Source organism: Lolium rigidum, chromosome 1, assembly GCF_022539505.1.
Source record: "Lolium rigidum isolate FL_2022 chromosome 1, APGP_CSIRO_Lrig_0.1, whole genome shotgun sequence".
Lineage (NCBI taxonomy): Eukaryota > Viridiplantae > Streptophyta > Magnoliopsida > Poales > Poaceae > Lolium > Lolium rigidum.
In genome coordinates, this window is record NC_061508.1 from 310,335,946 (window position 1) to 310,480,124 (window position 144,179).

The 144,179-nt window shown below is 45.1% G+C and overlaps 3 protein-coding genes and 1 pseudogene across 3 annotated transcripts; all 4 read left to right on the plus strand.

The window, feature by feature from the left end:
- The first annotated feature begins 16,107 nt into the window (after positions 1-16,107).
- Positions 16,108-68,714, plus strand: LOC124661451 (FBD-associated F-box protein At4g13985-like). Its single transcript, XM_047199309.1, has 6 exons — positions 16,108-16,266; positions 16,704-16,740; positions 33,116-33,808; positions 67,523-67,794; positions 67,872-68,006; positions 68,652-68,714. The coding sequence occupies exons 1-6, from the start codon at positions 16,108-16,110 to the stop codon at positions 68,712-68,714; spliced, it is 1,359 nt and encodes a 452-aa protein (XP_047055265.1).
- LOC124685491 lies at positions 61,649-61,733 on the plus strand (annotated as a pseudogene).
- Positions 68,715-70,779: 2,065 nt separating the features above from the next.
- LOC124684137 (putative tRNA (cytidine(32)/guanosine(34)-2'-O)-methyltransferase) lies at positions 70,780-73,822 on the plus strand. The gene is made up of 11 exons (XM_047218525.1): positions 70,780-70,882; positions 70,998-71,091; positions 71,202-71,251; positions 71,329-71,378; positions 71,474-71,582; positions 71,661-71,721; positions 71,810-71,862; positions 72,245-72,337; positions 72,733-72,796; positions 72,988-73,095; positions 73,183-73,822. The coding sequence occupies exons 1-11, from the start codon at positions 70,856-70,858 to the stop codon at positions 73,431-73,433; spliced, it is 960 nt and encodes a 319-aa protein (XP_047074481.1). The 5' UTR covers positions 70,780-70,855; the 3' UTR covers positions 73,434-73,822.
- A 5,537-nt stretch (positions 73,823-79,359) lies between these two features.
- On the plus strand, positions 79,360-82,485 carry LOC124661461 (glycosylinositol phosphorylceramide mannosyl transferase 1-like). The gene is made up of 5 exons (XM_047199320.1): positions 79,360-79,898; positions 80,017-80,425; positions 80,632-80,795; positions 80,917-80,987; positions 82,101-82,485. The coding sequence occupies exons 1-5, from the start codon at positions 79,360-79,362 to the stop codon at positions 82,259-82,261; spliced, it is 1,344 nt and encodes a 447-aa protein (XP_047055276.1). The 3' UTR covers positions 82,262-82,485.
- Positions 82,486-144,179: the final 61,694 nt, after the last annotated feature.

The window sequence follows — 144,179 nt, forward strand, 5'->3', positions numbered from 1 at the left end:
TTTATGGTTCACTTGATCACAAGTTTCATCGTTGAATGAGTGGGAGTCATTATGGATTTCCAGATTCCGCTAATGATTATTGATCGGAGAGGTGTCTCGATCATGTACACATTATTCACAAAACTTATGGTGACACACTTTAAGGCTCGTCGACGCTTTTGAGTGGATACGAAACATCGGAGAAAAGTTTGGACAATAGTTAATTAATTGTTTCGAGTATCTGATGCCCACAAGTATAGGGGATCACTGAAATCTTCGATAGGAAGTATTACCCAAATTTATAGTTCGACTTATATCAATAAACTCACGAAGCAAGTGGTGATTGTGTAGTAATTGATTCAAATTTTAAATAGGAAATAGTAAATAATAACAGCAGATTTCCAGTTTTCACCGAAAAGATTATTATGTAACTTTCAGTGGCTAAAAGCGTAGGCACGAGGTAGTAGTGGGGTGTTGTATGGATGATATTGATCATTAAGTTGATCATATAATGTAATCCAACTAACATATCATCCATCTCTAATTCGGTTGTGTGTAGGTGTGTGCTCCAAATATAGTTATACATACTAACAAAGAAAATTTGCATAACATCTTTTATCCTGCTTGCCCATTTTACCGGGGCCAACTTGGAACTACTGTTGGAGATATGCCCAAGAGGCAAAAATAAAATGGTTATTATTATATATTTGTGTTTATGATAAATGTTTGCATCCCATGCTATAACTGTATTAACCAGAAGTGTTTTGTAAACATAAAAGAGTCCCTAGTAAGCCTCTTGTTAAGCTAGCTTGTTAATTAATAGATGATCATAGTTTCATGATCAGGAACATTGGATGTTATTAATAACAAGATCATATCATTAGGTGAATGATGTGATGGACATACCCATAGTAAGCATAGCATATGATCAAGTCATTAAGTTCGTTTTTCTTCAAGCTTTAAGATACATAGTAACCTAATCTTTCGACCATGAGATCATGTTAATCACCTACACCGGATGAATGATTTGATGACATCAAACGCTACTACGTAAATGGGTAGTTATAAAAGTGGCATTAAGTATTCGGAAAGTATAGGTTGAAGCGCGTGGATCAATAGTGGGATTTGTACATCCAAATGACGGATAGATATACTCTGGGCCCTCTTGGTGGAATGCCATCTAATTAACTTGCTGATACGTCCAAAACGTATCTATAATTTTTGATTGTTTCATGTTAATATTATTCCTTTGGCACTTGTTTTTGTATTAAGTTTATGATTTATTTGGACTAACCTATTAATAGTTGCAAAAGTGCACAATCTTCTTGTTTTACACTTTGATGTGTAGGAATTATCAAGAATACAAGAGGAAACCTTGTTGGAGTCGAATTGGAACTTTGCTAAAATCTGTCCCAGAACTATTTTCGGAGATTGTCTGTTTGACCCTCGAAGATGACCTCCAACGGAGTTGGGCCTGAAGAGGAAGTTGTAGATAATTTTCTTCTGAACGTTCTGGAGTTAAAATTCGGCCCAATATAAGTTCGGACGCAGCCTGTAGGCCCGTTTTGGTGGAACCCTAAAAGGGGGTGACGGAAATCCGAGAAGATATATAAAGCGAGGAGATCTAACTCGTGGAGGACACCTCCACCCACGAATTTCAGCCACCAAAAGCCACGTTTTTGCCTCCCCCATGGATCCCATCTCCATGGGGGAGGGCTCCCTTGAAGCCATGAAGGAGAGAGGCTAAGGGGCGGCGCTCCCCAACCTTGCCGGCGGCGGGGAAAGGAGTTCCCCGCGCCGCCGGCGCCGCCGCCGCCCTGCGCCACCGCGCTGCCCTCTCCGACGTCTTCACCGCCATCTCCATCACCATCTCCTCCTTGTATTCAGTGGTTCATCCTCTCATAAACCTCTGTATCGTCCTATGTAAACATGTGTTTGATGCTATAATATTCATCATATGATCTATGTCATGTTTATGTAGTATATTTGTCTTTTGATTGCTTTGTTGAATGTCTATGGTTCATTAGAGTTGTATGTTGATATGGTATTATCCTTTGGTGTCCATTATACTTGTGCGCGCATGGATCAACACCATAGGGTTAGTAGTATGTGCAAAGGAAGGGGGTAGTCCTGCCGGAGTGACAGAAACCTGAGGGCTCAAACCGGTTAGTTGCATGTATGGGAGTAAGAGGACCATAAACTTAAGGCTATGGTTGGGGAAACCTTAATGCATTGTTAGTATTTGCGGATGTTTGCTAACAATCCAATCATATAGTACTTGTAATCCCAAGTACGTAGTGGAATGCTTGTATATTTAGCCTCTCCCACATTGAAAACTACATCAAAGACAATGAACTAAATGTCTTCACTAATTAATCTTGGACAAAGCCACCACAATTACCACCACTTTTCCACACTCATGGTACTGTTAGTATATGGTTACTTAGTGTACTTTATTGATGCAGCACTAATATTTACTTTCATGTATTTATTATCTTGCAAAGCTATCTCTCATACCCGTATTGCTACCGTATTTCCCAGATAATGCGAACGTTTAGTGCGTGTAGAGTTGTATCAGTGGTTGATAGAACTTGAGAGAATACTTATCCTACCTTTAGCTCCTCGTTGGGTTCGACACTCTTACTTATCGAAAAGGCTACACACGATCCCCTATACTTGTGGGATATCACTTGCAAGCATGTGACTAGGTCACAAGGGATGTCATATCACGGTACGAGTAAAGAGTACTTATCGGTGACGAGGTTGAACTAGGTATATATATACCGACGATCAAAACCTCAGATAAGTAAAGTATCGCGCGACAAGGGAATCAGTATTTTATGTTGTTTCTTTCGATCACGAAGTCATCATTGAATATGTGGGAGCTATTGTGGATCTCCAGGTACCGCTATTAATTATTGATCGGAGAGGAGTCTCGATCATTTCCGCATAGTTCTCGAACCGTAGGGTGACACACTTAAGGTTTTGATGTTGTTTTAAGTAGATATGGAATATGGAATGGAGTTCGAATGTTGTTCGGAGTTTCGGATGAGATCCATGACATCACGAGGAGTTCTGGAATGGTACGGAGAATAAGATTCATATATGGGAAGTCATATTTCAAGTTTGGGAATGATCCGGTGCATTTATGGAAGGTACTAGAAAGTTCTAAAAACATCCAGAATAAATCACTATGGCAGGGGAGTCCCGGATGGACTCCACCAAGCCTAGCTGGCCAACCAAGAGGGAAGGTGGAGTCCATGGTGGACTCCACCACCTTGGTAGTCCAAGGTACAAGGAAAGGGAGCAATCTCACTTGACCTAGGTTTCCCATTATGGTAAGTTCTGGAGTTGGACTCCGAAGGGGTTTTGAACAAACCCTAGGGTTTCCACCTATATAAAGAGGAGGAGAGGGGAGGGGCCGGCCACACCAAGCCATACGCACCCCTCAAGGGCACCAAGGCCGGCGACCAAGTGCCCCCCTCACCCAAACCCTAGCTACTCCATCCTCCCTCTCTCTCCCGCATTTCTTACGGCGAAGCCCTACCGGAGATCTCCACAACCACCGTCACCATGCCGTCGTGTTGTCGGGATTCTGAGGAGGATCTACTACATCCGATGCCCGCTGGAACGGGGAGAAGGACGTCTTCATCAACACCGTACGTGTGACTGAGTGCGGAGGTGCTGCCCGACTGCAGCACCATCAAGATCTTCTACTCGCTTTTGAAAGCGGCAAGTGATCGACTACATCAACCACGAGATTTATCTCGTTAACGCTTAGCGATCTTGGAGGGTATGTTGATCTTCACCTTGTTGCTACCATCTACTAGATTAGATCTTGGCTTGTTATTCGTTCTTGCGGTAGGAATTTTTTGTTTTGTTTGCTACGAATCCCTACAACTACAAGCAATTAAGGTCTATCCTTTTGAATAGCCCAGAACAAAGCATTAAGATTCATGGACACACAATATCCTCGAACTATCACATATTCCCCTTGTTTTCCCTATCTGTCACCTTAGGGATTCACAGGGACAACATAATAATAAGCAATACACCTTGCAAATAGATACCAACCTCATATATATGATAAAACAATATAGGTTCGGTACTGAAATCATGTCACTCGGGCCCTAGTAACAAGCATTAAACATAGCAAAGGTGTACCAACACTCATACATGAATATCTTCAAGACAAACACCTCAAATCTAGATACATATAGATGATTACATGATCAATCTCATCCAAACCCCATTCACCTCTTAAGCCTACAAAGAACTACTCACTCATGTCGATGGAGAGTGAGTGCATGGTGGTTGGTGATGATGTCGGTGGCGGTGATGATGAAAAATCCCTCGAGATCACTCTCTCTCGGGTTGACAGCAGGATCAATCTGGTCCCCGAAACGAAGATCGTGGTCTCGGCGGAGGTCTGTTTCGTGAAACGTCTCGTGCTTCTGGCAGGGTAGTTTTTTGGGGTATATAAGGCACCACGCAAAGGGGGAAGCGAGACGACGACTGAGGGCCAAACGGGCCCTGGTTGCGCGCCCTATGAAGGTGGGCGCGCTACCTGGCTCCGTTTGGGCCTCGTGGCTCCCTCTCGTGATCCAAAGCTCCAGGCCTTCTCTTTTGATGAAAAACTACCCTGGTATTTTTCACCGATTTTATTTCCTGCGAAAACTGGCAGAAACGAGATTTTGCTAAAAACAACGTCAGATCAAGCAGTTTTTATCCAAGTATGGTCAGATTTTAGAGCAAATATATGAGCAAAGTTCTTGAAAAGTAGATACATTTGAGATGTATCAACTCCCCCAAGGTTAGCTCGTTGTTTGTCTTCAAGGAACTCAAACATAGTGCAGAATCGATAAAAGACTTTGACAAGAACTTTGCTATATACATGCACACACAATTTAGCATGGAAAGTATTCGATACATAGCTTCACAAATGAATGGAAAAGTGTTACTAAATATGAACTATGTTCATGTTCCTCTATCTATGTATGGTGTAAAAGAGGTACTATATGGCAACACTACTTGAACAATATTAATTGATAGTGGCAACAAACAACATTCTTGCATCGCATTTGATTGAATCATTCTCGAGATTTCTGAGGCCTTTGATTCTTTCATTTATCAACTAGTAATTTCATTATGCTTGCATTGTAAAACTAAATAATGGGAGGATGTCGTACCCTTCTAGTATTTTAGCATTCAAACTCTCATATACCCTTATAGTATTTCTTTTTTTCTTCTCCTTTTTTTCTTTTCTTTTCTTGCTCTTTCTCTCTCTTTTTTCTTTTATTTATTTTATTTTTTCTAAGTGATGGCTCAATGGTTCAGAGGCTAGCGAGAGATTGGTTGTAACTAAAGATACTATCAGCCGACTTATGTATGCTTCGACGATGAGTTAGCCATTTAAAAGGTTAAACAGTCATACAAACATCAACCTTCATATTTTAAAGACACATAGGAATACAATCCATCATTGAATATCTGCCAAGTATGCAATAACAAGCATGATGATATGTATATACTTTTATTTAGATCCACTATCTCTCAACCATGTATAAGTAGTATTTCTCAGTAATATCTCATTTGCATCATCAATAAAGAGGAGAACACAAAGATAGTAGACATCTAATATCACTTCCCCAAGTATTGATGAAACTATGCACAAGTATTTTCTATCATTAAATTCCATACATGAATATGACAAAGGTTTCATACCTCTTTTATCGATCCTCACATACAGTTTCATCATTGTTGTTCTTCCTCTCGCAACTTGAACTGCACAATATGCTCCCATATAGAATTAAGAAATTTAAACTTGCTTCACTCAAAACATCTTCTTCTTACAGCAGAAACCTTAAAGATATGATGTCAATATAATGTATCATGTGGTTGTGATCAATATATAATTATATCAATCATTTATGGTCATTAGCAAGTTCAACTAGCCACTTTTTGTGATGAAAAAACAAAATTTTCCAACAAATTCCAGCAGTTGTGCATCTCAATTTCAGCCTTACTTAAATATTCTAGGAATTTTTGCCAATTTTTGTGAGAGCAGGGGATAAAAGTTATAAGTGCTACCAAAATTTCAGCCCAATCGGAGTTACAGGCTAAGAACTACAAATAAAATGGTGACCATCATCATTTAGATTTTGTTACTCTCTTTTCATTGTTTTACTAAAAGGAAAATCTATTTGGTTTTTTGGGTTTTTGTTAAAATTAAAATACATGCAGCAACACAAATAGAAATATTTTTGGGTTTTCAAATTCCAAACTAAAAAGAACCACAATACATTCAATGAAAATGAAAACTAACATGGCAATATACAATAGAGAAAAGGGGAAGAACACATACTCCCCCAAGCTTTGGGTGAAGCTAGTAGCCGGGATAGTTGGGGTTTCGACTCCAACCGTATGATCCACCTAAAAGGACACGGATGCCGCCTAGAGGGGGTTGAATACGCGGTTTAAAACTTTTACGAATATGGCTTAACAAATGCGAAATAAAACTAGCGTTTAATTTGTCAAGCACAAAACCTATACAACTAGGCTTCACCTATGTGTGCCAACAACTTATGCTAAGAAATACAAACAACTATGTGATAGCAAGGTATATAACTTCAAGCACGAAGGCTATCACAAAGTAAAATGCATAAGTAAAGATCTCAGGTATAGGAATAACTGAGGTGACGCGGAGACAACGATGTATCCCGAAGTTCACACTCTTGTGAGTGCTACTCTCCGTTGGAGCCGTGTGGAGGAAAAGTCACTCTAAACGCCACGTAGACCTCACTGTATTCTCCTCGAGAATTCCCACAAAAAGGGATTTCATCGATCCACTATGGAACCTTAGGGTGGTCACCGAACCGGAAGCTTGGGGCTATCTCCACAACTTAATTGGGGGTTCCCAATAAATCACCAAAAAATCCTTGCCCTTTAAGATTCTCCACACCTAAATTGGAGTCCCCAAGAACACCACAAGGACCACTAAGCTGTCTATGGTCCAAAGAACGAAGAGCAACAAGCTTCTGAAGGATATACTCACGAACTTTTCACCTCCACGTATCACCGTGGAGAACTCACACCGATGCACCAAATGCAATGGCAAGTCCTTCACTCCCAAATTCCAACAAAGCTACAGAAGCTATTGGGGGAATAAGGGAGGAAGAACAAAGTAGAAGAATGCCAAAATTCTCCAAGATCTAGATCCAGAGGGTTCCCCTCACAAAGAGAGGGATTTGATTGGTGGAAATGTAGGTCTAGATCTCCTCTTTCTTTTTTCCCTCAAGAATATGCAAGAATCATGGGAGGAATCAAGAACTGGGTCAAGCTTCTCAAAGTAAACAATGGAGGAGAGAGATAGTGTAAGAAGCTAACATATTTTGAGGAAGAAGAAGATAATTTATACCCCCACACAGAAGTGAATGTTGCAGAAATTTGGGACCGGAGTCTCCGATGAAAAGACACTGGAGTCTCCGGTGTTTCACCCAAACCCCGGAGTCTCCGGATGAGTTCACGGCCAAGGTCCTAGATCCCCATACTAAGCGTGAGGCAAACACCGAAAACTGTTGAAACAAAAACTACAAGAACTTGAGTTTGGAAACTCCGAATGACACGAAACCAAATTTTTTTGGAAAGAGGACGACAAGAGCTACCCCACAAGTGGGGGAGATTTTTCTATGATTTTAGAGTGAGACCTCTCAACACTGAGAACCGATAAAAACTCCAATATCAAAAATGCAACTTGTCATGGGAGTAAGCACAAGCTCTAAAACATCACATGGATAAGATCCAAATAACAACCAAGAAAGATGATGCAAGGTGGCAAAGGTTTGAGATCTCTGAAGGATATGATTAAGTTACTCACTTTAGAGCCCACTTGAGCTTGATGATGACGATCTTGACCGCAACAAGATGGAACGCCTTTCTTTATTGTGCTTGCTTGACGAAGTCTTGTGGATTGCTCCCCCATAATCCACTATGGGAGAGCTTCTTATTCGGCGCATCTTCACATATCCATGATCACTATATGGATGGCAAACTTCAAGCATATGTTCTCTTCGTGTTGGCTCATCTTGAACTTGCACATCATTTCTTCTTTCTTCATTATGTTGATGTCTTGAAGATACACATGAGGGCTCACTTAGTCTTCTTCTTCGATACATACTTGTCACTTGAACTTCGCCAAGTTTATTATTATTGCAACCTTGAATCCAACATATGGGTCAAGCCTTGCATATGGACAACACCTACAAATATAACTCAATGCAAACATTAGTACATGGGGATTGTCATTCATTACCAAAACCACACATGGGGGCTCCATGCACTTGCACCATCATCATAGAAGGGCCCTTGCTTCCCCCACTGTGAAGAAGCACCATCATTCCCCAACTGGGAAGAAGATCTTTCCGCAGGCTAGTAGTCAGGCATAGGAGGTGCATTCCCCCATGTGTCTCGTGTTGGCGGTGCGTGTGCATACCGTGCGTCATGCGCATGTGGTGCAGGCGCATACCATGCGTTATGAGGCGGTCCAGGTATCTCCTCCAATACCTCCTGATGAGGAGGCTCAGGGACTTCCTCCGGCCATGCATCCTCCTCGGGAGCTTCAGGAGCCAACTCCCATTCATGCTCTTCTTGCTCAATAATCCATCTGTTCGATAACCCGTCAAAATATTCAAGGCGAGGAAGCATGGTATAGGCGAAAGAACCATGTCTAACCCCAAACTTATACATCCAAAAATCAGTATTCCAAACTTTAACAATAATATCCATTTTAACCAACATTGCAGAATCCAACAAGTTGGACTCTATAATTTCAGTTCCAATATTTATAAATCTCCTTTCTTCTTTAATGTGCTCATAGACCATAGTGGCAATAGCACCAGGATAGAGTGGTTTAGATTCATTGTGAGAAACAACATAAGACAGAATTGTAGCAAGGATTATGCCCAAGTTAAATTTAGGATTTGTCCCATTTTTAGCACATCTCAAAAAATAGATAATGGGCCTTAGTGCAAGCAGTTGTATTCTTCCTAGCTAGGAATCCCCTAACTAGGAACAAGGCAATGTACCTTAGCCATGTATGTTGAGTATGAGAAAGTTTACACCTATGGATATCCATAGGGACATCCACAGTAATGCTTCTCCAAAATACCTTCAGCTTGTCTTCTAGGGATGGCTTGCGAATCCATCCAGCTTGGTCCTCTCCAAGAAGAAGGCAAAGTCTTCCTCTATGTGCATCTCTTTGAGAAATCTTGGATCTTTCCACCTTGTGGTGTGCACATCCAAAGCTTCTGCCTGGTAGATCATATCATCTTATGTTTGTTAATCATCATCCATGTTGATGGTCACTCTAGCATTCCTTCTTGATCTTATGCTACTAAATAGCCCTTTCCCTTTCTCCATGAGAGTAATACCTTGCAGCACCCTAATAAAAAACTAAATAATTAGATGTACCAAGTTATATATGCGCAAGAATACTCATAGAGGCTCTACCAAACAAAACTACCAATTATTTCACCCTAAACTTTGCGAATCTAGGAATTTCTCAAGCATAATATGTGACACCAAGAACAACATCCTCCACAAAATATAAAGCATCATATCAAAAACAAATTGGATGGGTGGAGGAGTCACATCCTAAAGAGTAATTCCTCCAAAGGAATTTGCAAATGGCTGCCCAAATTGAGAGATCGAAAATGAAGCAGCAATGGGGCAGAGGACTTTTTTTCAAAGGATACCTAGTCGGGTTTTGAGTCAAGGGGAAGAACGTGGGCACTTGCCCCTCATCTAACTCCCTCGTTGGGGCCCACAAGGCCATGTGGCGTGCCATGCAAGGGTGGGTGTGTCACCCAGTGCCTTTTCTCCCTTGTTTGTTGTTTTGCATCTTTCTTTTTCCTGGTGGATCCCTGTGCAGACAAATAACCTGTGTATTTTTTGGTGATTTTTGAAGAACATTTTCTGTGTAATTTTTTTTCAGAACTCAAAAATTGTTAAAAGCTAACATAAAATAATTAAAGGAGTTAAATGCTAAGTCAAAAAATTGCAAGAAATTTTTAATACTAATGCAGCAATAAAGTAAGAGAAATCATAATCTTATCAGTATCATGTTAAGAATGAGGTTGATCAAGTCTCATTATTAATATGTTAAAGATAGAAACAATGATTCAATACAACAACAACAATAACCAAGCCTTTCATTCCCAAACAAGTTGGGGTAGGCTAGAGTTGAAACCCATAAGATCTCGAAGCCAAGTCATGGTTCCGGAACGTGGATAGCTAACTTCCACGCACCCCTGTCCATGGCTAAATCTTTGTCGATATTCCAAACCTTCAGGTCTCTCTTAACGGACTCCTCCCATGTCAAGTTGGGTCTACCACGACCCCTCTTAACATTCTCAGCACACTTTATCCGTCCGCTATGCACTGGCGCTTCCGGGGCCTCCGTTGGATATGCCCAAACCATCTGAGATGATGTTGGACCAGCTTTTCTTCAATCGGTGCTACCCCAACTCTCTCCCGTATATCGTCATTCTGTACCCGATCCTTTCTTGTGTGGCCACATATCCATCTCAACATGCGCATCTCTGCTACACTTAACTCTTGGATATGTCGTCTCTTTGTTGGCCAACACTCCGCGCCATACAACATCGCAGGTCGGATAGATGTCCTATAAAACCTGCCTTTTAGCTTTTGTGGCACTCTCTTGTCACATAGTACGCCAGAAGCTTGGCGCCACTTCATCCAACAAGCCTTGATTCGGTGGCCCACATCTTCATCGATATCTCCATCCTTCTGCAACATGGACCCCAAATATCAAAAAGTGTCTCTCTCCGGTACCACCTGCCCATCAAGGCTAACCTCTCCCTCCTCGTGCCTAGTAGAACTGAAATTGCACCTCATGTATTCAGTTTTAGTTCAACTAAGCCTAAAACCTATCGATTCTAGAGTTCGTCTCCACAACTCTAACTTTCTATTAACCCCCGTTCGGCTATCATCGACGAGCACCACGTCATCCGCAAAGAGCATACACCATGGGATATCTCCTTGTATATCCCTTGTGACCTCATCCATCACCAAATCAAAAAGATAAGGGCTCAAAGCTGACCCTTGGTGTAGCCCTATTCTAATTGGAAAGTCATCAGTGTCACCATCACTTGTTCGAACACTTATCACAACATTATCATACATATCCTTGATGAGGGTAATGTACTTTATTGGGACTTTGTGTTTCTCCAAGGCCCACCACATGACATTCCGAGGTATCTTATCATAGGCCTTCTCCAACTCAATGAACACCATATGAAGGTCCTTCTTTTGCTCCTTGTATCTCTCCATCAGCTGTCGTACCAAGAAGATGGCTTCAATGGTAGACCTCCCAGGCATGAAACCAAATTGATTTTTGGTCACGCTTGTCAACCTTCTTAAGCGGTGCTCAATGACTCTCTCCCATATAGTATGGCTCATCACTTGATTCCACGGTAATTAGTACAACTTTGAACATCCCCCTTGTTCTTGAAGATTGGTACTAAAATACTCCGCTCCATTCTTCGGGCATCTTGTTTGACCGAAAAATGAGGTTGAAAAGCTTAGTTAGCCATATTATCGCTACGTATCCAAGGCCTCTCCACGCCTCAATGGGGATACCATCAGGACCCATCGCCTTGCCTCCTTTCATCCTCCTTAACGCACGCCTCCTTAACCTCAGACTCCTGGATACGTCGCACAAAGCACATGCTGGTATCATCAAAGGAGTCGTTTAGCTCAATGGTAGAGCTCTCAACCTCTCCATTGTAAAGGTTGTCAAAGTACTCCCGCCATCTACGCTTGATCGCCTCATCCTTCACAAGAAGTTGATCCTCTCCGTCCTTGATGCATTTGACTTCGTTGACATCCCTCGTCTTCCTCTCCCTGAACTTGGCCATCTTATAGATGTCCCTTTCGCCTTCCTTCCTGTTTAAACATTGGTAGAGGTCCTCATACGCCGACCCCTTGCTTCACTCACCGCCCGCTTTGCAGCCTTCTTCGCCACCTTATACTTCTCCATGTTAGCTGCACTCCTGTCCAGATATAGGCATCTGAAACAGTCCTTCTTCTCCCTAATAACCTTCGGACCTCATCGTTCCACCACCATGTATCCTTAGCTTCCCTTCTACTTCCCTTAGTCACCCAAACTCCTCTACAGCGACCTTCCGCAAGCAGGTCGCCATACTCGTCCACATCATGTTTGCATCGCCTCCTTTCTCCCAAGGGCGCTCCTTAATAACCCTCTCCCTGAAAGCCTGGTATGCCTCACCCTTGAGCTTCCACCACTTTGTTCTAGCGACTTTGGCGCGCTTACCCCGCTGGACACGGATCCTAAAGCGAAAGTCAGCAACCACCATCTTATGTTGAGGGACAACACTCTCTCCAGGTATCACCTTACAATCAATGCAGGCGCGTCTGCCTTCTCTTCTAGAGAGAACAAAATCAATCTGGCTAGAGTGTAGACCACTACTAAACGTCACTAAATGGGATTATCTCTTCCTAAAGAGGGTGTTAGCTACGACCATGTCATAGGCTAGAGCGAAGCTCAGGACGTCTTCTCCTTCTTGGTTCCTGATGCCATAGCCAAAGCCCCCATGCACCCTTTCAAAACCTGTGTTAGATGTACCCACATGGCCATTGAGATCTCCTCCTATGAAGAGCTTCTCACCAATAGGTACCCTCCTAACCAAGTCCTCCAGGCCTTCCCAGAACTCCCACTTGGTGCTCTCATTGTGGCCTACTTGTGGGGCATACGCGCTAATAACATTGAGGACTAAGTCCCCAACAACCAGCTTGACAAGGATCATCCTATCCCCTTGCCTCTTGACGTCCACAACTCCATCCCTGAGGCTCTTATTGACCAAGATGCCTACTCCATTTTTGTTTGAAGTTGTCCCCGTGTACCACAACTTGAAACCGGTATCCTCCACCTCCTTCGCCTTATGTCCCTTCCATTGGTCTCTTGGACACATAGGACATCAACACGCCTCCTCACCGCTGTATCAATTAACTCTCGTAACTTACCCGTCAGGGACCATATGTTCCAGCTACCTAAGCGTATCCTCCTAGGCTCGGCTAACTTCCTTACCCTCCGCACTCGTTGAGTCAAATGCAGAGACTCTTGCTCATTTTTCACTACACCGGGGCGTCGGTGCAGTGCGCCACTAAGGATGCGGCGACCCGACCCTTGCTCACTTATCACCGTATCCAGATCAAGATACGGCGCACCACCAAGGGGGTGATGGCCCGGCCCTTGCCCATTTGACACCACACCCGGGTTCCGAAGTGGCGCGTCGCTAAGAGGGTTATGCCCCAACGAGGTTCCTTTGGGTTTCATCTCCATAAGAGTGGCTGGGTTTTTTACGTTGGCTCGCCCCGCCTATCACAACCCTCCTCCTTTACTCGGGCTTGGGACCGGCTATGTTGAGACAACATAGGAGGAGTTAGAACCAATGATTCAATAAAAACAAAAAATAAATTTCACGGTACCTCATAATGGATTGGAATTGTTCCAACCATTAATATTTGATACTTTGGTTTTGGAGGAGGAATTGGTATTTGAAATCTTCCAATTTTAAGAGCCTTTGATTCAATAGCATTGACACTTTTCTTTGGTAGCTCAATAGAATTCTTCTTCGGGAAATGTATAGTGTGTTCTTTTCCTTTTACATGGAAGGTGACATTACTTTCAGTGCAATTTATAACAGTCCCTACAGTATTTAGAAAAGGTCTACCAAGAATAATTGATAAGTTATCATCTTCAGACATTTCTAATGTCACAAAGTCAGTAGGAATTTGCACATTAGCAATCATAATAGGAACATCTACACATATACCAACATGAATAGCAATAGATTTATCAACCATTTGAAGAGAAACCTCAGTAGGAACTAACTTATTCAAATTGTGCTTCTTATAAAGGGAGAATGTCATGACACTTACCCCTGCTCCAAGATCACATAAATCATAATTTACATAGGTATTCTTAATAGTACAAGGAATAGTAGGAATACCTGGGTCTCCATGTTTTTCTGGTAATTTTCCCTTAAAAGAATAATCAGCAAGCATAGCAGTAATAGCTTCATTAGGTATTTTACTCTTGTTATTAACAATGCCTTTCATATATTTTGAATATGGGGGAATTTTAATAGCATCAACAAGAGGAATTTGCAAGTATAAACTCTTTATAAATAAACTTCTCAAATCTTTCGTTATCTAGAGTTTTTATTACCTCTCGGGGATATGGTATAGTTCCATTAAACCATGGGTCCCTTTATTTACCTTTTGGTTGAGGTGGATCATTCTTCTTCTTACTTTTCTCCTTGGAGGATTGAGGATCTTCATTTATTATAGGCTCAAGTTCTTTATTATCATCATCTTCAGGTGGTTCTTCAAGTGGTTGAGACATTTCCACATCTTCTTCATTATTATCATCTTCAGTTTCAACATCAGATAGATAATTATCTTGATCTTCAGAGTTCTCATTCTCTTCACTTTCATTGGGGGATTCTCCCGCAAAATATTTCTTCTTACGAGCTTCTTGTTCTTTTCTCTTTACACACCCTTCGGGATAATCAGGGTCCTGAGTACTTGAGCCTCCTCTAGTATTAACTCCACATACCCGTCTTTTCTCAACAAGAAGCTTCTCATATAATTTATTTTGAAGAGAAATCATTTGCTCCACTTGATTATTCATCATATGGTAATGTTTGACGATCATTTTAAGAGAATCCAAACAAGAGCTCAATTCCTTATGAATAATTTCTATATTACGAGGATTTTCAATTATACCTCTTTTAATATCATGTTCAAAGCATCTCTGATCATAAGTAGGATAATTTAAATCATTAATATAAGATATTTAAGTAGGATATGATACCTCTTTATTACCTTTACCAGAATATATAACATGTACTTGAATAGGAAACATGGCTCATCAATAGGGAGCTTGATACCCTTGTCAGTAATTTTCTTCAAGTCAGAATTTTAATGCCCTTTTATTTAATAGTCCTTGAAGCTTCTTTCATGTCTTCATTAGATAATTCAAGAATGCCCCTTATTTTCTAGATAACATCTTCTTCAATATGCCAATCATCATAATTCTACTTGATGATGTTCAATAAAGTCTTAGCTTCTTCCACAGTTCTGTGCCTGAAAATATTACCTGCAATACTATCTAGATAAGATCTAGATTCTTCAGTTAGCCCATTATAAAATATATCAAGTAATTGGTTCTCTTTTAAACCATGAGTTAGACACTACCCATCAAGGCACTATATGCCCCCAAGCTTGAGGAATGCCTTCTTCTTTACCTTGAGCAAAGTTAGTAATTTCAGGTAGTGAAGAAGGTTACATCGAGCCTCCGTCCAAGAAGGCTAAACCTTGTACCGACCTGCCGAATCTCGCAACCTCCGAGGCTTCGACCCCTGCTGCAGCCCCCACGGCCCAAATATCGACAGCTTCTTCCCTTTCCAAAGGGAAGGAGATTTCTTTGACTGCCGCAGTTACAGCTTCTCCTCTAGGGAAACCTGTAAGCCTTTCCTGCTTTAATGATATATCTATTTGCGACAACTCCCGAGTGGACCTTGATCAAATTATAAGTTCATTGACAATTAGTTCTCCGTCTAATAATCATTTTTCCTTATCTCTTAAGGATTTGCGAGCTGTTATCTCTTCTCTGGAGGCCTTCGCCTCCCAATATACTTCTCTGGAAGTTGACAAGGCCCGACTGCAAAAGGAGGTCGAGTCTTCTTCTTCGAAGTTGGAGGGTGCGATAAAAATAGCTGCCGAGGCTCGCCAGGAGGTTGATTCTTTAAAGGATGAACTCGAGGGGCTAAAGAGGAGGCTGAAGGATGAAGAAGCATCCAGGCTTGCTGCCGAAGCTCGGATGATCGAAAAGGATGATCTTCTTCACCAGTCTTCTTTGGCCTTGCTCAGTAATTCCCTTTTGGCTTTCTTTTTGAGTTTTGCTTTATTGATCCAATTTTTAGTCAGTGAACTCCTCCTCTTTCTCTCTTTGCAGAGGCTGACGACATCCCTGCTGAGGTTCTGGACAAACTTCCGAACAATTCTCCGGCAAATGCTTTGTCGATGACCCTCGAGTCCCACCAGCTTGTTCAGGACCTCCTTCAGAAGGGTAAGGGAGCCATGGCGAGGATGCATTCGATGATCTTCCCCAAGATTGATCAGAACAAGACCTTGGGGCAGCTGATCGACGCTTTTGCCATCAACACGAGGGAGGTTATCGAGGTATTCAAACGTACTTCACGTACCTACGGTGCCCTCCTAGCCTTTCAGCTTATGATGGGTCATGGTTTCAAAGCTAATATTGAAGAGATGTCCAAAGAGCTGCCGAAAGAGCAAGATGGGCGATTCGTTGACTTGGGTGCCTTTAAGACCTCAGCACTTAAGTGTGCTCGCCAGCTCCTTGATTTGGTCTCGGCAAAGAAATTGTCCATTGGACCAAGCTTGTCAAACCAGACCCAAGCCCCTTGATTTCATTTTTGTAATCTCGCTCAGTTGAAGCAATTTCCCGTCATAAGACTTCTGCAATTGTAACAAACTCCGTACTGGCAATGTTGCCAGTATCCTCTTACTATAACACTTTTATTTGCATGCTGCGGATGGGAGTAAATTTCAGTGTTGAATCCATGTAATCCATCATGCCTTTTAATAACTTTCTGCAGGTTTTCCCTGTGCCTTCGTTTACCAATGATTCTTCGGGTGCTTGTTCTGAGAATGATCGACTCGAGCGCATGAAGGATCGAATTGCTCAGATGGAAAAGGATATGTGCAGTACTTACGCCTTGGCTGCTATTATCAGGAAGAAGAACGAGCTTGCGGTTGACGCAGAACGCTATGCTCTTGCTGAGTTGCATAGAGCCACAGAAAGTTTGAATTGTAAGCGCCCTTGTCCTCTTGCTCCTTGTTTTCCATGAAAGACATCTTCTTATCTTCCTTCTTTTCTCTTTCTAGTTATTGCTCTGAACCCAGCTGAGGAGAACAAGCGGATTCATGAGCGGGTGAATGCATTGGCTCAACTATCATCTTTAGATGAGGTTTTCTGGAAAGATCAATCGAAGGCTTCCACTGTCGCGAAGTTCCAAGATCGGGTCCAGCAGATCCACCGTTTCTTCGACAAGTGCTATAAAGGACTGAGAGTAATCTGGAAGACGATGTTCCCTTTGAACGCGGTCCCTCCCACACTGTTGACTTCAATGTCAGAATTTAGCAATGCCAAGAAGATCCGAAGCTTGGTTCGAGCACAACTTCTTGCAGGAGCTAAAGCTGCGCTCACCCTTGTTCTTGTATGTCATCCTTCAGCGTACCTGTGATGGCGTGTAACTCACACGTTCGTTGGGAACCCCAAGAGGAAGGTATGATGCGCACAGCAACAAGTTTTCCCTCAGAAAGAAACCAAGGTTTATCGAACCAGGAGGAGCCAAGAAGCACGTTGAAGGTTGATGGCGGCGGGATGTAGTGCGGCGCAACACCGGAGATTCGGCGCCAACGTGGAACCTGCACAACACAACCAAAGTACTTTGCCCCAACGAAACGAGTGAGGTTGTCAATCTCACCGGCTTGCTGTAACAAAGGATTAACCGTATTGTGTGGAAGATTATTGTTTGCGAGAGAAAATAGTAAAACAAGTATTGCGAGCAGATTTGTATTTCGAGTATTAAAGAATGGACCGGGGTCCACGGTTCACTAGAGGTGTCTCTCCCATAAGATAAAAGCATGTTGGGTGAACAAATTACGGTCGGGCAATTGACAAATAGAGAGGGCATAACAATGCACATACATGTCATGATAAGTATAGTGAGATTTAATTGGGCATTACGACAAAGTACATAGACCGCCATCCAAGCTGCATCTATGCCAAAAATTCCACCTTCGGGTTATCATCCGAACCCCTTCCGGTATTAAGTTGCAAAGCAACGGACAATTGCATTAAGTATGGTGCGTAATGTAATCAATAACTACATCCTCGGACATAGCATCAATGTTTTATCCCTAGTGGCAACAGACACAACACAACCTTAGAACTTTCGTCACTTGTCCCGGTGTCAATGCGGGCATGAACCCACTATCGAGCATAAATACTCCCTCTTGGAGTTACTAGCATCAACTTGGCCAGAGCCTCTACTAATAACGGAGAGCATGCAAGATCATAAACAACACATATGCAATAACTTGATAATTAACATAACATGGTATTCTCTATCCATCGGATCCCGACAAACACAACATAGAGTATTACGGATAGATGATCTTGATCATGTTAGGCAGCTCACAAGATCCAACAATGAAGCACAATGAGGAGAAGACAACCATCTAGCTACCGCTATGGACCCATAGTCCAGGGGTGAACTACTCACTCATCACTCCGGAGGCGACCATGGCGGTGTAGAGTCCTCCGGGAGATGAATCCCCTCTCCGGCGGGGTGCCGGAGGAGATCTCCGAGAATCCCCGAGATGGGATCGGCGGCGGCGGCGTCTCGCATAGGTTTTCCGTATCGTGGTTTTTCGCCTCGGGGGTTTCGCGACGGAGGCTTTAAGTAGGCGGAAGGGCGAGTCGGAGGGCCGACGAGGGCCCACACCATAGGCCGGCGCGGGCCCCTCCTTGGCCGCGCGGCCCTATGGTCTGGCCACCTCGTGGCCCCACTTCGTATGCTCTTCGGTCTTCGGAAGGTTCGTGGCAAAATAGGCCCTCGGGTCTTGATTTCGTCCAATTCCGAGAATATTTCGTTACTAGGATTTACGAAACCAAAAACAGCTGAAACGACAATCGGCACTTCGGCATCTTGTTAATAGGTTAGTTCCAGAAAATGCACGAATATGACATAAAGTGTGCATAAAACATGTAGGTATCATCAATAATATGGCATAGAACATAAGAAATTATTGATACGCCGGAGACGTATCAAGCATCCCCAAGCTTAGTTCTGCTCGTCCCGAGCGAGTAAAACGATAACAAAGATAATTTCGAAGTGACATGCCATCATAACCTTGATCATACTATTTGTAAACATATGTAGTGAATGCAGCGATCAAAACAATGGTAATGACATGAGTGAACAAGTGAATCATAAAGCAAAGACTTTTCATGAATAGTACTTCAAGACAAACATCAATAAGTCTTGCATAAGTGTTAACTCATAAAGCAATAAATCAAAGTAAAGGTATTGAAGCAACACAAAGGAAGATTAAGTTTCAGCGGTTGCTTTCAACTTGTAACATGTATATCTCATAGATAATTGTCAACATAGAGTAATATAACAAATACAATATGCAAGTATGTAGGAATCAATGCACAGTTCACACAAGTGTTTGCTTCTTGAGGTGGAGAGAGATAGGTGAACTGACTCAACATAAAAGTAAAAAGAATGGTCCTTCAAAGAGGAAAGCATCGATTGCTATATTTGTGCTAGAGCTTTTATTTTGAAAACATGAAACAATTTTGTCAACGGTAGTAATAAAGCATATGAGTTATGTAAATTATATCTTACAAGTTGCAAGCCTCATGCATAGTATACTAATAGTGCCCGCACCTTGTCCTAATTAGCTTGGACTACCGGATCTTTGCAATGCACATGTTTTAACCAAGTGTCACAATGGGGTACCTCCATGCCGCTTGTACAAAGGTCTAAGGAGAAAGCTCGCATTTTGGATTTCTCGCTTTTGATTATTCTCAACTTAGACATCCATACCGGGACAACATGGACAACAGATAATGGACTCCTCTTTAATGTATAAGCATGTGGCAACAATTATTATTCTCATATGAGATTGAGGATATATGTCCAAAACTAAAACTTCCACCATGATTCATGGCTTTAGTTAGCGGCCCAATGTTCTTCTCTAACAATATGCATGCTCCAACCATTAAGGTGGTAGATCTCTCTTACTTCAGACAAGACGGGCATGCATAGCAACTCACATGATATTCAACAAAGAATAGTTGATGGCGTCCCCGAAACATGGTTATCGCACAACAAGCAACTTAATAAGAGATAAAGTGCATAAGTACATATTCAATACCACAATAGTTTTTAAGCTATTTGTCCCATGAGCTATATATTGCAAAGGTGAATGATGGAATTTTAAAGGTAGCACTCAAGCAATTTACTTTGGAATGGCGTATAAATACCATGTAGTAGGTAGGTATGGTGGACACAAATGGCATAGTGGTTGGCTCAAGTATTTTGGATGCATGAGAAGTATTCCCTCTCGATACAAGGTTTAGGCTAGCAAGGTTATTTGAAACAAACACAAGGATGAACGGTACAGCAAAACTCACATAAAAGACATTTTGTAAACATTATAAGACTCCATACCGTCTTCCTTGTTGTTCAAAACTCAATACTAGATGTTATCTAGACTCTAGAGAAACCAAATATGCAAACCAAATTAGCAAGCTCTAAGTGTTTCTTCATTAATGGGTGCAAAGTATATGATGCAAGAGCTTAAACATGAGCACAACAATTGCCAAGTATCAAATTATCCAAGACATTTTAGAATTACTACATGTAGTATTTTCCAATTCCAACCATATAACAATTTAACGAAGAAGAAACTTCGCCATGAATACTATGAGTAGAGCCTAAGGACATACTTGTTCATATGCTACAGCGGAGCGTGTCTCTCTCCCATAAAGTGAATGCTAGGATCCATTTTATTCAAACAAAACAAAAAAACAAAAACAAGCGACGCTCCAAGCAAAGTGCATAAGATGTGACGGAATAAAAATATAGTTTCGGGGAGGAACCTGATAATGTTGTCGATGAAGAAGGGGATGCCTTGGGCATCCCCAAGCTTAGACGCTTGAGTCTTCTTATAATATGCGGGGGTGAACCACCGGGGCATCCCCAAGCTTAGAGCTTTCACTCTCCTTGATCATATTGCATCATACTCCTCTCTTGATCCTTGAAAACTTCCTCCACACCAAACTCGAAACAACTCATTAGAGGGTTAGTGCATAATAAAAATTAACATGTTCAGAGGTGACACAATCATTCTTAACACTTCTGGACATTGCATAAAGCTACTGGACATTAATGGATCAAAGAAATTCATCCAACATAGCAAAAGAGGCAATGCGAAATAAAAGGCAGAATCTGTCAAAACAGAACAGTCCGTAAAGATGGATTTTATTAGGCCACCAGACTTGCTCAAATGAAAATGCTCAAATTGAATGAAAGTTGCGTACATATCTGAGGATCATGCACGTAAATTGGCTTAATTTTCTGAGCTACCTACAGAGAGGTAGACCCAGATTCGTGACAACAAAGAAATCTGGAACTGCGCAGTAATCCAAATCTAGTACTTACTTTACTATCAAAGACTTTACTTGGCACAACAAAACACAAAACTAAGATAAGGAGAGGTTGCTACAGTAGTAAACAACTTCCAAGACTCAAATATAAAACAAAAATACTGTAGTAAAAACATGGGTTGTCTCCCATAAGCGCTTTTCTTTAACGCCTTTCAGCTAGGCGCAGAAAGTGTAACTCAAGTAACATCGAAGGATGGAGCATCTACAGCGGGGTTTGGAGTTTTCTCAACCATGCATAGAATATTGGATACATAAGTTTCAGCGTCTCCCTTCTCATTAGTCTTGGGCTTGCTACTCTCATCGAACAAATTTTCAGGAACAAGCCAAGCATTGTTATGTTCTAGTGCATCATTCATAGCTAGGAGTTTACATGGTATTGGTGCTTTGATCTCCCCACCATTATTAGCATTATTAGTGTACCTTATTCTATCCATGTCCATTTTTTTAAGGAGACTAACAAATTTAGTATGAGAACTAAGCATATTAAATTTAGCAAAGACCTTTCTAGCCTCTCTTGCTAGACCACCAAATTCTCTAAGAAGGGTTTCTAAAACAAAATCTTTCTTTTCCCCCTCTTCCAAATCACCAAGTGTAAGAAACATGTGTTGGATTATAGGATTGAGATTAACAAATTTAGTTTCCAACATGCGAACTAAAGCGACAGCAGCAATTTCATAAGTAGGAGCAAGTTCTACCAAGTGTCTATCTTCAAAATCTTCAACGGTACTAACATGACTGAAGAATTCTTCTATATTGTTTCTCCCAATGATAGACCCGCGTCCTACCGGTATGTTCTTTGTGGTAAAATTAAAAGGAAACATGATGAAATAAGTAAAGTAAATGCAAGTAAACTAATTTTTTTGTGTTTTTGATATAGCAAACAAGACAGTAAATAAAGTAAAGCTAGCAACTAATTTTTTTTTGTTTTTGATATAAGTGCAGCAAACAAAGTAGTAAATAAAATAAAGCAAGACAAAAACAAAGTAAAGAGATTGAGAAGTGGAGACTCCCCTTGCAGCGTGTCTTGATCTCCCCGGCAACGGCGCCGGAAAAGAGCTTGATGGCGTGTAACTCACACGTTCGTTGGGAACCCCAAGAGGAAGGTATGATGCGCACAACGAGCAAGTTTTCCCTCGAAAGAAACCAAGGTTTATCGAACCAGGAGGAGCCAAGAAGCACGTTGAAGGTTGATGGCGGCGGGATGTAGTGCGGCGCAACACCGGAGATTCCGGCGCCAACGTGGAACCCGCACAACACAACCAAAGTACTTTGCCCCAACGAAACAGTGAGGTTGTCAATCTCACCGGCTTGCTGTAACAAAGGATTAACCATATTGTGTGGAAGATGATTGTTTGCAGAGAAAATAGTAAAACAAGTATTGCAACGAGATTTGTATTTCAGTATTAAAGAATGGACCGGGGTCCACAGTTCACTAGAGGTGTCTCTCCCATAAGATAAAAGCATGTTGGGTGAACAAATTACAGTCGGGCAATTGACAAATAGAGAGGGCATAACAATGCACATACATGTCATGATAAGTATAGTGAGATTTAATTGGGCATTACGACAAAGTACATAGACCGCCATCCAACCGCATCTATGCCTAAAAAGTCCACCTTCAGGTTATCATCCGAACCCCTTCCAAGTATTAAGTTGCAAAGCAACGAGACAATTGCATTAAGTATGGTGCGTAATGTAATCAATAACTACATCCTCGGACATAGCATCAATGTTTTATCCCTAGTGGCAACAGACACAACACAACCTTAGAACTTTACGTCACTGTCCTGTCAATGCGGGCATGAACCCACTATCGAGCATAAATACTCCCTCTTGGAGTTACTAGCATCAACTTGGCCGGAGCCTCTACTAATAACGGAGAGCATGCAAGATCATAAACAACACATATGCAATAACTTGATAATTAACATAACATGGTATTCTCTATCCATCGGATCCCGACAAACACAACATAGAGTATTACAGATAGATGATCTTGATCATGTTAGGCAGCTCACAAGATCCAACAATGAAGCACAATGAGGAGAAGACAACCATCTAGCTACTGCTATGGACCCATAGTCCAGGGGTGAACTACTCACTCATCACTCCGGAGGCGACCATGGCGGTGTAGAGTCCTCCGGGAGATGAATTCCCCTCTCCGGCAGGGTGCCGGAGGAGATCTCCAGAATCCCCCGAGATGGGATCGGCGGCGGCGGCGTCTCAGTAAGGTTTTCCGTATCGTGGTTTTTCGCCTCAGGGGTTTCGCGACGGAGGCTTTAAGTAGGCGGAAGGGCGAGTCGGAGGGCGACGAGGGCCCACACCATAGGCGGCGCGGGCCCCTCCTTGGCCGCGCGGCCCTATGGTCCGGCCACCTCGTGGCCCCACTTCGTATGCTCTTCGGTCTTCCGGAAGGTTCGTGGCAAAATAGGCCCCCGGGTCTTGATTTCGTCCAATTCCGAGAATATTTCGTTACTAGGATTTCCGAAACCAAAAACAGCAGAAAACGACAGCGGCACTTCGGCATCTTGTTAATAGGTTAGTTCCAGAAAATGCACGAATATGACATAAAGTGTGCATAAAACATGTAGGTATCATCAATAATATGGCATAGAACATAAGAAATTATCGATACGTCGGAGACGTATCAACCTACTGACAATTGCCAATGCTGTAGGTGAACTAGGGCCGCTTTACCCGAAGGTGGACCTTCCCGCCGCCATCGTTATTGAAAGGCCTGAAGGAACCTCAACGGCAGCCGAAGAAATAGAGGCTCCACGGGAGTAGTCCAAAGATATGCCCCTATTGTAAGTAGAAGGCCTCGATACTTGCTGCATCTGAATGTTCGGATGATTATGGTTAAACGATTTTATCGGCAGGTGTATATACATGTACCTTTTCCGTGGTAATGCCATTGGCAAATTTTGAAGGAGTAAATCTTAATTACTCGTTTTTACATCTGTATTATGATGTATACGTATGTTTGTCGGTAGCAAATTATTTGAGTGATCAGCTCGTGTTGCGGGTCTTGCTAAACCCGTTGTATGTCTAACTTTGCTTTCAACCGATGCGTGACTTGACAACAGCTCCTGAATAGATCGGTGGAACTAGATCTGCCGATGACTCCGTCGCTCTTTGATAGTTCTGTAGTTTAAAGCATCGAGCGTGGGTCGTTTTCGTACGTGTTTCATGATCCTTGCTATCTGCGGCACTCTTTGAGGCATCTATAGCGAAGGAAAAGAGCAAGGTCCCCGTCGATTTTGCATCATAGCACTCGTAATTTCAGAGGCTTTTTTAGAGTGCAATCTCTGGGCGTATTTTCCATTAAACCGATGTTCGATATAATACACAAACAAAGTTCCTGACGATGTAGTTCGGGTGTCCCGAATTACTGCAATTCTTCAAAGAAACAAAACTTGAGTCTTTAGTAATAAAGTAAGCGAAAAACTAGGGGGCTAAAAAGAGCCCTGCTGAAAAGAGAAAAAACTAAATATAATGCTATCCATCCCTTTAAGCAAGAGGAGGATTCTTCTTACATTCAAGCTTGTCCGACGTGCCAGTGGCTTTGGAAGCATCACTGGTTTCATCAGGAGTTCTTGCGGTGATTGCCGGAGTTTTGTTTTCTTCTATAATGGTCTTGCCGTCTGCTGCCGAGGTTTTCACTGTCGAAGCTTCCAGGGCAAGGTCGGCTGGCTTCTTCTTCATTTTCTTGACGCGTTCATCTTCCTTACTATCGAGTGCTGACGATTTTGAAGGGAAGTCGACAGGTTCCTGTTTTAGCCCGAACTTCGCAGCAATCCTCTGAAACTCGCGATCACAATTATCCGAGCGTGAAAAACTTCCATAGACTGTGATGTTTGTTCCATTGTTCCCAGGCATTTTCAGCTTGAGGTATGCGTAATGCGGCACAACCATGAACTTGGCATAAGCTGATCTTCCGAGTATAGCGTGGTACTGTGATTCCCAGTTTACTACTTCGAACTCGATCTTTTCCTTCCTAAAGTTGTCGGGTTTTCCAAAGACAACGTTCAGGTAAACTTTGCCAAGAGAGTACACCGGTAAGGTTGGGAGAATCCCGTGGAAACAGGTATCTGTTTCTTCTAGCATCCTCATCGTAATTCCCATGCTTTTGATTGTGTCGAGGAATATCAGGTTTAATCCGCTTCCACCGTCCATGAAAACTTTGCTCATCTTAAACCCTCCGATTTGCGCCTCAACTACTACCTGGCTTTGGAATTGTCATCGGGTGATCCACTCTGCTGAACATATGCTCTGAGATGACCAGTCAATATATTCAGGAATATTAGCCATAATTCTTTCTGCCAGGTTGATTTCTTGGGTGAGCTTCTCCATTTCCCTTCTCGAAACACCGGTTCTGTGAATCATACTCATTTGTCCACGTGGTGGCAGAAAGGACTCGTTAGAGTTGTGGGGTTGAACTTGCTGGACCTGGTGCTGAGGTGGAGGTGGAGGTGGGATTGGTTGCTGCTGCTGCTGGATGAGCTTCTGCATCTCAATAAACTGCCGACATTCCTTGAGCAAGTGACTTGACTTTTTCTTGCCGTCTTTAGGGTCGATGTATGCATGCAGGTAGCAAGGGGCGTTTATCTGCTCAGTGAAGGGTAGCTCGGGGGTCCTCGGAGGTCGTGGTTTGTAGTTGCCACGGTTCCCAGAGTTACTCCGATTGCCGTCCTGCCGATCGTCTCGCCCGTCATCATACCGATCATCTCGTTGATCGGAATATCCTGCGGCTACCAAGTTGCTGTCATCGTAACTGTGGTCTTTCCTTTTATTTCGACGATCCCTTCGACCACCCGAATCATGCCTCGGCTGATCGTCATCTTCGTCGTCACTGCGTTGTCGAGGCCTTCGTACGTTGTCTTCGCCATCAGCCCAGCTGTTGGCAATTTCCATTAACTTGGTTATGGTCTTCAGCTTCTTGCGCCCAAGTTCCTCTATGTAGGTTTGACGTCGGATGCCATCGCTAAAGGCATCGATTGCTCTATCGACGGAAACATCTTCAGCGGCGTTCAGGAGTTTAGTGAACCTCCCGATGTATGCACGCATCGGCTCCTTCGGTTTCTGCTGGCAATGCCGTAATTCGTCGATCCCAACAAGCCTCTTGTATGTTGCTTGGAAGTTTGTGATGAAAGCATCTACCAGATCATCCCATGATTTGATGGAACCCTTCGGTAGGCCTCTCAACCAGGCCCGTGCCGGATCCTTCAGGTAGAGTTGCAGGCACTGCATTGTTGCTATCTGATTTCCTTTGTGTAGAATCACGGTCTGCAAGTAATCGTCTATCCACGATCTCGGCTCCTGCTATCCATCATACTTAGCGACGTCAGTAGGGGTAGGTTTGAACTTTTTGGGTGGCATTGTCTCACGGATCTTGTAGCTTAAACAATCAGCTCCCCTCATCTCGCCGTCGTACTCCTGGCTTTCTTCTGAGGCGTCGCTATCGTACTCCTCCCTCATGGCTCGCCGTCGCCTAGCTTTGTCGATTCTACTCTGGGTGATTTCGTCTCGGGCGTCCCTTGAGCGATGCTTCGAGCCGCTGGCTTGGAGCGTGGACTTTTCCTTTCGTGGAACCAGATTGTCTCCCAAGATTGCGAGGCTTTCCAGGGCGCCCCGATGAGCTTGAGCCATAGAACCTTCGGGTCGTTGGTTGATGAGGTACGCCGCGAGGTTGGCAGTTGCTCCCTCAACGGTTTTTGGCCTCAACATACCCGTAGTGTCCGTGGTCATGAAGGACTTGGATAGGTTTGACGTTATTTCTCTAGCATCGTCTTCCGAAAGTCCGGATAGCCTTGATTGGTGTCTCCCTACACCTTGGCTGCTTCGGGACGCGCTTCCTCGCGAGCCCCTTCGTCGTTCACTAGATTGATCCGCTGCTAATAGACGTCTTTCGAGGGTGGCCTGCTCGTTCGATAGTCGCTCCCGATTTTTCTCCAAGATGGAGCGATAAGCATTGAGGGTTCCAACCGAAGTTCCGGCGGGAAGCGGTGTGTTATTAAGTACGGCTGCCCGGGCTGCTGCCCATTCTTCCTCCGCGATGTTGTAATCGCTATTGTTATTACTGGCACTATTTTCAAAGCTATATCGTCTGCTGGAGCGAGGGGCGTGATCTCCGCCTCCCCCGTTCCTCACGTTTCCTGCGTTATTGGCGGCATAGACTTGGTGACGCGCCGCTTTCCAGGTGGCCTCCTTGACAACGTTGTCGACACTGTCCTCTCCCGATGAATACCGGGCACTGCAGATGAACGGTGTGTCACTCGATCCCAACCCGTGCCTGGTGTCGCATTTCAGGCAGTAGTACGAGGTCATCTCCGATAGTACGGGGTTATCGGATCCAACCGACATCAAAGACATCGACCGAGGGGTTGATGGTGGAGACGAATTCGTCGAGTCTATCAGGCCAGCCGAAAGATCGATTGATGATGACATGAACGATCCTGCGGCCGGTGGGGGCGATTTCCTTGCTGATCTGGGGACGAACGGTTCCAGCAGACGAAGGACTCCTTCCGCATTGACATTGCAGTGGACGCTCCCGAACGTCATATCCATGTTTCCTTGTAGACCCGAGAAAGTCGAGCGAGAAGAGTCGTTGTGCGGGGTGAACTCATAGGAGCCGAATAGGATCGGACTCCCCAAGCTTGGTGATGCTGATGGCATCGATGAAGCTGCCGACGACATGGCTGGATCTGCCGATGACGGATCTTGTGCCAACAGGCTCCCCACAGACGGCGCCAATTGTCGAGGGTACTCCTCGGCAACGCCCTTCATTTGGGGCTTAGGGTAGATGGAATCCTGTAGGCTGACACGAGACATCGGTTATCAAACAAGCGGGGAAAGCGATTTACCCAGGTTTGGGGCCCTCGATGAGGTAAAACCCTTACGTCATGCCTGTCTAATCTTGATTATCAAAAATATCGGGTTACAATGGGGTGCCGTAGGTTTCTGCTATGATATCGTCGAGAGGCTAAGTTCTACAGGGACCTAGCTCTGGACTTAAGGTGGCTAAAATTCTTAAGATTGCGTGTGTCCCTCGGCATCCCCTCTCCTGGCCCTTATATAGGGAGCTAGGTCTCAAGAGATCTGTCCGGGTACGACTAGGTTACAAAGGATCCTAGTTCTAGACTTTCCTTGTATTCTTCGTCTCTTCGTATTGTTCTTCAAGGAATCTTCTTCGGCACCGACATAATAGTACACCCTTCCATCGAGTGTCTTCATGGCCTCCAGTTGGGCCGTTCGGGATAGGGCAATAACAGTTACCCGAAGGGTAATGCCCACGTTAGAGTGCATCATCATATTCTTTGATTGCTGCATCATATTCTTCATCGATCATTAATTCCCCATCCGAGTCATCTAACCTAGTCAAGAGTCTCCATGATAGATTCATTGTTGCCTCTGGCTCCACTGGAGCTTGAAGTGGAAGTGAAACTGATTTGCCCAACAAAGTGATACCTTCGCATCTCAAACACATGGCTCAAGAAAGTGGACCTGCATTGGTTTTCTACTGTTATCTCCTGCCCTAGGGCGATTTGGGTGGGCCTCAAATTTTTAGATCAAAGGCGGAAAACTTATGAGGGTATTCCTGCCCATATCAATCTTCCACCAACGTGTCCATCTTAGAGGCGGTCCATGCGGGTCTTGGTGTTGTGTCTATGTCCCGATCGCCGATGTCGCCGGTGTCGATGTGGATTCCACCAATCATAATGATGGTGCAGTGGATGGGGATTCTCCTAGCCGGAATCTAGAACTTTTCATCATGAATGACGGTGATGTTGGCGGCGTAGAGGACGCGTCCGATGGAAACGGTGTTGCAGATGCTTGCGAAGACGGATCCCACATGGATCTGCACTCTAGATGCCTTTTACCCCACTGTGGGTGAAAACTATCATCGCATGATCGACCAATGCGCCATAGAGCGTACCTCACAGTGTGTAGAGAGAGAGGTGGCTGTGCAAAAGGCGGGGAACTACCGGGACAGTGATACACGAGTTACCCAGCTTCGGATCCTGCAACGGTGGCGAGAACCTAATGCTGCTATAATTTACTATTAGGGCAACAAGTGTGTGGTGGTAAGATTTCATCTCTGAGACTATGAGCGTCAAGGGCTCGCAGGATCCGGCTAACCCAGCCGCCAAGATCTAGGGTTTACATGGAGGAGTCCTAGCCGGACACTACAAGTTCTATCTTAGTGTGGATTACTTATTTTCATGCACGTAAAGTATTCCACCACGCTTACTCCAGATGGATCTGCTTAGCTTCATATGGTCGGACTCTCTACCTTGGTCAATCAACATCTGGACCGCCCGATTGGGACATAGGCCCAACTACCATTTGGGGTTCACCCGAGCCTGCCAGAATTGGACTTTATCGTGGGTATACCCATTTATTATATCCCCAACATAAACTCCACAACCTTGAGGGGAAACACCCATTACTTAGGGCAAGTTTGGTTGCTCGGAAAGTCGTTCCTAGCTCCAGGGATGCAAAAAATCGCGAGTTTGGTTCGCAACCATTTTCCGTGTTGTTGGATCGCATGAACTTTAAAGAAATGTTAGGACATGCCCGCTAGGCACGCTCGATTCGTCCATTGTCACCGGGACAAGCGCTGGCGAGAGCAAATGGGGGGAAGTTGGGCACGCTGGGAAATGCGAGGGTGCAGAGGAAGATAGAAGGAGAGGGAAAATTGGTCAGCCGGTATGGCGCGAGGGGGGGGGGGGGATTCGTCCACGCAGGGGAATGCGAGGGTGCAGAGGAAGATAGAAGGAGAGGGTTGGTCGGCCGGTATGGCGCGGAAAAGTAGTCTCACAGCCCCAATTGTGGGTCACCTCAATTAGAGAAGAGACCAGACCCCATTTTCGCTCTCAGAGAGGGAATGCAATTGAGATTTAGATCGCAGCACCGGCATGTCATACTAGGCAGATCTACCTCACCGACTCCAACACCATCCCCTTTTGCGTCCCCTAGGCATCGGGCCTCACAGATTAGCGGCAACGATAACCTCGCTTCGTTTGGAGCACTATCTTTTCACCATCTTCACCGATGGCACCATGGTGCCGGATTCATCAAGCAATGATGTAAGAACCTCTAACCCTCTACTTGCAGAAACCATAGGAACTTAAGCCGATATTTTCCTTACTTAGCTTAATTTTTCATTCTCTGTGCGCAACACCAAATTTAATTAGGATGAGCATCGGAAGCTTTTCATTCATCCGGCTGCACTCATAGCTATGATCCATGCCTAGATGTTTGTGATCCTAGAGCGAGCGATTCGTCGCAATGCAGGCCCACTATCACCTATGGTGCTATGTTCGAACGTGACAAAGAGCAGATGAGCAATTTGAACTACATGTATAACAACAACGGTGTAGAGTCTGTCCAAATACTGAGGATGAAATGATCCCCTTTTAACAACCTGGTGAACACATTCAGGGTTAGATGGGTGCTTAAATATAACATCCACTACTGTATCGAAGAGCAAGTGGCAATATTTCTTCATGTTCTTGGACATAACCAGAGATATTTAGTGATTCACAACACATGAAGGCGATCCACTGATATATCACTATTTCAAGTAAGTCCTAGATGCAATTGGGGAGCTCATAGAAGAGATGATCAAGCCACCATCTGCCCACACTCCCACCAAGATCAAAGACAACTACCAATGGTTTCCATATTTCAAGGTGAGCAACTGGACATCTTTGTGCATCACATTGTTCTACTTAGCAAGACCTAACAAGTTGCTCATTTTCATGTCAGAATTGCATTGGTGCGATTGATGGCACTCATGTCACTGCAAGAGTGCCAAGAAACAAGTCGCATGCATATAGGAGAGCAAACACTACACAAGCCAAAATGTGCCGACAACTATTGATTTTGATACGAGGTTCACATATATTCTAGCAGGATGGGAAGGATAAGCCCGTGATGCAATGATTCTGGTAGACATCTTGGAGAGACCTGATGGCCTGTTAGCCCCAAAGGGCAAGTTCTACCTTGCTGATGTGTGTTATGCTTGCCGCTCTGGTTTTCTTCCACCCTTCGGGTCAATAAGGTATCATCTCAATGAGTTCTCTGCAAGGCACTACCCAAAAATACCAAAGAACTATTTAATCGACACTCTAGTGTGCGAGTGACAATCAAGAGGCCTTTCGTTGCTCTGAAGAACAGGTTTAAGATCCTTGATCATAAGCCATTCCATCCTTTCTCCACCCAAGTAAAGCTTGTTTTTGCATGTTGCATTCTACACAAATGGATCTTGTGGTGATGTATTGATGAGTTCTTCCCGGATGAGGATGACGTGACACCAGACGGTATTGATTATGGCCACGATGATAGTCAAGGAGATAGTCAGGCTTGAAAGAGCAAGAGACATGAGTAGGCTGACGCAATGTGGGCATACATGGGCACAACCAGACTCTGAAGAAAGAAGGAAGACAAAGCTGCAAGAACACTTTCATGCTGTCCAGCACTTCGCTGCTCCTCGTTATGTTGTACTGAGAATCAATTTACTAGTAGCTAGGGTAGTAGCTAGGGAACATGGTGACAAACTGCTATTTCTAATAGTCAGGAACATCTTAACGAACTACTATTTGCTAGTAGCTAGGGCTGAATGATGTTTATTTTACTTCTGCCTATTACTTACATATTCCACTTACCTATTCGTAGTATTACATGCTAAGGTCACCAGGTGCGACAAGTGTTTACCCGAACAGTACATACATTGCAACCAAACTGGCTGGTATTATGTCTTCGTTCACGAAAATATGCATTGCGGATTGTCAAACAAAATGCACAAATGGACCCAAAATGACTTGTTACCAACCAAGGTAGATGCAAAACATGATTTTAGACTTGACCAGTCCATAATGGCTCAATCTAGGAAGAATATCTACATAGATGCAACAAAAACGTTAGAGCAACCAAACCGACCCTTAATCTCAAGATTCTTACTTCAATTTTCTTTGGTTTTGTTCTCTTTTAGTTTTCTTCTTCTCGAATGGAGGCTACTCTAGAATTCTCGTAAGTGCTCTTGGTGGTGGTTGGAAGAAATTTTCGTTATGTGGGAGTTATCGTGGATCTCTGGCACCATTTGGTAGCCCTCATCTCCCCTTCCCCATAGTTATGTCATTGGCTCAAGGTTAATTTACCATTATGCAACATATCTTTCATCGGGCCCAAGGATGGATTTTATATTCCTTGATTTGAGGCTTGGGCTTCTCGACTAAGTACCAAATGGTGATTTTATTAATGTTAGATCGGGAGTGGCTGTATTCGGACTAGCTTGGATTGGAGTTCGTACTACACTCGTTGTTCGCATCGATGTGTAGTCGTCTTGTAATTAAAGTTTTCATTCTAAAGATAAGATAGGCATACTCTCGAAAAAAAGAGCGTAAATATGTTAGTCCTTCTGTTCCACAATTCTTTCCATGGTTTCAGTTTAAATTTAAAATCTTTGAAATTATGGAACATAGGGAGTATGAAGAAAGTCTTTGGAATGTAAGTCATGTGTTTTTGTGCCAAAAAGTGTGATCTAAAATTCAAATTGCTGTGGTGCTCAAACAAAATTTGAATCGTGTTCAATCGCCGCAAAAAATTAATAAAAAGAGCATTTTGTTTTCTTCCGGTGTCTATCGTTTTGAATGAAGAACAAAAAAGAAAGTCTCCAACTCCATATTTGCCAACGCAGCCTAACGTCGAAAAGAAAAACCAGAGAAACAAACGCAGCCTCCTCTTCCAGTGTCTATTGAGGGCTGGCGGCGGCGATGGCCAAAAAGCGAAAATGGCCCGAGGCCGAGTTGGACGCCGGCGCCACACCGCCGGCGAGCGAGAAGCCCGAAGCCGGAGAAGACCCCGACCAGATCAGCAACCTCCCACCCGACGTTCTCAGGCGCATCGTGTCGCTCCTCCCCACCAAGGACGGCTCCCGCACCCAATCCCTCTCCACCCCGTGGCGCGACGTCTTCCGCTCCGCCCCGCTCAACCTCGGCGTGGAGCTCCGCCGCGAAGACGAGCCCACCCCCTCCAGGCTCGTCACCCGCATCCTCGCCGACCACCAGGCGCCCTGCCGCCGGCTCTCCCTGACCTGGTACGGCTACGAATCTGGCTCCGTCTCCCCATCGTTGAGCCGTTGGCTCCATTCGCGAGCCCTCAATGGCCTCTCCGAGTTGAATCTGTGGCAAAAGCGAAAGAGACGTGACGAGGAACGTCGGGAGGAGGACCCGTATGCCCTGCCGCCGTCCGTGCTCCGATTTTCGCCCACCCTGCGCATCCTCAGCATCAAGTGCACCGGCTGCATGATCCATTTCCCCTCTGTCGGTGATCTGCATCTCCCCATCCTCAAGCAGCTCACCCTTAAAGGCGTCGTCGTCTCGGAGGGCGTCCTCCATGACGTTCTTGATGGATGCCCTGTGCTGGAGAGCTTGGTGCTTAGCGAATTGGATGGTGTTCATGGCGTTCGGATCAAGTCTTAGGAGCAACGGCTAGGTGTGTCGATCGTGTGGGAATCCTCTTAGCTAGCCGTTGGCTCCGTTCGGAAATAATTACGTGCGTGCGCGTGCCGGCCGGCGTGGACTAGTCAAAGAGGTTCCGCCACCCCACCGAGGCGCAAGTGAAAGTGTGAAACGGGCTGAAACGATTCACGTAGTCAACCCTGAAAAGCATCTCCGTACATGCCTTGCTTGACTCGTGTTGGGTATTCGATCCGGCCGCAGCCACCGAATCCCGGGCCCGCACGTCACACATGGTCAACGGACCCCAACGCAAAGGCTCCGAGCCGCTAATCGTCGCTTCTACGCGCCGCACCACGCCATGCTGCGTCCTGCGCAAATTAAAAAAAAAAAACATGCCGTACTCGGTCAATGCTTCTTCGCGTACATCGAATCATTGGCAATCGCGCGCGACCAAGAATACGTTGCGCGCCTGACTGCGTACAATGCGGCCGACCAAAAATGATGAAATCCTGCCGCGCGCGGCCAACAAGGCATGCCATCTACTAATAATTCCCTCCTCTAAACCACGCGCGTCTCAGGGCGAGATTGCGTAAGTAATTATTAATCTATCTGCGACATCTCCGCTACCTCCAGTACACGTCACCGATCCGTGCCGCTACCCTTCTCTGCCGTCAACCCCGCGCGGTTCAATTCGCAGCAACCGAAAATCCATATGTTTCCCGCTAAAAACACGGACCTTCCTCCTTCTATAAAAGAAGGCCATGGTCGTCGCCGCGGGCGGCAGCGCGTGCCGTGACTTATGACTTTGGACTTTGGAGAGGAGAGAAGAGGGGAGGCCACCATGCTCCGGATCACGACGGCCGCGATATCCTTCCGCCATACATCCATCCCATAAGCGACTCTCCGCCGTCCCCTGCTTTCTATTTCTTCCCCGAAAGCAAGGAACAAATCCGTTCTTTCTACAGCTCGCACCTCCGCATAGCTGATGGAGAAACTGGTCGCGCTGATAGACGTACCTAAGATTTTGCAAAAGTTTTACCGTGGATCTGTACAAACCTGCAAAAGGCTGAAAATTGTGTTCCTGTTGCCTGCTACTGCTATGTACGTAGCTGCTTCTCACCGCCAAGAAAAGAACAAGGAAAACAAATAGATTGGGAAATCGGTCGATCGAAACATCACTGCCAAGAAAGTAAACAGATCTTTCGATCAGGGAAAAAAATAACATACATGGAAATCTATCGGTCCAAACATCTCTCAATCCTTAGCAGCTCTATGCACGTACCTGCCGGCTTGATGGCTTGACGTTGACAAACTAGTACTGGTGGAGATTACCCTCCTTCGTCGTCTCCCTCGGCCTCGTCCGCTCCATCTCCTCCTTGCGCTTGGCGACGGGGCGGGACGGGAGGCCACGATGCCACCGGAGAGAAAACTACGTGTGGCCGGACGGCGATGTGGAGTCCCCTTTCTATTTCTCTCCCGATCTATCTCCCTAAATCGGGTCCCATTAGTTTCAAGATTAAGCCAATTGATTCTAGCCAAAACTTTTACGCAATTCAGGGTCCAGAGTTTTTATCGCAACGTAACATTATGGCAGGCCTGTTGTTGCAGGGATAGCAATATCGTCAAACAGCCCAGATTTTACCCATTGAGCGCCATTTGTTGCTCAAAATGCATCCTAAAACAGGTATTGCTGCTACTCGTGTCGATCCATCCTACTCTACCACGCTGCCTGGCGCGCACGGCCCAGCCGGCAAAATTATCGCCTACTATGTGTTGTATGTGACCCACGGAAATCGTGTCGCGTCCAACAATTCATCACAGACAGGTCATTAACTATCCGTCCCATCGCATTGGCATGCCATCCAATCCCCTCCTTCTATTTATCTCCTCATCTATCTCCCTAAATCAGGTCCCAGTACTAGTTTTCATCGGCTCAGATCCGATTGGGTAACTCAGTACTACTAAGTGATTTTTCTAGCCGAAAATAATGAGTACTAAGACATTTTTCATGCGTGGCGATACGAGATAATGTCGAAAAGTAAGCTCAACGGACGTGCACAAATACTAAGCCTATCTAGAGCTACATACGGGTACATTTGAGGTTGCCATGTTGTCCAGATTGGGGCTAACCAACGAAAATGCCGTGTCCATGGATAAGCTTCACATGTATCTTCCCGTAACACAAGGCCCCACAACTCATAAATCACAACGATGATTTATTCACTCCTTCGCAACGGCTGCTCGGCCTAAACTCACCTGCCCGCCCCGTGGCGCCACAGGCCTGCCGACGACTATAAAAACCCAGGGTGTCACGCCCTCGCAGCCTCGTGCTAAATTGGGAATATAGCTCAGGGATGGACTCGCCGACAGTCTCCTTCGGTTCCGGGCGGCGAAAATGAACCCGCGGATTACACCGAAGTCTGATATCCTCCTTACCATTGTCTTTGTTCGGCAAGTCAAACAAGGAGAGCCCTTCTTTGCCCGGCTCGCACTCCGCTTGTTGGAGAAAGCCGTCGGTGGTGACGGACGCGCTAGTACTGTCTTCCATCGACTCCAAACTGCGACCTCCGGCGACACTAGTATTGTGTTCATCAACAACCTTTAGTACATGCGGGAACTTATAGGACCGCGTCACTCTACAACACCAGAAAAGTTGGCTCATATCTGGCATGCACGTACAAAAGTATGCCAACTTAAACGTGCATAAGCATGTGAACCTGATTTTTGACCGATCTAATCATCTCTGAAAAACTTCATCTCTGCTTGTGTGGTTTCAAGACTTTCCTACAAGAAAACGAAAGTACCCAGGACTTAATAGATATAAGCACTTGTACGTGTTTGATTACGGTCCAAGAAACAACCGATACATGTGAAACAGGTCAAGGATTAATTAAGGTGCAGTACCAATGTTGTTGTTGTGCATGGAGATTCAAAATTCAGAAACTATCATCAAGATTTTACAACGGCAAGCTTTGCTACAAATCCTTGCCGACATAGATCAAGGCAACAGCTATTCACACCAACAAACACCAGGCTTCAGCTCGCTTGACTATTTCCAGGTCAAAGGTAGGTAGCTAACTAGATTGATCCTGCTTCCTATCTGGCACTTGATAAAATTGACTTATTTCTACTTGTTTGCAAATATCAGTAGAGCTTCATTTAATACCTAAAGCTAGTCATTTATTAGCAAGGCTTCTTGTAGATACATGGGTGTGTTATCGATCAGGTCTGTTAGGCCAGTTTTTCCTAACATCCCCTTTGCACGCATTGCAAGTCTAATATACATGCATATACAAGCTCAGCTCCAAATCAACATTCCTCAATACTTTTGCTATGGATAACTACACAAAAAAAAGTCGAAAATTTGCCAAGACCTTTATGATTTCTCAAGCATTCAGGTCACATATCAACTAATCAACAATAAAAACGAATATATATCAGCAAGAAAATTTGCCAAGACCTTCCATCTTTTAGGGACATTCACATCACAAAGCAAATAAAACAAAGCTAAAGGCGCATACAACACAACACATGCAACCTGGTACGGCGAATATTACAGCAAAACACATCCTTTGCAACTACATACATCACGGAGATAATATTCAAGGAGGCTAGGTCCTGATGGCGACGTCTCCTTGTCCCCGTGTTCTTCCTTGTCGAGTGATGCATCAGGCTCAACACTCCAGCCGATGCCTTGTTATTTATCCTCCAGCATGAACAAAACATCAGCATCAGCTTTGATAAAGCATATTAAGCAAAGAAATAAATAGATTTAAGAGGAAGACTTCAACTAGACACGCATGACAACGGATATTCATCTATCTACCAACATGATAGCACCTTTGTCTCCTCGGAAAGGCAGTCACCTATGTATAGTTTTCAAGTTATCAGGAAAATAAACACCAAGATATACTGTAACTAGCAAGAAGATACATAGTAACATACATGTGCATACAATTTTCAGGATTGCGAAAAAAGAAACAAATTGACAACAAGTGATATCACTGTCAATCAAAATTGTGATGCAAAAGAAAACAACACATCAAGATACATAGTCTTGTCATCAAGTGCTACCTTGCTGTTGTTCTAATTATCAGTAAGCACTGCACTAGTTAAGTGGCACTCATTTGGTAAGAGAGGACTACCTGTGATCAAAAGATTAGAGCCCGTTTCTACTCGGAGTCTTTGACCAAAACATTCCCAGCAGGTATTACCACCTGCAGTCACTTGATATCAGAACCATTGTTATACGTAAACAGATAAAAAAACCATCCCCTACAAGCCCAAGCATGACATTACCTTCACTCCTGAAAATTCTATATGCTTTGATTAACTGATACAATATTCTGCAGAGGAAATGTGATTCAACGATATATCATTGACTCTAGACAGCTCACGTGAAACATCTAGTAACTTGGTAATCTAGTCTGCATAGCCACTGTAAATTTGCAGTGGAAGTCAGTCACCACAAAGAAATATCAGAGCTTTAAACAACATCAATAGCAACAGAGATATATTAGGTGAACAACACAACATTAAGTTTGACCCTCGATAAACTACAACAGTAGTATTTTTGCATATAGTAAACAATTATTTAGATTTAGAATCTATAAAAGTGCACCCATTTGAACAATACAAAAGTAAAACATAAGAGTGTTACATGAATGAGAGCAAGATGTGCATGCAATTAACACTCTGACCAAATAGTCCATGCAAGCATCCAATGCCAATACAACCCTTATCAAATCCATCTTCAGATGAATTAGTCCATCATCAGACTCAGTCCACATCTACATGTGGCTATTTAATCTCTACTACCACCTAAGAGTAGAGCAATACGTAATGCAAAGTGTCAAAAATCTGCACCAACAACTTCACATGACCAGTTTCAAGTAATCTGAACAAAAAGAATGTAATAGAATTAATAACTTCTAACAAACAGGCCTACATGCCAATACAGCCACAATATCACAAAGCTCATAGAGGAAAAGGAAGAGAAACCCAACATCTTACATAAACCTTGGCGTAAAAAAAAGAGGCCATTTGAATAGTTCCACCTACTTGGTATTCTTGAAGCCAAATAGTTACCAAGAATCACCTGAGAAGACACAAGTTAACTTCCAGGAAAGAAAGAAAAGCAATAAGATGTTGAAACAAGACTTGACTAGCGGAATTACTATCTTGTCATAGTAGTAGTAATACGTACAATTTGGTACATGTAGTGCTACTGCTGCCTATAAATGCAGTACTACTAGTATTCGGCAATTCAAAAGATAGAATTTTGTCGAAGGATATAAATTTGCAACCAACATAAGAGGGCAACCGATAAATTTGAATGAATGAATAGATCACACCAAATATTCAGACAAGTAGAGTTAAATGGCCGAACCATTGTAGCTCAGTGACAGTCACTAAATTCAAAGGAAAATCGCTACTATTGCATCAAATCTAGCCGAAAAAATGACCAACTTGCTAGAGCAGACTTATCTCAACCTGAAAAAACACTACAGAACACACAAAACTATGTCCAGTCACGACATTGCAGCAACCTGAAACTTCCAGGACGTCACTAGGAGCAAAGTCGGTCACGGCACTTGCACCAAAACAGGAAATGAAACACAACATCGCTACATCACGTAGCGTCCATCAGCAGAAGAGCCAAAGAAAACATAAGAATTGGGGTTTCTGGCCTCTTGACATATAAAAGATAGGAGCAAGTATGTTTGCCCAAATAGATACAGCTCATGACCATCAGCATATCATCTAAGGATGCGGAGGTAACCATGCCTCCATGGCCATGTAGAGCAGCGAAGGGAGAAACAGAAACTCACCCAAAAACATGGAGTCGACACAGCTATCCGTGGCTAGGATGATCAGGCCAGCTCCCAGGAATAACACAACTACACAAGAGATAAACATATGTTAATTCCTGATATAAAGAACCAAGTAACAAAAGACTAGATCAAACTGGGATCACATTGGGAAGCATAAAAGAAAAGTGAGAACATGATTGGCTTTGAGAACATTTTTTCATGTTGGAATCAAACATAAATATATTTATAATCTACTACATTTAGTAGACAAATTTTGTTCTGTTGGTATTTTCTTAACCAGAAGAAGAGCAATGTAAAATAATGGAGCTATTCTCCCAAAACAGGACCTGATCACTAAACATTAGTGTAAACATTTCCACAACAGAAAAAAAAAGCAAACTTTAGCAAGCAAATATTACATGACGGGGTTCCAATAATTTGAACAGAGAATTACATATGAACAAGAAAGATGAAAAAGATTACTGATCAAAGCAAACTATGTTTGCATCAAAAATATGCATGATCCATAAGGATAATGGGCAATATTCAAGAGTACTAGAAAGAGCTCTAAAGTGGGAAAAAATGACCATGGATACTGTAGCCTATCTTCTTGACAACTCAACAACAAAAGTGAAAAACAGATCAAATGTGGTAGTGCTCTCTTATTATTCATGCCATCATTAGAATCAGAACAAAGCAAAGCTATTCTCCCCAACCAAAACTAGAAGCACAACAAATAAGAGCTATTTCTCCCTAAACAAAAAACCTATCATCGAATCGAACATATAGATCAAAATCAATCGCTAAGATGTCACCAACAGAGCTATGAGAAATCACATCTCTTCGCACACAAGTCCATAGAATTTCCAAGAATAAATCAAAGATAACCAAAACATAAGTGACACATCTCAGAACACATACATGTCCATCAACTAAACATGCGTTATCAGAGACCTTATGTTCTACAATGCTTCTACCGGAGACAGGTGTAGCACTTGTTCTGTATACTTATCAGTCCTTCCACCATAAATAAATAATGATAGATATGAAATGTTTTAATCTAATTCCTTAACCAAGGGATGAAATTATTAGCAATAAGTAGCCATACAGATCCATTAAGCAGGTTAGATAAGCAATTCAAACATTATATTCATATGCTAAAAATGGGCAAAGGTAAGCATGCGATGACTAAATCAAAGAACAACCGACATTACCGGCCCACCAAACACAAAAACAACTCCCGCAACACATCATATTTTCCATTAAAAAGAACGACGATAAAAACAAAATACATTGATGGAATCAGTGGAAACTACCTACTACACCACTCAACATGTTGTTGGGCAAGCGGGCGATCCACAATCAGCATTGGCAGCTCCTGCAAACCAAACAGAAACGCATCAGGACGTTATCCCCATGCCCAAGGCCCTAGCCGGACCTAGATCCGACGGCACAACCACAGGGGCCACAACTCTGCGCAGGGGAGCCGCTCGTCCATAGTCGTCACGCCGAGGCCACCTGACCACTGTGACACCATGACGCCGAAATTTCCCGTAACCATCACTTCCGCCGTTGTGGCAGCGAGGGAGGAGGGGCGATGGGGAGGAGGTTGGAGGCGGCGGCCTGGTCGCCCCCCGTGTCACCCTAGGTTGGGCGTTGCGGGGGGGGGGGGAGTTCTCTTTGTTCTTTTGGCAAACCTGACTCTGAATTTTCATACCAAAATTTCCATTACAAAATAACAAAAAATGTACTTTACGCGGGACTTGAACCAGATCCGACTTTGTTTGCTTGCCCGAAGAAGAAGGTGGTGCACCGAAGCTCCTTACCTCCCTTGAAACCTCCAACACCAACGGTGCCCACCGAAGCCGCCGCGGTCCCGTTAGTAACATCAACCCGCACGTCAAGATCACTCCAAGGCTGTTGGGATGTGATCAAATCATCTTCTAGCCGGTGGAGTGGATGTTTGGAGCAACCGCGAAATGCACCTCCTATCTTCAACACCATTGATGGAGCTCAAATTCCGAGGAGAACAAAAAAGATGATGATGGATCCCAATGCCTGGATGCATTCCCAAGAATGTGGCGGGACATAATATGGATGGAGGTGGTGGTGATGGTCACGCTCCGGCTAGTGGTGTTGCTACTTCTTTTGTTCGTGGTGCTTCCGGCGTGCTTGGCAACGATAGTGGTGCTTGATGTCATCGCATCTTCCTCTTCGGCGTGGTGGTGTGATTGATTGTGCATGTTTTGTGTCACTTTGGTTGACCATTGCACATCTTTCGATCCAATTTTTGTTGCAATTATTATATGCCAGACTATCTATCTATTTTCTCTTTGGACATTAAGTTGAGAATATTTTATTTTACGATTTACATTTGTGAGATCTCTTCCACCGAAGTTTGTAAGACACCCTAATTAAAACACTTTTGCTATTGCCCTTATAACACGTGCGTGTTTTAAGGGACGTCGCTTTAAGGGGTCTTATGAAGAGATCAAACGATGCAAACTCACTACTCCTTCCCGCACTCTCGATCAATAACGCTCAAATTATAATGCGAGGATGGATCCGAGCTCTACGCGTCCAACCGAGTCGATCGTACTACATTTGATGAATCAATCATCCATGATCTATCCGGCGGACACCAGCCAGCTAGCTACCATTTCACGTGCTCCAAACTAGTACGTATCATGCCAATGCATGCTTGGCTTCCGTCCATGAGCCATTTTAGTACTGTACGTACCTAGTACTCTCATAGTCTCATGCACGCACTAACGTACGTGATACCTACTATGGAGTTCCCAACCTTGCTAACTCCTTTTTTAATCTGGCCTCAAATCGCACCCCGGCTAATTAAATTCCACTTATAATTTATTTTATCTTTTGTGCTCTAAATTTTCATACCATTTCACTACAAAATTACAAAAATGTACTTTAGGTGGGACTTAAACGAGATCCCACTTTGTTTGCTTGTCTGAAGAAGAAGGTGGTACATCGAAGCGGCTTTACCTCCCCCGAAACCTCCTATGGCAGCATGCCCGCCCTGCCAATAACATCAAGCCGCACGACAAGATCACTCCAAGGCAGTCAAGATGTGATCAAATCATCTTGTAGCCGGTGGAGTGGATGTTTGGAGCAACCGCGAAATGCACCTCTGATCGGCACCACCATTGATGGATCTCAATTCCGAGGAGAACAAAAAAATGGATCCCAATGAAGAAGGATGGAGGTGCTGGTGATGGTCACGCTCTAGCTAGTGGCGGTGTTACTTCTTCCGGTGGTGGTGGTGTTCCCTTCTTCTTCTTCTTCTTCTTCGGTGTGGGCGTGTGATTGATTGTGCATGTTTTTTGTCACTTTTATTGACCATTAAATTGCACATCTTTCGGTCAACTTTGTTTGCAACTGTTGTATGCCAAACTGTTGTCTATTTTCTGTTTGGATATTAAGTTGAGAATATTTTCTTTTATAGTTTAATTTTTTTAGATCTGTTCCACCAAAGCTCGTGCGACACCGTAACTAAAACACTTTTTATACTGCCCTTATACACGTTCTAAGGGACGTCACTTTAAGGGGTTTGTTACAGTTGCTCTAACACGACCACATGCTCAGCTTAGTGTTCAGCGTCGCATTGCATCACAGATTGCATCACCGCCTACTCCACCCCTACCCTCGCAATGCCACTTACAACCCAACTTTTTTGATTACTCGGTTGGTGTCATTTCATGGTCCATTCCACTTAGTGTGTCGCTCTGCCAACATCACGCCTTCCTTGGTTAAGTGCTTGGCGCCACCATCCACCCTGCCTCGTTGCCCTAAGAGCATCTCCGGTCGCGTCCCCCAAAGCATCCCCCAAACCGCGCCGGATTGAGCGTTTGGGGGACGTGTTTTGTTCGTGCCGCGTTTGGGGGACGTCGCTCCCCAGCCGCGTCCCCCAAACGCCGCTCCCAAATATTAAAAATACTTCTTTTTTAAAACAGAACCATTTATCAAATATAGCATCTAAATAAAAATATTTGCAAGGATTGTTTTCAAATTAAAATACAACAAACAATAAAACAAGTAAACAAATATAATAAATAGGGCTAGATGCTAGATCAAGGTGCCACGGTATTTCCTTTGATCCTCCACAAATGCTCAACGAGATCAGCTTGAAGTTGATCATAAACATTGCTGTCACGGATCTCTGCGTGCATGGCGTCCATCCTCTGCCGGGACTTGGACTTCCTTCTCCCCGGCTTTGATCCTCCGCGGCGCGGCCTCTTCCTCTTCTCCGCCTCGGCGTCAACCATGTCCTGGAGGGACGCGATGATCAGCAAAATCAACCATCAGCAAAATCTTCCTCTTTCCCGGAGGTCGTCGTCGAAGGCTTGCTCGTCCTCGAGCAGCAGGGCAACCATCTCATCGTCGCTATCCATGTCTAAAGAAAAATAAATTGTTAAAATTGCGTCGAGGCAGACGACGCAACAAACAGCGGCCAATCGCGCCTACCTGGCAAGTCGTCGAGCACCTTGTGTGAGCGGAGGTGGGGACGATTTGATGCCGCGTTCTGGGACGCGATGGCGAAGCGGCGGCGGAACGACCGGCGGGAGCGCCAGCCGCGGCGACGGTGCCGATACTCAGAAGAGATCATACGCTCAAACAGCCAGCAAATCCAACGGCGGCGGAGGGGTGGGAGGCGCGGGAAGGAAGGAGCGACGAGAAAAAAGGCGCGAATCAACGGTTGATGCAAATACTCGCCGACATGTGGGAGCCCGCATCGGTTCGCCTCGCTTTTCGTTGTGTCCGGCGTGCCCGGTGCGTCCCCTGTGGGACGGGGATGGCCCGGGGCGCCGGACACTGTATCGGGGGGCGCCGGACAAAATTCGGCTTTGGGGGACGCGACTGGAACCGTTTTTTGGTCCGGTGCGCCCCAAATTGCTTTGGGGGACGCGACTGGAGATGCTCTAACATCTCGCTTATTCGATTATGTGTCTGGTGTAGCTTGTGCAACCATCCACTCTGACTCGTGCTACGCATAAAGACTCACTTAGGTGCATTGTATTTTAGGAAAATATGGCACATATGATAATGTTACTCTAGCTCAACCTTAATCAAGAAGCCACCCATGGCAAACTCTATTTCACGTGCATGGATGACACGCATGGATCACCATTTCATATGTATTGTGTTGGCATAGCCACGTTTACTATTAATAATGAAGCATGTAAGCATGCATATAGTATTTGTCTGATTATTGGCGATGTCGCATGTGAGGAAAGCGCGATTACTATGTTTTTCCAAGCTTAAAAGCTTTACTCCCTCCTGCCTAAAATATGTTGCATAAAAGCTTTGGTTAAAGTCAAACTTCGTAAAGTTTAATTATCTATATTGATAAAAATATAAACATATACAACAAATGAATAATATTTTTAGAATTGTTATGAAACATATTTTCATATTATATGCAACTTCCATGGTAGATCTTTGTATTACTATCTATATTCTTGGTCAAAGTTCGCACAGATTGACTTGCACGGAAAATTATGCGCAACATAAAATGGGCAGGAGGGAGTACTAGCTATTTGGATAATAAATATATTTGAAATAATTATTTAATTGTTAGAGCATGTCCCCACCCATGGATGTAAAGGCAATCTCAACACATGAAATAATTGGGAGTATATTACTCTAGATATAAAATATAAAATTAGAATAATGTATTACATATAATTGTAATAAGGAGGAGGTCACCCGTGGACCGTGGTCGATTATGAACACTACTATGCAAAGGAACTTGCCCTGTAGAAAACACCGGTGACCTCGCAACTTCCCTCACCCTAATAATGATGGTATCTCCTATAGTTATTGGCGTCTCTGCCGACGCCACGGACTTCTAATGCTAGCCTATCTGACCATGTTCATACCAGTCACGTACACTGCCTTTCTTCCTCCCCGCACTGGTTATTTCATGTCATGCTCCTCTGTTAATCTTTACTGTCACACCGATAAACATGTGGTATACCACAATTAGTGCATATTATTTCATGTGTGTTGTAATTATTAGTATTACGTAAATTTATATTTCATGCATGTTAATAATATTTCATGTGTGGCACTTTATTACTCAAAAATGCATTGTTTTGTATGTAGGATCGTATTGGAATGGGAATGTACAAGCAAATGTCGGCTTTCAAGACCAAACCTTATGCCCTCCAACATTGTTGGAAATTGCTTGAGCATCGGGAGGAGTAGAAATCGAGGGACCAAGAAGCTCCACCAAGAAAGGGGCTTTCCTCCAATTGAATGACTGTGAACGTTATTGGCGAAAGAGAGGAAGAAACAAGGGCAACCCTGATAACTAATAGAAGGACAAGGACAATGCAAAGAAGCAAGTCATGGACGCAAGCTTGAGGAAGAAAATTGATGACATGGTGAAATCAAAGGAAGCATTTATGAACAAGACATTGGAAACAAAGATGTTCATGGCTGGGAAGAAGCTCCAAGAAAAGAACGCAAGGTGGCAAGCACTCTGGGAAGATGGAACCACAAGGTTGTCCTTGACAAGGAGAAGAAGAAGGCCATGACGGAGCTCAATGCTGACTAGAACAAAACAATGATGATGGATCCCAATGCCATGGACGCATTGCCAAGAAAGTGGCGAGACATAAGAAGGATGGAGGTCTTGGAACGAATAAGGCAAGCACTTGGAGGTCGTGGTGGTGGTGGTCATAACCTGGCTAGTGCCGGTGCTACTTCTTCCGGTGGTGGTATTGGTGGTGCTTCCGGCGTGCTTGGTAATAGTAGTGTTGCTTGATGTTCCTCTTCCTCTTGGGTGTGGTGGTCTGATTGATTATGCATTTGTGTCACTTTGGTTGAATATTGAACATATTCCAGTTCACTTTGATTGCAACTATTGTATGTCAAACTATTGTCTCTATTTTCTCGTTGGATATTAAGTTGAGAATGGTCGCTTTTACAACTTACATTTCTGAGATCTGTTCCGCCGAAGCCCGCAAGACACAATAAAACACTTTTACTATAGCCCTTATACGTGTTCTAAGGGATAACACTTCAAGGGGTCTGCTAGAGTTGCTCTAACACGACCATATGGTCAGCTTAGTGTCCAATCTCGCGTTGTGTCACCATCTACTCCACCACTTCCCTCGCAATGCCACTACAATCCAACTGTTTTGATTACTCGTTTGGTGTCATTTCATGGTCCCCTCCTCGGCTAAGTGCTTGGCTCCACCATCCACCCCGCCTTATTGACACGATATCTCGCTTAGAGCATCTCCAGTCGCGTCCCCTAAACCGTCCCCCAAATGGCGGCGGATCGAGCGTTTGGGGACGTGTTTTGTTCGTGCCGCGTTTGGGGGACGTCGCTCCCCAGCCGCGTCCCCCAAACGCCGCCCCAAACATTAAAATACTTTTTTTTTTGTTTTTTTGCATTTTAATTTTAATAAAAAGAAGAAACCTTCCACAAACTAATACATAATTTGGAACTGGAATGTGGTTTACACGAAGACATAGTTTGGAGCATGGTTTTCCACAAAATAGTACATAGTTTGAACCATGGTTGACACAAATATAAAACATTGCAAAATAACTAAACCTAACTAGATCGGGCATCGAAGATTTCGTGTGTTCGCTACCGGGAAAGAACACTCGCAAACACACCCAGTCACCCAAACTGGAAAATCCAGCTGTTGACGGTGCTCCTGTTGGTTCTTTCGAGGAAGGACAACCAGAAACCTTCGTGCATATTTTCGCTGCGAAGAAACAACACTCATCAGTCATCGTCCTCCTCGGTGTTGTCGCCGTGGTAGTACCGGCGGCAACGCATCTCGTCGAACACCTTGACGCTCATGTCCCTCTTGCCAAGGTAGGAGAACATGAGCACGAAGCCGGCTTCGAGGCAGTGGTAGCGCGTGAACTTCTCCCAGCCAATGTGGAGGTACATCTTGTTGCGCTCACGTCCACGATGCACCGGCAGCAGCCGCAGGCAGCCTCCCGCAGATGCGGCGAGCCCGGGCGCCTGTTGCCGGCGACGAAGTCGGCGAAGGTGTCCGGCAGCCTCTGGATGGCGTGTGGGTCGCTCTTGAGGACGACGACGAACTCGAACAGCACCGGCCGCTGCTCCTCCTGCATGTCCGACGATGAAGACGACGACGTCGCAGGGGACGGCGAGCGTGCAACTCTGCCGCGGCAACGACCACGACCACGGCCGCGAGCTCGGCCTCCGCCTCTACCAGACATGGCGTCGACTCTTGAGATGGTGGCGGCTAGGGTTGGGGAGAGGGGCGCTAGGGTTTGTGTGTGGGGGACGATGAGAGAGCGACCCTTTTTATAGGCCGGAGGGAGGCGGGGGAGCGGTGGCGCTCATTAACGCCGACACGCAGAGCTAGGCGCGATGAGATGCTTCGCTGCGCCTCTACGGGAACTGCACCGTCGTTGCGCGCCAATAACTTCCGTCGCGAGGTAGGCGACGGTTAGGTTAAACTTCAATGTGCCACTGACGCGTCGGTCCCGCCACTCCCCGCCTCGCTTTTTGATGTGTCCGGCGTCCCCGGAGCGTCCCCTGTGTAGCAGGGACGGGCTCGGGGCGCCGGACACCGTATCGGGCCGCGCCGAACAAAAAGAGGCTTTGAGGGATGCGATTGGGAACGTTTTTTTGTCCGGCGCGCCCCAAATACCTTTGGGGGATTTGTGTACAAGATTTGTTTAACATTAACTTTTCTCGCTGTTGGCGCTATGATATGATACAGTATCTACCTATTGTTATCCTAATCTCCTCTCTCCTACTTAATTAGCTGCCACATTAGTATTTTTATGGGATCAATATGCATGATACTAGCTATGATACCAGCACTATGGCTAGCCTTATGTACCGCTTTGTGTCTAGTTTCATTTGAACAGGTGGCCATGCAAAGAAATGACACGTTTATCTCTCTCATTGGACCAGGTGTGCGCAATTCATAGGTCCTCTTGGAGGAAGCTCACCCATCCATGTTTCCAGCAACGTCTCGCAAGACGATATCAGTGACATCATCCGACCGGACTGGCATGTTAATCATTGTCCTGAAAGACAGACTTGTCGGCAGAGGGGAAAAAACACTATGACAGATAGGTCCATCACTACGGACCGGGCTGGGTGGGATTCAGGCTTAGCCATGGCCGTCATGGATCTGTGATGGTCCGCCCTAGCTGTCATCCTGGCCATCTGTGACACGAGATTGCCCACGAATTTTCAACCCATCAGTATCACATATATGTGACGGTATTTTGACATTCGTTGACGAAGTCAAAAATTCAGAAAAAGCTGAGTATCTTGTAGTACCTCCCTACATCCTGAATGGCCTGCAGCACCCCGCGCCTCCACCTCCATCCCATGCATTCGTGCTAGTATCATAGCATTTCATCCCCCCCTTCCCCCCTCACATGTAGACTCCTGCTTGCGGTGTGTTCCGACGAGCGTGGATCCTGACACGACTCCGATTTTCCACGTGCTTCCGCATGGCGCCGGCACATCGGACCTTCGCTTCCTCGTCTTCGAAGGGCTCATACGCGTGCCTCCCCCGAGATCCGCCTGGGCGACGACACTGCTCGTCGAGGCTCCCCGCCGCCGCATCGCTTTGCCCTATACCTGCGGTGCAACCATAGGTGGAAAGGATGCGGCGTGGCTCCGTGGCACCGTTGTGTTGTGATAGCAGTCTGACACTGCTTCGAGCTGTGGCACTCGATGCTACAAGGGTCAGGCAATGGTGCTCCTAGTGGGGTGGGGGGGGGGGGGGGGGAGCCGCCACAGGTGACGACGATGTTGTAAGTGACTTCAAGTAGTGCTTCTTGGGGCGTCAGGTGGTGCTACCATCGGCGAGGGCTGGTGCTGCGACATGTGACAACATTGCTACCACCGGTGATGGAGGATGCTACAAGGAGCAACTGACAATGTAGCAAGGACCTCGCCGAAAATCTTGTAAAAAATATATGCGATGCTATAATAGAATAAATTGTTCCTATGTTTGTCCTATTGTTTTGCTACGAGGTTTCCGACAATGTCCCCACCGATGTTGGATTTTCTACAATAATACACATTTCTTGCTACAAAGTCTCCGTTCCAGTCTTCGGTGAGCTCCGATGTCCGACAAGTCTTTCTCTTTTTTTTTTTTTTTGGTTTGAGGTGAACTTCTTTTCTTCGATGAAGCAAAAGTGTGATTTGATGCAAAACTAGATGTAGAAGCGGATCTAGTGGTTCAGAGTAGTTAGATCCAACAGCAGGAAACCTGTATACTAGGGGGTTTTATCATCTGGACCATCTCCAGCATTGTCAAGATTGCAGGGAAAAGCTCTTCCACCCCGACACCTTCAAACATAAAAAAGAAGTTAAAACAACAGATGATTATTACTTGTTGTACAGAACTTTGCGTGCAATGTCATGAGCTGAATAGTTAGCCATGCATGTTTGCCGAAGATGAATTGGCCATTTCCTTGGCCACCAACATGGCACAGAAGTAGAAGCTCAATCAAATCTTCTCCACGAATGAAGAACACTCATCAGTCATCAACCTCAATAAATTCCTCTTTATATGTCGATCACGTCCAAGTAGCAGCCAGTTCTCGTGGGCTGGTGTATACACAGCTTGATATATAGCTAGTACTCCGTACTAGTAATTGGTACCAAGGCCAGTCAATCATGGATGCAGAGCGTACACGCAACGAGCTACTTGAGCTTTCCCTACCCAGAGCGGAAGGCCACGAACGGATCGTTCGTGCAGATTAGGCACTGACTAGTGACTTCCCGGTTGATCGTCAGCTATCGAGCTGTTCGGCGTCCACGTCGGCGCGCGCGGGTGGCTTCGGCGTCGGTTATTTCGGAAAGGAAATCCATGTGAGGTATGTCTCCTCCGCGATTTAGGCAAACCAGTTAATTCGTCGATTCCTCAATTCCTTCTTCCGAAAACCCAGCCGCGGCATGGCGAGATTCCCCGATATGATCCCTCCCTCTCCATCCGATGGCTGCCGGTTCACCTCGCGCTCGTCACGCGGATCATGCCCCCATCCACCGTCTCTCCGCGATCCCCGCTCACCCCCTGCTCGCAGATGCCCGCGCCCGTTGCCTATAAATTCCCTACGTTGTTGTCCTCTTCATCCTCCACCAATGTCTTCACATCCTTCCTCCACAAAACTTATCTGCCTCAACCAATCTTCTGTCATCTCATCAATTCATAAATGACTGCCATAGTCGCTGCACGGTATGGTGAGGACTGAGGACGGCCATGCCGGCGGCCGGACATGACACTCGTCTCCGGCGGCCGCAACCTGATGCAAGTCTACGGTGGCCACAACCTGCGTCTCGATTGCCCTAAGAACTCTGTTTTCTTGATCTAACTTAGCACAATTCTGTTTGGGTAATAAACGCTATACTTATGGTGTAGGAGATATGATGCTCGTCTCCGGCGGAGATGCACGCATGTGCCTGTAAGATCACTTGCCAAGCAACATGCAGGTTCGTGTGTTCGTCTTCCTATTCATCCCAATCCCAGCATCCATCTTCCAAAATGCCTGTATTAACAGTTAATCACGTCTCTTTCTCCGGCGTACCTCTTAATTTTCCGCAGCTTACTTGATTGGATTTTGGCATAGTTTAAAATAGCCGGCTATTGGAAATAGCGGCAACATTTCTGGGAGCTATGAAAGGCTATAGCTGAGCTATAGCGGCTAAATCATCCATTTAGCGGTTTTGCTAATTCATGGGAAAAAATCAAAATTCATATATATCTCTATCAACAATTCACAAATTTGATAATTTATTGGCATTAGGCATAACATATTAACACGGTTACATAAAAAGCTATGAATAAGACACAGTTCGATCCACATATTACAACATTATAAGTAGCAACAATTTCCAGTTTTCCTTTCTTCCTTTTCTTTCCCACTATATTTACAGCATTATAGCCTTAGCGGCTATTTTTTACCTTTTTTTGGGGCTAATAGCGGGTTTTTGAGGCTAATAGCGGATTATCCTGTCTTAGCCTTTGAAGGGCATAGCTTTAGCGGCAGGTCCCTCCGGCCAGCTATAGCCGGCTATAGCCGGGCTATAGCCGGGCTATAGCCGGCTATTTTAAACTTTAATTTTGAGGTTCAGATGAGATTGCATCGACTAATATCCTAAAAACAGATTCATGCATACGATTGCATCAGTAAATAAATAGGAATAAGAGGAAAAATTGTATAACTAGCAGCAAACTGAACCTTGGTCTCTGAATTTTGTAACTCCGAAACCTGGTTGTCTCTCTTTGCGGATGTATAACTTAGTTATTGATACATGTTCACTTGGCACTTATGTATCTTATGATTATAATATGTGTCTCCATCAGTTTAAAAACTTATCATGCATAGCCATGTTATGGACTAGTTCTTTTTAAACCATGCGACTCTGTAATCAGCTAGGAGCGATGTTCATCTAACTGAACAAAACATTGATTTCTGAACTTTATCTGAGCGCTGCTGCTGCCTTGCTAAGAGAAAGGACGCCCACGCCAAAAAAAAAAAAGAAGAAGGTTTTTTCGCAAAAAAAAAAAAAAAAAAAAAAAAAGAAGAAGGTTTGAGTCAGAGTGGATTCGAACCCAACATCTCCTTACCGCTCGGGCAGAGAAAAACCATAATAACCAGCAATGGGTATCTGCATAAAGTACACACCTTACCTTTTTCTTCTGTAACTTTGTCCAGTCATGTCAAAAAACAAAAAAAAACTTTGTCCAGCCGAGTGCTTGGGAGAGCAGAGTTCCACCGGTCCACTAGACAGTCAACCCAGTGCCGCCGCCTCATCTCCCACGCCGCCAGCATAACCTCCGCCGCCGACTCATCTCCCCCAACCCCATTTTCCCGCTCACTCTCCACTCCGCATCAGATCGACCGATGCCACACAAGGCTCGTCGATGGAAGAGGTGGCGCCAAGCCATGGCGGCGCTGCCGGCGCGCGGCGGCGAAGCAAGCCATGGACGGTCGTCGTCCGCGTCACGCTGCGAGGAGCATCTCCTCGAACGAGGGGATGGCGGTGTTCGGTGGTATCCGCGGCAACGGCTGCTCACCGACTTACTCCTCCGCCGATTTTTGACGGCCGGGAGTCCGTGGACGCGCAGGGTTCCATGCTCGGGTGGGGCGCGGGCGCGCGGCGACATCGTTGGCGAGGTCGAGCCGGTCGCCCGCAAAGGCCACCGCAGCGACCTCGACGCAGCGGTCTAGGAGCTGGCCAACATTGACCTCGCAAGGTACTGACTTTAGCATGCTCCATTGGCTTTCTACCTGATGGATTTGCTTTGTTCGTCAAGATTTTACTGGTAATACTGCTTTGCAATTATCTAGCTCGGACCTTCTATGGTTATTGCAATCATAAGAGAGATAATTAGTTCGCCCTCATAATTATGTAATTTTTTTATATCGTCACAGCTGATATGTGTTGTTGCCTTCCTGGGCTCCACTAATTAATTATTTACTAATTAATCAACGGAGTAATGGAACAGAGATTATAGTAAGAACTGGTATATGCATTTGTATAAAGTGAACCCTGTGTATGTCATTGAAAACACCCATTTTATTATTTCTTGGATTTGCAGCACATTGATTGATGTATTAACAAATTCATAATTACACAGTCACATAGATTTGATAAATAATCCCCAAGCAAACTGAGTTAGCTAACCCCAATTTCACCGATGTATATGTTGTTTGGTTTTGCTTTGTTCTACCAGTGTTAGGTGTATCCATTCCAACTCTATTTAGTTTGAACGGATAGCTCTGTTCAACAACTTTAGCTTATTTTCATTTCTCTTACACTTAGAAGTTTCGGTCAGGAAGGTATAATTCAGTCTTTTTGATTTATGTCTTCAGGTGTTGAGAAAAGAATCCTAGGCACCTGATTTCCTACAAACAAACTGGAAATAACCTTGAGATTTGCAAGGTTATGTCCTTGTAGAATCTTCTCCTTTCATTGAAATTCCTAGCATGTTGTCCTTGTTTTCTAATTTATTTTTTATGTTTCCTGGTGTCAGTAGTAGGAGTAATCTGAAGCTCCACTTTCAGAGAAAACCCACCAACCGTATCCCAAGTTGTGTTACTGGCCTCAACTGGTCGTTGCCATGGTATAGTGTAATTTTGTTGTTATGGTGCTGCTACCTTATGTTTCTGTGTAGGAATGCATGAAAGGATAACCTTTGAAACAAGATAATGTCAACAAGAAATGTTTGATAATCGATCCCACCTCGGTGGCAAATATAAACCTTGAAAAAACAATGAATTGCATCTTGCAAAAGTCCCTTGCACTATTCCTCGTCTCTTTTTCAGTCATATGCACGAATGATGATCTAATTCTCTGTACAAAAAAATCTAACTCTGCGCGCAGATGATTGGAGTCCAGCCCTCACTGGACTCTTTCGCTGATGATGTACGGCGGTCGGTGTCTTCATGGTGGCGCCTAACTGCATGGAGGTTATGTAGGTGCGGGGTCTGATTGTCATGGACGTCGTGCAGGAGATTGAGCTACTGGCCTGCAAGGGCCATCACAGTGACCACGATGTTGCCTTCCAGAGCTCGTTGACAACGTCATCCAATGGTACTGTCTTCTGAATGGATTTCTGCCCGATACACCGTTTGATTTTAACTTTTTCCGCTAGTATTAGGTGTACTCAAACATGTCTTAATTTGGATGCACAACTATGTTTAGCATATGTGGCTTAATCACACAGGCGTAAAGAAGTTTGTTGTTTTGTTATTAAGACTAGCGTCCGATTCATGGTAATATATGCGTGAAGAAGAAATTTTTTCTACATGAGCACATTTGTATTTTCATTGATACAAGACTTATCCAGTTGTAGCAGCCAAGCTTTAAGAAAAATCTTTGAACCATTCGTTCAAAATAAATACAGAGAATTATGTTGTTAAAAATAGGTTCTTGTATCAAACCAGAACACTGCAAGGAAGTTGCAAAGCCAGAAAAGATGCATTGCAATTCCCTGCTGGATAGCAACACTACTAGTTGTGAACTAAAAACACTACAGAGCATAGAAGTAGCAGAAGTAGAGGCCATAGCTCCAAATGTAAAGTTCCCATGCCATAGTGTAATTAACAAATTGAAACATTTAGCCATAGTTTAGACCTTAACTAATTAAGGTCATGAAATGGTACATGAGGGCAGAACAAATTCACTGTGCAGAAATCTATAAGAGAGGTAGCACACTAATAGTTTAAGGATTTGTTTGCAACAGAGTGCATTTCCCGAGTTCTAACTGTGCCTTAATAAATAATGAAATTAATATGTCATGTCACCAGGACACATTCACAGTCTCTGCAAGTATTTTTTGTATATCTGGTTTCCTGGGTAGTTGCATCAGCGAATCATCATCAAGCCGCCGGTTTGTTGTCTAACTCCTATGTATGTGTGGTTGCAGAATTTTGTCGCTCACAAGACATCACAATAGCGTCTGCAAGCGGGCGACTCGATCTGGTTTATCATCATCATCATATGGTGTACAATGACTGTGATGGGCCCGAATAACACCTCTAGTCCTCTCTGTTGCCACCGGCGTCATGCTGCTGGTGGTCGCTTGCCCCGCTTGATACTCCCAGGAAAGCAGGCGATGGGGCCAGCTCTAGGCCACCCAAGGTGTGGGATGTGGTGGTGGCGTGCTGGATGCTGGAGGACGAGTGGGTGCTCCCTGGCCAGGTTGACGCAAGACACGTGGTGAGCTACAAGTTGTATGTGTGACCTCCATTCAGTGTTCATTGTAGCAGCTATTAGTTATTCTTATGAACATTTTTTTCTTTCAAGGCCATAATTTTTTCCATCTGTAATTTTTTTTGTAGTAAAGAGCTACGCATATGAATCTGCAAAAGTTGAACTTTAATATATATAGTTTGATTTTTTTGCTTATGCTTTTTGATCATTAATTATTTGACTTGAAATATATATTTGATGCCCAACAATTGGTTTCTTTGTTCAAAAAATAGATGCTAAGCCAAGATACCACCACCGCATTGCTTTAGTTGATTACCATAAATTGCCCTTTTGTATTATGGTGTAATTTTATAGTATTTTTATTTGCATGTACACCAAGGTGGGGTTTTGGACCACACTAAGAAGAACATGGTAAAGGAGGCGCTCCCTAGCAACGCCTCTATGTAGGTGCTCGTCGGCCAAATATGTACAACATCGGCTACGACGTCAACAAGAATGAGCAGAAGGTGAGCCCCTCCATCGCTTTTGTTCCAGATATTTCTGGAATTTGGGGTTAAAAAAGATGCCTTTTACAAACCTCGGAAGCACTGAGGTGAAGCAAGCTCAATTCAGATATTTAGGTAACAGATCTAGTTGATCCTACCACGGTCATCAGAGTGAAAACTGTAGATTTTAATGTGTTTGTGTTCTATTGCTCTGTCAGACAGAAAAATTGCGTGTCTAACATTCGAGGACACATGCTGTCTGGCATGACATGTTGGTAGCTCGTAAAAGATTATCATCACTTAAGAATCATAGTTGTTCGTGTGATGTTATTTGGGGTTAGGTAACTCTAGTGCTCAGTGTATGTTGCAACTCTGCCGGGTTAGAATATTTTGCTCCCTTGAATCTCCTCTCGTGCTATCGTATATGATGGTGTGTTGCCTGATTTTTTTCTTCCTATTTATGCTATGTGCATGGAGTCTTTGTTTCTTATGGGATAAACATTATGTTGTATTCTGTTGATGCAGTCTTTGTCTTGGTTTTTCCTGGCTTTGTTGTGGTACGAATGCCAGCTTCATTTTGCAACAACTATATCACTGTTTTATGTAGATCCCTGATGTAGGTTGCTGGGTTATCTTGCATGTCTACTTCCACGGTAGAAGATTCTGCTATGTAAACCTTGCTACTGGCCGTTCATACATGAGTCGTGTTGTTATTTCTGATAGATCCACTTCTTTTTTCTATACATCCTCCACAATATCTTCTCATCCTTCCTCCACAAAACTTGTCTTCTGTCATCTCATCAATTCATAATGACTACCATAGTCGCTGCACGGTATGGTGAGGACTGAGGACTGCCATGCCGGCGGACATGACACTCGTCTCTGGCGGCCGCAACCTGATGCAAGTCTACGGTGACCACAACCTGCATCTCGATCGCCCTAAGAACTCCGTTTTCTTGATCTAACTTAGCACAATTCTGTTTAGGTAATAAACGCTATACTTATGGTGTAGGAGATATGATGCTCGTCTCCGGCGGAGATGCACGCATGTGCCTGTAAGATCACTTGCAATGCAACATGCAGGTTCGTGTCTTCGTCTTCCTATTCATCCCAATCCCAGCATTCATCTTCCAGTATGTCTGTATTAATAATTAATCATGTCTCTTTCTCCGTTGTACCTCTTAATTTTCCGCAGCTTATTTGATTGGATTTTGAGGTTCAGATGAGATTGCATCGATTAATATCCTAAAAACAGATTCATGCATACGATTGCATCAGTAAATAAATAGGAATAAGAGGAAAAATTGTATAACTAGCAGCAAACTGAATCTTGGTCTCTGAATTTTGTAACTCTGAAACCTGGTTGTCTCTCTTTGCGGATGTATAAATTAGTTATTGCTACATGTTCACTTGGCACTTATGTATCTTACGTTACAATATGTGTCTCCATCAGTTTAAAAACTTATCATGCATAGCCATGTTGTGGACTAGTTCTTTTTAAACCATGCGACTTCTGTAATCAGCTAGGAGCTATGTACATCTAACTGAACAAAACATTGATTTCTGAACTTTATCTGAGCGCTGCTGCTGCCTTGCTAAGAGAAAGGACGCCCACGCCAAAAAAAAAAAGAAGTTTTGAGTCAGAGTGGATTCGAACCCAACATCTCCTTACCGCTCGGGCAGAGAAAAACCATAATAAACAGCAATGGGTATTTGCATAAAGTATACCGGTGCCATACACGTCACCTTTTTCTTCTGTAACTTTGTCCAGCCGAGTGCTTGGGAGAGCAGAGTTCCACCGGTCCACTAGACAGTCAACCCAGTGCCGCCGCCTCATCTCCCACGCCGCCAGCATAACCTCCGCCGCCGACTCATCTCCCCCAACCCCAGTCCGCATCAGATCGACCGATGCCACACCAGGCTCGTCGATGGAAGAGGTGACGCCAAGCCATGGCGGCGCTGCCGGCGCGCGGTGGCGAAGCAAGCCATGGACGGTCGTCGTCCGCGTCACGCTGCGAGGAGCATCTCATCGGACGAGGGGACAGCGGTGTGCGGTGGTATCCACGGCTACCGGTGCTCACCGGCTTACTCCGCCGCCGATTTTTGACGGCCGCGAATCCGTGGATGCGCAGGCTTCCATGCTCGGGTGGGGCGTGGCGACATCGTTGGCGAGGTCGAGCCAGTCGCCCGCAAAGGCCACCACAGCGACCTCGACGCATCGGTCTAGGAGCTGGCCAAAATTGACATCGCAAGGTACTGACTTTAGCGTGCTCCATTGGCGATGGATTTTCTTTGTTCTTTGTTCGTCAAGATTTTACTGGTTATACTGCTTTGCAATTATCTAGCTTGGACCTTATATAGTTCTATGGTTATTGCAATCATAAGTCAGATAATTAGTTCGTTTTCTGCATTTGTACCTACCCTCATAATTATGTAATTTGTTTACCATCACAGATGGTATGTGTAGTTGCTTTGCTGGGCTCCACTAATTACTTTTTTACTAATATAATTAGTCAAAGGAGTAATGGAACAGAGATTATAGTAAAAACTGGTACAGTATATGCATTTGTATAAGGTGAACCCCACGTATGTCATTGAAGGCACACATTTTATTGTTTCTTGGATTTGTAGCACATGAATTAATCTATTAACAAATTCATAATTGCACACACAGATAGATTTGATAAATAATCCCCGAGCAAACTGAGTTAGCTAACCCCAATTTCACCGCTGTATATGATGTTTGCTTTTGCTTTGTTCTATCAGAGTTAGGTGTATCCATTCCAAAGTCTATTTAGTTTGGACAGATAACTCTGTTCAACAACTGTAGCTTATTTTCATTTCTCTCACTTCAAGAGAAGTTTATGTCAGGAAGTTATAATTCGGTATTTTTGATTTATGTCTTCAGGTGTTGAGAAAAGAATCCTAGGCACCTGATTTCCTACAAACAAACTGGAAATAACCTTGAAATTTGCAAGGTTATGTCCTTGTAAAATCTTCTCCTTTATTGAAATTCCTAGCATCTTGTCTTGTTTTCTAATTTGTTATTTATGTTTCCAGATGTCAGTAGTAGGAGTAGTATGAAGCTCCACTTTTAGACAAAACCCACCAACTGTATTCCAAGTGGTGTTACTGACCTCAACGGTTCGTTGTCATGGTATAGTGTAATTTTCTTGTTATGGTGCTCCTACCTTATGTTTCTATGTAGGAATGCAAGAAAGGATAACCTTTGAAACAAGATAATGTGAACCAGAAATGTTTGATAATCGAATCCCACCTCGGTGACAAATATAAACCTTGAAAAACCAATGAATTGCATCTGGCAAAAGTCCCTTGCACTATTACTCGTCTCTTTTTTCAGTCATATGCATGAATGATGATCTAATTCTGTGTACAAAAAAATATAACTTTGGAGTGAGTCCAGCCCCCTGGACTCCTTTGCTGATTATGTTCGGCAGTCGGTATCTTCATGGTGGAGCCTGACTGCATGGAGGCCATGTAGGTGCAGGGTCTGATTGTCATGGACGTCGTGCAGGAGGTTGAGCTATTGGCCTGCAAGGGCCACCACAGTGACCACGACGATGCCATTCAAGAGCTCGTCGATGACGGCATCCAAAGGTACTGTCTTTTGAATGGATTGCTGCCCGATGCAAGCATCGTTTGGTTTTACTTTTTCGCAAGTATTAGGTGTACTCAATCATGTCTTAATTTGGATGCACAACTATGTTAAGCATATGTGGCTTAATCACACAGGCGGAAAGAAGTTTGGTGTTTTGTTATTAAGCCTAGTGTCTGATTCATGGTAATAGATGCGTGAAGAAGAAAATTTTGCACAGTCTCTGCAAGTATTTTTTGTATATGTGGTTTCCTGGGTAGTTGTATCAGCGAATCACCATCAAGCCGCCGGTTTGTTGTCTAACTCCTACGTATGTGTGGTTGCAGAATTCCGTCACTCGCAAGACATCACAATAGCGTCTGCAAGCGGGCGACTCGATCTGGTTTATCATCGTCATCATGCGTTGTACAATGACTGTGATGGGCCCGAATAACACCTCTAGTCATCTCCGTTTCCACCGGCGTCATGTTGCTGGTGGTCGCTTGCCCCGCTTGATACTCCCAGGAAAGCAGGCGATGGGGCTAGCTCTAGGCCACCCGAGTTGTGGGATGTGGTGGCGGCGTGCTGGATGCTGGAGGACGAGTGGGTGCTGCCTGCCCAGGTTGACGCAGGACACGTGGTGAGCTACAAGTTGTATGTGTGACCTCCATTCAGTGTTCATTGTAGCAGCTATTAGTTCTTATTCTTATGAACATTTTTTTCTTTCAAGGCCATAATTTTTTCCATCTGTAATTTTTTTGTAGTAAAGATCTACACATATGAATCTGCAAAAGTTGAACTTTAATATATATAGTTTGATTTTTTTTGTTTATGCTTTTTGATCATTAATTATCCGACTTGAAATATAGATTTGATGCCCAACAATTGGTTTAAATAGATGCTAAGCCAAGATACCACCACCGCATGGCTTTAGTTGATTTACCATAAATTGCCCTTTTGTATTATGGTGTAATTTTATAGTATTTTATTTGCATGTACACCAAGGTGGGGCTTTGGACCACACTAAGAGGAATATGGTAAAGGAGGCGCTCCCTAGCAACGCCTCTATGTAGGTGCTCGTCGGCCAAATATGTACAACATCGGCTACAACGTCAACAAGAATGAGCACAAGGTGAGCCACTCCATCGCTTTTGTTCCAGATATTTGTGGAATTTGGGGTTAAAAAAGATGCCTTTTACAAACCTAGAAAGCATTGAGGTGAAGCAAGCTCAATTCAGATATTTAGGTAACAGATCTAGTTGATCCTACCACGGTCATCGGAGTGAAAACTGTAGATTTTAATGTGTTTGTGTTCTATTGCTCTGTCAGACAAAAAAAATTGCGTGTCTAACATTTCGAGGACACATGCTGTCTGGCATGACATCTTGGTAGCTCGTAAAACATTATCATCACTTAAGAATCATAGTTGTTCGTGTGATGTTATTTGGGGTTAGGTAACTCTAGTGCTTGCTGTATGTTGTAACGCTGCTGGGTTAGAATATTTTGCTCCCTTAAATCTCCTCTCGTGCTATCGTATATGATGGTGTGTTGCCTGATTTTTTTTCGTCCTATTTATGCTATGTGCATGGGTTCTTTGTTTCTTATGGGATAAACATTATGTTGTATTCTGTTGATGCAGTCTTTGTCTTGGTTTTTCCTGGCTTTGTTGTGGTACGAATGCCAGCTTCATTTTGCAACAATTATGTCACTGTTTTATGTAGATCCCTGATGTAGGTTGCTGGGTTATCTTGCATATCTACTTCCGCGGTAGAAGATTCTGCTATGTAAACCTTGCTATTGGCCGTTCATACATGAGTCGTGCTGTTATTTCTGATAGATCCACTTATTTTTCTATAGTAGCTATGCATTATTCTAACTTTATCCTAATAGTCCTTCTCTAGTATCTATAAGCATTGTCATAGGATGTATGATTGAGACTAGAATTTGTTTTCACATATTGGTAGTAACTTGATTATTGAGTAAATTCCCTCTTCTTAATGCATATCTAATTTATTTGAAGTTGATTTGCTACTGGGAAAAGATGGCGATGATGATAAATTTAAGTCTCTCGTTTCTTAAAACATTGACATCTTTGGCAAGTCATTCCGCAACTCCGAGGTCAAATTGAACAACTTCCGGTGTTCCACAAGTTTGTTCTTTGTTTCTCCCATTCCTTTGTTTTTTGCCTTGATCTTGCTACCATATTTTCTTTGTGGATAGTATTTTTTCCGGACAATGATAAAAAGCATGAACAAAACACACCATCTTTCGGGGCTGATTGGGACATTGCTATAAATTTTGCAATTCTGACATCTTTGGCATTAGATTTCAGAAGTCAAATCCTGATGGTTTGATTAGTTAGTTGACATTGTTACAAGTGGTTGCTTATTTGATTCCTTACTAGGTTTAGGCTTAAGAATAATCTCTTCTTGTGGTATGAGTAAAATGATATCTTCTTGCAATTTCTGGATTGCGCATGCTCTACTTTTGTGAGCTTCACACCTTTGTGTAGGTAACGGTGCTGGTGAAGAATTTAAGACACAAATCTGTAGTAAAAACTCGTTGTGTTGTTTTGCTTTAAAACTCCCCACCCGGAACCTGAGCTACTTTGTGTTTTTTTGCAGGGCACTCCTTTCATTCACATCGAAGACAACTCGTACTAACATCAGATTCTCGTCATCCTGCGAAAAGCTGTCGGGGGCGCAAGGGGAGGTATAGAAGTTAGATCAGAATCTGATCGATACCCCTTCCTCTCTGGTTTGTTGCACATCGTTTGAATTTCTTTGTGATCCAATATTTCCTTATGTCGTCGTCAATTGTGAATGCGGCAGGTCTTCTTTTTCCCGTGATGGTGCTGATGCAGTAGGGGCTGGACTCGCTGTGCCCCTTGCTGGTAGTAGCCTCAACTTACCGGTGCACGACAGGACTGAAAAAGTCAAGCACCACACCGACACTCATGGGAGATTGCTAGTTTAGTTTCGAAGGTACATCTTATAAAAAAGAGAAGTTTGGAGCTAGTTTGGCATCGCCATTAGTCCGTAGTGCTAATGTGGTTGGGCAAACCTAATGAGCTCATCCAAATTTATCTACGACATAAATTTTGAAGTAGCTTGTTTGGAATCATAGTATTGTGTATGTTTTGAGTCATAATTGTTTTTATACTAGGGATCAACTCACTTAGTTCATTAAAACTATGCAAGCCTGAAAAAAAAAATCTGATGGTGATTTTGATGTCCATCTTCTTGTGGGCATTACAGGTTCCGTACAACTGGACTTCCTACGTCGGGATATGTATTTCCACCACCACAAGGTAATATTCTTCTCAATCTAGTAGGCACTCCTAATATGTGATGGTGAGAAGCAAGATATTTCTAGCTTAGCTTGCACTTATATTTAGATAGTCAGGTAGAAGTTCAAAGAAAATACAACCACCACCTCTGACTTTTTCTCACCTTCATCTTTTATTTCTCAGATCTTAATTAGTATACTCCTTAAAGTTACACATAAACAAATTGATCCCGAAGACAGCCCCATTTCATTTTTAACTGGACCAACAGATTTTTTACAGTTTCTATTGTATTATCCATATTTTTAAGAGCCTAGATGTATTGCATGGTGGGAGACAACATTTTCTCCTTTTCGTGCATAGCATAAACACCTTCCTTGTTCCAAACCTGGTAACCTGATACCGGTTGTTTGTCTTTATGTCCTTACATGAAAGCTGGTGACTAAACCATCATCACGGTGTACCATGGCTTCGATGTGCCCGAAGAACACATCTTGTCCTTGTTGTAGACACCGGGTACGAAGGTTCCAGATGTGTTTGTTGGCCAGATGTGTACTACTGAGACTACGAGGTCAAAAAGAAGGTGCACAAGGTGATCCCTATATCACTTACGTTCCATATTTGGATGATGCTCCAACCCTCGAGCATATGTTAAAAGGTTAGGTAAAAGTAGAAAGTGGATATAGGTGGAAAACTTTATTGGTAGATTGTTTTTATCTGCTTCGTTTTTCTTTTACTTCTCTAATATTGTTCCAAGTCCTTGCGGGTACACATTCTGAAATGTTACAAGGGAACCATTTCTTCAGCAGAAGGCATGTATTTTCTATTTCACTTGGATTGTGTGTGAAGGTTCTTGCTATGTTATTCGTCAGCATAGAAAAAGGTCTAAGAAAACAAAACAAAAAAAGTACACCATGTAACAGAATTCCGTTGCAAGTTACAAGAGCAAATCTGGCCTAGAAGTTACTCTTTTGATAAGAGTTGCTACTGGAATTATGTGAATTGCCTGATGATTAGTTTTTGTGCTAAGAACCTGTGCTACTCTTGGCTAGTCCTGACCGAACCTACACATATCATTACCCCCAAAACACATGGATGTTGTGTCATCTTTGTTTTCCTTCGAGGAGACCTTAATGAAGAGGAGGAATGGCCGCCTGAGTTTGACTATCAATTAGGATGTTAGAAATTAAGAATTTCAGTACTGAAGTGTGATGTACCGAATAGAGATATTGACAATCATGCCGTGATATTTGCCTACTTCTATGCAGCAAATATTACCTCGTAAATGAACAATATTTAGTTGTATCTATCGCTTTGTGTATTCTACTATATAGCTATTTTTAACATGAAAATTTTCATCCTGCTAAGTGGTTATCTTTTGGTGGTTAGTAATTCGGCCTTATGATATGTTCTGGTAGTTATCTTGTGCATGTTTGCTTTGAGAATCTCATGTTGCTAATCTCGATTTTCTAGCTATCAAATTTATGTCTTCTCCATGTCATATATTTCTAATGTTACAGTGAACCGTCTGTATTCTTTTCGAGAAAACGCAATAGACTATTGCGTTTCATTTCATTGAAAAGGTAGAGCACATATTTATAAGCCTCCTAAGAGGTTTATAGGTGACCCATAGAAAAAACAAAACATCATCGGTGAACATCCCAGGTTGTTGGCCACATATTCCTTAGGCATTTGGCACCGGCACTTGCCCACATCGTCGCTTCCTCCTTGATTTTGGCCAGGAAGTTCTGCATAGAGCGTCAACACCGCAACGGTGGCAACGCTTTGGCATGCTCTTGTGCACGTCAATCCACTAGTCAGTGTGGTTTGCCCCATCGCATGGTGGTTGGCATGGCCGCCTAAGCTAGGGGAGAACCTCGTGCCAAATATGCCGAGAGAAGGGGCAAGCCATGGCGATGTGGTGCATCGTCTTTGGTAGCTGGTCACATAGCACCCACATGGCATTGTGCTACGGTCCTCGGCGCGCCATGCGATCGGTGTGGTCATTTATGTAGTGTCCCATGCAGTGTCCCATGCATTGTTTGTTCAACACTTAGAATATGAGGTACCCATTTTTTTCACAAAAAACATCTTAATCATTATTTTACACCCCTCAGGATTTGACTCTAGAGTTTGTGCCGCTCTATATGTGACTGGCTGATGATGTTCTCCAGGTGCATTTCTAGTGGAATTACTATGATTGTGTATGCAAGAGTATGGCCTTGCTAGTTTTCTTTAACCTTTAGATAAGCATGAAGGTGTTTGCAGTAACGGCCAGTTGATTTAGTTCATTAAAAATATTCTCCTTCCATGTGCGAGGTTGTTTTTTTATTGGTTGTCCTTTTGTTCTAAATTTTCCTTATCCCGTTGCAATTCCATATGCATTCCTGGGAAGGCCGATTAAGCATCTGTTTTCTTTACCATTCGATTGATGTATATACTTGAAGGAAAACTTGTGAGTCTGTTGGTCTATCTGTATAACAGAAGTGTTGTTATGCACTATCTCCGACTCCATTTCAAAGCAGTGAGTGTAGTGCTTCCAAAATACCTCTCCAAAGTTGACTTGTGTGTACGCATATCATGTCATCACCAGTTAAGTTCTAGCACCAATAACTGGAGAGAAATTTACACTTGCTTTCATTAACACATGTATGCTAGTAGGTAAACGGTTAGCCACATGAATAAAAACATCAAAACTTTACCATTGTTGATGTTGTGTAATCATGTTTGGTCATGCTAGGAGGCGCCAGAAGCTCTCGAGGCATTCTGCTCCACGTGGTGCTGCAGGTTGTTTTTAAGGAAACTTCAGCCGGTTCATCCATTGATGGGTGGTTGCTCTTCTCTCAGTCTAGAGGGAGGATCGTCGGCCATCGTGATGTTCAACTAAGTTGGTGACAGCTAGCATGGACATCATGGCTATGCACGGCTGGCAGCAACACTTGAATTTGTGTGTGTAAAACTTACAAGCCACTATATCTTTTGTACAACCTGTAAATATTTTAGCTAGATGCAAGTTGAGGTCCTCAATCAATTGTGGACACAAGCAACCTATTCAGCTATGGAGAAATGCGAGACTGTTGTTACATTATTGGCAACATTCGCCGTTGTTACTCATTTTGCATCAATTTAATATGATTTGGCTGCATGTTTGATCTATGGTGCAGCTTTTGGTAGCTTGACACTAAATGGAGTCCCATGGTATGTGACAGATATTTTACTAAAGTCATTGCTTTGTGTTTGTCTGATGATGTAATAATACCGATTGGAATTTCGCTAAACATATTTTCTACGGTGCTGGGAACACTAATATTGGAATCCCCGTTTAACCGTGGAATTTTTTAATTGACCTCTCCGGAAGAAAATAAATAAATAAAATCATGGCTATCATAAGAAAACAAAGAAGGAGAAATGTGACAGGAGACTCTGGATGTAGCCGCATCACCATGTTCCATTGGAAACATACATGGGACGGGAGAGACTCGGTAATTTTGTTGTACTTTCCGTGGAATATGTACATTAGTTATTGCCAGGCACACGGTGATGGGAGAGATTGCTCCTTAATATGGAGTGATTACATCAAGCAGTAATGAGGGGTGGGAGGAGAATCCGGAGTGTGTTAATATGGATAGAAATTATCCCCCGGGAAGAATCCCATGCATGCACACATTAATTTGATGTTAATATGGACAGAAATCATCCGCGGGAAGGATTCCATGCATGCATACACACATTAATTTGTTGTTGTCTCTCCGTCCCTGGAGTTTGGTATCCACAGGATAGGTCAATGATCCGCGTGAACGTGCATGTGAGCCGTCGATCTTCTTCCTTTTCATCTCTCCTCTCAACATACATCAAAGAGAGACGAAAAAAAAGTAGCGGCAAACTATGGCGCAGAGTTTTTTTTTTCAATTTGAACGAGAACTCCTCAACCTTGGGCTTGTCTGAGTCTATAAATATAAGGAGGGGTGGAGCTTACGCGTGCGTCGCGTGTGACTTAGACTTCGACTCTTGCTCGGAGAGGAGAGGAGAAGAGAAGGGAGGGCTATCATGGCAGTGGAAGGTTCGGCGGCAGCTGCGGGGTGGATAGGGTAGCGAGTGCGGTGGATCCGATCTCCGGGCAGCTGGCCGCGACCTACCTCTTCTCGTCAGGTTCTTCTCATTCCGGCTTCTCATTCCGGTGATCTTTTCTTGTGCTTATTGCCTGGTTCCATCCAGGCGTGAGCCTTCGGAGATGATTTCCAGTGTTGTCTTTTTTCCCATGGATGATAAAGCGGTGGATTTGATTGATATGCATCATGCATCCGCGCGCACGTCATTGAGCGACGAGATCCACACATGCGGGCGGGCGAGAAGCTGTTTTTTTCTTCCTTTTTTATTTTTTGTCGGCGGCACTTGATTCGCTTGAAGCGCAGTAACCTGAGCGCACGTCATTAACGAGAAAAGAAAAGACCCAACTCCTTGTCAACGCTGGTTCGGAATCCTCGCCGCGGCGAGATGCCGAGCGGCGAGTGTTTCCATCCCACCCCGAGCCTGATGACCGAGCTTCATTTGATGTTTGCTTCGTCTCCGCCAGTTCAAGGAATTGGGCTAAATTCCATCGGAACATAAAGAGAGATAGGCCCGACAGCCCAGCCCAGCATCGGTCACACCTAGCAGACTACCCGCGCCGCCCCGCCGGTCGTTCCTCCTTGCTCGCCGTCATCTCCAATCAGGGCGGCGCTCATACCACTGATTTATTAACATTTTGTTGGAGTGGTCGACCGAGGACGAACTAGCAAACCCGTATTTCAACGCCAACCAACGAAAGTAACCGTTCAGTATTGAATCTTAGCGAATTGGATGGTGTCCGTGGCGTTCGGATCAACTCTTCCACTCTTAGGAGGCTAGGTGTGTCGTCTGGTTGGATATATGAACCAGAGCAGACGTTGCAAGAAGTGATTGTTGAGGATGCCCCTCTCCTAGAGAAGTTGTTCCTATCTGGACTTGACGGCGACCTATCTGTCCGTGTGCTTTGCGCACCCAAACTGGACTTCTTGGGCTCTCTGCCAGAAGGGTTCACCAAAGCCAAGCTTGAAACCACGGTTCTTCAGGTAGCCACAACCTTTTATTTTTGGATTATGCCTTACGAATTCATGTGCTGACCATCAGTTTGTATTGCTTATTTCAGGGAATTGTTGCTGCCAGCTTGATGGGTGTGGTGCGGACGATTAAAGTTTTGGTTTTGCGCATGTCCCCTCCTAGTGTTGATGATGCCATTGACTTCATGAAATTATTTCCTTGCTTGGAGAAGTTATATGTGTTGGTGAGAAATTTTTACAACCGATTTATTTTATAGGCATCTTTATCTTATAGCTAGTTGCTTCACTGTCTTATTGTACCACCAGCCCATCAATCCCTGCGTTGAACTATATCTGAAGCTAACTAGAAAACATCTTTCAGTTATATCGGCTTGGGGGATCAAGAAGAGCACGGCATCATTTTCCACTTGATAATATTGAATGTTTGGGGCTCTCTCTAAAAAAAGTTACGCTGATAAATTATCAAGGAGCACCAAGAGATGTTGATTTTGCAAGGTTCTTTCTTTTGAATGCAAAGGTGCTAGAACATATGGAGTTTTCGTCACGCATGGCAAAGAAACGAAAGAAATACATTTCTGAATGGATAGCTACCCAACACACAAAGCTGCAGCTGGATAACAGAGCTTCTCAAGGTGCCCAGTTCAGTTTTACCCCTAGTTCTTACTACGGTGACGAAATACATATTGGGCACATCCATGATTTGACTGCTAGCGATCCATTTGATAGCTCGTTGTGTAGATGCAATAGCGTCGATTTCCTTTGAGATATTCTTGCATTAGTTATTTCGTGGTTTTGGGAAAACCTTGGTTGGATCTGTGATATCTGACCTTCACTGTTTTATAAATATCTGTATTTCATTTACAATCTAGGTTGCTACAGGTTCTATTTTCTATGCATGCATGCTCTCTACTGAAGGTGTCAGAGTCGTGTGATTGTTTCTGCCAGTGTCATTTACATGGCACTTTATTGATCCGAGTGACAACTAAATTAGATCTTTTTTGTCACTGTTAGCAAAACTCATATCCACAACTGAGTTTGGAACTGCAATCTTGTGGGCAGTGATATGAGCCATCATTTCTCGCTTCCTGAAGCATTACCTTTGTGGGCGTACCGTTTCAGTCACATGTTTAATAGTTTAAAATTGTTGTTGTACTTCAATGGCAGGATACTTAAGGATTTTTTTGTTTGTTTGCATTTTTTTGTGAATCCTTTATACATGTGGCCACTGACAAAATAAAAGTTACTTCCCCGTTTGGAAAAGATCAACCTGTGTAGGGTTGTGTGCATAATTGGCATGGAAGTGCTTTTATGAAGCGTGAGCACACTTTAAATCAAATCCGGGATTAAAAGTGGAGTGTGCTATTGCAAGTTTGCAACATAGTTCTCCATATGGAACAGAAAAAGAAGTAGAAAACAGTTACATCATTGCCTGAGCAATTTTCAAGTAACAACTTTTCTTGTATGTGATGAAAATATTGTTCTTTGACGGAAATGGGTGTTCCGTCAAATATGGTCATACAACAATTTTCATGTAATAACTTTTTTAGGGATATGTAACAAATTTGCATGTAACAACATTTCCAGTTACAAGTTGTGAAGTGGAGTGTCCTTTGATAGACTTGCTTTTGGGTGCTGGTCCATCTGGGGAAGTAGGGCATTGATACTTTTTTTCTTCACAGTACACCAATAGCGCACTATATTTTTGTTGTAGAGAGAAAAGTTCATTTTCAAGCTACCTAAGGCCGTGTTTTTGTAGTAGAAAGAAAAGTTCGTTTACAAGATACCCAAGGCCTTGCGAACAAGAGACTGGGTTACACACCCTCTGGACCTAAAGCCTCTTCTCTCCTAATGTTTGCGACACCTACACGCACCTTCATCCATTGTTTGAATTCATCCAACGCACGGTTAGCTAACTCCTACGCTGAGCATTGCTGGTTGATATTTTGAAAGGTCCTTGCATTTTCCTGCTTCCAAACTGACCAGCAAAAGAGGGTGACAAGTGCATTGAAATTCTTCCTTTTCTTGTTCTGAAACTCTTCCTTTCCTGCAACTCCAAAACAGTTGTAGGTTCAGGTACAGTTGCTGGCTTGCTGGGAGCCCCTGTTTGCCGCTTATTGCGGGAGCCAACATCCGTCCCGCTTAAGCAAACCATTTAATGGGCCGCCCGGAAGTGGCCCGATACGGCCTCCTTTTCTCGTTTTCTTCTTGTATTCTCTTTTTTGTGTTTGGAAAACATTTCAAATCTGAAACTTTCAAAAAGTCGAACAATTTTTTAAAAAATAGTGAAAACTTTAAGAACATACTATTTTTAAAATTTGAACATTTTTTGGAATTGAACAATTTCCAAAATGAACATTTTTTGAATTTGAACAAATTTCAAAGCGAACATTTTTTCAAAATCAAAACAAATTTTACTATTGAAAAAATTTCAAATATGAACAAAATCTAAATTTGAACAATTTTAGAATGTGAAAAAATCATATTTCAAAAAAAATCAAATCTCAAAAAAGTTCAGACTTGAAAAAAATAAAATCTGAAAAAGTAGAACTTGAAAAAAATTTGAAATTGAAAAAATAAAAAAATAAGTTGAAAAAAAGCTGGACGAAAAAACGGGAAAACCCGAATAAACCTGAAAGAAAACAAAGTAACCAAAGTTCAGAACCAAAGAAGAATTGGTGGGAAATCATGCCCACGCTAATTGGGCCCGGCCCAGAACGCTTTGCCCCTGTGCGGCGACCCGGTTATTCTCCGCAATGAGCGGAGAATAGGATCCGCCTGGCTTGCTGCCGAGGACGCCAAGCATCTGATGGGCTCAAAACGATTATGAAAAGAAAAAAAGTCTGATAGGCCCAATGTTTGCTTCGTCTCGCCAGTTCAAGGAATTGGGCTAAATTCCATCGGTGGTAGGCCCAATAGCCCAGACCAGCCCAGCATCGGTCACACCTAGCAGGCTACCCGCGCCGCCTCGCCGGTCGTTCCTCCTTCCTCGCCGTCATCTCCAATCAGGGCGGCGCTCACACCACCACCGTCGGCCTCCGCCCTTCTGCTGCGCTCCGCTCGGCTCCTCGACGCTATGGGCAAGGCCTCCAAAGACAAGAGGGTACGTGACCTCCGCCTCTCTCCTCATCAGCCAGCTTCTCCTCTCTCTGCCCCCCTTCTTGCTTAGCTGCTTCTTACCGTGTGTGCGATTGGGCGGTTGGCCGTCGGGTTCGCAGGACATCTACTACCGGAAGGCAAAGGAGGAGGGGTGGAGAGCTCGCAGCGCCTTCAAGCTCCTGCAGATCGACCAGGAGTTCAACATCTTCCACGGTCTCGTCTCAACCCAATCTAAGCTTGCTCGCCTTCTTGCCACTGACTTGCTGATAATGAGCATCGAATTGATTACTGGGTGCTATCCTTCTGATTTTTGTGTACTGCAGGAGTGAAGCGTGTGGTTGATCTCTGCGCTGCTCCTGGGAGCTGGAGCCAGGTATTTGAATTGTCAGTTGCCTATCCATACCTACCTGCATCTGTTCCTTTGATTGATTATGGCATTGGCTCGCGCAGGTTCTGAGCCGCAATTTGTATGTTCCAGCAAAGCTAACATCTGATGGGAAGTAAGTACAAGTGATGCTCAGCATGCCACCTTCTGTTTAACATAATTCCATTCTTGATATCTGATTGTTTATTTTTCACCGTGTTGATGTACTAGAGAGGGTGACCTTCCTCTCATTGTTGCGATCGATTTGCAACCGATGGCTCCAATAGAAGGTGTCATACAAGTGCAGGGCGACATCACTAATGCTCGGACAGCGGAAGTGGTGAGATGGATAGACACAAAGATAAGTTCTCTGTTATGAAACTTTTGTTTGCTGTAACAGATTTACATATGCTGTCAGGTCATTAGGCACTTCGATGGATGCAAAGCAGACCTGGTTGTGTGTGATGGCGCCCCTGATGGTAAGATTAGATTGCTAGACAAGTGGTCCTTAACTCTGTTTCATGTGTTTCTGGTAATTCCGTCTTATGTTGCTTCGGATTGTTGCAGTTACCGGCCTTCATGACATGGACGAGTTTGTCCAGTCCCAGCTTATATTGGCGGTTGGTACATTATCTCTGTCTTTCTATATCAACTTTGATCACAGATACTTTTTCAAAGCAGCTTGCAGTGTCCGTAAGATGCACTGTTAATAAATAATTCTTATCTTAACCGTGCACTTTATGTTCAACAGTTTACCTTAAAATCCTTACTTTAGGCGCAATAGTTTCTTTGTATTTTTTATTTTCAGTATTTGACCATTTTATTCCACTTCTAGATAATTCATTGCTGTTTATGTTGTGAACAACCTGATGTAATACCCTGGTTCCACTATCTTATTATATATCTACTACTAGTTACAGTTTTTTTTGGCTCAGTTTTAGATTCGTCTTGCAAGTCAGCTTGTTTATTTTGCTAATTTGTGTATATATGTGTTGCTTGTAGGCACTGACAATTGTGACTCATGTACTCAAAGTTGGTGGAAAATTTGTTGCCAAGATTTTCCGCGGTAAAGATACAAGTCTCCTGTATTGCCAGGTATTGGTCGTTGCTGATTTGCACTTGTGTACAGTTAGGAATTCACATAAGTAGTTTAGAAACCTGTTGATCGATCTAGGTGAATCATCAGCTTTTGTGTGCCTTTTTCTGTATATAACTGTATTGTTATTATGTTCTTCCACAATTACCATCCACAGAATATTTTGATGATTAGAATTGAAATTCACCTGTAGTTAATTAATGCAGTCTATATTGGTCTCTAGATGGTTGCCTCCGGTGTTTTCTTCATTTTGACTTGGCAGCGTAGTCGTAATATGGTTACACTTTGCTCACTGTTGAGTAGAAGTGGCATTTAACTTAAGGATTTGGTTAAGATGTTTGCATGAGGTGCTTCTGTGGAAAAGGTATTATTAACTGTAAAATGCTTTATGCAGTTAAAGCTGTTCTTCTCACAAGTTACATTTGCAAAGCCGAAGAGTAGCCGCAACTCAAGTATTGGTAAGCCTTCATCTCTTAAATGGAGAATAGACTGACATGTACCTTTTGCCTATCCTCCCCTGTGGGCACGTCATTATAGTCATTACTATATTTTGAGCAGTTTTGCTGTCTTTTTCTGGTCTACATTTTCTGGTTAATGGGAACTGATTTTTAATAATATGGCCTCAGTCATCTTTATACTTGTCAAACAGAGGCTTTTGCAGTCTGCGAAAACTACGCTCCTCCTGAGGGCTTCAAGGAGAAAGACCTGTATCACCTTCTAGAGAAAGTGGGGACTCCTTCAGGGGCCGATGATTTGGGTACGAGACCTGTAGTCATGCTACTAACAACAGGACCAGCATTTGATGCATGATGCTGACTTCCTATGTGCTATGTGTCATGGTCAGACTGCAGGAGCGGCTGGCTGGAGGGACCAAACAAGGTCTACATCCCGTTCCTGGCCTGCGGCGACCTCAGCGGCTACGACTCAGACCGTTCGTACCCGCTTCCGAGCGCGGAAGGCGGCGGCTCCTACCAGAGCCTGGACCCGGTCCAGCCTCCAATCGCCCCGCCGTACAAGACTGCGCTGGAGATGAAGAAGGCGTCCAGCCACGGCGCGGGCGCATTAGATACCAGCAAATCGTCCGTTGACTCCTGAAGCTGCAATATAGGCAGGGTTTGGGCGCATGTAGCTGCTGCCCACCACATGGACATGCGGGCAAGCGATGTTCAACACATGGGTTGCAGAGATGAGAAGATGCCAGAGTCTAGGCTGAATTTCGTTTATTCGTCTGATCTGAAAACAAACTTATCATCTGTCAGCACACGAGTCACAGAGATGAGAAGATGCTGAACTTTAAGCTGAGTTTAGTTATTCGTCCGATCTGAAAATACATGTATCGTCCTCTCTACACCAACTTATATCATGTAAAATACATATGATGTCTCTCTCGTACACCGAACCCATTCTTGGCAATATTGCGGTTCCAGATCGCAGATCGTACTTGTGACTTTGTTTCGTTCTGGAACGACTTTTGGGGTTTACAATTCTGCATCTTCTGGATCGTGCTCTCAGCTTGTTCTGCTGCTACAGCTGATGGGGCTTTACTATTCTGCGTCTTCTTCTGGATCGTGCACCCAGCTTGTTCTCATAGCTGTTTGGTTTTACTATTCCGCATCTTCTGGGAGAGTGTCCCCGTCTTCTCGTTTTATAAAACCTGTGAACGTCAGGTAGCGACGCCTCGGGTCTCCGCTGTCGAGTGTGGATTGCAGCCAGCATACGGATGTTTACTCACTCCATCAATCAGATCGTGTATACTGTAGTTATATTGCAAGTAGTAGTAGCAGCCTCGGTGATCCGAAATCTCGTCACGGCGTACGTTGTTTCACGTGGCGTCGTGCGGATTGCACGTTGCGCCCAGCCTTCATCCTCAAATCACCACATGGTGAGTTCATGGCGGCCTGATCCAGCCGATCGGGTAGATTTTTTTAGTTCCTCCTGTCAGTGTTCGCATCGACTCTGGCCATGCATATCAAAGGGGAACAACTTGCGACGACTTAAAAGAGTGATGTGTTCAAGAAATGCATTTTTTCTGTTGGAAATTGAGGTAAAGAAGGTACAAAATGATTTGATATTAACACGCCCACGTCTCTTAATCAGACACCGGAGAACGATGGGGACTACCCGACCATTACTAAACCAATGCTAGCGCATCAAGGTGTGCCAAAACCGTGAGCATCAGGATGTGGAGTCTGGTGATAGAGTCGTGTCGTGTTACGTGTTATATAGGGTGAGAAAAGCTCTCACCGTCACATACATAGAGGTATACATATTTGGGCGGTGTACTAGACCGTACACCTACGTATATGTTATAAACTCTAACACTCAAGTTAAGATTATGCTTAAATTCATGTAGATTCTTAACTCGCAATGTCTTGGTAAAACCATCAACAACTTGGTCCTTGCTAGATACAAATCAAATATCCAACTCGTTCTCTGAAACAACAGTGGAAATTAATATTTATATATTTTGTGAGCGCATAAAAAAAAGGATTTGCAGACACGTATGTTGTGCCTAAGTTATCACCCCATAGGCAGGGTTTTGTTGAAGTTTGACTCCAAGCTCGTGTAACAATGCTTCAACCCACATGAGTTTAGTTGTTACATTAGCCAAAATCTTATACTCAGCTTCAGTACTTGACTGAGAAAACATAACTTGCTTCTTAGCTCACCATGAGACTAAATTTGGTCCAACAAAGATGGCAAAACCTCCAGTAGAGCGTCTATCATCAAGACATCCAGCCCAATCAACATTCAAAAAGGAGCTCCAAAGAGTAGAAGGTGACTTCTGAAAAGTAATACCAAGATTTACGTTGTCCTTGACATATCTCAAGATTCTTTCAACTGTTGGACCACCACCAGTGTGTTGTTGTTGGAGCATGAACATATTGAAAAAAATTGTTAACAGAAAAGGGAAAGTCGAGACGTGTCAAGATAAGATATTGCAAGGCACCAACGATGCTACGATATTGAGTACTATCTTCAGAACTAAGAGGCTCACCCTCACTGAGAGAGAGTTTTTCACTGGATGATAGATGCGCGGACACCAACTTACATATGTGCTTATTGAATTTATGCAGCAGTCTGAAGCATGTTTTTTCTGGGTTAATATTAAATCATTTCGTACCTTCTTTACCTCAGTTTCCAATAAAAAAATGCAAACCACCAAGATTTTCAATTGCAAAATCATCATTAAGGTCTTTGCGCCCAACCCTCATCCTCCTCACCACCACATGGTGAGTTCATGGCAACCTTGAGTTGAGCATCGGGTAGGTTTTTTTAGTTCCTCCTGTCAGTGTTCGCATCGGCTCTGGCCATATAAAAGGGAAACTTGTGAGGACTTGAAAGAGTGATGGGGACTACTTGAACCTGCGAGCATTACTACCGTACTGGACATTGGCACGTCCACGCTTCTTAATCATACACCGGACAACGATGGGGACTACTTGAAGCTGCGAACATTACTAAACCTATATGAACGCATCAATGTGTGCATCAGGATATGGAGTATACTGATAGAGTCGTGCCGCCACTACCCTTGCCGCCCGATAGGTACGTGGTGCTCAACGAAAGGGGTATTTTGACTAGTACATAAGTTCAACATCCGATCGTGATACAGGCAACATTTTATCTATAGACAATAAATGGGAAACCAAGAAATAAATTTTGAATAGTACAAATAGATTAGTTACCGTTCAAACCATGAATTTGGACAGTCTACCATTCATTCCTCGATCGGATCGGATCGACGGCCAATCCGCGGAAGAAGACATAAACACAAGGAAGTAAAGCAACGTTTAGAAACCTGTCATGTGTAGTTGCAAACTTGCAACAGGAAAAACAGCTCCAAATGTTCAAGGGCAATGTAAATTGGTTACCACAAACGTGAAAACGTGAAAGAGGTCGTCTAAAGATTAAAACTGAACCCTAGTTCTTTCCCTCAAATGTTGACTTTCGGACTTTTAGCCCATCTAGAAGTCATCTAAAATACCCTATTTAAACACTTTTTTACACTTTTTTTACTCATAGAGAATTGCTTTGATCTGTCATGTGGGGCCCACCATCTGTCCGATGCGGCGCGGTGAGTCATATGCCATATTGCGGTGAAAAGTGGTTCATGCATACTCGTTTATTATCTAGCCAAGCCCAACCAGCTCACCCTCCACCCCGGTTTACAGGGCCTACGCGTATCCCAAGATCATCAATTTAACCAATATAATATAAGGTTTACACTACAAAAATTATATTATTAAAAAGTACAACATCTGAAGTTTCTAATGATATATTTTTTGTACTATATATCTTGTGTTATGTTGGTTGAATTGGTGACCTAGAGATACGTGTATGACCTATAAACCGGGACGGAGGGTGAGCTGGTTGACTCAACTCGCCACATAGGAGTGAATATGGAATCCACTTTATAGAACGGGAAAAAACTTTGGAGGGGGTAACAAGTGGAACAAGTTTACTTAAATGGGATATTTATTTAGAGAAATTTCCGCTACATCGGGTAATATATGTCACAACCTCCATTTTGATGGGTATATACATGTGGTTGCTGGTCCTTTCATGCAAGCGGCGGACAACCTCCTCTAGCTCCCCCTCCCGTGTCGGCATACGACCATTACTGTCAGTGGCGGAGCCACACTAGAGCTGTGTAGTCTATTGACTACACAGTTTTTTAGGTGCATAGCCAGAAATTACGCAAAAAAAAAATTAAAAAAATCGTATAAATACATATGTTTGACTACACAGTTTTGAACTGACTACACAAGATTATTGTTCTGGCTCCGCCACTGATTACTGTCTCTTGACTCTGCATACACTCCCCCGTGCCCTACCCATACCTGTACCACTACCCATAGACGGAGCTACGTGTAAGTAGGGGGCCACCGCCCCCTCCCCCGCCACCTAAAGATTTGGAAGTATCACTGAAGAAAGAATAGGGGCCTAGATGAAAAAATGTAGTTATTTACCCCTATCATACGATAGCTCTGCCAATGCCCCTACCAGCGAAATATTTACTTGATTTAGCTAATGTAGTTGCTAGGGGATCAGGACGGCGGTCACCGACGATGTCGCTAATTGGATTTCTTAGAAAGCCAAGCTGAGATTTCATGATGTCAATTTGCACCACCAGACCCCCAAAGATGAAAGTAGCAAACAAACTCCTGGTAGATAAAAGATCTGAGGCAATAAATGAAGAAACCAATGGCCTTTGAATTGACGTGAATTTAAAAACACAATCACAAAGGTGGATGATGTGGAGACTAGCTCCATCAGATCCAAGGCAGGAGTGAAGAGCCACACCAACATTAGCTAGATCTAGCCTAAATTTGGCACGGCCAAAGGAGATCACAAGATGGAAACCAACTTCGGAGGAAGGGTGGATTGGGGCAGAGAAAGTGGAACATACCTTGTGTGAAAGATAGGTTCTATGGGTGAAATCCAACGCAGCAGAGAAGGCCTCACGATCCATTCTTGATGCACCCTAGAGGGAGAATCCATGGATCGCCTGACGTGGTGGAAGAGTCACCGGAGGTGGAGAAGGAGGAGGAGGAGTCGCCATTTTTTTAGCACCACTTAATACTGTATTTTATGGAAACATACTACTTCATGGTAGTGTTATATGAATAGTAATTCAGAGGAAAGCTGAACCATTAATCGTATCTTTTAATTGGAGAAAATATTACTAGCTTCTTCTACGATATCTTTTAAAAATATAATTCTTCTACCCGTGTTGTTTGTACTACTGACTTCTTCTAGCATACCTTTGATACAGATCTTTAGTCTCAATAGAAATTTTCCGATGGTAATTGTCCAACAATAATTTTTGAATGGTGCGGAATAATTCCCGGTAATTTCCATGTGGTATTTCTTCAACGGTGCATGAAGCTCGCATCACTATCATCCTACAGGATTACTACCATTGCTCTCATGTGTACATCGTGATTTTTGTCCATACCACCCTCTCTTTTTTATCGCTTCAAGATCATTCTACGGGCGCAAGAAAATAATAATATTGAACCATGGTGCCAAAGTAATACTTTTACATTACTTCGGCAATGTTCCACGACACCAATTTTGCACAGCTTCAATAGCCTAGCATTACTTCCCAGTAGTGAATTATAGCAGTAATGGAATCTCGCCACCGACATGGGATCTAAAGCTGGGTAACTTGTGTCTCTCCATTCCGGTCGCTCCCCACCTTATGCCATACTCTCTCTTCTGGCCGTGAGGTATCCCCCATGATATATCCGTCTGTAACACAACCAATTTTAACCCAAAGGATATATGGAACTACCCAATTTTACCCCTTTTTTTGTTACATGCATTTATTTAAGGCAATAGGGAGGCCCCGGTTCCATTTCATCAATAAAACCAAACAAGGTTCAAAAAAGGGGAACTCGCTAAAAATTTGAACCTAAATTTGAATAGGATGTTTTTATGTGCATTTAAAGTCTCAATTATATGTTCACAATTCTTTGTGCATTTAGACGGAGTGGACAACTTAGTGGATTCATAAGTACAATTATTTTAAGTCGATTCAGGCAGTTTGTAGTTGCTGGACCATGCTGTGCTAAAATTATTTCATCATATTTCGAATTTCAAACAGTCATAAAAGGAGAAAGGAATGGATGTGACTATTTCTCGATTGACTGAGAACTAACTTAGATGATGTCATCAAATCTTGGTTACAACTTACGTTACAACTTATGACTAGAACAAATCACGATAAAAATTAAATGTGTAGAACTTAACTCTGCACAAAATTAGTTTCTAGCTAGCGAAGAACTAGCAAATCCCGAAAAGAAAAGGTAACCAACAAAACAAGACTATCACGATCCCTAGCCATATCTACGATTATATAGCCTATATTAAAGGAGAAAAGAAATAACAATCGCGGAATCTATAATTTCATTATCATGTTATAGTTTTGTCTTTTGCATCGTGGCCCTCGCATGATTCCAGGAGATCTCCCCGAAGAAAAAGAAAGAGATTCGAGGAATTTCTTTTTGTTGCGATGGCAGCTGCTCGAGCTGACCACCCTGTGTACGGTACTAGTACCAACCACTGGTATAGCTTGCGAGCTTCTCAGCTCAAGGTGCTCGTCAGCTCCACTGGCGCCGAGCTGAAATTGACCAAGTACGCCGGTGTCACCATCGCCAATCAGGTGGCGGTGTACACTGGACGTACGCTAAAGCTTGCTCCCTCGCCGGGACAGCTCGCCATTTCGGTTGCTGCTCCCTTCGTGTTCTCCAGCTCCTTCGGGACACCGCGACGCTGTCTTCTTGGGAGCCGCTGCCTGCCTATGCTGCCGGGGATGGCCAAGCTGCTGCTGCAGCTAAAGGCCGCCGCGGTGTCGGCGTACAGGAGGAACGGCAACCGACGGCGCCACCCCGTCTCGCCCCTGCCCTCTCGCCACCCGTCCGCCGCCGGAGCCGGCAGATTCGGCCCCTGCTTCGTCGCGGGCCTTCTTGCCCTCGCCGCCGCCGCCACCCTCACGCTCGGCCTCGCCCTCCACCGCGCCGACCCCGACGCCGACGCCCCCGCCTCGTCACGGTGAGTAGCGACCGATAACCATTGACCAGCCACACGTACGCCACCTGCTCGACTAATTACCGGCGTCCGCGGTAAGCTAATGCTCTCCCTCTGTCCTCCTCCTCCTCCTCTCCCGCAGCGGCGCCGGCGACGGCAGCGGCTACGCCGTGGTGATCAACACGTGGAAGCGCTACGACCTCATGAAGAGGGCCGTCGCGCACTACTCCGGCTGCGCCGGCGTCGACGCCGTCCACGTCGTGTGGAGCGAGCCGCAGGATCCGCCCGAGGCCCTGCGCCAGAGCGTCCTCAACTGCAGCCGCCTGCTCAGGGACGGCGCCGCCGCGGAGGTGCGATTCGTGGTCAACAAGCAGGACAGCCTCAACAACAGGTTCAGGCCGATCCCGGAGCTCAGGACGGACGCCGTCTTCTCCGTCGACGACGACCTCATCGTGCCGTGCTCCACGCTGCGCTTCGCCTTCAACGTCTGGCGGAGCGCGCCCTCTGCCATGGTGGGCTTCGTGCCTCGGATTCACTGGCTTGCTCACCCGGTATGAATTATATTTCTGGTCTGTACTCTGTAGTAGTTGCGTCATTAATAATCCAAAAAGTGAGTAGTATTTCTGTATTCTAGTGTGTCATGAACGAAACTTGTATTTTCTATGATTGAAAGGAGCAAATTCTAAGTTGATTTTGAACTAGCACATGGATATTATGAGGAAGTTAATTATGCTAACTGGATTAATTTCCTCTGCAGGGAAGCAATACAAAGGAATACCGATATGCAAGCTGGTGGTCAGTCTGGAGGACAGGGACGTATAGCATGGTTCTTTCCAAAGCAAGTTTTTTCCATAGGAAGTACTTGGATTTGTATACCAACCAGATGCCACCGTCTATTCGCGATTACGTGACAAAGAACAGGTATGACTCTATATTACTGCATCTCCATTTTTAGAAAGTTTTTCTTCAGTCAATTATGCATTACTGTGTTGAAATGATACCCTACGCAGTATTTATTAAGGTTTGCACCAATGCCTGACAGGAATTGTGAGGATATCGCTATGTCTTTTCTTGTCGCAAATGTAACTGGAGCTCCACCAATATGGGTCAAAGGTCTGTACTGGCACACAAGTCAAAATCTTCCATGCAATCTTCTAAAATACTTATATTTCCTTATTTAGTTGAATTAGTTCACACCTTTTTCACACTTAATGAGGAAGAGCCTAGCCCAATTGGGACAGCACACCCCCCACTTTAAGTGCTGTTAAGATCTTCACATTGGTTCTCAGTATTGATGAATTACATGTTTGAGTATTAATAGTGATGCTCAGTTTTCCTTTCTTTAGACTGTCAGTCTTGATGTTTTTTGTCTGTCCATTTCCAAATGGATTATAAGCAAAAATAGTGATCTATGGACCACATCCTGCTATACTCATGCAAACCAACAATTTAGGAGTATTAGTTATGTGCTGACAGTATGTCAGCTGTGGTTATCTCTCCAAATGTTACTCAGTAGTCAGTAGTTGCCATTATTTTTTACTTTTCCTGCATATCAAATTTCTAATTCAAGTTCTCCAGATGGTTCTAGTCGAGTACCTTTTTTCGGGGAAAAGGAGATTCTATTAAGCCATAACGAAATTACAATCACCAGGCACCGCACCAGTTGATTTCCCCAGTGTAATTCCTGAACCAACACAAAGTGCAGACTTACAACGCACTAATCACTTGAGGCTTTCAGAAATTGAGCTTGACCATGTAGTTAAAATATCTTAATTCTTAGCTGGATGCTATCAAAATGTGATGTTAATCACTACATGCACTTTGGTTTCAATACGTATAGCTCAAGTTACTTTCATTTTCCTCGGAATTCCTGATTAAACTGTACTACAGATTTACAGTACCTCTACCCATCTCTCTAGGCCTCTGGTGTAGTAAGAAAGTAGCAAATTTCTGTAGCTCGTCTCAAGATTATTATTGCTGCTTCTGTATGCTTGTCAGTTACTTTTAGTATGACTTCAAGTGTCTTGCTTGAGTTAGCGACTACCGCGTGGAACCAATAAAAAACTCAATGCAATAAACAAGTAGAGCAAATAACAGTAATGCATATTGACATCAATGCAGAAAACCCAAAAAAACTAGCCACGTAAACATAATAGGACATTGTGTAATATTATGTCATTGTTATCAGGAGGTCACACTCATGCCACATTATCGATATTACTGCAGGAAGGATATTTGAGATCGGATCTACCGGCATCAGCAGTTCAAAAGGCCATATTTTGCAGAGATCAAGATGTCTCAGTGAATTTTCTTCCATGTATGGCCATATGCCACTGGTAGCGACTACAGTCAAGGCTGTGGATGGCCGAAGTAGCTGGCTTTGGTGATACGGTTTGCAATCCGGTATTGGCGCTCTTTTTACCATCCCTTAGGTGCTGCCTAGCACACATTGTCAGGCTAGTGTACTTGTGCATAGTTCATCAGCTCCTAAGAACACAGGTTGTGATTATACACGGGGAATACAAGATTTATAGTGCACACTGCAGAAATATGGCTCCTTGTAAATTATGTGCAGGATGGAAAGCTGAAACTGTTTGAGCCACTCCTTTTGTTAAACCCTTTGTATTGATGGATGTAACATATAAACGGCAGCATGCATCATCGATGCAGATGCAGCGGGAGGCTTCCCTCCTTTTTTGATCTTGATACTTTGTCTAGGCAAGCACCATACAGATTATTATGTTTCTCAGCTGATAGATGAGTGACATGACTGCTGAAGGCATTGGCCAGTTCCTGAACTTGGTCGACATCCTTTCATGCCCGTCCTGATTCTGAAGATGAGGTAACATGGCACTTGACTGCTTCAGGAGAGTACAAGGCAAATCTGCTTACACAGCACTCTTCGATGGCACCACAAAATCACCTCATCACGATTCCATATGGAAATGCTGGGCACCCCTTAAATGCAGAATTTTTGCCCGGCTTGCTTCTCTTGACAGATGTTGGACTGCTGAACTTTGCATGCGACATGATCTGGCTGACGAGACGAGGACACTTGCGTTCTCTGCGATCAGGAAACGGAGTCGATCTCACATCTGTTGACACAATGCTCTTCTTCACAGCAGATTCGGCACGATATCGTTTCAAATTTAAATATACAAGCCTACATGCCAAATTCGGATGAAGACTTCAACCAATGGTTCAGCTCTGCCGTCCTCAACCTGGAACCTGCAAAGCAAAGAGGCGCCAAGTCAGTCATCCTTTTCACCCTCTGGAGGATCTGGAAATGTCGCGATGACGCAATTTTCAAAGACATTAATCCAAACTGGCAGGACCTAGTGTTGCCTCTTTTGGAAGAGGCAAAGCTCTGGATGGTCGCAGGTGCCAAGGCACTTCGCCAACTACCTCTCCACGCCAGGCCACCTGACGCTGCTTAGCCTAAGAGCATCTCCAGCCGTTGGGAGGCCCCGGGCTGAATTCCGGACGAAATTAGCTCCGGATTGGATCAATTTTTGGCATAGGGGCAACAAACTTTCAGCCATGTGCACCCCACGCCGAGCTGCTCATGAGGTGTTCGACCATGGACCATGCGGCTACGAGGTCTCGCTGGCCTCGACATCCTGCACCTCGCCTCCGCCGGCCAGCCACGACCAGCCCGGCCACGACTTCCCCCACGCTGGCCCCGCTTGGCCTCGACCTACTGCGCCTCCGCGGGCTCTCGAGGGCGCCACGGCCTCGCCTCGCTCAGGACGTGAGCAGGTGGGTGCGCGGGGGCCAGCCGAGTGACAAGAACGGCGCCGACCAAGTGAGGAGAGCAGGCGGCCGCTGGTGGTGCTGCGGCGAGCTCGGACGGCCTCGCTTGGGGCGCGGCGGCGTGCGGGCGTGGCCGGCGGCACGGATGGAAGAGGCCCGGCCTCGACGCCTGGCAGCGGGAAGAGACCAGTGGGGACCGGGCGCCCGCCGCTGATGGCGTGGACGAAGGCGGAGTGGCGTGAGGGGCGGCGTGGCCGGAGGTTCGGGAGGGTGGGGCGGTGGGTCGGCTTGGCCGGTGGCCGGCGGGGTGGGAGAGCCAGGGCGTGGTCGGCGTGGCCGGTGGCCGGTGGCGTCGGGGAGAGAGAAAGGTGGGTGGGGGGACCCGTGTTTATTCTCTATCCTTCATTGACAGTGGCCCAGCGTGCGTGATTCGGTCCATCCGGAGTCCCCGGGAAACCGGGGTTGGCGTGGGGAGTCCGTACGAAATAAGCCCAAATCTGGACCAAAACGAGGAATCGGGGGCTGACTGGGCCGTTTTTCGCCGTTCGGATGAAAAAAAGTGGTCGTGGGGGCTTCTCGGGAAGACGAATGGGGATGCTCTAAATCCTTCTGGCTAGCAGAATGTTAGCCTTGTACAATTCTTTCAGTTATATTTTCCTCTTCTTCTGTGCTTTGCTATGGGCGGTCTGGAATGTGCGCAATGACTGTATCTTTAATAAAAAAAAGCTTTCCATTATTTTGGCAGGTTATTCCGTTGGCTACTCATTGGATTCATATGTGGTTCTATATCCAGCCGCACGAGGAGCGCCAAGCGTTGGATACTGGGTGCAACCGACCGGCAACGGTTGCACGGGATTTCTACGACCGATACGATCGGTGTGCTGATCGACGATTGACATGTTGATGCAAAGGCGTGGCATGTTACTCTTTTTTAGATGGTTAATTTTTGTTGAGACACTTTGTGATCCATGAACTGTAATAAGGGAACCTGATACTGCTTGTTTTTCCTGGTCAAAGTTCTAATAAAAAATGCCATATGCATCACTTGATGCAGAGACTGGGATGCCCCATTTCGAAAAGAAAAAAATTTCCTCTTCTTTGATCTTTGCTTTGTAGCCTGGCTACGTGTTTGTACCACCCGTTTTCTGACGGTTTTCTTCTAATCTAATATAGTACAAAATGTGTGTTCGAGAAAAAAAAAAGGAGAGACATGACTGTTTGACTGATGACTAGATGACTAGAGGTGCTAACAAACATTGCCATGAAACAACGACCTCTGGGCGTTGATTTTCTACAAACATACTTGCGGGAATCTTCAATTTTACAGGAATCGCAAGCCATCTTCTGAGAAACACGTACCGGTGCTAGTATTGTTCCCTACCCGGAGCTAGTTCAGTTCCAGATTACAGTTGGGAGACACACGTAAAGGCTGGACAAAAGCTCGCCCCCTACGTCCAGCCTTAGACACACGCGCGCACCGTACTATAGTACTAAGAGCAGGAGATAAAATCTAGCAACGGAATGTCTTCCTTAACTGCACTCGTAGTAGGCTCGCAGATTTTTTGAAAACACATGTCTAGCTAGAAAAAGGGAGAGGAATTATCTAGTCTGATGTATGCTCTTAACGATGTACCTAGAATGGAATCTTGTAGCAGAGCACATATATATGTTCTCATCGACAGAAGCAACAAGTGAGTCCGTGTTGAGAGGGTGGACGTACGACAGGCGCACGATCCTTCGCACTAACTAGCCCTACATCTCGTATGCTTTGCCACTGTTTCGCGATGCAAGTAATGCGTGGCGTGCAAATGCCTTTCTTAATGAGGCAAGTCATTTCAGATTTATTTGCTTGGTCTTTCCTGCATCCATGCGTGGAGCCTCTCTTCCCTCCAATCGATCTCAATCCCTCTCTACATACAGTAATGCTACTACACCTACAAAAATCATTTGCTTCGTTTGGATGTAAAGTATTGGAGCCTTGGAATTGAATTGTGTGTAATACCAAATCAGACTCCGTATTGAAATGGTCACAAATACCAATTCTAATGTTTGGTTCTGCAAAATATTGCTACATGGAATCTGATAAGATAGCAATACCAAATTTGTGTTTGGATGTACATGCCACGGTAATTGAATCATTGACCCATCTTCTCCGATCCACCGCGTCCACCATACATCTCCACTGTGGCGCCTGCCTCCCAATCAATCGTTCCCATGGTGCAGCACCCATCAGCGCCCAGCCAGAGGGCGAGCTTCATGAACACCGCCGATGAGTACTCTGCAAAGGCGTCGCCGCCGAATGGCTAAAGGTCGCCGGACAATAGCTAGCCATCCCCGCTCTACTAATAAGTTAGTGCTTCATTCACACCTTATCAGAAACGTAGAGAGGAACGCGCTGCCGGAGAAGGTACACGCTCGTGCACGTCCATGCAACGTTTTGAAGTTTTTCAATCTTCCTCACCAGGTTCCCTGAAATATTACGTCGCCCTTGTGCCGGAGAAGCCGGCGGCCATGGATTTGGTCGCTGCAGCCCATGGTAAAAGGAACTTGCTGGCGGCTATGGTCGGGGGCGGACCTCTGGCAGCTGTGTTCGGCGGAGAATCTCTAGCGGCGGTGGTCGGCGACGAACATCCGGCGCCGGCGGTCGGCGGCGAACCTCTAGCGGCGGCGCGAACCTCTGGCGGCAGCGATCGGCGAAGAACATCCGGCGGCAGCGGCGGTCGGCAGCGAACATCCTGTGGCGGTGGCCAGATGCGAAGCTCCGGTGGTCTCTGAAAATTTGTTGTTGACGAGGAGGGCCAATTCCACACAATACGGAGGGATGAGGCTCCGTATTGGTGAAGGGGTTTTTAGTTGTAGTCCGATTCTGTGGTATTGGGCTGCCAATTCTAGTCTTCAATTCCAAAGCCAATCAAACAAGAGAATCCGTGAAGCCAATTCCAATTCCCAATTCTGTGCTCCAATACTGTGCATCCAAACGGGGTGTTACGGAAATCAACTACGGACTCGCATCGTGCACAGCAGCGTGGAGGGAGGTTTCCGACTTTTACGGGAGGAATTTTTGTACTAACCAAAAGAGTCCACAAGTCTAGGATTATTGCTCTACATATATACAGGAGTCGTGTGCTGATCTTGTAGCAGAGCACACAGATAGTACTTCTCATCGATCGATCTTCTGATCTCGGCAAAAGCATCAAGCGCAGGATGGAGATGGGCACGTGCACTGCGGCCCGCGTCCTCGCTCTAGCCCTGCTGCTGTCTCTGCTCGTATGATCTGCGCACTGTAAGTGCGTTATTTTTCTCGGGCGGTTTCTCTCTATGGTAGGTAGCTGAGTAACGATGGTTCATATTTGTTTTTTTTTTTTTTTTGAAACGGAGGCAAAAGCTTTGCCTCATTCTATTAATTAAGAAGAAGGTGCCCAATTTTTAGGAGAAAATCGGGCGAAAACCAACAACACACACTTAGCACCCTTGCCAATCTGGCTACCCACACGAAGCACACACGCCATCGAGAAGAAAGACCATCGTTGAGGATGTCATGAAGCGTTATCATCGTCACTCCTCCACGAGCCAGCGATTCCGACTTCACCTTAGACAACCGCCACCGAGACCCTCGCCGCAAACGACATCGGAACCCAAGTGAGCCTATGCCAAACAGTCGACCCACAAGCACGTCGAGGAGGAGGCAGCTCCGACTTCAACCGTGATCTTCATAGGAGAAAGTTGCACGCCTTGCACCGACGCAAGCATCAATCAAGTGGCATCGTTGCCACAAGTCGTCTCGCAGCTCCGACTTCACCATCACGGCAGGGGTGACGAAGGACATGCCGCAACTCCGATCCGCTCACCATTGTCATCGTCGCCACGCAACCCACGACGCCAACACCATCCATCTTCCACGGATCCCTCCGACCTAAGCAGCTCCAAATCGATGCCCTCAAGAGGGAAGACGACACAAGAGCGCCGCCCATCGACCGATCACGGTGGATCTAGGGATTTCCCCGGAGCATACCCGCACGGAAGCCACAACGTCACCTCGGCGATGCCTTCAAGAAGGCGGCGGCGCCCGAAGCCGCCGCCATCGCCGGTCTCGGCCAGCTGCCGGCCGGCCGACAACCGAGACATGGCGTTAGCCCGGGACTTGTCGCGCCATCCTCGCTTCGTGCCCAAGATCGGACCACCTTCTTCCACCTTGCCCGAGCAACACCCCGCTCGTCGCCCGGGGCCGTCGCCCCCGACCCCTGCCAACACCTAGCCGCTGCACCATTGCAGCAGCACCACGGCCAGGGCCCTCCGCGCCAGCCATCCGCGACGCCCAGGCCACCCGCGCCTGGAGCCGGCCCGCAGGGCCCAGATCCGGCCCCGGCCACGCCCCGCCACCCCCAGCGCCGCCGCCCCCGCACGGCGTCGCGCCACCACCTTCCCCAGCACCGGCCGCCAGCAGCCACGCAACGCCCGACCGGCCACTGCCGACCGGCCCAGGCCAAGCCCAGATCGGGCCCGCCGCGCCGCCGCCAGCAGCCACGCACCAGGCCGCCGCAGACACCCTCCGCCGCGACCACCGGCTCCGCCGGCCGGTGCGCCGCAACCTCCCGCCACGCCCCGAGCTTCATCCCGCCGTCGCAGCTTCCCCAAACTGCGAGCGAGCCCCTCCGCCGGCCGGAGAAAACAGGTCCGCCGCCGCCGCCGGCTCCGCGCGGGCTTTGCCCGGCGGAGACCACCGGCGACGGCAGGGAAGGAGCTGGTGGAGGGAGAGGGTGGTTGCCGGCGGCGTGGTTGTTTCGCCGCCCGTGTCGCCCAGGGGAGGAGCAATGCGGGGGCCGTTTCGGCAGAAAAAAAAACTGGGGTTCATATTTGTTACTCCACAGGCACAGGCCGAACCATCGCCGAGGTGGAAAGCGAGAAGGTCGTTCTGCCAAATGGGATGTGCGTCCATCTTGCTAGAGCTTGCGCTATTGGAGTCTGCTACTGCTGCCTTCCAATTAGGCTATGCTACCAGTCTATTGGCGAGTGCAAGGAAGTGTGCACAAACCGTTCTACTTCAGATGTCGTGGCGACGGCCTGTCCTTCTGCTTTACCTGCTCCGTCTCATGTCTAGCTAGTCGTCAGCTTGGCTTACGCACCCGTTCTTATTTGTCCATCCGAAAATGTAATGTGTGAGTGTGATGCAATAAGAGTAACACAAGACCCTGGCTGTTGCAGGCTTGCAGCACGGCCTAAGATGATACTGTACGCGCGCAGCTTCGTTTGGTTGAATATACATTAGTTAGTACACGGCGCGTATGCTCTCTGTATCGTTGGTTTCATCCTTGGAGAACGGGTAGTATGTATTTACCCACTAGGAATAATACTTGGGCATCATACTACCCAACCCGCTCCCCTCGGTCGCCTCCTCCTAACTACGGAATAATACTTGCAGCTCGCTGTCCGGCGACGCCCGGCCATGGCGCGGTCTGGCTGGGGAGGACCCGATCTAGGTCCGTCTGGGCTCGATCTGGGCCTGGAGGGTTGTGGCCTGTGCGCCGCTCCCCAGCTCTCCCGGTGTGCACCCTGTCCTGCCATCTTCCCCGGGCCTCCCGCGGTTCTTCGCTGCCGCGTACCCTGGTCGAGGCGTTCGTGCCCGCGTCGCCCTAGCCTTGGCGTGGTTCGTTGTCGTCCCTATCGCGGCGCATCTCCGACCGCTCCTCGCGTCGGTGCCCCTGCGTGTTGGCCCTGCCGGCGGGTTTGCGGGGCGGCTTCGACCTTCGCTGCTCTCCGCAGCTCGCTGTCCGTCCTGCTTCTCGCCCCGTCCGGCCATGGTGCGGCTTCTGCCTGGCTTGTGGTGGACGCGGTTGGCCTGGCGTGGCGCTGCTCGGAATCCCGGTGGCTGCCTAGTGCATCGTTGGCGCTAGCGCGTGCGCAGGCTCGTTGGATGGTGACAAGCTTCATGCCCTGCTGGTTGGCCCGGCGGCGGAGACGATGCCGGATGAAAACCCTGTCGCTGTGTGTGTCGTGTGGTCTCTAGGTGAAAACCGAAGCTCCTTCGGAGCGGGTGAGGGCGGCAGCTATGCCGCTACCTTCTTGAAGGCGCCGCCCGTGGAGGCATCGACATTGTGGCGTGTTAGGGTGTGTGTTAGTCTTGTTCCGCTTTTCAGGTTTTCGACTCAATTTTCCTTATAAACTAGGTCGCTTTGTGCGATTTTTGGCCCGATTTCCCTTATTAACTGAGTCAATCTTCTTCTATTAATATATCGAATAGCTCACCTGCCGAATTCTCAAAAAATGTATTTACCCACTAGTCATCATACATGCTTAGTTTTACTTGGGCCGACAAAGATGTCCTTTGATGACCGCAGTGCGCAGCGCCTGCCCAGATCGAGCACGAAGAAGCCAGCGCGTGTGGTAGTTGATGCCTTGATTGTCCGCGCCTAACCATCACCCCTTAACGATGGTTTATAACCATCGCTAAGGGGAACCCGTTGCTGGGTCTGATCCATTAGTCGGTTATTTTAAAATTTTCTAGATAAAATTTGCTTAAATTTTAAATTTGCTCACATTCGAAATTTGCTTATATTTAAAAATTGCCCACATTCAAAATTTGCTCAAATGTGAAATTTGCTAAGATAAAAAATTTGCTTACTTTGAAAATTTGTTCGAATTTAAAATTTGCTTAACTTTAAATTTTGCTCCACTTCAAAATTTGTTAAAAAAGAAAAAACAGAAAAAGGAAAAAATCGAAAAAATGAAGAAAAACCAAAAGAAAATCGAAAACCAAGAAAACCATAAAAAAACTCAGCGAAAACCGGAAAAACCGAGGCCTACAGCCTCCCTGCATGTTAATGGGCCACGGCCCAAAAACGCCCCCGGGTGAAACCTCGCGGGCGATGGTTGGTAACCATCACCCGCGGGTGATGAATAGGAATTCCCATGGGTGAGCCACTCCTTGACCGGTGCACCGGCGCCCACTCGTCGCCACCTGTCTCGCGGAAGAACGCCATGTCATCGCGCACCACGATGACGACGCGCGGGGATCTGTCCCATGTGAACCGTCTTCATAGAGGGACGTAAGAGCATCTCCACCGGCGCGCCCATAGCGGTTCCGATAGAGATTTGAGGACCGGGAGCGAAAATGGACTCACACCGGTGCGCCCCAAAAGCGCCGGCGCTTTTCCGAGCCAAATAGAAGCGCCGACAACCCTGTGTTGGCCCCTTGGCGAAGGGTGCGAATCGGGCGCACCGGCGCCTCGCGAGGTGGAAAATTTTGGGCATGGGAGCCGCCTGTCAGCCACACATCCCAAAATTATACATCTTCTCCACCAAAACCCATCTGTCGTTGCCTATTCGACGGTACCTCGGAGGAGGGATCCTCACGAGGGGGAGAAGAAGAAGGGGCCATCGGGCGGAGAGTCCTCGGGACAGTGGTACGCGATTTACCCAGCTTCAGAACACCTGCACGATGACAGGACCTACTGCTGCTTGTCTGGAATTATCTGGGCGCTTTCGCGTTATTAAATGAATTGTGATTGTTTCTCCAGGGCTCCCGGGATAAGGCTTATAAAGGCGCCAGGATCTAAGGTTTACACGGAGAGTCCTAGCCGGAATACAAGATGCCTAACTACGGAATATTACATTGCCGTGCACGTCAAGGATTCACCTTTCCTTATACGCCGTACTGGATCCGGATACTTCATGGGCCTCCAAGGATCCGACTACTTGCATAGGTCAGCTGAGATCCGGCTCTTGTTCCTGGGCTGGACTTCATCCATCTTCTATCAACAGCAACTGGGCCGCCCGATGGGCCATATGCCACCATCACCATCTATGGGCCACCCGGGCTTGCCAGATCTAGACCACGTCGTTGATATACCCATAAAGTATACCGACAACAGTAGCCCCCGAAGTTCTTCAAGATTCGTCATTCCTCCGCCTATCTCTGTCCGGATCCGAAGAGAATCTCGAGGAACTTTCAAAACTTCATCGTTTCCGACTTCATTCAACCGGAAATCATTCGTTTTCTTGGTAACGGTAACTTAGCAGATTTCTCTCCCACGTCGCACATAACTTCCCCTTTTCCTGCGCTAAATTTATGGATCTGCGAATCTTAGCCGAAAATTTCGGAGACGTGCAGTTAGGTCACCACTGCGTCAGTTTCACCGCATTTTACCTAGGACACGTGGCGGTTATCCAACGGCGCGACCATTCCGCTCCCACCGCGGGATCCGACACACGCATCTCCGCGCAGGGCCTATAAATATCTCGACCGCACCGTCACTTTCATTCTTTCACCTCATCTCACCACTTCATCTTCAACTTCGCGCCAGTGCCACCCGACATACCTCACGCCGGCGAGCACCTTCCCAGAAACCTTCAAGCGACGCCGCTCCAAGGTCCTCCTCAACCTGAGTTGCACGCGTTTGATCGGGAAATTTGCTCCGCCACCGATTCGGGGTCTCGCCGGAGGCCAACGCGTCAAGTCCACGTCCTCTTCCTTCGCCGGCACCACGGGGAACCGCCACGCCATTGCCGATAAGTCCACCAGACTTGTAGAAGATAGACTTCAGTAGGATCCGATTTCTTAAGCTTTTACCATCATGCATGCAGCCGGAAACATGTCCAATAACTCGCCTAGGTTCACCGATAGTTCTCCGAATAGCCCACCACCAAACTCTACGGAACCGACCTTCATCGAACCCTTAGCATTCCTTCTGCCAAACATTTCCGACACCAAGCTAGCTCAATCTTACTCCGCCTCTTCCAGCTATCTCCTCGGACGCATCCCAACTCTAGAGGAAATCCAAGCGAAGCTAGAAGGGCAAGCTCAAATGGAGCCAAGGTACAAGAGGCGGAACTGAAGAAAGGTTCCAAGGCCCGGAACCAAGAAGGGGAGAAAGGCCAATGGTGGCCCAGCAAAATCACCGAGTCGGAGCTCAGAGCCTTCAAAAAGGAAGGGCTTGCGGCTCCGGATTCCTGGAGTTTCAACAAAGACTCCAGCACTCCGACCCCGGAACCCGATGAGTGGGTCTTCACCAAAGCATGGGTGGAGCGATGCCTCTCGCTTCCGCCTTCCGAATTCTTCCTATCGGTGCTCAGCACCAATGGACTCCAACCACATAACATCTGCCCCAATTCTTTCCTCCTCCTTTCCAACTTCGCTACCCTCTGCAAAGGTTACCTCGGAGTCCGCCCGGACGTCCGTCTCTGGCAGTTCTTCTACAGAGTGAAGAAGGAGACAAAGGACAAAGTAATGGTGAACTACGGTAACATGACCTTCGTGCTCCGCACCAAAAGGATATTTCAGATTCTTGCCTCACATGAATCTGTCCGGTATTGGAACTCCGGATGGTTCTACCTGAAGAACATCTCCGTTCCGGGCTGCCACGACGGCCTCCCCGCTTTCATCAGAAACCCTCCAGAGGAGCTCTCCAGCTGGAGCTTCATCCCAAACCTCGCTCGATCAGCATCCGTAGCTTGATAGGATGGCTCGGAGAATTTTCTGGCTGGTCCATAATGGTTTAAACGGAATAGACCTGACCTTGAGATGGTTTAGCCGCCGAATGCAGCCACTGAAGTACAACAAGAGGATGATTTGCGAGTACTCCGGGGTCGATGACCAGCTGCGTGTGACCAAGGACAACTTGCCGGCGGATTCTCCGAACAAGAGGATCCGGACACTTGTGAAGCTCACCCGGGGCCAGGAGGTTCCAAAGACCAACAAAGACATCTACATCAACAGCAAATGCCCTCCGGTACGTTTTCTCACTTAGTCATATTACTTCTCATTTTTCAATTGCTCTAACTTCTTCTTCAACGCTTCCTCTTTCAGCTCAACACCTTGGCAGAGGAATACTTGAGAGATATTTTCCGTATACCTACTGACGCTGGAAAGGTGGAGGAGGATCCGGAGGACGAAGACTGTTGGAGATATGCCCAAGAGGCAATAATAAAAGTGGTTATTATATATCTTTATGTTTATGATAAATGTTTATATACCATGCTATAATTGTATTAACCGAAACATTGATACATGTGTGATATGTAAACAACAAAGAGTCCCTAGTATGCCTCTTAACTAGCTTGTTGATTAATGGATGATTAGTTTCATAATCATGAACATTGGATGTTATTAATAACAAGGTTATATCATTGTATGAATGATGTAATGGACACACCCAATTAAGCGTAGCATAAGATCTCGTCATTAAGTTATTTGCTATAAGCTTTCGATACATAGTTACCTAGTCCTTATGACCATGAGATCATATAAATCACTTATACCGGAAAGGTACTTTGATTACATCAAACACCACTGCGTAAATGGGTGGCTATAAAGGTGGGATTAAGTATCCGGAAAGTATGAGTTGAGGCATATGGATCAACGATGGGATTTGTCCATCCCGATGACGGATAGATATACTCCGGGCCCTCTCGGTGGAATGTCGTCTAAATGTCTTGCAAGCATATGAATAAGTTCATAAGAGACCACATACCACGGTACGAGTAAAGAGTACTTGTCGGAGACGAGGTTGAACAAGGTATAGAGTGATACCGAAGATCAAACCTCGGACAAGTAAAATATCGCGAGACAAAGGGAATTGGTATTGTATGTGAATGGTTCATTCGATCACTAAAGTCATCGTTGAATATGTGGGAGCCATTATGGATCTCCAGATCCCGCTATTGGTTATTGGTCGGAGTGAGTACTCAACCATGTCCGCATAGTTCTCGAACCGTAGGGTGACACACTTAAAGTTGGATGTTGAAATGATAGTATTTGAATATGGAATGGAGTTCGAATATTTGTTCGGAGTCCCGGATGAGATCCCGGACATCATGAGGAGTTCCGGAATGGTCCGGAGAATAAGATTCATATATAGGATGTCATTTTATGTGAATAAAATGTCGCGGAAGGTTCTATGGAAGGTTCTAGAAGGTTCTAGAAAAGTCCGGAAGAAACGACCAAGGAAGGTGGAGTCCACATGGGACACCACCTCCATGGCCGGCCAACCCTAGTGGGGGAGGAGTCCCAAGTGGACTCCCCCTTAGGGGGCCGGCCACCCCCCACATGGGAGGTGGAACTCCCACCTTGGTGGGAGTCCTAGCTTGGCTAGGTTTCCCCCCTCCTATGGAAGGTTTTTGGTTCGGGTCTTATTCGAAGACTTGGTGTAATAACCCAGAACATAGGAACAACGAAGGGTAGATTTAGAAATGGGATGTGCATTTCATCGCAAAACGGGGGAAATTTTCGCGCCTTATTGCAACTAAACCTAAGAGGGATCGAGGTTCTCTCTCATTTTGCATTTAGGGTTAGGCAATGTGAGTTAGGGAAATTTCGACATGATCTCTTTTGTATCTTGTTAATTTGGGGAATTGATTTCATTTGACAAGTATCAATACATTAAACAATAAACATTGAACAATATAAATGGAATTCATAATTCAAACAACTTATGAATTCAAACAACTTTGAATTTCAAAGTAAATCACCAATACAATGTTTATTTCAGAATATATATGTCACATAATCAAAAGCTCATAAACAAAAACCTTGGGCTTTATTGATATCAACACAGATTACAAAGTCTTTACAATATTCTTGATACAAGAATTGATAAATAATAAACAGAAATGAAAATAAAGATTACAATTTGCTCCTATAACTAAAACCTAAACTAAATGCTTGAAGAACATATTCTGGTCATATTCAACTTCAAAACCTGCAAAACAAATCACAAACACTATCCAGAATATAAGTGTTAGCTCAAGATTCAGTTTAGACAGCTTAGCAAGTGACACAATCTTCGCTTTGGACAGAACCAAGTCACAGCACACTTGTGCTTGTCCAAAACCAGGGACAGCACAAGATAGGATCAGCAGCAGACCAAAACTGAGCAGCTGCAGGGGCTCAAGTTTCAGCATATGAGAGCACACAGCTCAAGTGTGCTGGGCAGCAACAGCAAGGCCATGCAAAGGCATAGTCACCATGCATGCCAGGCTTGTGTGTCAATGCAGGGAGAGAAGTAGGGATCATATAAAAGGAGCACAAACCCTAGAAACCAGAACCAGTCGACCAGATAGGATTCACCAGGTAAGGGTGAAGCAAGAACAAGCTCAGTTCATCTAGTTCTTGAGCAAGAACAAAGCCAACACACACAACCACTCAAACCATCAGAAATCATGGTGACCTAGAAGATCATTCAGATCTGGAGGTGAAGGGCTGTGGACAACCCACAAGTCTGCATCAACACAAAATCTCATACTAGGAGCTGGAACAAGGTATACCAAGATCCTGGAGAAGATCCAATGGATCTAATCCATCATATGCATGACATAGTCATGGGGTTGAGCAGATGCTCAACAGGGTGAATCATCACTTGGTTTTCACCAAGGATCACTGCTAGTCTAAAAAGCCACCAAAATAGAAACCATCCAGATACAGATCTGGTGCACAAAAGCAAGATCTGATGCACAGATAGCACCAGTAGATGTATTGCAATAAATAGCAGCTAGTATAGACTACACAGAAAATCCTAGGCACATAACCATCAGTAAAACCCTAGATTTCTTCACAGGCAAGCATATTGGCATTCATACTTACTATGATCCCCTAATATGCAAGCAAAGTTGAGTAGCCAACAAGATCCAACCACTAGGTGAGCAACCGAGTCGAGTAGCAAGGCTACCGAGGTCACATCACACTTAGCACCAAATAAGAGCAAGCCAAATAGACCACATCACTATCCGTAAATGGATTCGGAGTTTAATTGCTTGTAAAAGAATCATGAACAAGCAAACTCATATACAAGCAAGACATTTAAATCATCACTGCATAAGCAGTTCATCATAATTAAGTAATCTAAGCATGAATTTATCACAGATCCATGCTAAGCATGACAACAGCATACTGTTAAGCAATACAACTTAATTCATAGCCACTAGAGCAAGTAAGCAACAACACAGTGATGCTTGAGCATCAGCATCACCAAATAAGTGAACCATATAACCACAGTGTTAGCCAGTAAGCAATCACTGACAAACAATTGATCAAATTGATCAATCATAGCAAGCCAAGCTACACAGAGAGATTTGCCAACAAGCAAGAAATGATCCAATGGATCATTGGATTGCAGAATTAGTACTGGAATCATATCCCAGGCACCTTTGGCACACACACAAGTGTCACAGATGCATCACAAGTGCACCTAGACAAGCAAGCATGATAGACCAGATGAGCATAAGCAAGTCATAACCAATCATAGCATGGCATAGATAGCTCTTGAGCAAGCACAGAGAGCATGGTAAGTGTAGATTATGCTAGGGGTAGCAACAAGGCAAGCATAGCATGAACGAGCAAGCAAAGCAAGCATGTGCCGTACTCAGGAAATGGTAATTGGGCCATGAGCTTGCAATGAAACCGAAGCACAAGTAAGATTGCGCAGCAGATAGCATAACTCTAGATGATCACAAGATCACCGGAGAGTGACATAGCATGAGGAGGAAGAAGCACAAGTAACAAGGGGAAGCGCACGGAAGAGAAGGAGGAGGAGCATAGGACTTACCCGCGCTCGGAGGCGTAAACTATGGCATGGCGAGGCGAGTGCCCGCGCGGCCATAGCAAGCTCGCAAAGCCGTGGAAGTCGCCGGCGTTACGCCGACGAACACCACCACAAGCAGACACAGCATGGAGACGACGGCACGTGCACCGCAAGCGAGCACCCGCGCCGGGTCGGTCTCGGAGGCGCACACGTCGACGACGAAGGCGAGAGCTCGTCGGAGACCACCGGATCGCCCATGGCGATTCTCCAGGAGATCCGCATCAAGGCGATTCGCCGGGAGAGGACGAGAGGAGAGAAACGGCTCGGACAGCATCGATAGATCCGCTCGAGGCGGTTCTAGATCGGTAGGTGGCCACGGCGGAGGAGGCCGGTGATGGCCGGAGCAGTGGCGGCGGCCATGGCGGCGACGCCATCGCCTCGGGGTCGCCGGAGATTAGGGTTAGACGAGTGAGAAGAGGGCCGAGTGAGAGTGAGAGTGGTGGGCCGCTTCGGCGCCACCAAACCCAAAAGGGGGCCAGCCTATTTGGGCCGTCCCCGAGTTAGGCTATTGGGCCGGGCCCAATAGGGGTCCAGGGGTATTTTGGTCATTTTTCATTTAATAAAAGACCAAAACTTTACCAAATTTTATTAAATCATAAACAACTCTAAAAATCCAATAAAAATTGGATTTATGAATGAAAAATAAATCTTAACAAGAATAAAATATGAAATGGAATTTAAGAAACAAATTCAAAATTATGAATTTTCAGAATTCAAATAATAACTTGGAATTTTAAATTATTATTTCCTTGTATTTAAAATTCAAGGAAAAATATCAAATAAGTTCAAATACTTATTTTCAAACATTTCAAAATGAAATTCTAATATTCCATGTCATATCTATTGCAAAGGGTATTTTTCCAAGAAAATACTATATTCCTTTTTATTCCAAAAACTATAGAGGTAACTCTATAATTTCAAATTATTTTGGAATAACTAAGGTAATTATCAAGTAAAATCATTTTACTTTGAATTGTTGTACTTTGTGTGAATTACAATGATTAATACTTTTAAATCAATTGTAAATTACCGTCAAAGACATAAATCTTAAATACAACCCTAAATTGTAATAATTCAATGGGGTAAAGGGATTCAACATAAAATAATACATCCATGATTGCATTATTTGGATTTTTATAACATTGTCCTTACCGGACAATGATGCTTCTTACGTAACCCGAGGTCCAGGTTCCATCAATCGCATTGAACCGCACTATCTCGCAATCCACAGTGCAAGTTCACCCTTGCTCATGTCAACTTGATTATTTTCTACTACTTTTAATGCAAAGCTATATACTTATCATTCCCGCATCGCAAATGAAATGTTATTTTCCAACTATGAATATGACTATGTGGCTGGCAATGGAACCATGGTATGTGTTGATATGGTGGAGGTTCCATTGCAATGGGTTATATCACCCTAGGATTAAATTACCAATGCCGTCCAGATGATTCTAGCGCCGTACAAACCGCGTTGACCATGAGATCTATAATGGCTCCGGAAAAGCCAGCCGTATCTTTTCCCTTCGCACGCCAACGGATCGGAGAGACGGTGGGGTGCCGGAGGCACCGCCGCAATAGGTTGGGAAATCCTTTTAAATCCCCATCCATTGGTGATGTTAATCTCTTCCGATCTATGAAGGATTGTCCGGAGTATACCATGAGTAAAGCCGTATTATCGGGGAAGTCTACCGGAGGTATACGGTCGGACAAAAGGGTGGGTTTGCAGTCGCGGAGAAGGCGGTGTGGGCTTGGATCTTTATACCCGGCCTCACACCAAAGGAAGTGTGAACGGGGGCAAGTCCCTGCGGATGGCAAAAAGGGTGAGATCTCTTGTGGGAAACGTAACGCACCTCTCGCGAGTGTATCAAATTGTGGCTGTCACTCCTTGTTCCGGGAAGGAACTGCGAACGCGGCAGGAAAGGAACTCCACGAAGTTCCGGTCAACTCCGTGAAGACCGACGGGCATAGTTTTCATAATAAAAGCAACCTTTTGGAAGAAATGTTTTCAAAACATGCATTGACCTGCGATTTCCCGATCAATGGTCGTAGCTAGTGCATCAAACACCTTTTATTCTTTTAGAACTTGCCGAGTACCTCTCGTACTCACTTTCTTTCGACACCCTTGCTAGACTCGTGATCCCGAAGTGGAGGCTATCAACGATGGAGCACCGTAAGGAAGCTACGAGCTGGTCTACGAAGAACCTCGATCTTACCGGCGGAGTGGAAGGCGTAGACTATGGGATAGTCTACGGACCGGATGACACGGAGGTGGAGGAGTAGTGACATACCTTAGTATCATAGAGCCGAGCAACGTAGAACTTACCTAAATAAGTTGTTGAGCTCTTTTCATCTTTAGTATAAGTTGTAATGGTACTTTAGTAGTCTCTTAGGGTGTTCTCATAGGACTCGTGAGAATACCAACTTGTAAGACAATGTTTGTAATAAAGTATGGAGTGTTATGACCTGCAATGTTTCGTTGTACCACTCTGAGGGATATGGCAATTTGTGAGGAAGCCCCTTCACAAAGATCATATCAACGACTTGTATACTACAACATGCAGTGGTATGCTGGGTCACCGCAGCTGGTATCAGAGCAAATGTTGCGACCTTAGGTTGGAAAAACCTAGTATAGGGAAGAAACCTGTAGGAGTCTAGTAGAAATAGTAAAGGATTCTCTAGAAATATGGTGGTTATTCACTTGAGAATAGCAAAACCATATATTTTAGTGCGATAATTCTTTATTATAGCTATTATGATGCATTATCACTACTAATATTCTGCTTTTGTATACAGCCATAATGGCGAACACTTTTCCCAAGAGGACTTTGAGGAAAGTTGAGGGTTGGCTCGGTGATTATGATGGACCAATAACAGCTCTCCCGTGTGGGATGCTCGAAGGAACTTCATTGCGATCCACGGATACCCGTTATCAAGTATACTTACTATGATGGGGAAATCCTAGCCAAGTGCGGAGTATCGGTCCAACTACCGGAACAACCGCCGATGAGTCGTATAATGCCATACGGAGAAGCCAAAACTATCACCACAGCCTACCATATGGGCCTATTCAAGGCAATCCTTGAGATAAGGCAGCACAAGTCGAGTAGAACTCCTATGTTCGAGTTTTCTCATATACCTCATGCCGAGGAAGATGAGGATCCCACTCTTAATCATTGGGTGTTAGCCCACAGAAGTCCTGAAGCTGCAGCACAGCACATGGATAGCTGTAAGTCTTTATTGACCACGATGTATCTTTTACACATGAAGATGAGAGGTGAGATTGAGCACATGCTAGCTGAGTTCACGGACCCTGATAAAGTCCAAACTCGGATGCATGACTTGAGGGCACAACCACAACATACTACACCCTTCTTTAACCCGGATGAGTGATGTAGATTTGAGTGACCAGTGGTTCAAGAGAAATCTACCTACAAGAGACCCACTTACACCTAACTTTGTTCCGCACTATCCACATGTGTCAGCATCGTATGATACTGGATATTGGGGAGACCATTCATGGAACATAAATTGCTCGGAGTCACCGATTGAAAACTCGACGGGTTGGCGTTCCGGGAACCTTTCGGTGATGAGGAGGAGCCAATTCCATGTGATACCGGAGATGAGAGTGATGCGGTTAACCCAAATGTTAACCAACACTACGAGCAGGAAGAGAAAGGTACTGATTCCATTTCTTTAGATTTGGAGATGGGTATATCTAAACCATCACAGTACGAAGTAGGTGAGAGTTCTGGAACAAAGAAAAAGAAGAAGAAGAAGATGAGGGGTCAAGTGAATAGGAATCCTCCATGGATGACTGGAGAAGAGGCACTCGTATTCCACCGGGGATATGTATGAGTCTTTATCTAGTTACTTTGGAATGACAGATCTCTGTCTCGGCACTTCGTCCGATTCAGATTACATACCTACCGGAAGGATCTTTGTTCCGGACGGTGTTCGGAAGACTAGTCGCCGTACTCGGTTGGACCCCGTGGATGTACGCGGAGGCGAATGAAGACGATGAGGAGTAGAGCTCCAAGGAAGAATAAAGTAATCTAGATGGTATTGTAATAGAACGTATTTTAAATTCCCGTTGGCTTGGGCTTGGAGCCAAATAAGTGGTTTATATATACCACATGTAATATAAGTTTGTGAGTGTGTTATGTAATATACGGTGTATATACATAATAAATGTTTGTTTTGGATTTGCTTCTTGATTTCATTGTGTGACTAGTACTGGGCAATGAGTTGAGCTCAGAAAACATTCGCATGGTGTAATTATGAGTAATCGCTCTTTGTTACAGGACTAGGGGAAATGGCGTTAGTAGAAACCGAAGAGGCTCGCAGAGAGCGGGAAGAAAGAGAAAAAGAGGAGGCAGATGCAGCAGCTAGAGCAGAAAACGCACCACCACCACCACACCCAATGTTGCACCCAGACTTCCAACAGTATATGAGGTCAATGGAGGAAGACGAAGGCGTTACCAGGAAAGTCGAGCAAGAATATGCAGGATTTCTTTACCCATGTCATCAATGAGAGGGGTAATGAAGGCAAGGGAGTAACACTATCGGACTTCCAAAATGCAAGACCACTACCATTCACATCAGCTCCAGAACCAATGGACGCCGAAGATTGGCTTATGGATACCGAACGGAAATTGAAGACCGTTGGTTGCAACGATGAGGAGAAGATCGGATATACCACTTATCCGTTGTCGTGACCAGCAAGCATCATGGTGGGAGAACCTTGTAGCAAGACACCCTCCGCATAAGGTATTCACCCGGGAGGAGTTCAAGAAGAAGTTTCGGGATGCTCATGTTCCGGACAGCGTGGTGGAGCCGAAGAAGAGGGAATTTGAAGAACTGAGACAGAATACTGCACCAATCATGCAGTATGTTCGGGATTTCAATAGGTTATCCAGATATGCACCTGAAGATGTAGATACAGAGGAGAAGCGGAAGAAGCGGTTCATGAAAGGCATGAATCCATACATGAAGATGCAACTAAGGTTGGCAAGGACTGCCGAATTCCAGGAACTGATTGACTCAGCAATCACTTTCGAGGATGATTACAGGCAAGTCCAGGAGGACGAAGGAAAAGGGCTCGTATAGAGCCAAGGAAGTACCCAATTAGTAAACCACTACCTGATCGGAGTTTCAAACCTCGATATCGACCTACTACTGGTAATCAATACAATCGGGGAGGTCAGAGTCAGAACCCAATTAACCAGATCATCTGCAACAATTGTGGCCTGAGAGGTCATTTGCAGAAGGATTGCCAGAAACCCAGAATCATCTGTTATGGTTGTGGGAAGGAAGGACACATCAAGCCGGATTGTCCAAATAAGGCGTCCTGGAACGGACAGAGCTCTGGAGGACGAGGTGGAAACAACAACAACAACAACCGCAACAACAATAACAACAACACCAACCGCAACTACAATAACTACAACAACAAGAAGGGAAAGCCTTATGGAAAGCTGAATTGCACATCTTTGGAACAAGCGGAAGAGTCGGATCAAACAAGTCTTAGGTACGCTAAGCATTCTTACTCATCCCGGCAAAGTATTATTTGATACTCGGAGCAACCACATCATTTCTTGCATTGGAATTTGTGGAAAAATTCGGGCTTAGATGTTCTAAGTTAGAAACCCCTATAACTCGTTCTATCCGCGGGGGGAACGATCTTAGTAACCCACGTGAAAGAAGCACAAGTCCTAACCATATGTGACTGTGTGTATTTCGCGGACCTATTCATCATCCCCATGAAAGACATATCAGTCATCCTAGGGATGGATTGGTTGACAGAAAATGGAGCGGTGATTAACTGTGGAGACAAAACAGTATCACTTCGCGACTCCATCGGAGGTCGAATAGTGTTCCAAGGAGATAAGTATAGTGAGTTGGAGATCGGATTGGAACTAAATAGTCTAAAGGAAGTGAGAATTGAAGATATTCCTGTAGTGAATGAGTTTAAGGATGTATTTCCTAAGGAACTACCGGGAATGCCACCCGATAGAGAGATCGAATTCACAATCGACCTGATTCCCGGCACAGCACCAATAGCACAACCACCATATAAGATGGGGCCAAAGGAGTTAGTGGAACTGAAAGCTCAGATAGATGAACTGGAACAGAAGGGATTTATTCAAGAAAGTGTGTCACCATGGGGTACACCAGTTATTTTTGTGGATAAAAGAGATGGAGGAAAGAGAATGTGTGGAGATTATAGAAATTTGAACAATGTAACTATCAAGAACAAGTATCCTTTACCTAGAATTCAAGATCTTTTTGATCAAGTTCAAGGAGCAGGAGTCTTCTCGAAGATAGATTTAAGGTCAGGATACCATCAAATCAAGATCAAGAAGGAAGATGTACCAAAAACAAGCATTCGTATCAAGGTATGGACACCATGAATACTTGGTTGTACCATTTGGACTAACAAATGCACCAGCAATTTTCATGAATTTGATGAACAAGATATTCATGAAGTACTTGGACACGTTTGTGATAGTGTTCATAGATGATATTTTAATCTATTCCAAAGATAAAGAAGAACATGCCAAACATTTGAAGATAGTTCTCGCAAACTTTGAGAGAACATCAGCTATATGCGAAGTTCAGCAAGTGCAAATTTTGGTTAGATAGTGTTGAATTTCTTGGACATGTCATAACCAAAGAAGGCATAGCGGTGAATCCAAGCAAGGTTCAGATCCGTATTGGAATGGAAATCACCTAAAAATGCTAAGGAGATACGAGGATTTCTTGGTATGGCAGGCTATTATCGGAGATTCATAGAGGGATTTTCGAAGATTGCAGGACCAATGACCAAGTTACTCAAGAAAAATACTCCATTTGTGTGGATTGATGAGTGTGAAGCCAGTTTCCAAACACTCAAGGATAAGTTAACCACAAGCACCGGTGTTAGCAGTTCTCGAACCCGGAAAGGATTACACGGTGTATTGTGATGCTTCCAAGAATGGACTTGGATGTGTTCTTATGCAAGATCGGAAGGTAATAGCTTATGGATCAAGACAAGCTTGAAACCACATGAACACAACTACCCAAGACATGATCTCGAGTTAGCGGCAGTTGTGTATGCTTTGAAGAGTTGGAGACAATTTCTATATGGATCCAAGTGTGAGTTATACACCGATCACAAAAGTTTGAAGTATTTCTTCACCCGTAAAGAATTAAACATGAGACAGAAGAGATGGTTGGAGTTGATTAAGGATTACGACCTTAAGATCAACTATACACCAGTGCAAGGCTAATGTAGTAGTAGATGCCCTAAGTAGGAAAAGTACGGAGAATCAACCTACGGAATGGGAGATTCCAAAGGAACTTCGGAAGGAGTTAGAAGATGCTCGCATCTTGTTTATTCAAGGTGATATCAAAGGAAGTATAGCAACCATGAGGATTATGGATGAGATGTACTCAGACTTGAAATATGAGATTATCCGAAAGCAAGCGGATGATTTGTTCATTCAAGAAGAAATCAAGAGGATTGGCGAAGGAAGACCATCGGAATTCCATCTAGGGGATTTTGATTCATTATATTTCCGTAAAAGGATCCGTGTACCGGATGATCCAGGAGTGAAGTCAATCATATTAAAAGAAGCACATGAAACCCCTTATTCCATACATCCAGGAAGTACCAAGATGTATATGGATTTGAAGGAGATGTTCGGTGGAACAACATGAAAAGAGAAATAGCACAATATGTCTCGTAATGTCATACATGTCAACGAGTGAAGGCAGAGCATCAAAGTCCTGCGGGATTACTCAAACCACTAGAGATACCGGAATGGAAATGGGATGAAATCGGAATGGATTTTGTTACTCGGTTTACCAATGACTAGTAAGAGGAAGGATATGATATGGGTAATAGTGGATAGACTTACCAAGAGCGCTCATTTCATAGCCGTAAACACAAAAGATACTCGTGAAAAGCTTGTGGATATTTATGTGAAGGAAATTGTGAGTAAACATGGAGTACCAAAGAAGATAGTCTCGTATAGAGGTTCGATTTTCACATCAGCATTCTGGAAACAACTACAAGAATCTTTGGGATCCAAGTTGGATTTCAGTACAAGCATATCATCCACAAACCGGAGGACAAACCGAAAGAACCAATCGGATACTTGAGGACATGCTTAGAGCTTGTGCTCTGAACTTTGGAGGCTCATGGGAGGATCATTTACCTTTAGCGGAGTTCTCATATAACAATAGTTATCAGAGTAGCATTCAGATGGCACCGTACGAAGCATTGTACGGAAGGAAGTGTCGATCACCAATTTGTTGGTTTGAAACCGGAGAAAACAAGGAGTTTACACCGGACTACATCAAAGAGAGACAAGACGTCATCGAGGTGATCCGGGATAGACTCAAGATAGCTCGTAGTCGTCGAAGAGTTACGCCGACTTAAAGAGAAGAGATTGGGAACCGAAAGTGGGAGACATGGTCTATCCGAAGGTTAGCCCAATGAAAGGACTTAAAAGATTCGGAGTAAAAGGAAAATTAAGCCCTCGATATATAGGACCATTTAAGATACTCGATCGTAATCGAGGAACAAGCATTTGAGTTGGAGTTGCCGGCACAATTAAGTCAAGTTCATAACGTGTTTCATGTATCCCAACTCGTAAAATGTTTGAAGGCACCGGATGATCCTATCACATATGAAGAAATAGAATTGCAATCCGACCTAACTTATGTGGAAAGGCCTCGAAAAGATCTTAGAAGTTCAATGGAAGAAGTTAAGAAACAGGGCAATCAAATACCGTAAAGTGCAATGGCAACATCATCCCGAGCGAGAAGCTACTTGGGAGACGAAGAAGAACTCAGGAAGTCTTACCCCGAGATGTTCAGGTACCAATCTTAACTTCGGGACGAAGTTTCGTTAAGGGGGAGAGGCTGTAATAACCCCGAACATAGGAACAACGAAGGGTAGATTTAGAAATGGGATGTGCATTTCATCGCAAAACGGGGGAAATTTTCGCGCCTTATTGCAACTAAACCTAAGAGGGATCGAGGTTCTCTCTCATTTTGCATTTAGGGTTAGGCAATGTGAGTTAGGGAAATTTCGACATGATCTCTTTTGTATCTTGTTAATTTGGGGAATTGATTTCATTTGACAAGTATCAATACATTAAACAATAAACATTGAACAATATAAATGGAATTCATAATTCAAACAACTTATGAATTCAAACAACTTTGAATTTCAAAGTAAATCACCAATACAATGTTTATTTCAGAATATATATGTCACATAATCAAAAGCTCATAAACAAAAACCTTGGGCTTTATTGATATCAACACAGATTACAAAGTCTTTAAAATATTCTTGATACAAGAATTGATAAATAATAAACAGAAATGAAAATAAAGATTACAATTTGCTCCTATAACTAAAACCTAAACTAAATGCTTGAAGAACATATTCTGGTCATATTCAACTTCAAAACCCGCAAAACAAATCACAAACACTAGCCGTAATATAAGTGTTAGCTCAAGATTCAGCTTTAGACAGCTTAGCAAGTGACACAATCTTCAGCTTTGGACAGAACCAAGTCACAACACACTTGTGCTTGTCCAAAACCAGGGACAGCACAAGATAGGATCAGCAGCAGACCAAAACTGAGCAGCTGCAGGGGGCTCAAGTTTCAGCATATGAGAGCACACAGCTCAAGTGTGCTGGGCAGCAACAGCAAGGCCATGCAAAGGCATAGTCACCAAGCATGCCAGGCTTGTGTGTCAATGCAGGGAGAGAAGTAGGGATCATATAAAAGGAGCACAAACCCTAGAAACCAGAACCAGTCGACCAGATAGGATTCACCAGGTAAGGGTGAAGCAAGAACAAGCTCAGTTCATCTAGTTCTTGAGCAAGAACAAAGCCAACACACACAACCACTCAAACCATCAGAAATCATGGTGACCTAGAAGATCATTCAGATATGGAGGTGAAGGGTCGTGGACAACCCACAAGTCCGCATCAACACAAAATCTCATACTAGGAGCCGGAACAAGGTATACCAAGATCCCGGAGAAGATCCAATGGATCTAATCCATCATATGCATGACATAGTCATGGGGTTGAGCAGATGCTCAACAGTGGTGAATCATCACTTGGTTTTCACCAAGGATCACCGCTAGTCTAAAAAGCCACCAAAATAGAAACCATCCGGATACGCATCTTGTGCACGAAGCAAGATCCGATGCACGTATAGCACCAGTAGATGTATTGCAATAAATAGCAGCTAGTATAGACTACACAGAAAAATCCTAGGCACATAACCATCAGAAACCCTAGATTTCTTCACAGGCAAGCATATTGGCATTCATACTTACTATGATCCCCTAATATGCAAGCAAAGTTGAGTAGCCAACAAGATCCAACCACTAGGTGAGCAACCAGTCAGTAGCAAGGCTACTGAGGTCACATCACACTTAGCACCAAATAAGAGCAAGCCAAATAGACCACATCACTATCCAGTAAATGGATTCGTAGTTTAATTGCTTGTAAAAGAATCATGAACAAGCAAACTCATATACAAGCAAGACATTTAAATCATCACCGCATAAGCAGCTCATCATAATTAAGTAATCTAAGCATGAATTTATCACGGATCCATGCTAAGCATGACAACAAGATACTCGTTAAGCAATACAACTTAATTCATAGCCACTAGAGCAAGTAAGACAAAGACACAGTGATGCTTGAGCATCAGCATCACCAAATAAGTGAACCATATAACCACAGATGTTAGCCAAGAAGCAATCATCGACAAACAATTGATCAAATTGATCAATCATAGCAAGCCAAGCTACACAGAGTGATTTGCCAACAAGCAAGAAATGATCCAATGGATCATTGGATTGCAGAATTAGTACTCGAATCATATCACGTGCACCTCCGGCACACACACAAGTGTCACGGATGCATCACAAGTGCACCTAGACAAGCAAGCATGATAGACCAAAGTGAGCATAAGCAAGTCATAACCAATCATATCATGGCATAGATAGCTCTTGAGCAAGCACAAGAGAGCATGGTAAGTGTAGATTATGCTAGGGGTAGCAACAAGGCAAGCATAGCATGAACAAGCAAGCAAAGCAAGCATGTGCCGCATCAGGAAATGGTAATTGGGCCATGAGCTTGCAAGAAACCGAAGCACGAGAAGATTGCGCAACAATAGCATAACTCTAGATGATCACAAGATCACCAGAGAGTGACATAGCATGAGGAGGAAGAAGCACAGTAACAAGGGGAAGCGCACAGAAGAGAAGGAGGAGGAGCATAGGACTTACCCGCGCCTGGAGGCAGAAACTATGGCATGGCGAGGCAGTGCCCGCGCGGCCATAGCAGCTGCAAAGCCAGGGAAGTCGCCGGCGTTACGCCGACGAACACCACCACAAGCAGACACAGCATGGAGACGACGGCACGAGCACCGCAAGCAGCACCCGCGCCGGGTCGGTCTCGGAGGCGCACACGTCGACGACGAAGGCGAGAGCTCGTCGGAGACCACCGGATCGCCCATGGCGATTCTCCGAGAGATCCGCATCAAGGCGATTCGCCGAGAGAGGACGAGAGGAGAGAAACGGCTCGGACGGATCGATAGATCTGCTCGAGGCGGTTCTAGATCGGTAGGTGGCCACGGCGGAGGAGGCCGGTGATGGCCGGAGCAGGGCGGCGGCCATGGCGGCGCCGCCATCGCCTCGTGGTCGCCGCGAGATTAGGGTTAGACGAGTGAGAAGAGGGCCGAGTGAGAGTGAGAGTGGTGGGCCGCTTCGGCGCCACCAAACCCAAAAGGGGGCCAGCCTATTTGGGCCGTCCCCGAGTTAGGCTATTGGGCTGGGCCCAATAGGGGTCCGGGGGTATTTTGGTCATTTTTCATTTAATAAAAGACCAAAACTTTACCAAATTTTAATAAATCATAAACAACTCTAAAAATCCAATAAAAATTGGATTTATGAATGAAAAATAAATCTTAACAAGAATAAAATATGAAATGGAATTTAAGAAACAAATTCAAAATTATGAATTTTCAGAATTCAAATAATAACTTGGAATTTTAAATTATTATTTCCTTGTATTTAAAATTCAAGGAAAAATATCAAATAAGTTCAAATACTTATTTTCAAACATTTCAAAATGAAATTCTAATATTCCATGTCATATCTATTGCAAAGGGTATTTTTCCAAGAAAATACTATATTCCTTTTTATTCCAAAAACTATAGAGGTAACTCTATAATTTCAAATTATTTTGGAATAACTAAGGTAATTATCAAGTAAAATCATTTTACTTTGAATTGTTGTACTTTGTGTGAATTACAATGATTAATACTTTTAAATCAATTGTAAATTACCGTCAAAGACATAAATCTTAAATACAACCCTAAATTGTAATAATTCAATGGGGTAAAGGGATTCAACATAAAATAATACATCCATGATTGCATTATTTGGATTTTTATAACATTGTCCTTACCGGACAATGATGCTTCTTACAGAACCCGAGGTCCAGGTTCCATCAACTGCATTGAACTGCACTATCTCGCAGTCCACAGGCAAGTTCACCCTTGCTCATGTCAACTTGATTATTTTCTACTACTTTTAATGCAAAGCTATATACTTATCATTCCTGCATCGCAAATGAAATGTTATTTTCCAACTATGAATATGACTATGTGGCTGGCAATGGAACCATGGTATGTGTTGATATGGTGGAGGTTCCATTGCAATGGGTTATATCACCCTAGGATTAAATTACCAATGCCGTCCAGTGATTCTAGCGCCGTACAAACCGCGTTGACCATGAGATCTATAATGGCTCTGGAAAAGCCAGCCGTATCTTTTCCCTTCTGCACGCCAACGGATCGGAGAGACGGTGGGGTGCTGGAGGCACTCGCCGCAATAGGTTGGGAAATCCTTTTAAATCCCCATCCATTGGTGATGTTAATCTCTTCCGATCTATGAAGGATTGTCCGGAGTATACCATGAGTAAAGCCGTATTATCGGGGAAGTCTACCGGAGGTATACGGTCGGACAAAAGGGTGGGTTTGCAGTCGCGGAGAAGGCGGTGTGGGCTTGGATCTTTATACCTGGCCTCACACCAAAGGAAGTGTGAACGGGGGCAAGTCCTCGCGGATGGCAAAAAGGGTGAGATCTCTTGTGGGAAACGTAACGCACCTCTCGCGAGTGTATCAAATTGTGGTCGTCACTCCTTGTTCCGGGAAGGGAACCGCGAACGCGGCAGAAAGGAACTCCACGAAGTTCTGGTCAACCCGTGAAGACCGACGGGCATAGTTTTCATAATAAAAGCAACCTTTTGGAAGAAATGTTTTCAAAACATGCATTGACCTCGCGATTTCCCGATCAATGGTCGTAGCTAGTGCATCAAACACCTTTTATTCTTTTAGAACTTGCCGAGTACCTCTGTACTCACTTTCTTTCGACACCCTTGCTAGACCGTGATCCCGAAGTGGAGGCTATCAACGATGGAGCACCGGAAGGAAGCTACGAGCTGGTCTACGAAGAACCCGATCTTACCGGCGGAGTGGAAGGCGTAGACTATGGGATAGTCTACGGACCAGTATGACACGGAGGTGGAGGAGTAGTGACATACCTTAGTATCATAGAGCCGAGCAACGTAGAACTTACCTAAATAAGTTGTTGAGCTCTTTTCATCTTTAGTATAAGTTGTAATGGTACTTTAGTAGTCTCTTAGGGTGTTCTCATAGGACCTGTGAGAATACCAACTTGTAAGACAATGTTTGTAATAAAGTATGGAGTGTTATGACCTGCAATGTTTCTGTTGTACCACTCTGAGGGATATGGCAATTTGTGAGGAAGCCCCTTCACAAAGATCATATCAACGACTTGTATACTACAACATGAAGTGGTATGCTGGGTCACCGCACTTGGACACCACCTCTTGGGGTTCCACCTATATAATGAGGGGCCAAGGGGAGGGGGCCGGCCACACCAAAGCCACAACCTGGCCGCCCCCCTTGAGTGGCCGGCCACCCCCTCCCAAACCCTAGCCGCCCCCTCTCCTCCATAGCTCCCGCGTGCTTTAGCGAAGCTCCGCCGGAGTTCTCCACCGCCACCGACACCACGCCGTCGTGCTTGTCGGATTCAAGAGGAGCTACTACTTCCGCTGCCCGCCGGAACGGGAGGTGGACGTCGTCTTCATCAACAACCGAACGTGTGACCGAGTACGGAGGTGCTGCCCATTCGTGGCGCCGGAACCGATCGTGATCAAGATCTTCTACGCGCTTTGCAAGCGGCAAGTGAACGTCTACCGCAGCAACAAGAGCCTCATCTTGTAGGCTTTGGAATCTCTTCAAGGGTGAGACTCGATACCCCCTCGTTGCTACCGTCTTCTAGATTGCATCTTGGCTTGGATTGCGTGTTCGCGGTAGGAAATTTTTTGTTTTCTATGCAACGTTATCCTACAGAGTGGTATCGTAGCTGTGTCTATGCATAGATGGTTGTACGAGTAGAACACAATGGTTTTGTGGGCGTTGATGCTCTTGTTATCTTTAGTTGAGTACTTTGCATCTTTATGGCATAGTGGGATGAAGCGGCTCGGACTAACTTTACATGACCGCGTTCATGAGACTTGTTCCTCGTTCGACATGCAACTTGTATTTCATAAGAGGCTTTGCGGGTGTCTGTCTCTCCTACTATAGTAAAGATTCAATTTACTCTTCTATTGACAACATTAGTATCAACGTTGTGGTTCATGTTCGTAGGTAGATTAGATCTATATCGAAAACCCTAAACCACGTAAAATATGCAAACCAAATTAGAGAGCGTCTAACTTGTTTTTGCAGGGTTTGGTGATGTGATATGGCCATAATGTGATGATGAATATGTATGAGATGATCATTATTGTATTGTGGCAACCGGCGGGAGCCTTATGGTTGTCTTTAAATTTCATGTTGAGTAGTATTTCAAGGTAGTTGTAATAGTTGCTACATGGAGGACAATCATGAAGACGGCGCCATTGACCTTGACGCTACGCCGACGATGACGGAGATCATGTCCGTGCTTTGGAGATGAAGATCAAAGGCGCAAAGAAAAAAGGGCCATATCATATCACATATGAACTGCATGTGATGTTAATCCTTTTATGCATCTTATTTTGCTTAGATCGCGACGGTAGCATTATAAGATGATCCCTCACTAAAATCTCAAGATAATAAAGTGTTCATCCTTAGTAGCACCGTTGCCAAGACTTGTCGTTTCGAAGCATCTCGTGATGATCGGGTGTGATAGAATCAACAAGTGCATACAACGGGTGCAAGCCGCTTTGCACATGCGGATACTAAGGTGGCCTTGACGAGCCTAGCATGTACGGACATGGTCTCGGAACACGTGATACCGAAAGGTAGAGCATGAATCATATGATTGATATGATGAACACTTTGAGTGTTCGCCATTGAAATTACACCTTGTCTCGTGATGATCGGACTATGGTGTGGTGGATTTGGTTCGTGTGATCACTAAGACAATGCGAGGGATATTGTTTTGAGTGGGAGTTCACCTAGATTTTTAGTTATGTTGAGTTAAAATTTGAACTCAATTTGTCATAAACTTAGTCTAAACTATTGCAAATATATGTTGTAGAGATGGCGTCCCCAATCAATTTTAACCAGTTCCTAGAGAAAGAAAAGCTTAAGAGCAACGGTAGCAACTTCACCGATCGGTTCCGTCATGTGAGGATCTTCCTCTCCGGCGGAAATCTGCAATATGTGCTTGATGCACCGCTAGGTGACCCTCCTGCTGAAACCGAAACCGATGAAGTAAAAGCTGTTTACGAGACTCGGAAAACTCGGTACTCTCAAGTTCGGTGTGCCATCTCGTGCGATCCGGAATCCGATCTTCAAAAACGTTTTGAGCACCACGATCCTCATGAGTTGATGAATGAGCTGAAAGCTATATTTGAGACTCATGCGGCCGTGGAATGCTATGAAACATCGAAACATTTCTTCAACTTGTATGATGGAAGAAGGCAGCTCCATTAGTGAGCACATGCTCGCCATGACCGGGCATGCGAAGAAACTCGATGACTTGGGAATAGTGATTCCTAACGGATCGGGGATTAATCGTGTCCTTCAATCACCGCCACCAAGTTACAAGAACTTTGTGATGAACTACAATATGCGAGAACATGAACAAGGAGTTACCCGAACTCTTTGGCATGCTAAAAGCTGCTGAGATTGAGATCAAGAAAGAGCACCAAGTGTTGATGGTCAACAAGACCACCGGTTTCAAGAAACAGGGCAAGTCTAAGGGAAAATTCAAGAAGGGTGGCAAGAAAGCTGCCACGCCTCCTATGAAACCTAAGAACGGCCCTAAGCCCGATGCTCGAGTGTTATTACCGCAAGGAGAAGGGACACCGGAAGCGTAATTGCTCCAAGTATTTGGCGGATCTGAAGAGCGGCCTTGTCAAGAAGAAGAAAGAAGGTATATCGGATATACATGTTATAGATGTTTATCTCACTGGTTCTCGTTCTAGTACCTGGGTATTTGATACTGGTTCGGTTGCTCATATTTGTAACTCGAAACAGGAACTAAAGAATAAACGAAGACTACTGAAAGATGCGTTGGAAATGGATCCAAAGTCGATGTGATCGCTGTCGGCACACTTCCTCTACATCTACCTTCGGGATTAGTTTTAAGCCTAAATAATTGTTATTTTGTACCCGCGTTGAGCATGAACATTATATCTGGATCTTGTTTAATGCAAGACGGTTATTCATTCAAGTCCGAGAATAATGGTTGTTCTATTTTTATGAATAATATCTTTTATGGTCGAGCACCCGAAAAGAATGGCTTATTTCGTTAGATCTCGATAGTAGTGATACGCATATACATAACATTGATGCTAAGCGAATTAAATTGAATGATAATTCTACTTATATGTGGCAACTGTCGTCTTGGTCATATTGGAGTGAAGCGCATGAAGAAACTCCATACCGATGGATTACTTGAATCACTTGACTTTGAGTCACTTGATAGATGCGAAGCATGTCTAATGGGAAAAATGACTAAGACTCCATTTTCCAGTATGATGGAGCGAGCTACCGACTTATTGGAAATCATACATACCGATGTGTGCGGACCAATGAGTGTAGCATCGCGCGGTGGTTATCGTTATGTTCTAACCTTCACGGATGATCCGAGTAGATATGGGTATATCTATTTCATGAAACATAAATCCGAAACTTTTGAGAAGTTTAAGGAATTCCAAAGTGAAGTAGAAAATCAACGTAACAAGAAGATTAAATTTCTACGATCCGATCGCGGAGGTGAATATCTGAGTTATGAGTTTGGCATGCATTTAAAGAAATGCGGAATACTTTCACAATTGACACCGTCGGGAACACCACAACGAAACGGTGTGTCCGAACGTCGTAATCGAACTCTCTTAGATATGGTTCGTTCTATGATGTCTCTTACTGATTTGCCGTTATCATTTTGGAGCTATGCATTAGAGACAGCCGCATTCACTTTAAATAGAGCACCATCAAAATCCGTAGAAACGACACCGTATGAATTATGGTTTAATAAGAAACCTAAGCTGTCGTTCCTTAAAGTTTGGGGTTGCGAAGCCTATGTAAAAAAGTTACAACCGGACAAGCTAGAACCCAAAGCGGAGAAATGCGTCTTCATAGGATACCCTAAGGAAACTATAGGGTACACTTTCTATCACGGATCCGAAGGCAGAATCTTTGTTGCTAAGAACGGAACCTTTCTTGAGAAAGAATTTCTCACTAAAGAGGTGACTTGGAAGAAAAGTAGAACTCGATGAGATTAATGAATCTATACTCGTTGATCGAGTAGCGCGAGTACCGAAAGTTGTACTCGTACCGCCTACACCGGCAACGAGAGGAAGCTAATGATAATGATCATGAAACGTCGAACGAGGAAACTACGGAACCTCGCAGAGCGACAAGGGAACGTGCCACTCCTGATTGGTATGATCCTTGTCTAAATGTAATGATTGTGGATAACAATGATGAGGACCCTGCGACGTATGAAGAAGCGATGATGAGCCCGTGATTCCAACAAATGGCAAGAAGCCATGAAATCCGAAATGGGATCCATGTATGATAACAAAGTATGGACTTTGGTAGACTTACTCGATAGCCGAAAGGTCGTCGAGAATAAATGGATCTTCAAGAGAAAAACAGATGCTCGATGGTAATATTACTGTCTATAAAGCTCGACTTGTCGCAAAGGGTTTCCGACAAATTCAAGGAGTTGACTACGATGAGACTTTCTCACCCGTAGCGAAGCTAAAATCTGTGAGGATTTTGTTAGCAATAGCTGCATTTTTCGATTATGAGATTTGGCAGATGGATGTCAAAACGGCATTCCTTAATGGAGACATTGAGGAAGAGTTGTATATGGTACAACCCAAAGGTTTTGTCGATCCTAAAAATGCCGACAAAGTATGCAAACTTCAGCGTTCAATCTATGGACTCGAAGCAAGCATCAAGAAGTTGGAACCGACGCTTTGATAAGGTGATCAAAGACTTCGGGTTTATACGGTGTCATGGAGAGGCCTGTATTTACAAGAAAGTGAGTGGGAGCTCCGTAGCATTCCCGATATTATATGTAGATGACATATTATTGATTGGGAATGATATAGAACTATTAAGCGAGTGTAAAAGGTTATTTGAATAACAGTTTTTCAATGAAAGACCTTGGTGAAGCATCGTATATATTAGGCATCAAGATTTATAGAGATAGATCAAGACGCCTAATAGTGCTATCACAGAGTACATACCTGGACAAGATTCTAAAGAAGTTTAGAATGGACGAAAGTAAGAAAGGGTTTTTACCTATGTTACCAGGCAAGGTCTTGAGTAAGACTCAAGGACCGGCTACGGCAGAAGAAAGAGAAAGGATGAATCGGATCCCCTATGCTTCGGCGATAGGCTCTATTGTGTATGCCATGCTATGTACAAGACCGGATATAGCACATGCTGTTAGTTTGACTAGCGAGATATCAAAGTGATCCAGGAATGGAGCACCTGGACAGCGGTCAAGAATATCCTGAAGTACTTGAAAAGAACTAAGGATATGTTTCTTTGTTATGGAGGTGACCAAGAGCTCGTTGTAACAAGTTACACCGATGCAAGTTGGAACACCGATCCCGATGACTCTAAGTCACGGTCCGGGTACGTGTTTATATTGAATGGTGCTGCAGTAAGGCTGGGCAAGCTCGAAGCGGTGCACGGTGGCGAAGTCTTCAACGGAATCGGAGTACATAGCGGCTTCGGAGGCTTCATCGGAAGCGGTATGGATGAAGAGGTTCATTGTAGAGCTCGGTGTGGTTCCTAGTGCATTGGACCCACTAGTCATATACTTGTGACAACATGGGTGCCATCGCCAATGCACAAGAACCAAGGTCACACAAGAGGCTGAAGCATATCAAGCTGCGTTACCACTCGATTCGCGAGTACATCGAAGATGGAGAAGTAAAGATTTGCAAAGTACACACCGATCCGAATGTAGCAGATCCGTTGACTAAAGCTCTCCCTAGGGCAAAGCATGACCAACACCGGAATGCCATGGGTGTTAGGTTCCTTACAATGTAATCTAGATTATTGACTCTAGTGCAAGTGGGAGACTGTTGGAGATATGCCCAAGAGGCAATAATAAAAGTGGTTATTATATATCTTTATGTTTATGATAAATGTTTATATACCATGCTATAATTGTATTAACCGAAACATTGATACATGTGTGATATGTAAACAACAAAGAGTCCCTAGTATGCCTCTTAACTAGCTTGTTGATTAATGGATGATTAGTTTCATAATCATGAACATTGGATGTTATTAATAACAAGGTTATATCATTGTATGAATGATGTAATGGACACACCCAATTAAGCGTAGCATAAGATCTCGTCATTAAGTTATTTGCTATAAGCTTTCGATACATAGTTACCTAGTCCTTATGACCATGAGATCATATAAATCACTTATACCGGAAAGGTACTTTGATTACATCAAACACCACTGCGTAAATGGGTGGCTATAAAGGTGGGATTAAGTATCCGGAAAGTATGAGTTGAGGCATATGGATCAACGGTGGGATTTGTCCATCCCGATGACGGATAGATATACTCTGGGCCCTCTCGGTGGAATGTCGTCTAAATGTCTTGCAAGCATATGAATAAGTTCATAAGAGACCACATACCACGGTACGAGTAAAGAGTACTTGTCGGGAGACGAGGTTGAACAAGGTATAGAGTGATACCGAAGATCAAACCTCGGACAAGTAAAATATCGCGAGACAAAGGGAATTGGTATTGTATGTGAATGGTTCATTCGATCACTAAAGTCATCGTTGAATATGTGGGAGCCATTATGGATCTCCAGATCCCGCTATTGGTTATTGGTCGGAGTGAGTACTCAACCATGTCCGCATAGTTCTCGAACCGTAGGGTGACACACTTAAAGTTGGATGTTGAAATGATAGTATATGAATATGGAATGGAGTTCGAATATTTGTTCGGAGTCCCGGATGAGATCCCGGACATCACGAGGAGTTCCGGAATGGTCCGGAGAATAAGATTCATATATAGGATGTCATTTTATGTGAATAAAATGTCGCGGAAGGTTCTATGGAAGGTTCTAGAAGGTTCTAGAAAAGTCCGGAAGAAACCACCAAGGAAGGTGGAGTCCACATGGGACTCCACCTCCATGGCCGGCCAACCCTAGTGGGGGAGGAGTCCCAAGTGGACTCCCCTTAGGGGGCCGGCCACCCCCACATGGGAGGTGGAACTCCCACCTTGGTGGGAGTCCTAGCTTGGCTAGGTTTCCCCCCTCCTATGGAAGGTTTTTGGTTCGGGTCTTATTCGAAGACTTGGACACCACCTCTTGGGGTTCCACCTATATAATGAGGGGCCAAGGGGAGGGGGCCGGCCACACCAAAGCCACAACCTGGCCGCCCCCCTTGAGTGGCCGGCCACCCCCTCCCAAACCCTAGCCGCCCCCCTCTCCTCCATAGCTCCCGCGTGCTTTAGCGAAGCTCCGCCGGAGTTCTCCACCGCCACCGACACCACGCCGTCGTGCTCGTCGGATTCAAGAGGAGCTACTACTTCGCTGCCCGGCTGGAACGGGAGGTGGACGTCGTCTTCATCAACAACCGAACGTGTGACCGAGTACGGAGGTGCTGCCCGTTCGTGGCGCCGGAACCGATCGTGATCAAGATCTTCTACGCGCTTTTGCAAGCGGCAAGTGAACGTCTACCGCAGCAACAAGAGCCTCATCTTGTAGGCTTTGGAATCTCTTCAAGGGTGAGACTTGATACCCCCTCGTTGCTACCGTCTTCTAGATTGCATCTTGGCTTGGATTGCGTGTTCGCGGTAGGAAATATTTTGTTTTCTATGCAACGTTATCCTACAAAGACGAGGGGAAGGAACAGGCTCCCAAGAAGAAAACCGCCCCTCGCGCTACCAAACGTCCCCGCCAAGGTCTCTAGTACTGATGCCGGAGCTAGCGGCGAGGCCTCCGCTAAGAAGGCGAAAGCCACCGCTCCCTCTGGCCCTCAACGCCTCGATTCCAGGAAGGCGGAGCATGCTCGGATCAGGCTGCTAGCTACATCCAGAAAGGGGACACGCCCGCTACTTCCCAGAGCTGCGTAAGTTTTCTAGAATATAGACTCTTTTGTTGTGAAGCTGGAACTTGTCGCTTATATCTTTTCTTTACTTGGTTCAGGAACCAGAAGATCGCTGCTTCGCGGGTTACTACCCAGAAGCCAATCACCAGCTTTCTCCGGACATCTTCGGCCATAGGCCCCGCCACACCAGTTCCGCCAAGTACTTCCAACACTGCTCCTCAACCTAGTCTGCCTGAGGCTCAACCCACTCCTGATCCCACCGCCGAAACTCAAGTGGAAGTAATTCCAGTGAGCAGCAGGGGAAAGGACGGAAGCTGCTCCACCACAAAGCGTGCTACCCCTAAGGAAGCCCAAGACAGGGGTCAAGAGGAGGCGGAAGTCAATTCTGCAGACAAGGCTGAAGCTACGGTTCATGATGTCATCATATTTCCGGTCAAATTTGGCGACCCTTCCGATCTCTATGCTACGCCCAAGGCGTACTCCACCAAGTTCTTCAACAACCTCATAGAGGCGGAAAAATGGGAGCTCGAGCAGGATTTGCTGAACTCCATCTGAACAACGCATGGGGCAAGGCTGATGCTGCATGTTCCGACATTTAGAATCACAAAAGGGAAACCTGCGAGTTTTTCGACCAACTTCTCTGCAAGCGCAAGGTAAACCAATCTTCCCAGTAGCCCCTAAGTATCTAGGCGGAAACCAAGCGTAGTTTGCACCTTGATACTTTGAGTAAACTATCCTGAGAAAATTCAAAGTGTCGAAGTAGCCCCCAAGCGTCATGTCGGAAATTTTCCGGAAATGATACTTCGAAAGGATCTACACTTAGTTATATGCAATCGAAACTTATCCTTCTTTCTCACTGTTGTAGGAAGAACAAGCGCCGCACTATGAGCTGCATAAGAACATCTCTCTGCAGCGCCGCGTTACCCTCGGTCAGGCGGATCAAATTCATGATGCTAAGGTGAGGATTGCGGAGCTGGAGAAAATGGCGGTGGAAGCCCAAAGTATATCTCCAACCACTCCATCATTATATCGATCTTCCGACTTTAATTTTTCTTATAATTTTGTTTATTTGAACATGTGCGTCTACCTCTCTAGCCACTGCTTCATCAGAACTTGAGAACCTGCGCTCCGCCCACAAGGAACTAGAGTCAAAACTGAAGGAGGCGGAGGAAAAGCGGGAACTTGCTGAGAATCAGCTGGCTGAGAAAATTCGGAGTTCATTAGAGAGAAAGCTGATCTGGTGGAGAAGCGAAGTAAAGAAAGCACTACACTCAAGAAACTCCAAGCTGACGTCCAAACACTCAGAACTTACATGACGCAAGAGGAATAAGGCTGGGACCTTCTGAACTCCGACGTTATAGGTAAGTTTCTGGAGCCCAAAAATCGAACCAATTCTCTGTAACTCTGAGTGGTGCTTAACTCTGATCAATTGGTGATTATAGAGCCACTTGGATATGATGAGGCTTGGCGCAAAATGTTTCCGCGCGACGACTTGATTCGGCTGGGCGGAGACGATTGCAAAGATCTAGTCTTAGCCTGTCGCAAGATCTGCCACAACTTAGCGATCAAGGACAGCCGAACCTGCGACGTCTGTGAGCTTTTCTAGAAAATGGATGTCCTGCCGAAGCTTGTCGTCGATCTCCAAGCTTCTTCAGCCCGAGGCGCTGCTCAGATGTCATTGGCGATGTGCCTGGCTCATGCTCCGACTCTTGATATTGACGTGACCACTGCTGGCATTCCTCCGAATGTGGATGCATATGCGCTTTTGGATGCTTGCAATGGTTACGACACCAGGATCGCACGACGCATTCGCCACGGCAAATTTTACGATAAAGTGGTGCTTTCCGCTGGCGAACCTCTCGAAGCAGAGCTTGAGAAGGAGCGTGAAGCGGAGGCAAGACCAGCCGGATCCGGAGACGGGAGTCGATATACCTGGACCAGCTCCAAGGAAGCCGAGAGGAACAAGACGAAGAGCGACGATGAAGACGCTTCCTCTCCGGCTAAGGAAGCGAAAAAGAGCGAGGCCCAAGCTGATGATGAAGATCCTTTTTCTCCGGTCAAGGAGAAGTAAAAAACTTGTTCCTGCGGGAAAATTATGAACACTGCATCATTTTTGCCCCTTCGAGGGTTTGTAATATAACTTAAACATTTGAAGTAGCTAGAACGAAACGAGTGCATGGGCGGAAAAAAGCTTATCCTGCTATCCGTTTGATTATATATGCATGTTTCGTTATTTGAAAGCAAGTGCTAGTTTCTAAGTTTTCTGGCTTGCTTATTTGACCTTCCACGAGCCGGAGGACCTTTAGCCGGAAATGCTTGCCAACGGCGACAAAGCCCAATGGCGATCCGTCAATAACCGCGGAAACAAGCCCCCAGCCGAGGTACCGGAAGTCGCTACCAAGAATCCACAAGTTCGCAACAGAAAACTCGTCCACTAGAAAATTTAAGCTCACATCCTAATGGACGATTTTGAAAATCACAACTTTCATACACGCCTAGGCGGAAATATCTAGCTCTGCGGTTTTAGTTGGAAAACATACACGATCCAAAAATGAACAAGTAAAGGAGGTAAAGGACTCAAAGAGTGAACCATATGCTTTATTTCATCGATCATGTCTCATAACTATTACAAAGTATGTAATGCAAAATTTGCTAAGTGTGGAAAGGATGTAGTTGTGCTATATTCTAGGGACGGTCTGTTTCATCATATCCGTCGCCCGGATCCTCCCTCTTTTGTTTCTGATGCCAATTGGCTGGTCTATCTTTTAACTCGCGGATATCAACGAGGTAGTAAGATCCGTTGTGCAGCACTTTGCTGATGACGAAAGGTCCTTTCCATGGAGATTGCAACTTATGCTCTTTCACCTGTCGAAGGCGGAGGACCAAGTCACCTTCCTTAAATGAGCGGTTCCGAATTCGACAACTATGATAACGTCAGAGTTTCTGCTGGTAGATGGTGGAACGTTGGTCAGCTAGGTTCCGAGCTTCTTCGAGCAGGTACACAGATAGCTGTCGAGCATCATCAGCAGTTTAGGCAGAAACTCGCGGGGAATCATGGATGATGTCGGAGGGGAGCACAGCTTCAGATCCGTATACTAGGAAGAAAGGGGTGGTTCGTAAAATCCACATAACAGAATCTAACTCCCCAGCCCAAGCTCCGGCTGCTCGCCGCAGCGGTTCTTCAAGGCGAGGTTTGACTCCGGCTAGTATGAGGCCATTGGCTCGCTCGACCTGCCCATTGGATTGTGGGTGAGCCACAGAGGCAAGGTCAAGTCGGATCCCTACGTCATTGCAATAATCCTTTAGTTCTCCTTGTGCGAAGTTCGTCCCATTGTTTGTGATAATGTTGTGTGGGATGCCGTATCTCACTACGAGGCTGCAAACAAATTTTAGTGCCGTAGCACCGTCGGCTTTTCTCACTGCTTTGCCTCGATCCACTTACTAAACTTGTCAATAGCGACCAAGAGGTACTCAAAACCGCTAGGAGATGATTTCTTCAATTTTCTGACCATATCAAGCCCCCAAACCGCAAACGGCCAAGTGACAGAGATGGTCTTCAGCTCCTGAGCCGGAGCATTTGGTTGAGTAGCGTAGTACTAGCAACCTCGACAAGTTTTGACTATCTTTTCAGCATCTTCGTTAGTTGTCGAGGGTGCTCCTCGGCAATGCCCTCCGATAGGGGCTTAGGGTTGATGGAATCCTGCAAGCTGACACGAGACATCGGTACATAGACAAGCGGGGAGAGCGATTTACCCAGGTTCGGGGCCCTCGATGAGGTAAAACCCTTACGTCCTGCCCGTCTCGTTCTTTGATTATGGTGAAAACAAAGTTACAATGGGGTGCCGAATAGTTCGGCTGTGATCTCGTCGAGATGCTAGTTGCTAGGGTAACCTAGTTCTAAGCTTCTGTTGGCTATTGTTGCTAAGATTGATTGTATCCCTCGGCAGGCCCTCTCCTGGCCTTTATATAGGAGGCCAGGTCTCAAGGGTCCTACCCGAGGACGACTAGGTTTACAGTAGATTAGATCTAATCTTTCCTTGTTTGTCCGTTTCCTGATCTTGTCCGCCAAGGAATCTTCTGACGCACCGGCCTAGTGGCCCATCTCGCCTTCTAGTAGCTTGATGGGCCTCCAACTTGTCAATATCAGATAGGGCAATACTAGTTACCCGAAGGGTAATGCCCACGTCAGTAGCCCCCGAGTGTCTAGTCAAAAATAATTCGGGTAGAGACTGATGCATGTTTTCTTCTGATATTCTTCTCCTTCACTGTTCTTGCTCATCTTAATTGTGCTTCATCTTCTTCTTATCGGGTGCGCGTCAGCGCTGCCGATGGGAGTAGCCCCCGAGTCTAGGTACGGATGCTTGCAATCCGTGCGTAGACTCAAGTTGTACCACTCGAATACTTTCCTCTCGCCGAGGTCTTCATAAATCATCCGATATATTTTTTACGCAAAGGATAATGAGTAACGTGCCCAACTCGTTGTTTGGTTAACTGCCGATGGCAAAACACTGTTACCCTACACAGAATCAAGTCCCCGGGCATGATCCTGGAGTGCAAAAAATTTCTATCGGGTGTGCTTCACGAACTCCCGATGGGAGTAACAAGCCCCGAGTATCTGGGTGCGAGTGTTCTGTAACCGATTGCTAGCTCAAAACTTTATCCTTCGACTTCTCATTCTGTCGAGTCCTCATTTATCGGGTGCGCGTCAGCGCTCCCGATGGGAGTAGCCCCCGAGTCTAGGTACGGATGCTCGCAATCTGTGCTTAGACTCAAGTCCTTCATCCGATAACTTTTCATGTTTCCTTCGAATGCTTTCAAGTCACGACGTCATTGATGACGTATAACTGCCGCAGCTGATTTGACGGGTCCATCATGATAAGCTAGCCCTAGCCCTGTTCATTCAACGTTTTAGGGTTTGACCGTGTAACGACCGAGGTGGCTCCTCGATTTTCGCGCAATCGTGGGCGTAATGGGCCGTCGGTTCTCTCCCTTCCTTAAGCGCCACGTGCTTGCTTTTAATTTTTTCCTCAAAGTTCCCAGTTTTCTCCACAGTTCCCGCAGCAGCTCCTCATTCTTCCTCTTCTTCCTTCTTCCGCCATTGTTGCGCCGCCGCCACAGTTCCAATCTCCTCCATATCTCGCGATGGTGAAGAAGAGGAATACCACCGCCGCTGCTACCTCCACCAGCGAAGGTGCCGCTGCCAAGTCTTCTTCTTCCCTTCCGAAGGGGAACGCTCCAAACGCCCCTCCCCCAGCTCCGGCGCCGCCAGCGTCGTCGAGCTCGATGGCCAAACCCGGGGATTGGGTAGCTTCAACCGTCACCAAGCGCGATGAAAACAGGTCTCGAAGCCTAGGATTGATATTCTCCAATGCCGGAGATGTAATCCTTCCAGGTGCGATCTCTCGGCCTGATCCTCCTGCTGGATTTTCTGTGATGTTCTTATCTTTCCTTCACCGAGGTCTTTCACTCCCTGCTCATGGATTCCTCCTCCACCTTTTGCGGACGTATGAAATTCAATTGTGGTAACTTACCCCCAATTCGATCCTTCACGTTGCTGTGTTCATCACCCTTTGCGAGGCGTTTTTGGGCATTGAGCCTCACTTCGGGCTGTGGAAGAAGATCTTCTATGTGAAAAGATACAAGCAGTAGTAATGGGCACTTTGTCACCGGAGGAGTAGGTTTTGTTGCTCGCTCAGAAGTTAATTACTTTAATTTCCCAATGAGAGAGTCCGTGCAAGGATGGATGTTGAAATGGTTTTACGTTAGGGATTCCTCGTCACCCGAATGTCGACTCCTCTGCTACGCCGACGTTTCTGAAGCCAAACCTAAAGACTCCTGGAAGAACATCCTCTCAACCGATGAGAGGGCCTCAGCCGAAGAATTGTTTGCCAAATTCCTTCAAATTAAAGAAGCTGACGGCCAGACTATGACTGGTACGGAGGTGGCAGCAGTTTTCCTGAGGCGCCGAATCCAACCAGTCATGGCCAGAATTCACCCGATGTGGTTGTACTCAGGCCCAAAGGATGTGACCAGGATCAATGCCGCCGATCTATCAGAAAAAGAGTTGCTCGATGAAGTTCGTCGCCTCACTTCCTTTAACCAGGAAGATTCGATTCCGCTGATCTCTTCTTATGCTCCTCTAGACGTTGATCATCCGCCATTAGGGGTACTTTCCTTTCTTTTTCATATCTCTTATTACAGCTCTTTGCTTAGCCGATATGATTATCTTTGTTCTTATTTGTCATTCTTCTTTGTCAGATCCTTGTGCCTTCTGAAAATACACATGACTCACCGGATGACACTTCTGAGGGAAAAGGCTCCTCAATCCCCATAGATTTTCATACCATGGACCAAACAGGTTTAGAGGATGAATATAATGGTCCAATGAATCTTGAAGTAGCCCGTGCTGTTCTTCCCTCCTCAGCCGATAACACCTGTACCGTAGACGGATCATTGTGCAACGTCGACGCTGATCGTGATACTTTTGTTGATGCAGCTGCGGATGGGGCCAAGGCTTCTCCCGCGAAGAGATCAACCGGCGGCTTCGCCGATGAAGATGATCTCTTCGACATGTAAGTAGTTCCCTCTCGAAGGTTATACTGTCCCTTTTTTATCTGTCGTTCTCCTATTTTAATCACAGCCGACTGTTCACTTTTGCAGTGACGAGGGCTTTGTTGAGCCTCCTCCTAAGAAGGCCAAGTCCGATGCTGTTTCGCCAGTCGTGGTAGCTTCTGAAGCCTCGGCGCCTAAAGCCGCTCCCACGGCTCAAGCTTCGACCGCGTCTTCCCTTTCCAAAGGAAAGGATATTTCTCCAACTGCTGCTATCGCGGCTCCTTTTTCTGTAAGTTCTCTTTTGATCTCAATATGAATTTCTTGGAGCGTGCCTTGTTTTAATTATTTTTGTTTCTCTCTTACTTAAGGACCTGCGTGGCGTTATCTCTTCTCTGGAGATTTTCGCCTCCCGGTTCACTTCTCTAGAGGCTGACAAAGTTCGGCTACAAAAGGAGGTCGAATCTTCTTCCTCAAAACTCGGATGGCGCAAGTCACGATAGGCTGCCGCAGCTCGCCAAGAGATTGATTCTCCGAAGGAGGAGCTGGCCGGACCGAAAAGGAAGTTGAAGGAGGAGGAAGCATCTAGGCTGGTGGCCGAGGCTCGAGCAGCCGAAAAGGATGAAATCCTTCGCCAATCTTCTTTGGCCTTGCTTGGTAATCTTCAACATACCTTTGTCGGAAGACATTGTTAAGGATTTAAACTTTTGTCAATGACTAAATTTCTTCATTCCTTTCTATTGCAGAGGCGGCGAACATTCCCGTCGATGCCCTAGAAAGAGTTGCAAATAATTCCCCGTCGAATGCTGTGTCGATGGTTCTTGCTTCTCACCAGCTTACACAAGAGCTTCTCGTGAAGGGGAAGAATGTTCCGGCACAGTATACACTCGATGATCTTCCCCAAGATTAATCAAGAAAAGACCCCGGGACGAGCTGATCGATACCTTCGCGGTTAACACCAAGGAGGCCATCGAGGTATTCAAGCGTACATCACGCACTTATGGTGCTGTCCTTGCCTTCCAGCTTATGATGGGTTACGGCTTTAAGGCTGATATCGAGGAAATGAATAAAGGGCTTCCAAAAGGGTAGGACGGGCAATCTGTTGATTTGAGCACCTTTAAGGCGTCTGCTCTTACTTGTGCCCGTCAGCTCCTTGAATTGGTTTCATCAAGAAAATCATCGGCTGGTCCTAGTTCATCGACTCAAACTCAGCTTCCCTGATTCTTGTAACAAACTTGTGTCTTTGAGCTTGATGCAAAACATTGCCCTACCGCCAAACTCATGCTTTGTAATAAACTTCGTGCTGTCATTGTCGTAGACACACTCTTGCTTATGATATCGTTCTTGTACTTCTCCCGATGGGAGTTATTTTGGATGTTCGGTTGTACCATATCCATCACTTTTTTACAACCAGTACTTTCCACAGGTCTTCCCAGTACCTTCGTTTACAGACGACTCGTCAGGTGCGCTTCCCGAAAGCGATCGGATCCAGCGCATGAAAGACAGAATGACGCAGATGGAGAAGGATTTACGCAGCACTTATGCCTTAGCTGCCATCATCAATAAGAAAGGCGAGACTGCAGCTGCCGTGGAACGGTACATTCTTGGCGAGCTGCGTAAGGCTACCGAAAGTTTAAACCGTAAGTTTCTTGATCCTTATGCCTGCTTGCTAGCAACTTCTTGTCCGGATCTTTGACCGATTCTTTTGGCGCTCATAGCGTTGAATCCTCGCGGAAGAGAACAAGCGGATACACGAGCGGGTGCGTGCTTTGACTCAGCTTTCCTCATCCGAAGAAATTTTCTGGCGGGACCAATCGAAGACCTCGGCTGTCGTTAAATTCCAGGATCGGGTGCAACAGGTCCACCAGTTTTTCGACAAGTGTTACAGGGCCATGAGGGTAGTTTGGAAGACCATGTTCCCTCTGAATGCAGTTCCCCCTACCCTTTTGAGTTTGATGTCTGAATTTGGAAGTGCCAAGAAGGTTCGGGAGCTAGTAAGATCTCAAGTCTTTGCAGGGGCCAAATGCACGCTTGCCCTTGTGCTTGCTTGTTATCCTTCAGCTCACTTGCAGTCTATTGCCAGCGCAACTGGTGACTTTGAGGAGCTGTACCCGAAAGTTTTGGCTCTCGCTCATGTAATTGTCGACAGTGCTGGAGGAGATGTCAAAGGTACCTGAAGAAGAGGAAACTCCGCAAGGGTGATAGAAAGGTGTAAAGTTACTTTTGTATATTGTATCGGCTAATCCGTCCGAGTATTCGGGTTTTGTGGGCCGAAAAACTTCTTAACTGGTTGGTACACGAATGTGTACTTTCACCATGCCGTTGGCAGATATTAAAAGGGGCGGGGCTTAATTGCCCGTTGTACGTATGAGTATTAGTTGGTTAGCAAATCATTATGAGTGATCAGCTCGTGTTGCAGGTTTTGCTAAACCTGTTGTATGCGCAACTTTGCTTTCAACCGTTTGTAAAGTTCGATAGTTATTCCCGAATTTTTCGGGTGTAATAATTCGTCGATGGGCCCGTTGCTCTTTGATATTTCCATAAGTGAAATATCGAGCGTGGGTTGTGTGTAAGTTTTTCCAAACTCTTGCTTTGTTCTGGCGCTCGTAGAGGCATCTAAAGCGAGAGGGAAAGATGTCGTCATTTTAGCACTCGCGAGGCTTTTGGAGCACGATCTTCGGCCCTGTACTATGTTTACATAGTGATGGGGTTTAGAAGTTTATGGGTACTGCAATGCTTAACAAGAATCGAAGCTTTAAGTTCTTATTAATAAAATAAAGATGGTGCTAAAGGGCGGAAGGAAGTAGGCCCTGTTTATAATGAAGGAAAAAAAAACATAATAAAAGCTAGTACGCTGCTTAGGCAAGGAAGGGATTCTTCTCTTCTTCTGGCTTCTTCACCGCGTTAGTATTTGCAGCAGCGTTGCTGGTTTCATCAAGGGTTTGAACGGTGGTTGCCATCGTCTTGCTATCTCCTAGGCCTTCTGTGCCGTCAACTGCCGAACCTTTTGCTGCCGAAGCTTCTGCTGCCGATGCCTCGGCTGCCGATGCTTTAAGGGCGAGAGCGGCTGGCTTCTTCTTGATTTCCCTGCCATCTTTTTCTTCCTTGATCTCTTGCAAGGACAGCTTGGGCGGAGGGCCGACGATTTCTCGCTGTGGCCCAAACTTTGCAAGCAATCCTCCGAAAGTCGCAATCACAATTGTCCGAGCGTGAAAAACTTCCATGGACTGTGAGGTTTGTCCCATTGTTCCCAGGCATTTTCAGCTTGAGGTATGCATAATGCGGCACAACCATGAACTTGGCATAAGCTGGTCTTCCGAGTATAGCGTGATACTGTGATTCCCGCTCACCACTTCAAACTCGATTTTCTCCTTCCTCGAAGTTATCGGCTTTGCCGAAGATGACATTCAGGTAAGCTTTGCCAAGAGAGTATCCCGGTGCGGTTGGAAGGATCCCGTGGAAGCAGGTGTCTGTTTCTTCCAACATGCTCATGGTGATCCCCATACTCTTGATTGTATTGACGAATATCAGGTTTAGCCCGCTTCCGCCATCCATAAACACTTTGCTCATCTTGAACCCTCCAATTTGTGCTTCGACCACCAGAGCGGCATGTCCTGGTTTTGGTATGGTCATCGGATGATCTGTTCGGCTGAACGTAATGCTCTGAGAAGACCAGTCGACGTACTCGTGGATGTTTGCCATGATGCTTTCTCGCCAAATTGATCTCTCGGGTGAGCTTCTTCATCTCTCTTCTTGAAACGCCCGTCCCGTGGATCATACTCATCCGCCCACGTGGCGGTGGGAATGCCTCGTTGGGTTGAGCCTCGCTGGACTTGGTGCTCGTGGTGGAGGTGGTGGCGGTGGTGGTAGCTGTTGTTGGCCTGACTGCTGGATGAGCTTGTGCATGTCAAGGAACTATCGACAGTCCCTGAGCAGGTGACTCGACTTCGTTTTGCCGTCTTTGGAATCGACATACGAATGTAGGTAACAAGGGGCGTTGACCTGTTCAGCGTAGGGTAGATCGGGGGTCCTCTGCTGCCGTGGTTTATAGTTACCACGGTTCCCACAGTTGTTCCGGCTACCATCGTGCTCGTCGTCTCGGTCGTCCCGCCGATCAGCATACCCTCGCCGCTACCAGATTGTTATCATCGTAGTTGTGGTTTTTCCTCCTCTTGTGTCGATCCCTTCGGCTACCCGAGTCGTGCTTCGGCCGATCATCGTCTTCGTCATCGCTGCGCCGCCGCGGCCTTCGCACGTTATCTTCGCCATCGGCCCAGCCTGTTGGCAATTTCCATTAACTTGGTTATGGTTTTTGGCTTCTTGCGCCCGAGTTCTTCTATGTAACTTTCCCGCTGGACGCCGTCGCTGAAAGCGTCGATTGCTCTGTCGACAGATACGTCTTCGGCAGCATTCAGGAGCTTCGTGAATCTCCCAATGTAAGAAAGCATCGACTCCTTCTGCTTCTGCCGACAATTCCGTAGCTCTTCGATCCCGACGGGCCTCTTATATGTTGCTTGGAAGTTGGCAACGAAGGCATCTACTAGGTCATCCCATGATTTGACAGAACCTTTCGGCAGACCCCGTAGCCAGGCTCGTGCTGAATCCTTCAAGTAAAGTTGTAAGCATTGCATTGCCGCTATCTGGTTTCCTTTGTGCAAGATCACTGTCTGCAGGTAATCATCTATCCACGATCTTGGTTCTTGCTGCCCATCGTACTTGGCGGCGTCAGTAGGGGTAGGCTTAAACTTTTTAGGCGGCATTGCTTCGCGTATCTTGTAACTTAGGCAGTCGGCTCCCCTGAGCTCGCCATCGTACTCCTGGTCTTCATCCGAGGAATCACTACCGTCGTCTTTCCTGGTGGCGCGTCGACGCCTTCCTTTGTCGATCCTGCTCTGGGTGATCTCGTCCCGAGCGACTCTCGCATGATGTTTTGACCCACTGCCTTGGGCCATAGTTTTTTCCTTTTGCGGGACCAGGTTGTTTCCTAATATCGCGAGACTCTCGAGGGCACCTCGGTGAGCCTGAGCCATAGATCCTTTGGGGCGCTGGTTGATGAGGTAAGCGGCGAGGTTGGCCGTTGCTGCTGCAACGGTTTTTGGTCGTGGCATGCCCGCGGTATCCGTGGTCATGAAAGATTTAGTCAGATTTGACGTTATCTCTCTGGCGTCATCTTCCGAAAGCCTGGACATCCTCGACCGGTGCTTGCCTCGCTCCCTGGGTGTTTCGGGAGGCACTCCCCTGTGAACCTCTTCGTCGTTCGCTGGATCGATCCGCAGCAGTTAAGCGTCTCTCGAGGGAGGCTTGCTCTTTCGACAAGTGTTCTCGGTTTTTCTCTAGTATGGAGCGATAAGCATTGAGGGTTCCGACCGAAGTTCCTGCAGGGAGCGGTGTGTTGTTGAGTACTGCTGCCCGTGCTGCCGCCCACTCTTCATCCGCAATGGTGTAATCGCTATCGCGGTTGCTCGGCGCTGTCCTCAAAACTTGCCCTTCTGCTAGAGCGGGGGTATGGTCCTCGTCTCCTCTCGCGCCTTGCGTTCCCCGTGTTATTGGCGGCATAGACCTGGTGGCGTGCCGCCCTTTGGTTGGTTCGTAGGATGGTGTTGTCGATACTCGTCTTCTCCCGATGAATACCGGGCGTTGCGCATGAACGGCGTGTCGGTGGATCCCGGTCCGTGCCCGGTGTCGCAGCTCGGGCAATAATACGAGGTCAACTTCGAAGACGAAGAATCGTCCGACCCTACTGACATAGAGGACGTCGAGCGGGGAGCCGATGGTGTAGGAGAGCAAGTTGATCCCGTTAGGTCAGCCGACAGATCGACTGCAGATGATGCGTTCGAACTTGTCGATCCGGAAGCGGGGGATTCCAGCAGTTGAAGGATTCCTTCTGCGTTGACGTTGTAATGGACGCTCCCGAAGGTCATCTCCATGTTCCCTTGCAGATCCGAAAAGTTTGAACGGGAGGACTCGCTGTGTGGAGTAAACTCGTAGGAGCCGAACCGAATCGGGCATCCCAGGATGGGCGACGATGGTGTCGATGAAGTTGCTGATGAAGTTACTGGCGATCTTGCTGGCGAGATTGCCAGCAGGTTTGCCGATGAGGCTGCCGATGTCATGATCGGATCTACCGATGCCCTGCCTTGTGCCAACAGGGTTCCCACAGACGGCGCCAATTGTCGAGGGTGCTCCTCGGCAATGCCCTCCGATAGGGGCTTAGGGTTGATGGAATCCCGCAAGCCGACACGAGACATCGGTACACGGACAAGCGGGGAGAGCGATTTACCCAGGTTCGGGGCCCTCGATGAGGTAAAACCCTTACGTCCTGCCTGTCTGTTCTTTGATTATGGTGAAAACAGGTTACAATGGGGTGCCGAATAGTTCGGCTGTGATCTCGTCGAGATGCTAGTTGCTAGGGTAACCTAGTTCTAAGCTTCTGTTGGCTATTGTTGCTAAGATTGATTGTATCCCTCGGCAGGCCCTCTCCTGGCCTTTATATAGGAGGCCGGTCTCAAGGGTCCTACCCGAGGACGACTAGGTTTACGATAGATTAGATCTAATCTTTCCTTGTTTGTCCGTTTCCCGATCTTGTCCGCCAAGGAATCTTCTGACGCACCGGCCTAGTGGCCCATCTCGCCTTCTGGTAGCTTCATGGGCCTCCAACTTGTCAATATCAGATAGGGCAATACTAGTTACCCGAAGGGTAATGCCCACGTCATTAGTTGTTAGCCAGTAAAAACCTTAACGGAAAGCTTTTGCTACGAGGGACCTGGGAGCGGCGTGATGCCCACAATCACCATGGTGGATCCCTCTGAGGATTTCGATGCCATCTTGATTTGAGACGCATTTAAGAAATACCCCATTTGCAATTCGTTTATAGAGCTGTCCATCACCTACTGCGTAGGACCTTGCTGGTCTGACGACCTGTCGTGCGAGGACTTCATCCTCCGGCAGCTTCTGGTCGATAAGGAAATCCAGGAAAGGCTGAGTCCAAGCCAGAGTGCTAACCATCACCTCCTTAGTCGGAGACACTGCCACATCTGGGTTTTCCGGGTTAGCGCCCTTTACTGAGGGTGTCCGTAGGTGCTCAAGGAAAATTTCGGGAGGAATGGGTTTCCTGCCAGATCCAAGTTTGGACAATATATCTACCGCCGTGTTGTCATCTCTCCTGATGTAATTGACTTTGTATCCGAGGAAACACTTGGCGATCTCGTCAACTTCATCTCGGTAAGCCGCCATGACGGAGTTTCTGGCGTTCCAGGTTCCGGCTACTTGTTGTGCCACCAGGCTGGAATCTCCGCAGCAGATGATGTGCTTGATCCCAATTTCCTTAGCGATGCGCAGGCTGTGTAGTAGAGCCTCATATTCCTCCATGTTATTTGTGGCTTCGAAGTGAATCTGCGGAACATACTGCAGTTCTTCTCTAGTAGGTGACTTCAGGGTAACTCCAGCCCCGAGCCTTGATGCTGCTTGGATCCGTCAAAGTGCATGACCCAAGTTTCAGGTTTCGGCACAGGTGTGACCTCTAGCGCTTCAGTCCAATCGACGAAAAAATCCGCCAACATTTGAGACTTGATCGAGGATCTGGCTTTGTAGTTGATGTCGAAGGCGGAAAGTTCTACTCCCCACTTCGCTACGCGCCCTGTTGCGTCGGAGTTGTTGATGATGGTTGACAATGGAGCCTTGCTCACAACTATAATGGGATGCTCCTGGAAGTAATGTCTCAGCTTTTGGCTACCGAGGAATACTCCGTAGGATAGCTTCTGAAAGTAAGGGTATCTTTTCTTGGATTCCGTCAGGACCTCGCTAATGTAATAGACTGGTCTTTGGACTCCGTACTCATGACCTTCTTCCTTTCGCTCTACCACGATAACGAGACTGATGACCTTGTTGGAAGCTGCCAGGTAGAGGAGCATAGGCTCTGACTCATCCGGAGATACCAATATAGGCGGGGAAGAGAAATTTGTCTTTTTTCTTCAGCAGTTTGTACAAAGGTAGTGCCTTCTCGCCAAGATGGCTAACAAATCTACTAATTGCAGCAACGCAACCAGTTAATCGTTGCACATATTTGAGACAAGTTGGCCTCTTGATGTTTAGGATAGCCTTGATTTTTTCCGGGTTTACCTCAATGCCTCTGTGAGATACAATGAAGCCAAGGAGTTTTCCGACTGGCACACCAAAGACGCACTTCAGCGGATTCAACATCATCTTGTAACATCGAAGATTTTCAAAGGTTTCCGTGAGATCGCTGATCAAGTCAGATCCTTTCCGGGTCATGACCGCAATGTCATCGACGTATGCGTGCACGTTCCGGCCAATTTTGTCCTTCAAGCACTGTTGCATCGTACGCTGGTAAGTGGCACTTGCATTTTTTAAACCAAAATGCATGGTGACATATCAGTAAGTGCCGAAGGGTGTGATGGACGAGGTCGCCTTTTGGTCAGACTTCTTCATCGTGATCTGGTGATACCCGGAATATGCGTCAAGAAAACACAGAAGTTCCGCCCCTACCTCGAATCAATGACTTGGTCAATGTGCGGCAAGGGGAACGGATCGTTCGGACAATGCTTATTCAAGCCGGAGTAATCGATGCATATTCTTAATATTTCAGAATTCTTTTTGGGTACAAGGACGGGGTTTGCGACCCAGTCAGTATGGATAACTTCTACTACAAATCCTGCCTCTAGTAACTTTGCTAATTTCATCCCTATGGCGCGGCGCTTCTTGTCTCTAAAGCTCCCGGATTTATGCTTAGGTAGTGCTCGGCGAGTTCCCTTGGTACTTGATACGTCTCCGACGTATCGATAATTTCTTATGTTCCATGCCACATTATTGATGATATCTACATGTTTTATACACATTATATGTCGTATTTATGCATTTTCCGGCACTAACCTATTAACGAGATGCCGAAGAGCCAGCTTGTTGTTTTCTCGCTGTTTTTGGTTTCAGAAATCCTAGTAAGGAAATATTCTCGGAATTGGACGAAATCAACGCCCAGGGGCCTATTTTTCCACGAAGCTTCCAGAAGACCGAAGACGTAACGAAGTGGGGCGACGAGGCGGCGACACGCCAGGGCGGCGCGGCCTGGGCCCTGGCCGCGCGGCCCTATCGTGTGGGCCCCTCGCGTCGCCCCTTTACCTGCCCTTCCGCCTACTTAAGCCTCCGTGATGAAACCCCCAGTACCGAAAAGCCACGGTACGAGAAACCTTCCAGAGCCACCGCCATCGCGAAGCCAAGATCTGGGGGACAGGAGTCTCTGTTCCGGCACGCCGCCGGGACGGGGAAGTGCCCCCGGAAGGCTTCTCCATCGACACCACCGCCATCTTCATCAACGCTGCTGTCTCCCATGAGGAGGGAGTAGTTCTCCATCGAGGCTCGGGGCTGTACCGGTAGCTATGTGGTTCATCTCTCTCCTATGAGCTTCAATACAATAATCTCATGAGCTGCCTTACATGATTGAGATTCATATGATGATGCTTGTAATCTAGATGTCATTGTGCTAGTCAAGTGGATTTTACTTATGTGATCTCCGGAGACTCCTTGTCCCACGTGTGTAAAGGTGACAAGTGTGTGCACCGTGTGGGTCTCTTAGGCTATATTTCACAGAATACTTATTCACTCGTTATGAATGGCATAGTGAAGTGCTTATTTATATCTCTTTATGATTGCAATGTGTTTTGTATCACAATTTATCCGTGTGCTACTCTAGTGATGTTATTAAAGTAGTTTATTCCTCCTACACGGTGTAATGGTGACAAGTGTGTGCATCGTGTAGTACTTGGCGTAGGCTATGATTGTGATCTCTTGTAGATTATGAAGTTAACTATTGCTATGATAGTATTGATGTGATCTATTCCTCCTTTCGTAGTGCGAAGGTGACAGTGTGCATGCTATGTTAGTACTTGGTTTGGTTATGTTGATCTATCATGCACTCTAAGGTTATTTAAACATGAACATTGAATATTGTGGAGCTTGTTAACTCCGGCATTGAGGGTTCGTGTAATCCTACACAGTTAGTGGTGTTCATCATCCAACAAGAGGGTGTAGAGTCTAGCATCTATCTATTTATTCCGTTATGTGATCAATGTTGAGAGTGTCCACTAGTGAAAGTATGATCCCTAGGCCTTGTTCCTAAATATCGCTATCGCTGCTTGTTTACCGTTTTACTACATCTTTACTTCCCGCAATAATACTACCATCAACCGCACGCCATGCAAGCACTTTTCTCGGCGCCATTACTACTCGCTCATATTCATTCATACCACCTCGTATTTCACTATCTCTTCGCCGAACTAGTGCACCTATTAGGTGTGTTGGGGACACAAGAGACTTCTTGCTTTGTGGTTGCAGGGTTGCATGAGAGGGATATCTTTGACCTCTTCCTCCCTAAGTTCGATAAACCTTGGGTGATCCACTTAAGGGAAACTTGCTGCTGTTATACAAACCTCTGCTCTTGGAGGCCCAACATTGTCTACAAGAATAGAAGCACCCGTAGACATCAAGCACTTTTTTGGCGCCGTTGCCGGGGAGGAAAGGTAAAAGGCTCTCATACTCCGGTTCCAAGTAAAGTACTTTTCTGGCGCCATTGTGTGAGTGCTCGAAGCTATTTCCTTTAGATCCTGCAATTGCATCTTTTTGTTTCTTGTTTACACTAGTTAGGCATAATGGACAACAATGAGCTTCTTATTCTATTTCCTGATTTAAAACATGGATTGTTTGATGCGAAAATTAAAAAACCTATGGAACATATTAGTATGAACGCTTTGAACACCATTGTTGCTAATGATATGGAAAATTCTAAGCTTGGGGAAGCTAGCTTTGATGAGCATGATATTTTTAGTCCCCCAAGCATTGAGGAGAAATTTACTTTGATGATACTTTGCCTCCTATTTATGATGATTATAATGATAGTAGTCTTTTAGTACCGCCTGTTATGGAGGATAAATTTGATTATGATTACAGTATGCCTCCTATATTTGATGATGAGAATAATAATGATAGCTACTTTGTCGAATTTGCTCCCACTATTACTAATAAAATTGATTATGCTTATGTTGGGAGTAGTAATAATTTTATGCATGAGACTCATGATAAGAATGCTTTATGTGATAGTTATATTGTTGAGTTTGCTCATGTTGCTACTGAAAGTTATTATGAAAGAGGAAAATATGGTTGTAGAAATTTTCATGTTACTAAAATGCCTCTCTATGTGCTGAAATTTTTGAAGCTACACTTGTTCTATCTTCCTATGCTTGTTACTTTGCTCCTCATGAACTTGTTTATTTACAAGATTCCTTTTCATAGGAAGCATGTTAGACTTAAATGTGTTTTGAATTTGCTTCTTGATGCTCTCTTTTTGCTTCAAATACTATTTCTTGCGAGTGCATCATAAAAACTGCTGAGCCCATCTTAATGGCTATAAAGAAAAAGAACTTCTTGGGAGATAACCCATGTGTTTATTTTGCTACAGTACTTTTATTTTGTATTTTGAGTCTTGGAAGTTGTTACTACTGTAGCAACCTCTCCTTATCTTATTTTTATCGCATTGTTGTGCCAAGTAAAGTCTTTGATAGTAAGGTTCATACTAGATTTGGATTATCGCGCGTAAACAGATTTCTTGTCGTCACGAATCTGGGTCTAATTCTCCGTAGGTAACTCAGAAAATTATGCCAATTTACGTGCGTGATCCTCATATATGTACGCAACTTTCATTCAATTTGAGCATTTTCATTTGAGCAAGTCTGGTGCCTCAATAAAATTCGTCTTTACGGACTGTTCTGTTTTGACAGATTCTGCCTTTTATTTCGCATTGCTTCTTTTGCTATGTTGGATGGATTTCTTTGTTCCATTACCTTTCAGTAGCTTTGAGCAATTTCCAGAAGTGTTAAGAATGATTGTGTCACCTCTGAACATGTGAGTTTTTGATTATGCACTAACCCTCTAATGAGTTTGTTTTGAGTTTGGTGTGGAGGAAGTTTTCAAGGGTCAAGAGAGGAGGATGATATACTATGATCAAGAAGAGTGAAAGCTATAAGCTTGGGGATGCCCCGGTGGTTCATCCCTGCATATTTCAAGAAGACTCAAGCATCTAAGCTTGGGGATGCCCACGGCATCCCCTTCTTCATCGACAAATTATCAGGTTCCTTCTCTTGAAACTATATTTTTATTCGGTCACATCTTATGTACTTTACTTGGAGCGTCGGTTTGTTTTTGTTTTTTGTTTTGTTTGAATAAAATGGATCCTAGCATTCATTGTGTGGGAGAGAGACACGCTCCGCTGTTGCATATGGACAAATATGTCCTTAGGCTTTACTCATAGTATTCATGGCGAAGGTTGAATCTTCTTCGTTAAATTGTTATATGGTTGGAATTGGGAAATGCTACATGTAGTAATTCTAAAATGTCTTGAATAATTTGATACTTGGCAATTGTTGTGCTCATGTTTAAGCTCTTGCATCATATACTTTGCACCTATTATTGAAGAAACACATAGAGCTTGCTAAAATTTGGTTTACATATTTGGTCTCTCTAAAGTCTAGATAATTTCTAGTATTGAGTTTGAACAACAAGGAAGACGGTGTAGAGTCTTATAATGTTTACAATATGTCTTTTATGTGAGTTTTGCTGCACCGGTTCATCCTTGTGTTTGTTTCAAATAACCTTGCTAGCCTAAACCTTGTATCGAGAGGGAATACTTCTCATGCATCCAAAATCCTTGAGCCAACCACTATGCCATTTGTGTCCACCATACCTACCTACTACATGGTATTTCTCCGCCATTCCAAAGTAAATTGCTTGAGTGCTACCTTTAAAATTTCCATCATTCACCTTTGCAATATATAGCTCATGGGACAAATAGCTTAAAAACTATTGTGGTATTGAATATGTACTTATGCACTTTATCTCTTATTAAGTTGCTTGTTGTGCGATAACCATGTTTCGGGGACGCCATCAACTACTCTTTGTTGAATATCATGTGAGTTGCTATGCATGTCCGTCTTGTCCGAAGTAAGAGAGATCTACCACCTTAATGGTTGGAGCATGCATATTGTTAGAGAAGAACATTGGGCCGCTAACTAAAGCCATGAATCATGGTGGAAGTTTCAGTTTTGGACATATATCCTCAATCTCATATGAGAACACTAATTGTTGCTACATGCTTATGCATTAAAGAGGAGTCCATTATCTCGTTGTCCATGTTGTCCCGGTATGGATGTCTAAGTTGAGAATAATCAAAAGCGAGAAATCCAAAATGCGAGCTTTCTCCTTAGACCTTTGTACAAGCGGCATGGAGGTACCCCTTTGTGACACTTGGTTAAAACATGTGTATTGCGATGATCCGGTAGTTTAAGCTAATTAGGACAAGGTGCGGGCACTATTAGTATACTATGCATGAGGCTTGCAACTTGTAAGATATAATTTACATAATACATATGCTTTATTACTACCGTTGACAAAATTGTTTCATGTTTTCAAAATAAAAGCTCTAGCACAAATATAGCAATCGATGCTTTCCTCTTTGAAGGACCATTCTTTTTACTTTTATGTTGAGTCAGCTTCACCTATTTCTCTCCACCTCAAGAAGCAAACACTTGTGTGAACTCGTGCATTGATTCCTACATACTTGCATATTGCACTTGCTATATTACTCTATGTTGACAATTATCCATGAGATATACATGTTACAAGTTGAAAGCAACCGCTGAAACTTAATCTTCCTTTGTGTTGCTTCAATACCTTTACTTTGATTTATTTCTTTATGAGTTAACTCTTATGCAAGACTTATTGATGCTTGTCTTTAAGTACTATTCATGAAAAGTCTTTGCTTATGATTCATTTGTTTACTCATGTCATTACCATTGTTTTGATCGCTGCATTCATTACATATGTTTACAATAGTATGATCAAGGTTATGATGGCATGTCACTCCGTAAATTATCCGTGTTATCGTTTACCCGCTCGGGACGAGCAGAACTAAGCTTGGGGATGCTCGATACGTCTCCGACGTATCGATAATTTCTTGTGTTCCATGCCACATTATTGATGATATCTACATGTTTTATACACATTATATGTCGTATTTATGCATTTTACGGCACTAACCTATTAACGAGATGCCGAAGAGCAAGTTGCTGTTTTCTGCTGTTTTTGGTTTCAGAAATCCTAGTAAGGAAATATTCTCGGAATTGGACGAAATCAACGCCCAGGGGCCTATTTTTCCACGAAGCTTCCAGAAGACCGAAGACGTAACGAAGTGGGGCGACGAGGCGGCGACACGCCACAGCGGCGCGGCCTGGGCCCTGGCCGCGCGGCCCTGTCGTGTGGGCCCCTCGCGTCGCCCCTTTACCAGCCCTTCCGCCTACTTAAAGCCTCCGTGACGAAACCCCCAGTACCGAAAAGCCACGGTACGAGAAACCTTCCAGAGCCGCCGCCATCGCGAAGCCAAGATCTGGGGGACAGGAGTCTCTGTTCCGGCACGCCACCGGGACAGGGAAGTGCCCCCGGAAGGCATCTCCATCGACACCACCGCCATCTTCATCAACGCTCGCTCGTCTCCCATGAGGAGGGAGTAGTTCTCCATCGAGGCTCGGGGCTGTACCGGTAGCTATGTGGTTCATCTCTCTCCTATGTGCTTCAATACAATAATCTCATGAGCTGCCTTACATGATTGAGATTCATATGATGATGCTTGTAATCTAGATGTCATTGTGCTAGTCAAGTGGATTTTACTTATGTGATCTCCGGAGACTCCTTGTCCCACGTGTGTAAAGGTGACAGTGTGTGCACCGTGTGGGTCTCTTAGGCTATATTTCACGTGAATACTTATTCACCGTTATGAATGGCATAGTGAAGTGCTTATTTATATCTCTTTATGATTGCAATGTGTTTTGTATCACAATTTATCCGTGTGCTACTCTAGTGATATTATTAAAGTAGTTTATTCCTCCCGCACGGTGTAATGGTGACAAGTGTGTGCATCGTGTAGTACTTGGCGTAGGCTATGATTGTGATCTCTTGTAGATTATGAAGTTAACTATTGCTATGATAGTATTGATGTGATCTATTCCTCCTTTCGTAGTGTGAAGGTGACAAAGTGTGCATGCTATGTTAGTACTTGGTTTGGTTATGTTGATCCGTCATGCACTCTAAGGTTATTTAAACATGAACATTGAATATTGTGGAGCTTGTTAACTCCGACATTGAGGGTTCGTGTAATCCTACACGCTAGTGGTGTTCATCATCCAACAAGAGGGTGTAGAGTCTAGCATCTATCTATTTATTCTCGTTATGTGATCAATGTTGAGAGTGTCCACTAGTGAAAGTATGATCCCTAGGCCTTGTTCCTAAATATCGCTATCGCCGCTTGTTTACTCGTTTTACTACATCTTTACTTCCCGCAATAATACTACCATCAACCGCACGCCAACAAGCACTTTTCTCGGCGCCGTTACTACCGCTCATATTCATTCATACCACATGTATTTCACTATCTCTTCGCCGAACTAGTGCACCTATTAGGTGTGTTGGGGACACAAGAGACTTCTTGCTTTGTGGTTGCAGTGGTTGCATGAGAGGGATATCTTTGACCTCTTCCTCCCTGAGTTCGATAAACCTTGGGTGATCCACTTAAGGGAAACTTGCTGCTGTTCTACAAACCTCTGCTCTTGGAGGCCCAACACTGTCTACAAGAATAGAAGCACCCGTAGACAGAAGTACTCCATACATGTCAGAAGGTTGCCATGCGAAGATATCCATGTTAGCTCTGAGGAACTCGACGAGCGTGCCTTCCTATTTGAGGTCCAGGCCAGCTCCGACAGACACTTGCTTGGTGGTGTCGCCTTCCTTGAGGTCAACCTTTTTGGTGTCTATCGCAGCCTTGAACGAGGTCTTCTGGTCGGCTGCTTCTTGGCGGTATGCATCTCATTCGGATCCACCGTGGCTTTGTAACCTTGTAGGTCCTCTCCAGATAGTACAGATTCTGCAAAGGTGGCTTCGCCCTCCTCGCAGTCTCGAGCTTTCTTGTAGTCTCCGGATACAGTAATAATGCCGATAGGACCTGAAATCTTGAGCTTGTTGTAGATGTAACACACCCTTGTGTGAAACTTGTGGTAGGTGGGCTTGCCGAAGATGACGTGGTAGGAGCTCTTGAAGGGAACAACCTCAAACATGATCATCTCTTCGCGGAAATTGTTAACATCGCCAAAGGCCACGAGAAGTTTGATGCTGCCCAGAGAGTTTGTCTATTTACCCGGAACCACACCATGGAACTCCTTGGTGCTGTGCTTGAGCTGCTCCTTGGTAAGTTTTATCTTCTCCAGAAGTCTCCAGGTACATGATGTTCAGGCTGGCTCCGCCGTCCATGAGGCACTTGGAGAAGTCATACCCGTCGATGCGGGGACTTATGCTCTTTCACCTGCCGAAGGCGGAGGACCAAGTTGCCTTCCTTAAACGAGCGGTTCCGAACTCGACGGCTATGATAGCGTTGGAGTTTCTGTTGGTAGATGGCGGAGCGTTGGTCGGCTAGGTTCCGAGCTTCTTCGAGTAGGTCCACAGATAGTTGTCGAGCCTTGTCAGCGGTTTCTTCATTGTAGGCGGAAACTCGCGGGGAATCATAGATGATGTCGAAGGGGAGCACAGCTTCAGATCCGTATACTAGGAAGAAGGGTGTGAATCCAGTCGATCTGTTAGGCGTAGTTCATAAACTCCACAGAACATAATCTAACTCCTCAGCCCAAGCACCAGCTGCTCGCTGCAACAGTTCTTCAAGGCAAGGTTTGACTCTGGCAAGTATGAGGCCGTTGGCTCGCTCAACCTTCCCGTTGGATTGTGGATGAGCCACAGAGGCAAGATCAAGCCGGATCCCTACGTCATTGCAATAGTCTTTTAATTCTCCCTGTGCGAAGTTTGTGCCATTATCTGTGATAATGCTGTGTGGGATGCCGTATCTCACTACAAGGCTGCAAAATTTTTTTATTGCCGTAGCACCGTCAGCTTTTCTCACTAGCTTTGTGATATGTCTCAAACGTATCGATAATTTCTTATGTTCCATGCTTGTTTTATGACAATACCTACATGTTTTGTTCACACTTTATATCGTTTTGATGCGTTTTCCGGAACTAACCTATTGACGAGATGCCGAAGGGCCAGTTGTTGTTTTCTGCTATTTTTGGTTTCAGAAATCCTAGTAAGGAAATATTCTCGGAATCGGACGAAATCAACGCCCAAGCATCTTAGAATTCCACGAAGCTTCCAGAACACCCGAGAGCCACCAGAGGAGGGCCACAGGGCCACCAGACGCCAGGGCGGCGCGGCCCAAGGGGGGGGCGCCCCCCTATTGTGTGGCGCCCCCGTCAGCCTTCCGACCCCGCCTCTTCGCCTATTTAAAGGTCCATGACCTAAAACATCGAGACGGAAAAGCCACGGTACGAGAAACCTTCCAGAGCCGCCGACATCGCGAAGCCAAGATCTGGGGGACATGAGTCTCTGTTCCGGCACGCCGCCGGGACGGGGAAGTGCCCCCGGAAGGCATCTCCATCGACACCACCGCCATCTTCATCAACGCTGTTGTCTCCCATGAGGAGGGAGTAGTTCTCCCCCGAGGCTAAGGGCTGTACCGGTAGCTATGTGGTTAATCTCTCTCCTATGTACTTCAATACAATGATCTCATGAGCTGCCTTACATGATTGAGATTCATATGAGTTTTGTATCACTATTCATCTATGTGTTACTCGGTGATGTTATTAAAGTAGTCTATTCCTCCTCGATGGTGTAATGGTGACAAGTGTGTGCATCATGTAGTACTTGGCGTAGTTTATGATTGTGATCTCTTGTAGATTATGAAGTTAACTATTACTATGATAGTATTGATGTGATTTATTCCCCTTTCATAGTCCGTCGGTGACAGTGTGCATGCTATGTTAGTACTCGGTGTAATTGCGTTGGTCTCTCATGCACTCTAAGGTTATTTAAATATGAACATCGAATGTTGTGGAGCTTGTTAACTCCGGCATTGAGGTGCTCTTGTAGCCCTACGCAATTAGTGGTGGTCATCATCCAACAAGAGAGTGTAGAGTGGTTTTATTATGTGATCAATGTTGAGAGTGTCCACTAGTGAAAGTATGATCCCTAGGCCTTGTTTCCAAACATCGAATCTCCGTTTATTTACTGTTCTCGTTGCATGTTTACTCGCTGCCATATTTTATTCAGATTGCTATTACCACTCATATACATCCATATTACATGTATTTCACTATCTCTTCGCCGAACTAGTGCACCTATACATCTGACAAGTGTATTAGGTGTGTTGGGGACACAAGAGACTTCTTGTATCATGATTGCGGTGGTTGCTTGAGAGGGATATCTTTGACCTCTTCCTCCCTGAGTTCGATAAACCTTGGGTGATCCACTTAAGGGAAACTTGCTGCTGTTCTACAAACCTCTACTCTTGGAGGCCCAACACTGTCTACAAGAATAGAAGCACCCGTAGACATCACTTTGCCTCGATCCACTTACTGAACTTGTCAATAGCGACCAAGAGGTACCCAAAACCTCCAGGAGATGATTTCTTCAATTTTTCGACCATGTCATGCCCCCAGACCGCAAACGGCCAAGTGATAGGGATGGTCTTCAGCTCCTGAGCCGGAGCGTTTGGTTGAGTAGCATAGTACTGACAACCACGACAAGTTTTAACTATCTTTTCAGCATCTTCTTTAGCTGTTAGCGAATAAAAAGTTTGCCGGAAAGCTTTTGCAACAAGGGACCTGGGAGCGTGATACGTCTCAAA

What these genes read in the sequence shown, in the direction of transcription:
- LOC124661451 (XM_047199309.1), top strand. Translation starts at nt 16,108, where the DNA reads ATGACCCTCGAGTCCCACCAGCTTGTTCAGGACCTCCTTCAGAAGGGT. An exon ending in ACACGAGGGAGGTTATCGAG is followed by an intron (nt 16,267 to 16,703) that starts GTATTCAAACGT and finishes AACTTTCTGCAG; the next exon opens with GTTTTCCCTGTGCCTTCGTT. An exon ending in GTTTACCAATGATTCTTCGG is followed by an intron (nt 16,741 to 33,115) that starts GTGCTTGTTCTG and finishes GTGTCTATTGAG; the next exon opens with GGCTGGCGGCGGCGATGGCC.
- LOC124661461 (XM_047199320.1), top strand. Translation starts at nt 79,360, where the DNA reads ATGGCAGCTGCTCGAGCTGACCACCCTGTGTACGGTACTAGTACCAAC. An exon ending in GACGCCCCCGCCTCGTCACG is followed by an intron (nt 79,899 to 80,016) that starts GTGAGTAGCGAC and finishes CCTCTCCCGCAG; the next exon opens with CGGCGCCGGCGACGGCAGCG. An exon ending in GATTACGTGACAAAGAACAG is followed by an intron (nt 80,796 to 80,916) that starts GTATGACTCTAT and finishes AATGCCTGACAG; the next exon opens with GAATTGTGAGGATATCGCTA.
- LOC124684137 (XM_047218525.1), top strand. Translation starts at nt 70,856, where the DNA reads ATGGGCAAGGCCTCCAAAGACAAGAGG. An exon ending in ATGCTCGGACAGCGGAAGTG is followed by an intron (nt 71,583 to 71,660) that starts GTGAGATGGATA and finishes ATATGCTGTCAG; the next exon opens with GTCATTAGGCACTTCGATGG. An exon ending in TAGCCGCAACTCAAGTATTG is followed by an intron (nt 72,797 to 72,987) that starts GTAAGCCTTCAT and finishes CTTGTCAAACAG; the next exon opens with AGGCTTTTGCAGTCTGCGAA.